Source organism: Pocillopora verrucosa, chromosome 14, assembly GCF_036669915.1.
Source record: "Pocillopora verrucosa isolate sample1 chromosome 14, ASM3666991v2, whole genome shotgun sequence".
Taxonomy (NCBI): Eukaryota; Metazoa; Cnidaria; class Anthozoa; order Scleractinia; family Pocilloporidae; genus Pocillopora; species Pocillopora verrucosa.
Window position 1 is genome coordinate 16,901,922 of NC_089325.1, and position 121,896 is coordinate 17,023,817.

The window sequence follows — 121,896 nt, forward strand, 5'->3', positions numbered from 1 at the left end:
TTTATGGTATGAATGATCCTCATTACAAAACGTTTAACCTTGGTCAACTTATGTTTACGTAAGGATAAGAAAAATTACTTCGTTGAAGTATTTTCTTAAAGTCTTAACCTCCGGCAGCTGCGTTTATTTGGGTTAAAAGCTATCGTCACGTAGATCAAACATTTCTCCTTAACTTTCCCTTTGTGCTAAAACGTGAAAGAAGGTCACGAATTTATATAAGGGCAGAATAGTTGATGAAACCTTTGCATTAGTACTATTCAAATTACAAGTAATTGGAGAATACCTTGTTGTGATTTCGGCATAAAATCGGTAATTTACCGGCTTTCTCAGGAGTTTGTGTTCGCTGTTCCTTAAAAAGCTCCTTGATAATCCGCTTCATTTTCAAAGATCTGGGATCTGCATAATTACATGGTCTTGTTATTGTCTTGATAAGAGGCACGTCCATTTCGTACGCGTAAATTTCTGTTTGACAAAGGAATTTCGAACAAAATTTAAAAAAAAAGAGTTTATTCCAAAGTTTCTGTGGATCACAGCAAGGAAAACATCGCCGTAAAGTCCCGAAGAAAAGGTAAACGGCTTTTCTTGGCTTGTTTCCTCAGTAATAAAAGGATTCACAATTGGAATGGATCACTTATGTCCTCGTATCCTGATTGGGTGGTTAACTTCAACAGTCTGTTTGAATTACTTGAGCACATCATTTGCAATAAATGGGGGCATTCACCCCCAATAGAGATACATCTGAAGGCAGACGGACTAGTTTATTAAGACCAAAATCTTTTGTCTCTTTCTTTTTCTTTCTACAATCTGAAATACATCTTAAACTTCATTTTTTGTGAAACTTGTATAGGAGAATTCTATATCTTAATTTCACTTTTTTCCTCGACTCAGGTTAAGAAAAATGTGTTAAATTTTCCAAATAGTGACAATCAAATATTGCCTAAACTCATAAATCATGTTCTTAAACATGGACAATAATAAAGATACCGAAAACCCATGCCAGGACCGTCATGAGAACGAAAACATCTTAGATCTGCCCACTGAAGAAAATTGGAATTGCTGAAATTTCGATTAGAATTATATTTGGTGGCTAGCGTCGATGAATAATCCATTTGTTACAGAATGGTTTGGCTATTCATGGTTGTTGCTGGCAGCAATTTCAAAAGAGATTATTGTATGAATAATGCTTCCATCTTTGACTCCGTTGTTGCTGGCAGCAATTTCAAAAGAGATTATTGTATGAATAATGCTTCCATCTTTGACTCCGTTTGTCAAAACAAAAATGAACATTGCGAAATAAAGAACAGGGTAAGAAATCACATTAAAATGATAACATTTTCTGCTTGTTTAAAAATTTTCCTTTGATTTCTTGGATTACTTTCTCAAATTTGTTGAAATTTCAAAGTGATTAGAGGAAATTGTTGCTGTCGTCACTTTCCGCTAAAATTTTAAAAATTGACGAATGTTTTAATGTACTTTACGAAAAATTGATTCTTCTTCAAAAAGGAGGCTGCGCCAATAAATACATTGTAGAATTTATTTTTCATTTGTCTGGAATATGACTTGAAAATAAGTTCATGTTGTCCAAGGAAGACCAGGAAGGGTATTACAAGTTCACAGCCCTGGTAATTTATTCAAAATGTACACTTGAAATACGAATTGTTAAGAGAATTTATTAAAACATATCACGTCTTTAGGTTTTATCACCAACGTGGGAAATCTTTTCTCGGTTTTAATTTTTTCCATAAATCATTACGAGTATTGTCTCGGAAAAGATAACTCTGATAAGAGGTAAAGAAATTCTACATGATCGCTTGTATTCAGTCCTTAAGTTTAAGTTATTATCTTGACGAAGCTTGCTGTAGCGTATGCCGGCCTCTCTTATCAACGGAAACAATTTATCATGATTATAAACGAAATAAAGGGACGAACCATTAGACTCAGAATTCAATGAGGTGTGAATTGACCCTTTGTTGTGAGATTTCCAAGGATAATCTTTCCTTTTTGCGCAACATGAAAAACTTCACCCAAATGATGTTTTTTTAAGCAGGAGTTTTCACCCGAACTGCACGAAACTAGTAAGAGCGGTGTAAATTTCCATAACGTATATTTACACAGTGTTTTTGTACACGAAGTGTTGAAACTCTCGGTTCAGTTAAAAAAAATAAAATCGCAGTGTGTGATGTTCTAATTTAAAAAAAAAAAATATGATAGGCAATTTACTGCAAAAAAAATTGAATAAATGACATTAATTAACGTGAAAAACATGTTAGCCTTCTTTTATAAGTGCAGATCAAGATTTATTTTAAAAATTCAAGTCGTTAGATTTTCAGTAGATATGTCTTACCACATTCAATTGATAGCAAAAACTTCCATTTCCAACATTTCTTTTCAGCACATCATCCCTAATAAGTGAAGTTACAAAACAGGGAATTTTTGTGGTAAATTTAATACGTAGAAAAGTAGCCGATTCGAGCTTTTTGGACGACCTTGCTGCGTGCGATTTTAAAGATTTAGAATCGTCCTATTAGGGAATTGTAGAAAGATTACATTGTTTGGTAAAATATGAATTTGTAGCCAAATAGAAACCTTAACTTTATCTTTTATGTGATATAGAATATTATTTTGTTTTTATTCTGAGTGTGGCCTGTGAAATTGAGCGACCGGCTACATACCTTTGGTAACGCATAACAAGTATTATAATTAGTAAAAATATTGCAGTCTTCCGGAGAAATAATGATAATAATTTTTTCAAACTTAATATAAATATTATACAAAAATATGCTTAAAGTTAGATTTCAAAACACATTTCCTCGTGTCAATTCTTTTGAAATTCGGGGACAACGTGAGATGATGTTTTCCTGGAGATTTCCTTATGAAAAGAATCCCACAAATTATTGTCAATAATAACTTTTTTGGCGATGCGTCAATAGCAGTATGTAATTGCATGCTAATGATGTCTTTTCTCTACCTCAGTTGATGAGGCATCAGACATAATTTATTCCAAACAATTCTGAGAGCGGATTAAAGGCAGTTCTGTTGTATACATTGCTGTATTTATGTTCAACCGTGACGCCTAAACCCTAAACACCAGTGCGCCATCTCGATAAAAGACTTCAACAAGACAGCGTTGGCAATTAACAGAATCAGGTAAGATTAGCTCTCCGATATTCTAAATATGTTTTCTCAACAAAAAAAAAAACATTCCACTTTTTGGAACCACGCATCATGTATTTTGTTTTGTTTTTAATTCGGAAGACAAATAATGTTCCATGTAGCCTAAAAAACAAAATAACAGATGTGATTTTGAAAGCTGTCTTTTTACAGCGCAATAAGTCCAAACTGATATCCGAAAAACGACTGAAAATTAGGACATATGAGTAAACAAATGATCATGTAAATAAACTCGTCAAGTTTCGTGTTGATTTGAATGAATACGAGGCCTTCGAATTTGTTGAAGAAACTGTGATTTTTTTTGTACATTACACGTATCATTTTCTCCCATTTGACGGGCGAGTGTACTTCGATTCTGTCACTTCTAATTAAACATAGAATCTTTTGATTTTCCGTGGCTTGTCGTGGCTAGATTAGTTCTGCGATAACTATGATAACCTCCGTCTAATGATGGCTCAAGATACTTTTTCTTTTACCAAAAATTCCAAGTGGGTTTTGCCAAAAATTTCCATGTCGCCAGAACGCTCCAGGCTATTCACTTCGACTACTAATTTTGAAGAATCGACGCGGTCCAATTGCCAAAAGAACTAATTCATCCATGGTAAGACGGAAAAAAACTTCTCAGAGTGCATGATATAATTGTTTATTGCTTTCAAAGCCGAGAGCTTCCTCGGAAGCTTTCAATCACGCGGTGATTAAGAACTCATATTTTCTGGGAAATAGCTTCTTTAAATGGTTCAAATAGAAGATTTTCAAGTACTTTGAAAAGGTGGCATGTCATCATATGATTCATATGGTAATTATTAACGATATTCATTCAACCTATCATTAACAGATAAATGTGGTTGGAAAAATCAGGATATCTGTCTGTTTTCAGCCATGAAAATCAAAATAAAACTCGTGGGATCCGATCCCAACGAGGGAAGACAAAAACTTATTCCGTGCTTCAGTTTGAATTATTACCTGGAAATAGAATATTTAGATTTCATTAAATCTTCGTCTAGACGTCGATCATTTCACGAATCTTCTTTCCAACTATTTAGCTTTTTTTTTTTTTTAATTTTTAATCTTTGCATAACTTTTCGAAGGACTCAATGAAGATAAAATTTTAAGGTTACTCCATGTAAATTAAAAAAGGCGTTCAAATCTTGATAGACGAAGAGGAAAAAGCTTTATTATCGGTAATATTTACAACGCGATACTTTGGAGGTAAGCCTCAAAACTGATAATCACATTGCGGATTAACAATATCTTATAAAATTCACGGAATATAAAATAACCAAAAAAAGCCCTGAATTAAAAGGATAAAAAAAATTTTCAATTGTAAGATACCACAACAATAATTTACCAATTTGCTTGATATAGGCAAGGTTCTATTTCATGGAATGAAGAAATTGCATCTTTGAATTCTGTTTATTTTTATTATTCCTACGCTTTATGAACTGCCATGTTTCTAAAATTCAAATATTTATATATTCATGACGTCGGAAGAGGATAAAGGATCGCTAAGTAATTTTAACAATAGAAGGCAAAGAAATGAAGATTATAGTTGGATTTGCTTCGCTAAACTTGCTTTTATTTGCAAAGCTGTGAACAGAGAACTTAAGCCAGTGCCGATTTTATGATTTCAGATTTGCAATCACCGCTCAAACTAGAATCAGAATGAAGATTCATTGAATCCAGTCTATAGGTAAAGGATGTAATAGTATCATTTTCCAACTTTACAGCCTCGTCACATTTGGACAGCAGGGATCTTCAGATAAATATTGTGGTAGGTGAAAACGTTTTATTGATTTGTATATTATATTCAGACTATGAAAAGGACAGAACACTGAAGGAGAAAAAGCACTTTATTTTTATTGTAAATTTTCAAATCCCCAGGCGCTTTCACACTTCAGGGGATTTTCGGATGTAAAAGAGATTTCCTTAGAGGGTGGAAATTCCTTTTGGTAAATTCTTGGATCAATAAGAGACGCAAAGTTGTTAATGCTACTGGATAAACGTATATACCTATATACTAATTTTATCAAATCAAAGTAGAAGAAATAGTCGAGTAAACGATCAAATCGTGAAGTCGTGTCTAAAGGAAAAATCAACGACAACGAGAAGGGTAACACCAACAACCATACCAATGAAATACGAGAGTAAAAGTAGAAAACAATAACAGTAAAATTTGCATTGCGATCTAGAATATTGTTAACCTTACAAGGCCAAGCAGTGCAAATGCAAGCCTTCTTGATGGTGAACACCTCTCACAATCCTCCAAGCGATTGCCCTCGACCAAAGTTTCACCCGATTTTCACGAAACCCTTTAAACAATGGCGGCACAATGAAATGAAAATATCCAACCACAATGCATGAAAACCCACCTGATCCTCTGGAAAGTGTATGTTCCTTTTAACAACTGATACAATAACATTATTGTTGTACACTTGTCCGAATTGTAAGACAAAAGCGACGATCGAATAAGGCTTTTTTTCAATTTCATCTGAGTTTCAGGACAATACTGTCGTAATCAAACAGAAGAAAGGCTCGACTTGTAAAAATATTCAATCAGGTGGTGGCTTTATTAGTGTGTTTTTTTTTAAATGTTTAGAGACAAAAATTAAGATGACAAATTTACTTTGAGGTTAGAATTTAGAAAGTTAGAAAATTTCAAACATCTTGGATATCTAAGAGTTGCCGTTTCCTGTTTCCATGGAGAGAATTTTCATCACGTAATCTTGTTTCATTTTTATACTTTTTCTTTATATCCTGTTTTTTTTCCTTACCGGAACTCATATAAAAAAGCCTGTGCGAGTCTTATGCAAAATTTCTCGCTTATTGCCTCATGCGTAGCAGTCAGTTTATTTCCATGACTTTTGAGGCAGAAAAGGAAATAAAAACAATGGAGGTAGTTAGATAGATGGTGATTCATGTCATCAAACAATCCTAATAGAAATTGGTTAATTTATTTAGACATTCTCCACCTGTGTTGACTTGGCTTTTTTCACACCGTCTGACTGTTTCACCTCCAATTCAATCGAATGGTAAATGAAATACCTTTTTTTGGTGGCCTGTTGCAGTAAAACGCAAATCTTAATCCCGGTTGACTCCAAATACCATCAAATTCATCAAAAATGCCCTAATACTTCACCCTAACCCTAACAACTGTCATATTCAATTGGTTGTGGCAAATATACTTCGCTCTGTGATTGGAGAGGAAAAAAACTCATACCACCCGCACAACCAATATGGCGCAACTCTTAAATCATAGAGAGGTTCGGCTACAATAGGATTGATCACTAAAACAAAATATTGTCTTGGATGTGATATATGTGTGAACATTCAGCCCGCAAAAGCGCTATTATTATGGCGAAACAATGGATTATAGAATTGTGGCTCTATGTTGTTGCGAGATACCCTGAATTTACCTCGTATTGTTTCATTAAAATCATCGGCCAGCTGATGGCCATCTCTAAGATTTCGTTGCATGCTAAACCGGAAGAGTACAAAAAAAAAGGTATGAGCGCGAAAAGGTGGTCTCACGAACTCGTCCTACAGTTGTGTTTGTGAAATCATCCGGATGAATCTACAAGGCGAATTGCGAAGGGTTAGAATCTTACAAAATGTTTGAGTTTTACCTTACAATGATTGTCTCTCTTCTTTGGAAAAGACATTCCAACTTAGGCGGAATATCAACCTCCGAAAATCGAACATTTAAGATTGTTTAGATATTCCCTTTCCCACAAACCAAGAATGTTTTTTCTAATCGCTTTGTCCCAGTCTCTTCCCACAGATAAAAGTCGTTACCATGGATGCACGTGATCTAAAACCGGAAAAATTCACAGAGGGACATTCTTTTTACAGAAAACCCCCGTAACTTTTTAACAAAGCCCAAATTGAATAGATTTCTCTTCTCTACAGTTCGTCCAAATGGTTCAAAAAATTAATTTACCTTCACTACTTGGGATCAGTGATCTTCTAGATATCACTAAAGAGTGAAGTATCAAGACCGTCAAAGTATTATATATTTAAAAGGAGGCGAATAATATACGACCAGCAATGACTTGTCATATAAACCTAATTGGGATTGGTAGCATGAACGCAGCTCCTTCCATGATTCACGCAAATGACTTACGTGATGAAAAAGGAAGATAATCTGCAATGCATTGAGGAACTGTGAACTCAAAGTACTAATATTGATTCTGGAGACAGACATGGAGTTAATTTTACTTAAGAGATCTCAATACAGGTGGAAGACAATACAAACAGGCTGGGTCCCATCGGCCTGTTTGGTGAAAATTACAGTACTTAAGGGGAAAAATTTCGGGACTTTGACCTTCGACCGCTTAATACAGGTTCGACTGTAATTGGAAGTCAGTTTTCTTGTCCTCCCCCTTTATTCTCTGTTGGCAACGACTTATTCCCCCCCTCCGTGCCCCCTGAAAATCATGTGATCCTCATTCTTGTCCCCCCCCGGCCCCCCCTCCCCTTGCAAGCGATAAATAATGAAGGGTCTCTAAGCTATCTCTTAATCTGACCGAAAAGGCGTTGTAACACTTTGCTCAGGTACTCAACTTCAACTTTATTTGCATTATTCAGATGAATTTATCTTACACAGACAAAAAAATTAATTATAGTAATGTACTATTTAAGTATTATTTAAATATTATTTTAATATCAATAGATGGAAAATCTAGAGAGGATGTACACAGTGATTAAAAGAGCCGAGGCTTTCGAGTTGGCCACTGTCACGTTTTAGATATAATCAGAAAAAAAAGAAACGATAACCAAAATTTATACTCGTTAGAATTAAAATTAACGGGCACATTATTAGCATAATCTACAGCAAATATCATACTAACTGAAGCATATCTTAATCAGAGGACATACCGTGACATCTGCTATCATTGATTGGAACGAAGAAATATTTTATTTCGCTTTCTAAATAATGTCACATCATTGGCCTAGGGATTTCCCTTTTAACCTTTCAACATATTTTTTCTATCGTTCGCGATTATACTTGATGATAGATTGGTGGTTATGGTGGTCTTTTCGTAATTTAACCACTTTTCGTTACAATAACCGCATCCTAAAGACTCTCAGTCTGCTCGAGCTGTCGTCAGACGAAGGTATGGAACGTGTGTGTAAGTAACTCTGCACGGACATTAGGCTGGAAGGATCGAGTTGATAAATATACCCATAACTCACGTAGAAGGTACTCCTTACATTTAGTTGGGATTAATTTATCCATGGCGCTATTTCTAACCAATTTAGAAATGGAAAAATTGAGAAAATCTAGGTTCAGTTTGGCAGAGATATGTTCGGTTACATGTCAAATGGTGTAAACCTTACGTGATAGGCTTTTAACTTCACTTCGTAAAATTTGCCGTAATATGCTGGTACATAACATCTAAAGCTACTCGTGATTGTAACGTTTCTATGGACAGCCTCCTGAGATCGAAAACTCCAGGATAACCAGTAAGCAGATAATCCAGTTGTGCAAATGGCTGTTTTTATCACTTCTGTATGAAATTTCGTTTTCGTTGAAGAAATATTTATTCATTCGCCATCCAATTACGTAATTGAAGTAAAAGTTCTCGATTCGTGCTTGTAGGGCTTGAATTATTTGAGGCATCTTTTTAATGTCTTTTATAGGGTCGTTTTTGTTATTTTTGCACAAATGCAAAACATACCTTTTTCTCGTTTCTTCGTATCTATATTTATCAGGTTTGCGAATGACTCAATTTCCTGTTTGAATTTCTTTTCGGGATGTGATCAAGTAGGTGATAATTGGAAATGAGTATTTTAAAACACTTGTTAATTGCACTTTGATTTGAGATCCAGCGGAAGTTAATACCACTAAACTGGAATGATAAACGCTGACATTAATTGCCTCACAATCGTGGAGCACTCAAAAGCTAAGTGACTAAGTAAGGTATACGGATGAAGAAAACATGTCCTTATCTGAGATAAGACAACCAGACTTAAGATCCGCCTTTACTTTAACGTGGTTGTCTTGAAAGACTTGGTAATTGTTATCATTTGATCTGAAATTTGCATCCGTCTTCCTTTGTATGAAAAAATTAACTACAATTTTGGAGCTTCATCTTACAACAGGACTAGTTAATGTAAGATTTAGATCCAACGAAAACATGCTTTTTCATTGTTCCTTATCTTGATTTGTCAGGTCGGTAATTGATAGAGGCAGCACATCTGGCGCCCTTTTCGGAATGCACACGTTTTTTGTATTGAAATCGGCCCGCTGCTTTTATACGATGAAGATTTCCGCCATCTAGGAACGGTAGCGTGTTTCATTGTGGGAGAATCTGGTGCAAAAGACTTAAATATAATCTCTTAAACTCTTTGATTTCTTAACAGACAAAGGCCATAGACTTCTTTTATCTTTGTCGCCACACAATCAGAGTTATGAGTCGACTTAGAAGGAAAGTTACAATTTTTCTGTCCACACGTACCTTCATGCACTCAGTGATGCCGGAGTAATAAATTACACAATTTTAACTTCCCCAAGTACTATCTCAGGGTCTGAATAAGGTGGCAACAAGTACATGAACATGTCAGCCGGGTTCGTTTATAAGTAAGTTGATCAGAACTCGAACAACTCTGGCAATCATGACTAAAAGTTTTCTTTTAAAGGTCTCAATATATGTTCTCATTGTTTATGTCTTTCTAAATTCATACCTCCCGAATGATATGTCACGAAAAGAGTGGCCCTTGTTGACCACTGTGGGTATCCAGTGAGGTCAACATAAGTTACCGGTAAATTAGCTTTGAGCCGGAAATAAAAAAAAACTTAAAGGCGATCGTAGACCAAGAATTATGGAGAATGCCCAGAAAATATGTACAAGGTAAAAGCTACGGTATCATTTTACTTCTCTCGAGTCCCTGCTTTATTTTTCCCAAGTTTTCATTTGATACATGAACTTCGAAGTCAAAATTCAGTGGACATAGATTTTGGCTATCGACGCAAAGATTGACCCTTACCAAGGGAAAAAAAATCCAATTATTTTCATTTGTCCTGACAAACTGTAAAATGCATCATAGTTTCTGGAGAATTGTTCCCAATGACCGTCAAAAGGAAATCCATTTCAAACGAAATTTCTTTCACTTGATTTTAAAGAATCATCAAATCTGACAGAAATTCTTAAAAAACAAGGTGAGCTCCTTTCATTAAAAACCACTGAGTGGAGTCGAAAACGCAAACGAAGATCATTTGCATCTCGGTGTATAAGCGTCAAAACGTTTGTCCAATACTAATAAGTTCGCTAAGCTTTTAAAATGTCATTTAAAAAGTAAAAACCAAACGTTTTCGACATTAGGCCACCATCAGGGTACACATTATAACGTTTGTTCTGAGTATATTGACTGGCACCTTTGATACACCTCTTGACTGCAAGAGATATCCAGCACCCTTCATGCAGACATGTGGGTCATCCCAAACGAACGCACACCACATCTCTGTCCAACGAATTCTATTCAAAATTGTGTAAACGAGGGTTCTCGATAACATAAATCGAACCGAGAAAATAGGTTTTGAACTGCGCCGTATTTATTTTCAATTTGGTTGGCTAGAATTTACGCACAGCATGGACGGTAAAAGCACGGCATCTATGATTTTGGTAAAAGTACAATCTGCTTACAATGATGATAACTGGAATTACAAACCATCAAATGTTTTCGCTTGCCTGCAATTGGTCGAAACGCATCACATGATCGAAAATACCCAAGCTAAAAATGGGGAGTCTACCAAGAAAGAAGCGTTCGTTTAAAGTTTAACTCAAGATGAAATAACGTCTAGCTATTGTCACAGATGAAGGAATATGTTTGTTTGTTCATAAAGTCGTACCAAAGGACACTGAAAGGTCTCCCACGCAGCAAAGAGTAAGCTATTAGTAGCATTTTCCCGCTCGTTACAAAAATATTTGAGGGATAACAAACACACTAGCCTCCATTTGGTGCAAAAATATCATCTTGTATTTATCCTTGGACATTATCCGTTCTTTGAAGCTCGCAATTTTATTCGAGGTTCGCTCTCGGAAAACCTGCCGTTCGCATCTCTAAACAGAAAACGTCCGTAAACAAATATAACTTTCCGGGGTAAAAACTCGCTTTTGAATTTCTTCAGGATTTCTTTCTACCAATTGGTTGCTAACTGAAAGCGCATTGCTATTATAATAATCATTAGTTTACAGCTAAATATTGGTATTGTACACTTAATGAATTCCAACTGAAAGTGTATAGCGGAATATTTTTGCATTTTGTAATTGATATAACGAGCGCTTTTGCGAGAGATGACAACCAGCTTAAATGGTAAAAGTGTTACTCTATTACGAAACTTTATTAATTCAGCTTTTTAGGAGCGCTGCCCTTTTCACGATAAAACTTGATCGGCTTTTTTGAACGTGTAAGGAAAGGCTTTCACTTTTGCGGAAGAGCTCTTTGAATTTTATCCATTCAGGTGCCGCTAGAGATTAAAATCTCTTGGGTGCCGTTACCCTTCGACAAACAGCGTTTGTGCCTGTAGTTTGAACAACCTTATGCAAATGTACTCTCATATTTCTGTCTGTTCTATAAAATTACAGCTACAAAGACAAAGCTCTTCTGATCTTTTAAAAAATCTTCCTTATTATACTTTTTGTTATAAACCTGCTGTGCAATAACTAAAACTAGGGAAAAATGGCAGATCACAATACCATTTGAAGAACTTTATACAGGATGCCATCTTAATAAAACCTATCTGGGTAGAAATGTCTCATAGCCTATTTCATAAAAGAAGGTACTTTCTGGCAATCAATGGTGCAGATTTTTTATTTTTGATCCGGCCGTGCTTGAATGCATAGCAATGAAGATAAATGTCTGAGTTGAGTCACAATCGGCCGACATGTCAACCCTTTCTCAATTTCTAACTGACAGATCCACTTTAAAAAGATTGAAAGTGTTATGTAGCCAGAGAGGTTCCATCTTTCCAGAGCATCTTTTCTTGCACAAAAAAAAGAATCATTATCATCATGGAGTAAGGGATCATTATTTAAATGCACTAAGAGTAATAAAATTCCTCTCTTTGCGTTGACGACCCCTGTGGAAAAATCGGTCATTGACAAGGAATTGTCTTAGAGAGCATCAGTTTCTTTGTAACATTTTCAATGAAATTATGGCTTAGCAGCTCGTTCTACTTAAATAGTTGTTCTCAACTCTTGTGTAGTCCTGATAGAGTTTCAAGTGGATTACTCTTCGTGATTGCCCATTGTAAACACTTTCACAGAATTTTGCGGTAGAAGTGAAGAGTATAAAATTTGTGTAAAAACAACACAATTCAATTTTTATGGGAGTTTGACATCTATGATTGCCTTTATTGGATCAAATTGACCATTTCTTCGTTCCATTACTGCTTATTTGGAAAATTTCGCCATGTTTGTAAGTCAGGAGGTTTTGGATATGTTTTTAAAATTGTTCACTTAGCACGCACGCGGTTAATTGAGCTTCGAATTCGTTGCTGTTGAAAATTGCTTGAACGCTTCGCTTTGTGTTGTAAATTACAATGTTATTACATGGATAGTTTGTGTGGTCTGTTATCAACCTCCAGGAAGAATTGTTTTTGTGTCATTTTATGATTTAATTCCAATAAAGAGAAGTAATAAAATTCGCTGTGGACTCCTGAGATTGTATTCTCCAACAACAAAAGAAGGAAACACGGCGGATATTGGATATTTAGGTAGTTTCGCGTGACACAATTTTCTGAGAAAATCCCTGGTTGAAATGCCCTTTTGATTGCAGGTGCAATTCATGTTTCGCAGTTTTAATAACAACACAGATAATAGGATCTTGATAATATTAGAAAAGAAAATTGAAACACTTTCGCCTGAAGCTTACAACTTATAATGCCTTTAACGCTAATATAATAAAGCACAAATTTAGCTGAAGTTTCAAAATAAATCCTTAGGAACGCTTTCTTGTCATTTGTTGATCATGAAAATCCTTTCGCTCTTTATTTTTCTTCTGCATGATAAACGACTGGGCGGTTTTTTCGTGTTTACGTAGCAAAGGCAAGCGCTTGGAGATTTGATATTGTTTTTAAGGAAGTAATTTTCAAAAGCCTCAGCACAAACTTCATCTTTTATGCAAATTTTATAAACGTGAAAATTCAATGAAATATTTATGTTATCGGAAATGTGCGCGGTGATTTTTTTTGTGCAATAACATATAAATTGCAGGTAAGCTTTTTGACCTTCACAAATCTGAGGCTGTGGGCAGAGTAATATAATCTCTACTCAGAGGGCCTTCAAATCATCTTTTGTGCATGAGAAGGGTGAAACAGTTTCAAGAGATCGAAGAAATTCATTATCACGCTATTGTAAACTTTCAGGTCTTTGGCTGAGAACAACGGGAAAAGTCTTATAACCATAGAAGCGTGTCTAACAGAAACATTTCTTCACTCTGCTTCTCGCTCTGGTATCGTAATCTTCATTTGAGGAAAGTGTCTTTTTTCAACTCGTTGAGTAACATTCAACCAGCGCGAAAACAGCTAGTTTGGATGGACCAGAGAAACTACCTATCGAGGACTCTATATACTTGATATCCGTGGGGAACGTTACATGAACAGACAAATTTTTCTTGCTTCAGTGCAACAAGACCTTTAAAAAACGTCGGAAGTCACATGAACGATGCAAGGAAATCTCAGCAACGTATCTAACGATATCCTCGACGCTGATGCAGAGTTTGACGGAAAGATTGTATTTCTGGTGTTCGTGTTGTTGCTTATCCTTGCAACAGTCGTTGGTAATGGCTTCGTATTCATGGCTGTTTACACATTCCGTGAGTTGAGGACGGTGACAAATTACTTCATAGTGGCCCTTGCCGCCGCAGATGTGGCCGTTGCTCTTTTGGCGATGCCGGTATGGCTTGTAAGATCACTTGTTCACATTGAAAGGGAACAAGATAATTATGTGATGGATTTGTGCACCCAATGGATCGATCCATTCTGTTGTACAGCATCCATTGTGAACGCCACGTTAGTTTCCATTGACCGTTATTGTGCCATTAGCAAGCCGCTACGCTACAGAACCATGGTGACACCACTTCGTGCTAAGCGCTCCATTGCCGTGGTTTGGGGATTCGCAGTGGTCATTGCAGGAATCTCCTTTCTGCAATTTCATGAGTCCTACACGGTTATCGAAGGCTATGTTATATTTCTATTCGTGACGCTATTTTGTATTCCCTTAATCACGATGTCGTTTGCGTATATCTCGATCTGCAGGGCAGCCATCCACCAGATTTCTAAGATGCACTCCACACGACTTAGCTCAACGTCTTACGATCAAGACAGGAGGCAGTCGTTTGAACGACGAAAACGCTTCTTCAGAGAACTAAAAATCACCAAAATGCTTGCTGTCATAGTGAGTCTGTTTATAATTTGCTGGAGTCCATTCCTTGTGGTAACTCTCATTGAAGCGTTCACGACTGAGGAAATTCCACTTGCAGTTCAAGGTGTCATCGTCTTTCTTCCCTACGTGCTTTCATGCGCAAACCCTTGGATCTATACTGGAATGAACAGGGATTTTCGTTTGGCCTTTAAAAAGTTTTTTTGTACCTCAAAGATTCTATGCCTTAAACGTTCCAGAGAGCGCAGCGCAAACGAGCGCATGTTAAGGCCACTACCGTCGACCACAGTCGACGAAACCTTCATTTCTAACGGCTTGCGACAAGGGTCCAACTCGATTCGAAAGGTTTCCAGTCGTGGACCAGAAATTACAACTGTTTAGCTTTTGAGATGGACTCAAAGAAAATATCAATTAACTCCTTCATCTCCGATTGTTTTATCGATCGAACTAATGACATTTTAAATATGATTTATAACGCAAAGGATACACTCTTGCCAAAGTTAAATGGATAAGGAGAATAAGCTGATTTTCTCAATTAGAGAGTGACATTGCTCAGTATACTGCTAGAATGATTGCGTTCGCTCACTTTCATTACTTGAGCTGAATGCACCACATTTATATCGAAAGGCGATAAATGTTCTGAATTCAGCTAAAGAAGATTTACGGTCATCTTCGAAAACACGGCAGACGCAACTTAGATCCAAACCCACGTCCATTTACATTAATGACCTGTTTGTCTTATACGATAAAGGATGGAAAATGGGCAGAAATGTCTTTGTAGATGACTGTTTGAAAATAGAAACTTAAAAATAGCTAGTGTTGGTGTCGAGTCGTCGGAGTAAGGTTCCTTCAATTAGTGATATATTTGAGATATATGTAGAAATATTGAGGAAAACTGGCTTTTTGTTTATGTTAAAAAGGCAGGCGAAAGCGTATAGATGAATTCAAATTGTAATGAAAGATCATCTTTTCGTCTTCTCGTTCGATATTTTGCAAAACATACAACAAAGGATATTGTTTGGCTCATGTAGATTTTGAACCCACGATTTACGTAACCGAATTAAGGTTGAGAACAAGTCGGGGATTGGTCACTGTCGATGAGAAACAAATACGTTTTTTTGGTGACCGAATGCACCAGAAATTTTTATTGAGGTTTTCTATTGAGCATGAAAAACCTTTGCCATTCACAGGCACACTGCAGCTATGAACATGGGTGATATGAGAGTCTTTTAAAGCGGAACGACTAACGGCCATGTTTAAACGCGTTGAAAATTCAAAGTAGTTAATTTCGTATCAAAAAGAATGAAGGGAATTTCTTCGAAGAAGTATATTTTCCAATAATCAAAACTCTGCGCGGGGGAAATAGAAAGAATTATGAAACGACTGGTGACCGATGGATTTCAGGCTAAAGACAACTGGCAAACAACGAAAAAATCTCATCTTTTACTCTTGCCAAAATGCTGTTTGTCGCAGTCAATCTTGATCATTTTGTTTTGTTTCAGTCGACAGCCATACACAATATACACAGAAAGGTCAGAACTTATAGGCAATTTCGTGTTTTTTCATTTCTTCGCCGCAGCTATCAGAGAAACCAATCCTAACACTGAATCTGATTAGGAACACACTAAGAAAAAAGCTTTCCGAAATTTAAGGATAATACCATGGAAGACATACACCAGAGATGTCATGTGTTACTATTCTAAATCTGTACCGAAGCATTTTTTGCAGTGACGCTTATGTGCAGATTTATTTGCGATCGTATTTGCATAGCTAAATCTTACAAGAATAAAGATATTTTTTGGAGGCCATTCTAGTATTCATGGACGGCCTATCCAGTTGCCATTCCTAATAAAAATAGATAAATAGATGAGTTACGAACTTGCAGTCTTCGGTCTTAAAAGTTGTAAATATATGAAGATGACATCTGTTTGGTACAAACACCAATCGTTGCATTTGTTCTGTAAAATAAACAAAATTGTTTGGGTTATGAGGGTTGTTTGGGCTGCCATTTGTGTCAATTTGTCTTGAATTTTTCATTCCATTTGAATTAAAATGACATAAAATTAACATTGAGCTCATCTGCTCTGTGCTGCTCATTTTAAAATGGACTTAAAGAGAGGCGGTACACCATACATTTGAAGGAAGTTTTTTTCTATATATTTATATGTTTTCAGCTCCGTTTTCTTTGATACTGTTCAAATAAAACCAAAATAGGAAATCCCAGCAAGGTGTTCCTCTGGTCAAAAGAACCGACAGAAAGTTTATTTACCGGTTCCTAATTTCCCTCACACGTTGTTGACGCACCCGAAAACTGAAAGGTGATTTGCATCGTACGTCGTTGATTGATATTATTTTTTATTATTCTTTTAAAAGTAAAATTTGCTCTTATTCGAGATATTCTGCAATCTGATTTGACTTCACGAAGCAATAATATGAGTTTGAGTCGCAAAAGGGATCTGATAGGTTTAAAAACCAGTAGAAGATGATATGTCATAGATTCAAAACAAGTTCTTCTACCTTTAGTTTCCTTTGATGAGTTGACAATACATAAGCTTCCTAAGGAATTCCTTGGATTATGAAAGTTATATGTCACATATACGCATTGATTGCTGCGAAAAATGACTTTTTGTTTCAAGAAAACTTTTCTCATATTAGTCTACTTGTTTGTTTTACGAGGCTCGATCGTTGTAAACTTCAACTGTACATACACTGAGCAAATTGGTTGGAGCAAACTAAACTGGCAGCATTACATACTACGTCCTCGCTATCCCCGAAAAGGCAAACCACCAGCAAATATGTACATTATGGTCAAGTTTATATACATTTTCGAGTTGAATGTTAGGGGAGAAAAATGAAAAAGAAAAGAAATATCTAAGACTGAAAATTTCACGAGAGCAACAGCTTTATTCTTAACACTGTGGACATTCATGAAAACTTTCGGCTTTTTTCTTTCATGTGAAATAGCCAGTTAAAAATGTGAGCAAGAAAAAATCTTATAGTCCTGAAATAACCAATGATGTGCAGAAGGATTTGATTTTGCCACTGATTTGTTAAACATATCGTCTAAACAGGTAGGAAGATCGAGCTATTGAAATTATACAGTACAATATATACTACGGCAAATAAACGTTATTGGTTTAAGTTTTTGACAGAAAGTGTTTTTCCAACCTGAACGAAGTGCGATTGTAACGTGACACCGGCAACCGAACATTTCCCTCATTTTAAATCTATAAACAAGACATGACTCAGAAACTTTTTCTGTGAAACATGAACCATTCGATGACTTCACATTGCATTTACAACAAGAACGGAATATTCTGTCATGTCTGTCCGTCAAATCGTCAGAATCTGTGGTAGTCAAACTTAAGCATGCTAGCTATCATTTATCCTGGACGTATAATCACAGAAAGAATCATTTTGAGTATTTCAACATAGACATTTTAAAAGTATCTTTACAAAATTATCGTTAAAATGTAGGGTCAAAAGAACCCTTCTCAGCTAGCTGCTGTGGTAATCAGTTGACGGGAACTCCGATCGGCAGGTCTGATGCTGCACCGGATGAAATTTCCCTTTTGTCCGCATCGTTCGATAAACTTTATTGAAAGAAAGGCATATGCGACAGTACAAAGTTTATTGAGCACGGAAACGATTTAAGTGATACAAAAACGTATAAAGTCGCAAGCATTTCAGATAAACAAAAAGCGAGCCCGCGAGAAAAGTGGTATGTGGTAAGTGAAATGTTCTTAGTAAACAATGGTATAGCATAGGTAAATCACGAGAACCATCTCATGCATGACACGAAGTATTGTCCTGATTCCCTAAACGAACATTTTCTTTAAGTTGCTGACAAGTCTTCCTCGTTAAATCCTGTTGTCAACAAATGTAGTTCGCTATTTACTTATCATTTACAATTTCCTGGATGACCTTCTTCACTGTCCAAGTCAGGTCTTTGCGCTTCGCCTTTTGAGCTTGTTCTAGTGCAAATTTAGTTCTAAGAATCTGGCATACACGACTTTAAACAAAGGAACTTTCCAAGAGGAAAACTTGTCGTATCTATCGAACTTTTCTCTATTTCAGTTATTGCATCACTTTTTTTAATCAAATTGATTTTTTTTCGAATTCTGCACCACTTTTCGTCCCTACGCCCTGTTTGAAATTTTTAGATAGATCCTCTTTAAATTTTCATCCACCTTATCTTCTATTTGTGTTTAGATGGTGAGCAGATGTTTAAAAATTAGACATTTTACATCCAGACTATTTAAGATTCAAACTAGGGTATGACTTGAAATTTCGAACGACTCACCTCTTAAGATCTCTTAAACAGTTGCACTTTCCAATTTATTGCAACAAGAAGGAGCCGAATTCAGTCGTTTGTAAGCGGCATCCTAGATAGTGCCGGATATTTTCTCACGCTTGCTAAGTACATCGTAAAGTATCTATTTTTTCAAATAATTGTGATCCTATTTTTAACCTCATTTTTCGCTCTGCGTAAAATTAGAGGTTAATTACACCCAAAACCGACACGCAATCTTGACAAGGAATATTTTTTACGATATTCACGAGTGTAACAAATTTAGTTGATCTTGCCTGATTCGTTTGAGGTTTATTCCTTTTGATTAATACTTTGGATCCTTTTGAAACGATATCTTTGGCGTAACTTATCCTTTTATAGACACCACTGATGAAAGAACAATTAAAAAATTCTACTGGTTTAAAAGTATTCCGGTGAACGACCCAAAGTAATTGCTAGGTTGTTCTTCTTTTTTTCGGTTAACACCACAATGCCTTCAGCTATCTGTTTTTTTTTTCTTAAGAAGTAACGAATATACTCAAAGTATAAAAATATAATTGAATAGTTAAACTTCATCAGAACTTTCAACTGCTTGAGATGATTACTCGAGTACAGACGAAATTATCTGATTCAATTGTCGCCTGGCTTTTTTTTGGAACAAATCCATTCCGAGAATCTTTAAAATTTAAACTGGACTTCAGGGAAAGTATTTCACCAAACAAAGCTGGTGGTTCGTCGCTGTTTCGTGAAATGATTGATGATGATAGAATGTAAGAGTGCATTAAATTTATGTGTAATTTAGGCTCGTGTAACAAGAAGACTGAAAAATATTATAGTTACTTGGTAGCAGTGTATTGTCAGTTCTCTAATTGCTTGTTCGCCCACTTCTAACCGTTCCTTTTGCTTATTATTTTTTGTCAGATCTTTGCACTTCGACCAGTAGTTTGCATTATTCAGTTTTGGTAAGTGAAAGCAGGTCGTATGGCTGCACAAAGAAATTTATGTAAAAAAAACCTCGGAAAAGAAAAATGGCCATTTTAGAAGATTCAACAACTTTACAACTTTTAAACGGGTGTGGCTTTAAAATGAGTTATTTTGATTCGTGATAACGTTTCCTTTGCGGTTCCTTTTGTTATGGTTATCACTTTACTTTTAGCCAACTAATGTCTACAGTGAAAGAGCCGCCGCAAGGTGAACGGACACTAGTTGATGGTGATGCTTTAATTGCTTCCACAGACATCAACTCAACCCCCTGGGTATGATGAATGGCTCGAACATTAACTTTATAAAGACCTCCTTCCTCCCAGAAATGTTGTTCAAGCCATGAAAAAATGAGTTCAAGCATCTAAGCAACTGCGAACCTACCCCTCCCCTAAACCAACAACAGTCAACTGATAACAACTTACGGTTAATGTTGGGCTCAGGGAGGGGTAGGTGCGCTCTTCCTAAGGTACCAACATAATTGCATAGGACTCAAAAGAAGCTTTGTTTGACAAAAGGAAATGACAAGGTTTTTCCGTTTTCTCCCGGTTTGTTAACTCAGGCGCTCGGCCGGAGTTGTTCGAGTTAAATGACAAATGGCTGTCGAAGCTCACGCTGTCTAACTTTCCCCTGTAGGCTTCAAGAACTAGTTGAAAGCATTTGAGAACCCAACTTCTGATTTTTTCGGGGAAAAAGGGGAAAAACCTTAAACCCCAAGGCTAAGATTAACCATTTCTAGGGCCTTAGTAGACGCACATATGCGTGTAGTTTAAATACTGAAAACTTGAAAGAGAATACCGTAAGGCTGGGAGCGTTAGGGTCTATTAGAAACCGCAAAACCGTAAGAAAAATCATCTAAAACCGCAAAAAAATTCGATCAAAACCGATCACGCATTCCTCTCAACAACATTTGCGTTTCGCGCCAACTCGTGATCAGTGGAGGCGCACAGCTATCGCACAGATCGAAAAGAAACCAGAACCCAAAGACGAAATACGAAAACCACACTTAATACTAAATCCAAAAACCCGTTAATATTTTTGACGAAAACCGAAAACCAAATGCTAAAAAACGGAAAATCCACAGACCGCAGTGAGCACCAAACCAGAAAATCGTAGTTTTTTGGTACAAAAACCGAAAAACCGATTTAAAAAATAGCCAAAACAGCAAACCGAAAATCCCAATGCCCCCCTCCGTAAAAGTTGTTTTAAGCAACCCACGGCCACTTGCTCCCTTCTGAACCTGTAAGCCTCTGATAAGCCCCCCCGCCTTTTCTTTAACACAGTCCACTAACAGGAGACAGCTCATGTTCTCTTGATTTGAACACACAAAACACTTCACATATGAACTTTGGATATGACTTCGGATAGTAAGCCAGCAAGTTTCCTGCAGCTAATTGGCAGAGCATTCAACCAGGATTTTGGGACGAGACAGGGTTCCATTTCTTAAGAGAGACTCAGATTTTTGTTTGTCCAGCTTTCTTGATTATGTGAAAAGTGTTCCACATATTTCTTTACACTTCTGTAGCTCACACGGATCACAAGTGTTTTTAATACAACATTGTATAAAAATTACTACAATCATAATTTAGTCATTATTCAGAAATATTATTTTCAGAAGCTACACAGCCAATTTGCCCTTCAGGAGGTGGGAAACCCAACAATTCACAACAAAAGAGAACTAAACAACTTGCTAAAAACTTCTCTACACTTGAAATGAAGTCAGTTGATGTAAAACTTTTAAGATAGCAAAGGTCTGATGGAAGCTTCTTGTTCAAGTCTCCATTACATACTTCAGAAGTCCCACACTTATGCTGTATTCCACCAAGCAATGAACAACAACCACAGAGAAAAAGAAAACTCCAAAGTCCTTTATGGCAACCAGAAGAGCAGTAAAAAGAAAATTGATTCTCTGGGTAAATTCTATTGGAATTCCACAAAGTTGCAATGCAACAGTGAGCAAGGAAATATAAGCTGAGTTGGATGTCTGGAAAAAGAAAAAAAAAACAGAAATTTATTTAATGGACGGAACCTTAACATACAAATGTAACATGATACATATGTAAGGATTGCACTTAGCGCACATGTGGTGCATGCAAAAATAAAATTCAAATGTTGCCTGTTTGGAATATTACATAATAATCATGATTTAACTTTGTGTCATGTAATAGTATAAACTCTTTTGATTTTGAGATCACATATATGATTTTAGTCCACACCACATTCAATTCACAAATAGAGGGAATAAGTTTTTAAAGAAACTGTAGTGTGGGTATAAAAAGATCATTTGGATTTATCAACTGAGTTGATAATGTAAATTGACTGATGTTTGGAGTGTAAGCCCTTCATCATACACAATGACATTCACCTCAGTTTGGTTAGCATGATTATACATTGTAGGTGTTTCTCCACATAATTATTACTAACAAGTCTACAGATATGTTTGAAGACCAAATGAAGTATTCAGTCACAGCACAAAATATTTGTACTATACCAGTAACTTACCTGTCGGAAGCTTGGTACACAAACAAACAGTAACTGTAAAGCTAGGAATGGCCATATCATGGACTGAAATGAAATAAAAAGATTTTAAACAAAAATGGCCTACAGTTTCAAGTAATTTTAGAATTAACTCAAACCTTTTCATGCACACTCAACACATTTCAATTATGCAAACTCAAAATAAAAAGAAAACAAATTAATATGTGAACAGATAAATAAATAGATAGCTTATTGATTAACTGAATAAATCAGAAATATTAAGTAAGCTGAGCTCTCAAGTTAATCAACAGTTATCAAAATGGGCCACATAGAATTCTCTATCCATTTATGTGATTGGAGGTGGATATCAAGACAAACCTCATGTCCCACTTTGAGTTTGAGGGTGAAATGTTTCATTCAGGGAGAGACTTATCAAATCTACCATTACAGGCATGATGATGTCCATGTACAATGTCATGTATTTGGTAGCCCTGGAATTCAACAACTGAACCTATAGTAAAGGAAACCTACAAATAGAGCGCTTAAAAATCCACACTGGCAAAAGGCGGACCAGTCAGCTATTTACATAGTGCAGCAGCAGTGAAGTTGAACTCAGGGTGACAAAGAACAAATCCATTGAGTCCCAGAATAGAGGACTTGAACCTGCCACCACCAGCTTACGAGTCCAGCGCCCTTACCACTTGGCTACACTGCCTCCTTTGTATTGGTACAGTGCTTTCAATAAGATTTGAAGAGGGTGGCTACCTCAGTAAAGCACCCACCAGAGAATATCATAAAATAACAATTTCCCTCTTGCTATCCCATTACTTCTGTTCAGAATAAACTGGCCTCAAATAGAGTTTTCAGTGTTAAACTTTGTAGGTGATCATTAAATATTCATATCCTTTATAAAAACTGTTTAACTAGCCGATCTTGAGGTGTTTTAGGTCTCACTTTGTGAGTTTGCTCAAAAGCTTCCAAAGTAAACCTGGCAATTCACAACAGAATACCTGCCAAAGCTTTGGAAGGTGTCAGGTCTAATTGAGACCACTCTGATATGGTATAGAGTGTATGGGTTGAAGAAATCACAGCAAGAGTAAAGTGTCTTGCCCATGAACACAACACAATGACCCACACAAGGCTCAAACTCTGGCCTCTCAATCTGGAGTCCACCAGTTCTACCACATCTCTTACAAATTAGTTCGATATACAGCTTTATGTCAGACCCTACAAAAAGCAAGGATGGAGAGCACAACTAATAGTCATGGCGCCCTTGACCACCACAAGTACCTTTTATTTTGACCACCACAAGTACCTTTTATTTTGACCACCACAAGTACCTTTTATTTTGACCACCACAAGTACCTTTTATTTTGACCACCACAAGTACCTTTTATTTTGACCACCACAAGTACCTTTCATTTTGACCACCACAAGTACCTTTCATTTTGACCACCACAAGTACCTTTCATTTTGACCACCACAAGTACCTTTTATTTTTAAGTTCACCTCCCATGTAAGTGAGAATTGTTTTTTGAACTTAACAAAGAAACAAGCTATGAAATTGACAAGGTAAGAAAGTAAGAGTACAAACAAGATAAAAGCTTTGTCATCAAGTTTCATGTTTTCGATTTTCATCGGCTTTCATCAAAAGTATTAAAGTCTCTTATTACAATGAGCAATCTGCACAAAATAAATGAGTTATAACACAGGTTTTTTGAAGAGTATCTTTAGTGGATCTTATCATCTCTGTTTTTTTCCTGCTTATAGTTTTAAAACTATATTGAAAGTTTTAAAAATTATCATATTACCCGCACCTTCCCATAACCTGCACCAACAACTGTTTGTGGAAAAATTAACAGATTACCCATGGGTAATCAGCCAGAAATTACAGTATGTCACTTACAGGAGATCAATGGAAGAAAGTCTCAGATATCTTTAACTCTTTCACCCCTAGGAGTGGCTGGCATCTACCGGTAATTTCACCTTCCGTTATCACTGATTAATCACACATTAAGGTCGCAAGAATAAAGAGAATGATCAATATCTGAAGGAAATATTGATTGTAAACACATTCTCCTTGTCAGTACCATGCAAAATGTATAGGTAAGGGTGAGGAGAATATGCATGCTGATTTTACACAGTAGTATTCCCTTCCAAAATGCACTCTTCCACCATATCTGGCTCCAAGGATAAGTGTAGTACAAATAATCAAGAAAATGGCAGGTATATCAAACAATTATTCCACAAGCTCTCATTGGATATGAGATGGTAAATGTCCAACCAGGCCTGTAGGGCCAAGTTGGCTATAATCATCTCACATCCAACACGCCTGAGTGGAATAATTGTTTCATTAAAAACACTCCAACATGTAGATAAATCTTCCCAACGTTGTTTTGCAAATTTCTTTTTTTTGACATGTTCACTTACCATATTACCACATTTGTAAAGCAGAGTATAATGGCTGATAACCCATGATGACTAGGCCGATATCATGACATCATCATACTTAAGGCTTCTTACCTCTGACTGGACCAAAACAGCGTCATTAGAAACATCATTGCGGCTGTTCTCAACATTGATTGAGAATAAAACCTCTAAGTTCACATAAGTCCACCTGATCACCAAAGAGAAAGCCAGTATGACAACAAAAACAGTTCGAGTCCAAATTGCAGTACTGAAGCCGGAAGATTCATCACTGTGTGTCTCGTTAACAGCTGCTGTTGAAGGAAAAGTGTTATGTGATCGCGATCGAGTTGATGTAACTTTAGGTAGACGTTTTACCTCGTTGTCTAAAAAGGAATTTTCGTTAGCTTCTGAGTCCTGCGATCCACAGGTATTTCCCTCCGCTGGATACATATCGGAAATTTGGTCTCCTTGGTTTTTTTCCACTGGCAATTTCTTAATTTCTCCAGTTGTATAATCACTTTCTTTTGTATCGACTGACAGTATATTCTTGCAGGAATTATCTGCATTTCCCACGGAAGAAGAATTGGAAATGTTTCCATCTACAACAAGATTAGACTTTGAATTATCAGGATGGCTTGAACGACTGCCTAGAATTCTCTGAAGGCGACTCTCAGAATTTTCCAGTACTTTTTTTCTTCTCTGTGCACGGCGCTCGGCGGCAGACATTTTGGATAAGATAACTTCCTCCCTAGTCCTCCCCTACATTAGCTACCGTGGCAATCTGGACTAAACTTGTCGACACTCTCTACGAATAAGTACTTCATTTAAGCTCACACAAAGTGATAAACAATCATAGAGAATATATATATGGGCGAGTAGATATGGAATTTCTCTTCGATTGCTTAGCTCACGAGTGAGATGTCGAGTTGAACACGAGAGGAGAAATTCCATATCTACAAGCAACCATGTATTATTTTGTTTATCATATAAACACAATAGCCCTTTACTCGCAGGAAGAACCGACTTCATTAATGAATGAAAATAAATGAATCGACAATCTCTAAATAACAATCGTGGAGTGCGTTGGCGCTAACTCTTAGGATGGAAAAATGCGTTGAATCACGATTACAAAAACAACGATGATCGTAATTTTCAATTTACAAAATTCTCATTTATTGACTTTATCCTTACCGACAGAAGAAGTCTGTCAGGTAAACGGCCAAAATCGGCCAGTGGCAAATCTTCAAGTTGTCGATTTTCATTCTCAGCCGCGAGAAATCTCAATACCAGAGCCACTGAATACGTAACTTCGGTTTTTCTTTTTTTTTATTGGTTTTTCCCCTTCCAAAAAAGTTTGAAAAGCCGTAACAACACACGTGAAAAAAAAACGATATTTTTTCACCTGTGTTTGATATCGCCAATCAGCTGCTGACACGTCACTCGCCTTTCGCGCCACTCGGTCAAGTTGATGAATGAAGGGCAAAGCTTTTTCACCATTCTCAATCCAAGGTCGTTTGTCAGAATTTTTACGGATTATGGCTGCTAAAACACTGAAAAATCCGTATCGCTTTAAGACAGTGACTTTCAAACGTTCCTAGTAGGGGAAGAAAACCAAAGTAAGGAAAGAAAAACCGAAAGTTACGTATTCAGTGGCTTTGGTAATGGCATTTCTCGCGGCTGAGAACGAAAATCGACAATTGGAAGATTCGCCACAGGCCGATTTTGGCCGTGTACCTAAAAGATTTCTTCTGTCGGTAAGGACCAAGTCAATGACTAAGAATTTTGTATATTGAAAATTACAACTATTGTTGTTTTTGTAATCATGATTCAGCGCATTTTTCCATCTTAAGAGTTAGCGCCAACGCACGATTCATTTATTTTCATACATCAAGAGTCGACTTTTCTTGTCAGTAAAGGGCTTTTGTGTTTATATGATAAACAAAATAATACATGGTTGCTTGTAGATATAAAAATTTCTCTTCTCGTGTTAAACTCGACATCTCACTCGTTCGCTGCGCTCACTCGTGGGCTATCGAGTTGCACACTCGAAGAGAAATTTCATATCTTGGCGCACCATGTATTATTCTCTATTTACTAACAAACTTTACTCCTTCTCAGCTCTATACTTCCCCATTTATACTCACAATATAGCAGCAAAAGTCCCTACACAGCACTTAGCTGAAAATAAGGCACCACGTGCCTCTGTAAAACACAGCAATATACACAGAAACACCCCGTAGTGCTATATAGCATAGGGATATACGGCGCCATACCTTAACTTTAGCAAAGCGGTGGGAGCAGTGCTGAGTTCCTGGTAGAAAATTCAGATTTTGCCCCATGGGTTTCGGTATCAGACGAAGCAAATTTTGGTAATTTCCCGTCGTTGTTTAGTAGAGGACGACTAAGAAATGTACACATAGGTAATGACATGATTTCGAGTGCAACTGGTTTTAATAATCACGAAAAAATTTTTAAAGACAACAAAATTGCACGAGCCCGTAGGGCAAGACCCGATTGGTAGTCTTTGAAAAAATTTACAAGTGCCTATTACACAAAATTGCGAGAGAAATCATGTTATCACTTGTTAATCATGTATAGGAAAGAACGCCCAGAGAGTCAAGAGAGACGATACTTCGTAAGCGTGTGCGCGCTATTTGCAATTTACACTCGTGTTACATGAAAATGCAGTTGTTTTCAACCAATCAGAAGCGCGTATTTTTTTCATATGCGTTTTTGAAAGTTTTGAAACGCACGAGCTGAGCTATTGTTCTACCCATTAGATTTTTGTTTTTTTCCACGGCCTCGTTGCCGTCATCGCCATGGTTTGCTTTAGGTCCCCATGAATAACAAACTTAAGGCCTGTTTTGACGTGATCAAGATAAAATAAGAAATTATATGGACAGGCGGGTTACCCCACCTAGGAGGGTTACCTCACCTACCTGGGGTCCCCCACCTCCATGTAAACAGGTTCTTAATGCGATGAAAAGAACGGGAAATTTCACTCAACGTTGTGCAGATGTTCCGTTGTTCTACATTCATCCCAGCTAAGATTTATGATAGAACCAAAAATGTATGATCAGTTTAAAACTAAAAAATTTATCAGAAGAAATAATACGCAGAGGTCTTTAATGCCAGAAAGTGCTAACTTTGGTTAGCTAACTTACAATTTCTATGGTCAAATACTGACGGAATCAAACTTTGAATTTTTAACTTAGTTTTTATTCCACTAACTCAAAATGAGGATGGAGTCTGAAGAGGCATTGGCATCGCTTCGATAAACACTCAGGCTTGTTGTTCAAAAACTGATTTACCATTTATTTTCATTTCATTTCATTTTATTTTTATTTAAACACGGTCAATTCATCAGCCTAAAAAATACATATCACACACGCTAAAATATTTAAAACTCAAACTATATACAATAACACTAAAAGCTGTTTTCCGTGAGTGCCGTGCGTTAGACTTAAAGAATGTCATTGATCTTACGTTTAAATACCCCCAGAGACTCTGTGTTCCTTATATCGCATGGTAGACTGTTCCATAACATGGCGCCATTGTAGCTAAAGCTTTTTCGGTAATAATTAGTGCGCGGTAATGGAACATTGAGCTTATTTTAAGAGTCCCTGAGGTCATAAGCAGAGTCACGCCACGTAAACTTTGAACACAGATACTCTGGAGCTAGCCCGTGCAGACATCTTAACATCATGGTGGCTTTGTGAATTTCCTGCTGGCGTGTAAGATTTTTCCACCTTAAAAACTCGAGTAGCTAAGTTGCATCAGCATCATAGTTAGAGAATGTCAACACACGGGCTGCTCTATTCTGCAGTTTGTCTCGTAGCGTTTTCCCACAGTTACCCCAAAGTGAGGTTTTACTAAGGCTTGGTAAACGAGATGTAAGGTTGATGCTGGGATCAGGTGCCTAATTCGCTTTAGGGCCCCAATACCAGAGGCGATCTTTTTGGTTAATTTTTCGATGTGACTATGCCAATCGAGTTTATCGTCTATTATTACACCAAGCGATTTCGTAGCTGTAACCTGGCTCACTTGAGTATTGTTCATTGTAATTGTTGGTGAAGCTGTGAGAGTCTTCAGTCTCTTCCTCGACCATATTAGCATGAATTCGCTTTTGGTCATGTTCAATGTAAGTTTGTTTGCTTGTAGCCAGTTGAAAACGTTTGCTAGGTCTTCATTTAGACAAAACTGAACATTCTCAAGATTACTGCCCGCATATGTAAGGTGTGTGTCGTCAGCGTACATTCTTGGTTTACAATTTGATAAGCAATTTGGAAGATCGTTAATATATAATAAGAACAATAATGGACCGAGGATGGTCCCTTGAGGGACGCATGTCAGTGAGTAGCTATTGGAAAGCGACCCGTTCACAGAGCATTTTTGTGTGCGGTTTTTAAGATATGACTGAAACCATTTGAAAGATTTGCCATGTATACCATAATAGTTTAGTTTCGATAGAAGAATCTGATGATCAACAGTGTCAAAAGCTTTCTTCAAATCCAGAAAAATGACTCCATTGATTTTCCCGTTATCAATATCATATGCCCAAGAATCTGTCGCTTCCAACAAAGCTGTTACAGTTGAATGATTAGCACGAAAACCTGACTGATTTTGACATAGAATATCGTGATCTTTCAAATAGGCATACAACTGTTCATAAACTATCCTTTCAAACGCCTTCGCCACTATTGGAATCACCGATATTGGGCGGTAATTGTTTACATCACCGCGGTCACCCTGTTTATAAAGAGGGGAAACCCTTGCATATTTCCAGTCATCTGGGAACGTCCCTTGGTTAATAGATTGATTGAAAATATCACATATCGGCACACAAATAAGATCAGCATATTCCCAGACCAAACTAGCAGATATTTTGTCAAGGCCCGTTGCCTTTGACTTGTCTAGTTTATTTAAAAGTGAAATACTTTATTTGGATTGGTGGGTTGGAGCTTAAACCGTTATCTGTAGCGGTAAGATATCTTTGATAGCTACCACTATCGCAATTTATCTCACTGGAAAGTTTTGGACCAATATTAGCAAAGTGGTTATTGAATTCGTTTGATAGCTCCAACGGATTAGTTAACAAATAGAGAAGCCTTGACTGTGCTCTGTTCTGTTATAAAGCACTTAGGAAGTGGCTAGAGCACGAAAGAAGTGTAGGGAGAAACACGAGACGTAGTCAAAATCAAAATCAAATCCTTCTGCATTATAATCCCTGTTAGAATGGTTCAAATAATCTGATTGGCTGTACAAGACTAAAGCTGTCAAAAGTGTCAAACCATCAAAGTTCAAAAACCATCAAAGTTCAAATTCTGCGATAGTTTACAAACTGAAATAGTTCGGCAGGTCGAATTTAACACTTTTGCCTGAAGTTTTTAAGTCTCTAATACAGAATCTTGAAGTGAAATTTGCAGTGAAATTCAGCTGAATTATGGCTCATAGAAACACGCGAGGATTTTCACATGACAAGGTAGAAAACAAACTGTTCAAGGCGAGCGTTTTTGAATGAACGACAGACGAATTCACCGGAACATGAAGATCGCTCGGGATGACAGCGCCACAAAACTCGGCTGCAGTGACTGATGTGACTTTCCACTCAATGCATCGGAAAGGATATCAGAGCAAGCTCTTATTTTTTCACTCGAAGGGCGGCCGACGTAGTTTCTGCCGGAGGCTTGCTTTACCATGATGACCGGAGATCGCCATGATGAGCGAGCCGCGATGGACTTCGGCATAATCATATTCGCTCAGACACCGTCATGATTAGTATGAATTTTAACAGTTATGCCAGATTAGTTATATTTTTCATCATTTCTGTTTTGCTCTGTATTGTTTTTGAACACTGAACTTTATATACTATACGAGTGTTAGCTGTGTTTGATTTTTATTACCGTACGTAAGCTTGCAATCTAACTGAGCGTGAAAATCTTTAAAACTCGGAACGTCTATTTTGTTTTTCCTTTGAGGATTTTCCTATCTGCTCACGTTTTAATAACGTAAATGACGGCGCCTGGTATGTTTACAAACATTTGTTTGGTTCTTCTGTTGCTACTTGCCGGCTCGCTTGTTCCGAAATTTCACTTTCAATTATCGGAAAAAAGCTAAAAGGAAGTCCCGGAAAAGGTCGAACATAGTACAGTTTGGCAGATGGCGTGACAGCTTTAGCTCAGCTCTATGCTCTATACTCTCATAGAGCACGCTCTTTCAACCAATGACACCGCGCGTTATATCCGAACTTTATTATAATTATCGTTAATCCGTTCACTTTTAGTGACGCCACTGACGTTTTCCCAGATTTTCGAGAGGTTAGCTCGTTTATAGTCTGCCAGGTCTTTCGGGAGTCGCTGGTGTGCTTATTAAAACTATTTTGGTAATAAACTAGCTTAGCTGAGCGTATTTGCTTATTGGTTATATTTCTTTGTTTCTTAAATAATGCCCAATCGTTAGGATCATTTGTCTTGCTAGCTTTGATTTTTAATATGTCCCTAGTATGCATAGAGTCTTTCAATTCAGAGGTAATCCATGGAGAACTCCGTGAACGAACACGCATCGTTTTCAGTGGGGCATGTTTGTCAGCAATAGCTAGAAATGTACATTTCCATTGCCGCCACATCACGTTTGGGTTGGAAGACTCATATACATTATCCCAATATTGAGATAGGATGTCATAACGAAAATTTTGACGATCGAAATTTGGGAAATTTCTATATGTAATAGAATTATGTCCATTAGACATTCCGTTCTGGGCAAGTTTTCTATATACATACACCATGCTATGATCACTTATCCCGATGTGACAAACTCCCGAACAAACGATCTTATCTGAGCAGTTGGTATAGATTAAATTAATTAGAGTTGAAGAGGTGGGTGTTATCCTCGTTGGTTCAGAGATGAGCTGCTCGAGTCCGTAGACATCGGCAATACTCCTTAATTTGGATACGTCATTGTCATATCGAGTAGTGATCATATCACAGTTCATGTCTCCCAGTACAAAAGATTCTACATTTTCACTATCCAATTTTCCAATTAGGGATTCAAAAGGTGAAAAAATGCCAATAGGAGAGTCAGGTGGTCTGTACCAAGTAACAATCACAAAAGGTTTTGAATTTGGCTTATGGATTTCCAAGCAAAGATTTTCTAATGCACCCATATGTAGGTCATTTCGTACAGTAAAGTTGATTGAGGTTTTTACATAGAAGCATACCCCTCCGCCGGATTTTGTAAGTCTATCGCGGCGAATTATTTCGTATCCCGAAATATGAACTTCATGATCTCGAATACTCTCGTTCAGTTTCGTTTCATTTATGGAAATAATATCGATATCATTGTTTGCTAATAGGATTCTTAGCTCGTCTATATGAGTTGTTAATTGATTAATATTGAATGATGCCATTTTAAAACCGCGCAAAGGAGGCAATAGTGAGATAGATTTTTCGGCTCTTTGGTTGCTTAATCGGTCCCGCACGGCATTGACGGAAATTTAATAGGTGGAGATGAAGTGAATTGAAGTGAATGAAGTGAATTCCTAAAGCGCAGACAGTGACCTTCACAACAAAACAAACTAACAAAAATAGGGCAGGTTAAATGAATACCAAGATGAGACGGATAAAAAAAACTTACCAAATGCAATGAATAATTTTATAAAATCGGAAGGGGTTATAACGCACAGCTAAAAATAAAACACACACTGCTATAAGGGCGTGAAGTATGAAATGTATTGGGCGACGTAATTCTCGTAAAGCGCTAAAATAATATTTCATATAACGAAAGAATTGCTCGTAAATGAACTGGTGCGCGGTGCATAATAGGTGTTAAGGAAAATAAAGAAATAAATAATTCACCACAGCAGAGTCTCACGATATTTCCTGTTAGAATTTTTTTTTGTCTTCCAGTTTCAGTTGGGCAGAATTGCTGGGTCTCCAGTTTACGGTGAAACTCGTAATTATATTTCTTAGCGAGAATTGATTCTTCACGCAGTAAAAATGGGGAAAAAATTGGAAAAGGTGAAAAGATTTGAATTTACCTTTATTACACAAATAAATCGGTTATCAATGATCTACATGGATGTTAGGCTTAGTCAAGTTTTTAGCAAAGGATTAAATTTATTACGTAACAACAGAGGGTCTCAGTAGGGTAATGGCTTTTCCTGTTATTGTTAAAATTTTGGCCATTTTATGGCTAACAGTTGATTTATTTTCGTTCGTGTTCACAGAAAGTTTTCCTTTTCACACTGTTTACGACATACGGTTAAAATTTGTCAATTTTCAGGCCCAACAGCTTAATCATTTTTGCTGCGTCTTACCATAAAAGTTCACCCCATTGAGACACTCATCCCCCACACAGTTTACATAAAATGTGAACCCTTGAATAGTGATGAGGTTGGCCGTTTATGGCAACGAAGATTCATTCTGTTTGCAGGTTCTCAAAATGAACGTTTTTGCGTGTGTTTGAGATATATTTCTCCACACCGACACCATGCTATTCTTAACAATTCCCGTAATTTGTCAGTTATCATCCGCATCGCAATGGTTCGAAATGCTGCATATATTCACTTGTGTTGGAGAGCCCCTATAAGTGTTTAAAATTAAGAAAAGACTAGAACATTTTTTGTTTCCATGACTTATTTCACATTTCTTATCTTTTGATACTAGCGTCACGTAATTAGATCATTTTTCTTAAGGAACTAGGAAATATGGGGAAGGAATTCACTTTAAGAGGGCAATTAAACTCGGTCAGTGAAACGTTTGAATTGTGGGCATTGATAACGAGTTTAGGATAAGCTTTTTCCTGCTATAAACGGGGAGCGTCTAGTCATTCCGACTCCTCCTGATATATCTATCTCCTCTTTAAGACTTTTATTTTTCACAGAGTTGCCTAAATTCAACGACTTAAGCTAAGAGTGTCAGATTCTCAGAACTGTCACAAAAGTTATTCCACTGCTATCTGCCGAAAAGTTAATTTTTTTTTTAATTCTAATACTGCTTTATGATCAGACAATACCACGATGCTCGATCTCGTTATTTCAAACTCTATATTAAATAAAATCTTAGGTATTCTTCTCCTTAATGTTTTTACGTAACTAAGTCTGAAAGCAAGTTTTACCCTGTTACTGAAACCATTTCTTGGGGTATTCTTTGAATAAAACCTTCCGTGATCGAATGGCTTTCAGTACTTAAACGGAAAAAGGTACTTACAACGTTTAAAATGAATCTGAGGATGATTGTATTGTTGCCAAATCATTGGGTGTCCTCTAGTATTTGCTTATATGTTTGAAATGGTCATGGTTTGCTCTTTCCATCCACTCAACAAAATATCATCGAAAATCTAAACAACGAATAAGACTTCATTTCCGTCGGGCGCCTTTTTCACACCTTTGTGCCGCAATTTAAAAATGAACTGCCGAGACGCTTTGAGAACATTAAGATTTCAGCTTCTACCTCGGCCCAACACCGTTCGGTTTTCCTCAGCTCCAAGAGACTTGAGACACTCCACCTGCGTCGGACGAGATTTTGGATTCGAGGAAAAGGTTCGCAACAATTTACGTCTCATGACGAAGTTTAATCTCTGTATAGTGATATGACATTTATATGTGTGTGTGTGTGTATGGAAGATACACTTTTTTAAGTGAGACACTCTCTCGTTTTTTCTTGATTGTGGCTACGCATTCTTATCCGCAAAATTGAGCGACAATAACATTGTCATAGTACGGGATCTTTGCTTAAAAAAAAAAGATCATCCAGAATAGTGGCTATTTTGAACAGTTCCTTCGTCATCAATGTAGCAAGGCTGCTAGTCCTCATTTGTTCTCGTCTTTAAGAGCTGTACTTTCTTTTTTCGGCCGAGGAACTAGACAATTTATTCCGCTCCATTTGGAAATGATCGATTTTTTTCGAAATGTTCATACATGTTTTGAAAAATTTAAAAAAGGAAGGAAGTCTCTATATCTTCTAGGTTCCTGCCCACATGACGGATGTTTAAAAAAACCTTATTTGCATATGAAATTAAAACAGTATATCTCCACAGACTTCTGAAATGTTTTTGTCGTGGTCCAGACCTAGGAAGTCGTTCTTTTATAAACTTCTTCATTACGGAAACAAATCATGTTTTTTAGGTATTTTTTCACTCACTAACTATCCATTTTGCTTCTTCAGTTTCCGATCCCAAACAAAGGATACTTTTTCGTAAATTAAGAAAATATTTCCTAATGAATTGGGTTAATCATTCGAGATTAAGCAAGATTAAGCACTCTTTTGTGGTCTTAAATTAATGTCATTAATGAGACTTATTTGATAAATTAAGTTTGGTAATCCTCTTAAAATGAATTTCAAATTTTATGAAAGTTTCATAAGAAAACGTAATTATCACCGGTGCGATCTGGACTATCCTAATGTCCATCGGTTCCAAAGACTTGCTACGAGTACGATAATGAAAATAATTCTTCGTGAGATCAAGTAGACGGAGAGCAAATGAATTTGAATCTCTCATGCAATAAATCATTAGTGAAAGAGAAACCTCGGACTTCTAGATGATGTTTCAGTTATTTACTCTACTTCTCTATCAGTAAATAACTTAAATGAACAGCCAGCCGGTAGAATGCTTTTCAAGAAGGATAAAATCTCTGCGAATAATCATCTCAAGGCGTTATTTCGGAACGACTGCGAGAACGTCTGATTAAAGGCGAGCGAACGGTTGCAATTTCACAACGAACAATCATAGAAAACACTTGAAAGTTCTAAATTCGAAAAATTAATGGGAGAGATTTTTCTTGACATGGGTTGCTTTAATTCAGGGTTGAAGCTCAGCAAATGGTACCCTCTCAGAGGAACATCAGGAATAATTAAATTTCATTTATCTTCTCAAACATTTGAAAACCGAAGCGAACATCACTTCGTGATTATAAAATCGCTATTTTAATCCTTAAATTCGAGTCAGCTGGTCCTTTCTGTTTTACTTACAGTCAACAATTGTTATTATTTTACAGAGGCAACTAAAAGTTTAATTAATTTTCAACCTTGCACAATGGTATTCAAAAGAAAAGCAAACAACGTTGTTTTCGAAAGTTCTTCACGAGCAAGTTATGTTGGTTTTTCCGTTTCGCTGAGGCGTTACGTAGACTTGAGTTGAAAAATAAATATTTTTTCACAAAGCTGATTTTTCCACGAGAGCACTTTTACGATAAGTAATAGCATTATTTCATCGAAGAAAGGTTAATTAAGTACGAAAGGAAAAAAAAATAGTAACGGAATTATTTATCTGTTTCCTGTACATTGTAGAAATATTACAACTTATTTATTCAAAAAACGAACTTCGTTCGGAGAAATAACGAGCCACCGATGATTAAGAATTTTTGCGCATTCTGAAAGCAAAAAAGTAATAGGGGAAATGAACTTTTCTCTGATAAAAATAACAACATGAATCTAGATTTCTGCGTAAATTTAGATTTCTGTGTAAAATTTTCTGCTCGTGTACGTCATAGGAAGCGTGTGGGCTTGGATAACTTATGTCGAATTGCACAATCGGTGAACCAGATTTCATTTGATCGAGTTGGAACAATGTCACCAAAGTGAAAAAAGAAAGGGAAATTACAGAGACCTACAACTGAGTTATATGACCGCCAACAGCTTGAAAACTAGTGCAGTTTTTTATTTCTCCAATTCCCTTTACATCGAGCTGCAACAATACTTTTAGTATGAAAACTTGCGCACTAAATGAATTGTTCGCAATTTCCTCAGCATGTGATGTAATTGTTCGCAAAGAAAGTCAATTTCCTGAGAGGTTCGTTCAAAATTGATGCTAACTGGATGTAAATAATGTGTAAACGAGGTTTACCATAAAAGCCGCTGTCTTTTATTCTTTGTTAATTCTTTGAAGCTTAGAAAACGTTGACAAAAAAAACTATCGTCACCAACAGGGCATAGTTTTTAGAAGGCTACAAAATAAAAGTGCGTTGCTCCGCTGTTGAAACGCACTTTAGTTCCGCTTTGATGATAGGCAGCTTACCAGCCAATTTTGCAAGTTTCTCTCAGGCTCCATCTTTGTTAAGCTAGAAGCTTTTCATATCCCTTAGAGGTGAGATTTTTTCTAATTTTTAAACGAGGTGCAGATGCTACGCTGTGTTGGTGCATGTTGTAGAATAGCAAGTAGTCATGTCTTATCATGCCGGATTCCAGTCCGTCTGCGAGAAGAATCTTTCAACATATGATTATGATTTCACTTAATTTCAGAAAATTAACTCTAAGACATTCCGTTAATCGTTCAGTTCTACTTGATATCAGAGTGAAACGGAAAAGCGGTTGTAATCCAATGAGATTCAGAGTAAGCGCGCCATAGTTTTTCCGTTCTAATTTTCCTGTTCCACCACCCTGATCTGGTGTGAAACTACAAACAGAGGACTAATTTCTCAGAAATACTGTTGAGCAGTATTTTCACATGAATCTGACGTGAAGTAAGAATCGTAGAGCATAAGTGAAGCCGAAATTCAATGTCTTATCATTACACAGTAATCGTTGCAAGATGCGTTTTCCGTTGTTTACAATGGTAAACAAAATTGGTAGCGAACGTCCTCATTAGAAAACTTATGTCCACAAGACTACATGAATAGAATATCCGAAAATGAAAGAAGATATTATTCAGTGAATTACATAGGCATACTCGGAGAAAAGAACTACGACCTTCCGATCAGTACTTCGGATGCTCTTCCACTGAGCTATAGAGGAATCCTGGCGGGTTAGGCCGTTTAACTATTCCATGCTGACAAAGTTCCTGCATACTGCTGGGATAGGAATGTCAATATGAGACGTCTATGTTCAATGATGATGTGAATGATGAAAATATCAGAATATGTTGCAAGGAAATTCATTTCGGCCATTTAATTCCAGCAAAGCTGCTGAACAAGCCGTACTACTTCCCAATCATTTTTTTTAAGTGTGTACGACATACATGTAGGTCTACTAGTTGAGTGCGCACAGATTCTTGACTGAAAAAACCTATAGCAAGGAACCATTTTGCTGGCAGACCAGATGAATAGCCTCACTCAACCTATCTCGGAAGTTTTACTGTTTGCTCAGTTACTGAACAGAGAGCATTCCTATCTTAATTGAATCGCTCAACTTATGATAAAGAGAAACTCATTGCGATATGGTTCTTCAAGTGCGCTGTCCTAAGTAATGTTTGTATCGTTAGTGATCAGTAACCCAGTTGATGAAGGCTTCGTAAAATAAATGAACAATATGTAACCAAGTTGAAAACTACTCTCTGGGAAAAAAGCGAGCTTGGAATTAAAGACCTTAACGAGTCAGCCCTTGAAAAAGGCGAAAGAAAATATTGAAAAACAAATAGACCATCAGGATATAATCACGCTGATAAACTAGGTTCCTATAGCGGATGTAGAATTCAGGATCAGAAAATTATTTTTGTCTTTTTTTTCAATTTTTCCTTTCGTGATCAACGAAATTAATTATTGGAAATGAAGCAGAACGAATATTTTCAACCTAAATATGCGCCGACAGAACAATGAATTAATCACAATACAATCAACTGCAGTCGAACCTGTACTGAGCGGCGACATACTAAGCGGTCACCCTGTATGTAGCGCTCACCTTCTCCTACGCGATCGCTTGTTAAAGTCCCGATATTTGTTCCCCTTCAATCACTTTAACTGTCACCTCTATTAAGCGGTCGTAGTCGCGAGTCCAAACGGCGTGTTTGTATTGTCTTCCACCTGTTTTGAACGGACACTAAAGCGGAACCACTCAAATAAAACTAACAACAATCTTTGAAGTAAAATTTAATCCATACATCTCCCGCAAAATTAACATTCTTAGAATTTTGAGCAAGATTTTTAATATAAATGGTTAATTATTGGCACAAAGTGACGTTTTTATCGTTTTGCATCTTACCCCTTTTATGCGTAACCTGCATTAAGCGCCAATCCCCGTGGGTGACCGTTTAATACAGTTATGACTGTATTATGTTTAGCCAAGAGAATATTGATAGTCTCTTGGTTTAGCTTTTTTTTAACCCTTTCCTTTTAAAACATGAGAGACCAGTTATCATTGTACGGTGCAGAGGATTTTTGGGACATGGTTTTCAGGGGGGACATATGGGAAACAGTCGTCGATAACAGAGTATAAGGGGGAGTGGATAAAAGAAAATTGTCCCATTTTCCTCCTTTAGAAACCTTGCTCGGGAGCAAGGTTTTTTGATGGGGTCAACTATCCAGTTATTGCATTGTTGTAGTATAGAAAAAATATATTTAAACCTTAAATTTCAAATGAGGTAAATTTTATTGTGAAACTAAAAAGCCACCAGACCCTTCCCCCCTTCCCCCTTACCCCCTCCCCCTCTTCCCCTTTAACACCCCCCGTCCCTTTCTGTAATAAAATATACTTTAAAACGGAAGATAATAAAATGCGGAAGAAATTGTGTGCACATTTTTAAATGAAATTCTTGCGATACTTACTGAAATGGAGTGGAAATTGTCTTTTCTCAGATGAACGAGATACTCAAAATCTTGATGCTCCTGATGATTGCTGCCAGCACGGTGACACAGGATGCCTCACAAAGCGACAGTATTGCGGTGAATCACAGTGAACCACAGGACACCGCACAACAGAGTGACTTGGCTTCAGCAATCAACAAACAACATCCTAGCAGATTGGAACCGTGTTTTCCACTTTGCTTTCCGGACTACGGCAAGCGAGAATATCTAGTTGGAGAAAGGGCTGAAAAAGACTTGTTGAACACAAACAAAAGATCCCTGTTTAAACAAGTTAAAGGTTTCATTCCACAGTTTATATGGAAAGCTTTCAAACGAGAACAAGCATTAGAAGCAATTAAAAAGAGTGGAAGTCATTAACCTCCACTGGGAATCAGGCAAATATAGACACAAGGTTAGTAGCTTGTTTCTTTATCTTATCCATGTGGTTGGACTGTATAATTTTTGAGATAGTTCTCTCTGTGTTCACATTGCATCTTCAGCTCCTGCGTAATATGATAATACAAGTTCTCGCGGCAAACTCGACTCAACTGTCACTATGATAAATTTGTGGACACGAGGAAACTAATGCATGCCCTACCAACATACCTGGGTCGTATTATGTACTTATTGACTGAGTGGGCGACTGGGGGAGGGGGGGGGGCCGGACAGGAGAATATTTGGCTCGAGATCATGACTTAGGGACCTAGGGTAGCGAGTTCAATGCGTCATGACCAAGAGCCAAATATTTTACCGTCGGGCCCCAGTCTCCCACTCAGTCAATAAGCATCTTATCATATGACCAATAAATGTTACAAAATTTCGAAAATTTTTTTCGAAATTTTTTCGACCAAAATAGTACGCGATAAACGGATGCAAGCGGGACAACCAGAAAAAGGACTCTACCATAAACTTCCCCCTTTGTTTCTTCGAGTCAGAACAAGAAACTCAGAATTCATCGAAAAACGCGCCTATTTTGCTACTTTCTTTTTCCTTTAAGTTTTTTGCGACAGAGCCGTGTGAGTGTAGTACCGGTAACCAATCAAAACACAAGATTCGCTTCATACTACCCGAGGGCACTGCCAGCGATATGATATGTTCACTTCCTCTCCCTGTTGTAAGAGCCAAAACATTTTTATCTTGGATGGGCCTATCAATTAGTATAAAGAATCTTTCAAATGAGCGCTCTTATTCTTCCACGTTTTTCATTTACCTAATTAATTCTTGTGTTTTTTACGTTACCGTGTTCCCACCAAAAGCGTGACTCCATTTTTCTGCATTCAAACCCCACGTAAGCCACAATTCCTCTATTCGCTCTGACGAAGGGCTCATGTTCAAAACGTTAGCCTTAGCAACTCTTTTCAACGGCCAATTTTCATCATCATCTCATTTAATCAAATAAAATTATCTAACCATCAGTGTGTAATTTTTGTATTATTACAGGGCCGCTGAGAGTATGAACAGTTAACAAGCTTAACCAAGAAAGCGCATGTGTTCTTAAAATGAGGCCATAGGAAGAAATGAAAATCATAACAATTTTAAAGATCCCAAAGAAAAGCATCGCTCTACCAATAAAAGACTATTATCCTCAACAAGACCGTGGTCTTTTTTGGTCTCTCTTATCATTTAAACAACTTTGACGGTAATGATAAAATTTCCATAAATAAAACGAAAACAAAGATTTCAAACAACGACCTCAAACATTTCGATTGACAAGCTGTGACTTGTGCCATTCACTCTTTATTATGAGGGGATTCTGTGGGGGAGAGAAAGAGGAGGGGGAGGGGAAGAGGAGGGGAGGGGAGGGGAGGAGGAGAAGATGAGGGGAGGGGAAGGGGGAAAGGGAGGAGAGGGGAGGGGTGGGGAAGAGGAGGGGAGGGGACGGTAGGCGAGGGGAGGATACTACAGAACGAAGGTAAAACAGGTTAAACACACTCGTGTTTTCTGGTCGGTTGACTTTTTTGTGTGGCATGGTTCCATTTGATACTTCTCTTCTATTAATCATTCGGCCCAGAAATAACGAACTTCCAATACCTTTGTTTTACGAATTATAGTCCAGAAATCATCAAAAAATTATTTCATTGCGCCGAAGACTGCAAAGAAGTTAAATCACTTTGGAATTAGCAAAATCTAAAACAAAAAGGGCCTAAAGGTCCAGAATAAATGAAAAAGAAAAAAATAACGTTACTGAACAGCCTTTTCCAATTCCAAAGCAGGAATATTTTGTTGTGTTTTACGTTAGAAACAAGACGGAAATCTATTTTAAGACAGAATAGATGACAGACCACCCAGGCTGACCGGAAAACCGGCAACTCGTAACAGCTGAGAATGTCCAGAAACAGTTGCCAAAAAGAAAATAGCAAAAACGAATTAAAAAATTTCCTGAGTTGGACGATAGCATCACAGCACGGTTTATTCTTTGACGAAAAAAAAATAGACGAGATTTGTAAAGATGTGCTTTATCCCAAAGCTTCATCTTACACCTTTACTCTGGTGTGTGGAAATTTTTCCCATTTTAAAAGAAAATAAACAAAGCAGTATCCCCGGAAATGGATCTATCGTACTTAGCAATCTTTTTTTGAGGACATGAAAGACAAAGGGAAAAGTTGTTTCAATCAAAAGAAGAAATTTCAGATTTTTTAATTTCATTCTGAAATAGAAATCGTATGATTTAATTCAGTGTTTTTGTTTCGGTACTTGTGTTTTATTCTGACTGGATCATTTGAAACCCTCGACTTGTTCCCTTTAATCTTTGGCAAAATGCACGAATCTTAGTACCAATTTACGCTTGTCAAACTGTGGGATTGACTTCTGTTTATGCATACAGTTCAAGCATTTCTATCTAGCTGAGAAGATACTGTAGCCAATATAAAATTGGCACGATAAGGCACTGCCAAATGGCAAGTTATTCAAGGTGTTTTTAATTTTCTTGACACTTTCTCCAAGTTAGATTGAATTGTTTTCCAATTTTTTTATCCGTGTAATTTTTTTGCATATATTTTTACCATGTCACTGACCTATGCCACCGTGCGGGTGATTCTCCTCCATGAGAACAGAATGCGACTTTTAGCGACTTTTTAGCGATTTTTTAAGCTAAGGCTTGGAAAGCCAACTCCCCAGTTCGAACTTCTAGCTCACAAGTCTCGTGCTACCTTTTCAAGGCCACGGCCCTAAAAAAGTACAGAACTGTGATTTCATATCTCCAACAAGACAGCTATTTCCTTCCGTTTTCTTCAACTTATAAAATATTTTGGTTGTCTTTATAGTCCCATACAATCCACTGAGCAGATAGTCTTTTTAATCAGCTCGTAAAGCGTGATAACTGTTACACGACCTTCATGCTTTGTTTCCTTTCTTATCTATTGTAACACTTTCTAAGAAAAGGGTGTCACATGGCTGAGTACGTTGGACGGTATACAAGCGTTTCATTCTCACTAGAAAAGCAAATATTATTGCCAACAATTATATACTTTTTTCTTGTTAAAAGGGATAGAAACTCCGGCTAACTGTTTGAATATCTAAATCCAAAAGAGCGCGTTACTTTGCATGTGTCTTAGGTGGCATTGTGACCATGGTAACGTCTTGGTTTAAGATATCCACTTTAACGTTTAGGCCATAACCCTGCATTCCTCACCTTGGAACAAACAGAATTAAAATAAACACTTACTTAGAAAAGAATAGATACTTCAGTTACAACATTATTTTATGATGAGAGTAGAGATACTTTCAAAACCTCTCGAACAAAAAGCAGATGGCACTAGAAGATATTTCTAAAATTCCTCCAAAAAACTTGCCCATTAGTTCATGTCAAATCAGATAATTCTCGGGGGGTTACTACCAGTACTTGAAATTTTCCATTTGCACTTCCTATTTTGAGTGACAGCCGCTTGTGAAAGGGGCTTCTAGTCGTTCCGGTTTCTTAACCTTGGCGCATTTTGAAACGCAGCCATATAACTGAAAATCAAACAATGCGGATTCAGTCCTTATCTCACAATAGTCAGTCGTATCTCAAGAGTTTCTCGTTTATTTAGGACCCTGGACTATTTAAAACCAAAATATGTTGTGTACAGAAACACGATCTATAATAATTCCGACGCGACTTAAATCAGGTATGCACCTTTGAAGGCAGTGTCAGATTCTGCTGGAGACCAGCGATCTGAACAACAGGCGAAGAGCTGTAGTGAATCTTTGAACGAAAGAAAATCTGTGTAGTATGGGTAAGTAGTAGACATTTTATCTGAATGTTGTTAGGGTGCATTACCTATCAGCGTCTTAAACCATCATAAGTCCGTGTGCTCTTTAAAAAATATCCAGGCTTACTGAGAATGATTTGATTATCGTCACAAATTCGCCACTCGGGGAATTCTCCTCCAAGAAATCTTGATGGAGCGTCAATCCCCAGTTTTATCTCCTTGATCATGAAGAGCGAGATGTTATGCTCCTAGGTTCATAATTGTTCAGTAATATCTGAATTGAACCCAACTGAAGCGAATAGGGCGCCTTTCATTAAATTTGTACTCTCTAGAAATCGATAATGGTCCGACAATTTGGCACAACTTTCGACAATTAAATTGACGGTAGGATATGAGAGCAAAGAAGGGATCCATACCGAATCGTCAGTATTGTTTGGAAAAAAAAACTCTTTCTTTCTGTCTTTATGTCAAGAGGCACGACAAGGAGCCGTTCCTTTTAATCCAATTTTGAAAAACTGAAAAACAAAGCGGATGTATCGGTCAATAGGGGTGCATATACGCATGTACATCAAATTGTCTTTGACCTTATTATGGCATCAATCGTTGCAGCAAAATTTCAGTTGGAAACTTCTCGTTCTGTTGCAATGATTAGTTAACAGTAGGGAAGATGTAGGCGAGGTTGTCTTTTCTTAGATATTTTTAACCTTTTATCGACTACTAATTGAAAGAACAGCGGATGGCAACGTGTCAGATTAAGTAATTAGTCGATGAAATATAACCGTTTGTCAGTTCTATTGCTGTTATTTAGAGGGCAAGCCGAGACCGATGGTACGAAAGCAATAATGAGTGTAAACATGCAGTGAAACCAGATCAAGCCAAGCTTTACATTTCATACGAATAATAAAGAAACTGGTTCAACCAGTTTTTCGAAACTTAAAAAATCTTTACATACTTGTTATAAGATATCTCCCCGATTGGAAAATAATACTAAGAGAATGCTGGCCTTAACACAAATGAAGCGTCGATAAATCTATATCCAAACCCACAAATTCTCGTCAACTGAGCGATCATCTAAGATCAGTATAAATGTATTTTTGGGTGGGAAAATTTGCTTTAAGGAAGTAAATTTCGTGCGACTATCAGCGTAAACGTCCGATATTAGGGTTGAAAGTTAACCCTAAACATGTTAAATTTGATTTTATGCCAATGTTGATGGTATTTGAATCATACTATGCTTTGGGGAGGTTCAGTGTGCTATTTTAGGAAGCGAACGAGAAAATTTTGCGAAGAAACTTCCCACAGTTCTCATGCTAAAAGCATCAGCTTCCTAACAGGTGTTCCTCTCCCTTCCGAGGGCTTCTTTCATTGTGGTGCGCAAAGTTGAAACTAATATCTGAACGACCACTTTTCTAAATGCACTAAAGTCCACTGGCGTTTTCAATAATTAATTTGTCGAGCAACGATTAGCTGTCTGCCCTTTAGCAGTTATACAGTTCGATAGTGGATATGGGTGTATCCTCTCGTGTCTCGACAAGTTGTAAAACTTGAAGGTCAACCATAGTGATGGTTGAGTGGACAGTTTCTTTCCAACTATTACCATCTTTTATGGCGTAAATAAGGAAAACGGAGATGTAACGCATGTTACACGTTGCTCTCGACTAGGGCGGTGAGGCGCCACGAAACTCGTGGACATTAAAGGAGAAATTTCTCTCGTTTCTCGTTTCTTTTAGATGATTATAAGAAAGACGGCAAGAAAATGGTCAAAGAAGAGTCCAAGGAAGAGAAAATGTGTGCACAGTGCAGCAAAACAATTGAGGGCAAGTTTTTGCTACGAGCTTTGGACAAGTTTTGGCACGAAGAGTGCTTGAAATGTTCGTATTGCAACACACAGCTGGCAGACTTAAGCTTTAAGTTTTACCTCAGGGAAGATTTAAAACTTTGTAAACGAGACTACATCAGGTAAAGCATAAATGTTTCTTTTCTAATTGCAAGAATATCCGTGTATTCATCCTCTCTATCATTAAGGAAGAATTATATAGTGAAACTTAAATACGCAGGAACCATTTCTACAGATTTTAAAATTGTTCAATTTTTTTCATTGTAAAATTTTCCTGAAAGCTCAGAAAAGAAAACGGAATACTTCTGTTTGTGATCATTAGATTCTATTGCTGCGCAATAATGATGAAGATAGAAGAAGTATTAGGATTAGTTCGTAAAATTTGTAGATTTTCGCTGTACAGTTTTAATTCCTTTCCATGGTTATAACCTTGGCCCAGATCAGTAACTCCGGTAATTCCACGGCATATCAATTTCCTGCTCAAACTTTTTAAACCTTTTACTAACCATTATACTGAAAACTGGCCAACAGCCAACTTAATCAGTTTATAATTACTAAAAACGGCAACATAGTCCAAAACGAAATAAGAACTTAACGAATGTTCTCTTTCCTCTTTAAAAACTATATCATAATACAGTATGGTGTGCATTACTAAACGCTTTTTATCATTTTTCAAGCTGGTTGAAAAGATTTATCTATGATGGACGCTGAGTGAAAATGCTTCAGCTTCCCGGCAAACATATTATGAAGTTTGGTTGAATAAACTCTACATGTTGTTAGCTTCTGGCACAAACGGGAAATGGGTACTTGATCAAATTCTATTTCCTTGATCGGAAGGCGACAGTTAATAATAACTACTTTGTTCTGAATAAGGCAACACACTATCGTGTAATAAGTTTGAACCTTGTCGATGATTAGCCAGTGAATGAGCCTTTAACTGTAAATTTCCACAGCGTATTAACAGGTAAAATTACCGGAAATTTTCAAGTGAGCACCAGCTGCTTGCATTGTTAAAATTAACTTGCTGTGTTTTCTCCTTTTTCTTTTATATTTCTGTGTACTCGATAAAGTTTTTTTTTTTGGATATTTTTCAGCTGAGAGATTCTCAGTACACGATATCTAGTATGTGTTCTCTTGATTATTTATTATTACTCAACTGAACGTAAAAACTGCAGATAGACCGTCTTGTTAACATTAAGAGGAGTGATGCGTCCGTCTTCTTGAAATGCAGACACAACTGATTAGCAACTACAGTAATTAATCAACGACCTTAACAGGATCAACAGTTTGTGAGTGTTCTTACTCAAATCAAGCTGTGAACCTACCTCTCACATTTTTTCTAATTCACTAACACATAAATATATATTCAAAAAATGCTGTATTAATGAAATCAAGCGAGCATTCATGTTCCATTCCGCAGCCATAAAAAAGTTCGTTAACTCATTTCTTCAGGCCTAAATGGCAATTTTCAGGCCTAAGCCTCTACGGGTTAATAATATCACTGCTACCATTCGACCTTCTGTCATCCTTTTAAACAAATTAAATTTTTTATAAGCTGCTTTTGTCTGGGAGCATAAATCTGTCTTCAGTTTTACACGCAGGTATCGCAAACAACATAATCGGATCTAAGGGATTATTCCACTAAGTCCGCGTAAATTGATCGAAGACAGCCAGCCTCTTGCACGTGACCAGCTGAGAGGATGGTTCTCAGTGTATTTATAAGACATAGCATGTTTCCCTTTTTATTATTCCAAGCGAAACTACACTCGTGGGGATCATTCTGTCAACTCTGGAATAAATACCCTTACCTATACGTGACCTAATCGACTGAAAGTCATGACTCTTTTCAGTAAGTTAAAAATGTAAAGCAATCTCCATGTTCTTTGTGATAGCTGTTTATATGGCGAGAGATGACATTTCCTTAAACATGAAACTGAGTAAAAATGCTATAAGTTATAAATAACCAGCTATGGTAAATTGCTAAAAGTTTTCACCAAATTTTTTAAATAGCTACGAGATTATAACCACACACGGCGTTTCTCATTTCACTGACCTTGGCACGTAGATCAATTTTGAAGTATAATGGGTTTTGTTTACTCTCCCTTTATTTGCTTTAAATTTATCACATGGCAGTGTTTAAGTAACCTTTAATCTACTGCAGACATGCCTTTTTTTAGCAATAAGTCAGGTGATAACTTACTTTAGCTTCTCTTCATCATCATTGAATTTAACTGGGCAGTTTTAAAAATCCTCACTGTTACTTTGATGATGCTTTGGCAATGTTTCCTAGTGACTAGTGAACTTCGATCAGAAGTAGTTATAAATAAAGTCATTGAGTGGCTCAATATTTTAGCAATACCTTGGGGACGCTCATTATTTATTAACGGGGGGGGGAGTGGGGGCGGTTGGAATATTTTCTTTGTGTCCGGATAAAACTTACCTGATCCCCCATAAGACTGAAATATTCGAATGATCCACCTCACTCGCAGTCAATATTTTAGCTGGCGATGACTGATCTTCCCTCGTTCCTCCTGAAAACCACGTGTTTCCCCAAAATACCATTTCCCCCCACTCCCCCCCCCCCCCCAGCCAAGGCGATAACTAATGAGGGAGAGCCATGTTGCATACTAAAAATGGACGTTATTTGAGCTGATAAAGATCTGATCATACCTTAATATGACAAGAAGTATGTTTATTATTGTATTAGATTGCAGTCGAACTTTTTCATATCGTGAATCTTTGGGCAGCAGAGGGGCGTTTCTCAGTTAAATCTGTGAGCGTTCCAACAAAAGATTACTCTGAGAAGCACTCTGGAGTCTGGCCAATATGGTTATTGACACTAATGATAGGAATGGCTTTGTCTGAATATTTTAAGGTCTTTTAATGGAATATATTCAGTATTAGGTTTCTTAAGCGCACTTTTCACCTCAGTTCAATTGTATTTATTGTTGTTTATTGTCATATGTACTTAATGCTGTACATTGTAGCGTTCTTTTTGCTGAAAAGTTCACAAGTTCTTCCCAAGAAATTTAAATTTGTTAGTCGATGTCGTAATTTGGATAGGTTTCACTGAAGCTTATTTGATAAAGGTAGGCCTTTTGCAATTTTCGATGGCTCGCTTAATAAAATTGCTCTCTGGACAGAGGAAAAAACAAGGAAATTGAAATTTAGTCCCCATTGGAACAAAAATCAAAATTGTAACACGGGCCCCAGGTTTGAGAGCTAACCCCCATATTTTGCCTTGTTTCGTTGTGTTCCATCTCCTTCAGGAGATTTTGAAAAAAAAAGAATCTTTACCTATTTGACATCGCCGTACTGCATCATTCTTTCTTCAGACGTTTCCCGTAGATATTATGCCCACTCCTCTCTCGGCTGTCCTTACATATTAGCTTTTATTTTCATTCCAGGTTATTTGGTGCCACTGGACAATGCGCACACTGCTCCAAAACGATACTACCGCTGGAAATGGTGATGCGGGCTCGTGAGCACACGTATCACCTTGATTGCTTCGCCTGTCACATCTGCCAGTACAGATTCTGCGTCGGCGACAAGTTTTTCCTCCACTTTCAGGTGGTACTTTGCGAGGCTGATTACAATGACATCACAAGCATTTTCAACGTCAACGACATGGCTTACTATGTGTGACTTCCGGTGATTTCTCCCCTGATCCTGATACACCATTTTAGAAAGGTTTGAAAAAGGACATGCAGAGAGCAACTCACGATCAAAAATTAGAATGCTTTGGACTGCATGCCTCCTATGTTTTCTCATCTTTGTCCATCAGCTTTAACGTGATAACTCCAAATACCCTTTAGCTTTTTCTTTTAATCATATATTTGTATCTTAGCATCTTCGGTGCAATGAAAAGAGGATATTACATGGCCGCGCGGAGATACGAAATTTATCTTCGAGCGCTGACAAATGTTTCACGAGTGAGCGTAGCGGACGAGCGAATACTTTTTAACAAGAGAGGAGGAATTTCGTATCTCCAAGCGGCCATATAATATCTTCTATTTATCATATAAACACCAATAAAATACTGAATAAAAGGCGCTGCGTCAAAGGCGCGATTTCTGTATGAAACAATAGCGACAGTGATCTTTTCACGCGTGAAGATGACATGTTATCTTTACGCGTGAAGATATCATGTTTTCGAGCAAAAGCTCACTTGGTATTCCACTGATGTTTATATACTAAAAACGTTTTCTAATTGTCATCTTATTATTGTCAAGTAAGTTTTGGGGAGAAAGACTTCATTCAGATACCGAATGAAAAAGTACTCTTGAACATCGAATTCTGAAAACCTCTTGACTCTTACGTTTCAACCACAAGTTCTCTAGAAGGAAACTCAGGAATTCTAATGAGAGGACTAGTACTTTGTAAGGTAGAAATAAATAAGCCTCAAACTAAAAAAAAAGTTACCACTTAGCAGTATTTTTACAGAAAAGGCATACAAGGTCATGATAAGCGTTTGAATACCCTCATTCCTCTAAAATGCGTTTATTATAAAATGCTAACAGAGCAGTCTGTCAGAATTAAATGCTACAATACAGACATCGGGTTTTGACAACATTTGATCATTTAATACAAACAACATCAAGGCTCTTGTGCAATTGATTGGTTGGCAGGACAATTTTCCTTTTTTATTAAATCATTTCTCTCCCGGCGAACAGACTGGAGTACCATTTTGTATACTAACATAACCCTAAGCTTCCAGACGGTACCGAAGAAGGCCCCGGGTTGGCATCGGAATCTGTCAGAAACTAAAATCTCCGTATTACATAAAACCAAGAAAATGCCCGTAACCATGTGATCCCCAAAAAGTCTCCAATCCCCCTCCCCCCCGATAAATAATGACTGAACCCAAGTACTCGTGAAGTCAATTACTGGCTTTATCATTTAAAAAATAAGGAAGGGTTTTAAAAACATTTTACTCATTCAAAACAGTTACTGTATCTCCTCTGCCATCCACAGAGGGTCAGTAACTTAATAAAATGAATCTTCCAGAAGAAACTTTTCGGGTTTTCACTTTCGATTCATTCTTCTACCAAAAATGAAAGGTCCGAAGAACAAGAATGCGTTGTAAGGCTCTATTGTTAAAGGCTCTTTTAGGTTTGTACCTGGGAAATCGATAAATGGAGAGCAAGCAGAGCACAGACTTTCTTCGGGTAAGGAAAATAGTAGACTTCGTGTATAAAAAGTGTTGAAGCAAAATTTTATTTCTCTTTAAAGTAATTGGACTTTTGAATCTTTAAGATAGATTTTTACACAGACAAGCTCTTTCGAGATGCTCTTGATCTTGTTACTACAAAATACAACCTTTCTTTTATCTCCTTCAAAAGCTATCAGTACGAAATATTGCAATAAACAAAAACAATTATTGATCAAAGTAGAAATTTGCTAAAAAGTACAAGGCCTAAAACCCACTCATATGATTGTGAACGCATTAATGGATTTCCAATCTTAGTGAGAAAAACGTTTAGGAAGCGAATCAAAAGTCAGACTTGATCCCAGTTTCCCTGTTGTTTGACACGGTGGTCCTGAAATGAGAGAAACAGCTTGAGAGAGGAGTTGACACGAGAAACTGAGATCCCCTTGAGTCACCAAAAGAAAGGAGTCTGATAAAAGTAACCCCTGTCGCCATAATAGTGATCTTGACAGCGGATTGTGTTGTAATAAAGGTAGAACCTGTCTCCAACGCAGAATCTATAACGACACACGTGACAGGCGAAACAGTCCAAGTGATAGACGTGTTCACGAGCCCGCATGACCATTTCTAGCGGTGGAATGATTTTCAAGCATCGAGAGCAAATTCCTGTGGCTCCAAACAACCTAGATAAAAGGAAACAAAAGATATTGTGATAATATTATGATAAGGTAAAACTAGGCAAAGAAGCAGAACTTTCTTTCAAAAATGTGAATTGTTTCACGAACCTCCATCCCTACCCCCCCCCCCTCCAAAAAAAAAACAACAAAACAAAAAAGATAAAGATAGAAAACAACATGGATAAGAATCAATTTCACTTTACAAGCTGCGCGTCCAACGTGGCTTGGAAATATCATTTACTATTTCAGATATTTTACTTTTCAATAAAGTGCTCTCCATGCTCCACCAAAGCGATGAAGAGAAAATCTATTATAGCTCTGCTTAAGGTCAAGGCTGAGCTGTACGATTGTTTTAAAACAAAAACGGCTAATTGGCATTACAATGCTTATAACATGTACAGTGGGGATCATTTTATCAGCTGGGAAGGCCTTCGGCTTTGACTTTTTTTCCTTTTGTCCTGTAGTTATCCACATGCGCAGAGCTGAAGTTATCTCCTAGTAGTTGATATCCTTGAAGTCGCTAAAGAACATCTGCCAGATTATTGTTTCAAGTTTCGGGCAATTAGATATTACAACTAAATTTAACATTAAAACAAGATGAATGTCAACCTAGACGACGGCATACCAGCGAGAGAGTATAAGATTTGTCAGCTCTTCTTGTCGTGTTAAAACCTTAGTTTGGTTAGCACAATTGTTTCGTGCATTCAGCTGTCTATTATCGCATTATTCTGCACTTGAAAAGTTTGAAGAGCACTCAGAAAGCTACCATCACTTATTATCTTACGCGTTGTTTTGTTATTTTCTCATTCCTGTCTCTTTCTCTCAGATTTTCAATTTCTTTAGTCTTATTACGGGTCAAAAGTCGTTGCGATGAAACAATAAAACTAATTGTCAATCAAAGCGCCGATGTTAAGAACCGACCGAACCTAACCCGGCTCTGTCTGCTTGAAATAAGATTAAAAAGATTCTAGGATTAACATCTACGAGGAGTTTTCAAGTATTTTGTTTAGTATCAAGCTGTAAATAATTTGTGCGTTGACACTTTAACCAAGTCAAGGCGAAGAAAGAGGGGAACTCTGATTGAGAAAAAAAATCAAATTTTGGCTCACTGCACTATGTTTTTTTTCCAGTTCTGATGAAAGTTGCGGAGTCTCGACCGTCAACATTCCATATAGAACGCGAACTTTCAAGAGATGACCTCAGAAAACACTAATCTCTAACATTTTAGCACAGGGTCACTCAGTATTAGCTATTTTAGCAATCCATTGTACAAACAATTTTTGGACACTGAAATATGCGACGTGAGCATGGAATTGCAGGAAATAAGAGCGTCTTCATTTGAAATTTCTACTGATATGCGTTTCTGTAATCGCTATTATGTGATTTAGGATGTAGTTACGGCGACGCCAAGAAAACCGTCGCCGGAAAATTCCTTTCAATTCCTCTAAGAATTTCGCCTGTAGTTTGATGTTTTAAACGTTTCTGACGCTGCAAGATCTCTCCTCCAGCATTAAATGTGAATTCAGTGATGTTTACTTTAGTCTCATTGCCGTTACTGTTAGGATAGTCTTTAAGTCCTTAGGAACGGAAGTCGTTTTAATTGTACTCTTCAAAACGTAATTAATGAAGTCTTTACTGTTTATTCAATAAAACCACGAAATTGCACGATAGCCACGAAATAGTATGAACTTTTGCTGATTGAATTTCCCAAGAACTGAATTTTTATTGAGCACTGCAAAAAGCTTTCTATCACTTCGGCTACCCTCTCAAAATAGGAAGAGCAGATGATATGCAAACTGAAATTGCCTATCAATAGTCTGAACTGGCCTGTGAGATCGATCCAGTCATAAATAGAATAACCTTCTTTATGTCATAAAACCAACGGCTGCCAGATTCTTCAGTTCCTAAATTGTGTAAAATATTCTCATGGAATGTAGAAGGAAAAAGGCAACGCCGCCATGGATAAAAAAAGTGACTGATCTGGTTCGTCAGCTTGCTCGGTGAGATGTAGATTGAGAAGAAGATGCAAATTTTGACACAGGGCCTTTTTTATTAGAAGTTACATTAAGTTATTTATATTGTCTGAGCCTCTCAGGAATACTCAGTATAAAAATTCGCGTGAAGCGATCAAGAAACAGTCTCAAGCCGAGAAGTTGTCAAGGCACCGAAACTTACTCAACAACTCATTCTATTTTCTGCATCACCACTTTTAAAGTTCTCAGTTTCAGCCTTGAGTTGTTCAGATTCTAGATAAGATTTTAAAGAATATTCGTTTATGGAAGTACATCTCAAAAGAATAATATTCAAGGAAGAAAATCAAGGAACAAGGAACAAGCATGCCACGGAAAGGAAACAAATTGATCAGTTGCAAATCATACCGCATATGACACCGTCAGATACCCGTTGAAAATAATTCGTTGCTAGCGCGACGCTGCATCATTCAGAACACGAACTATTTTTTTTGCGAGTATTTGACATTTTGTTTCTGTGTATGTCATGTTAAACTCGTGAATGTGCGGTTGGAAATCCATGTGGAATGGAAGACCAGACTCAAAACATCATGAAGTTTGAGGTAGGGACTTAGAACGCGATGCCAGAAAACTTTGCTAGAAAACTCGGAAGGGCCTCGAATGGGACTCTTGGTCAGGACAAAACACCTCGTTATACCAGCCATGCACGAACTTTTTTTTACGAAAATAATTTATTACATGCTAAATCTTTTGCGCCTTTAAAGTACTTTCTTAACTGTTTTGCAAGTTTATCATAAACTTGATAATCAAACTTTCCTTAGCCAGGCAACGTGCGGCTAGTCACGCGAAAACAAACTGTTCAATGTATTCAGAAACACACAGTACAAAAACTAAAGAACACGTTTTTACGATTTTAGTTGCCTTTATTCTTGAATGAAACAAAGAAATGTAGTTACTAGATACATCCTTCAGATGGGGTCGATTTTTCCGTAGGTTGTGGGTTTTTGTTCATCATGTACTCAGTCTCGTCACTGCTCTTGTTTAGATTTTGAGCCTTCTAGTTTCCTTGACATTATATATATTAAGCATTGAACTTTTCAGTGGCTTAACAGAAGTTCATTGGTGGCAGGAAAACCACAGGTTCTGAGTATGTATCAAATCTGGCTGAGTTTTACGAGAACACATATAAAATCAACAATTTTTGGGGGGATTTTTGTCTACATCAAGGTAATCCAGGACCCATTTTCGTGTTATATACGAATTTTATCACAAAAAATTACTTCAAGTTAAAGAACTATAGCATAAAATATTCCGTGATTGTTTTTGAAACCGCATATCCTCCCACAAGAAACCTCATTTCATATTTCTTCAAATCTTAGAGCTAAAACCATAAATTATTCAGTCCTCTCATCTCTCTGACGAGAGAACACAAATATCGCACTGACGTCGTCGCTAATTTTAAGTGTCTCCGCTAGAGTAAACTTCAAACTTCCCTTGTAAAGGCGTTTTTGGATTCATTACCGTACATTTTCTGTTAAGATCGAACGAAAATAACCCCGATTTTAAACAGAGGGGCAACTGAGTAAGGATTAACGAGCATCTTGACGGATAGTGCCGGATAAAGATGAATTTCATTAATTTATGTTAACAGGTTTTTGGGGTTCTTGAAAGTTGTTTAAACCTCGAAATCTTTTAATCCTGTTAATGTGGAATACAGTTTCGCAACGCGATTTAACCTCCATGCACGGAAATGAAAGATTCCCAAGACAAAACATAATGCCACGATATGTTTCAAGTTTAAATCATGTGTTCGTGATCAGAGCATAAACATTATGAATTATTGATACCATAATGTAAAATATAAAACGTCATAAGAATATTACTTTCAGGTAAAAATAATGAAAGGAATTGCTGTCGTATTTCTCCTACGGGAAAGAGTTTTGCTACATCGATATTACGCCATTTTCAAACTTCTGATCCTAGCTACAGCGCTAAGTAATATATCTCATCGAAGATGCAACCCTGTTTTCAGTGCCACAATATATTTAACAGTGTCATCCAGTCCGTGCGCTTCAGCATTACAGGAAGTCTTTGAGCTTTACTCGTTTTACTTTCGAACAGATTTGACGAGTTTTCCTTCAGATTCCGGCTTGCAGAATAAATAAAAGAACTGTTTTTATAATAAGAAAACTTCTCACCTGATGTAATCTCGCTTACAAAGTATTTGATCTCCTTTGATGTAAAACTTGAAGCTTAAATCAGACAGTTGAGTATTGCAATACGAACACTTCAAACACTCTTCATGCCAGAACTGGTCTAAAGCTCGCAGCAAAAACTTCCCCTCTATCTTTTTGTTACACTGCGCACAGATTTTCAGTTCCTTAGACTTTTCTTCTTCCACCTTTTCACCATCATTCTCTTTGTCTTCTGCAAGTGAGAAGGCGCTCATCAGAGCACAATTGAAATGTTTATAACGCGCGTGAGCCCACGCGTGTGTGGCTGAGAAGTTCCGCTCACGGCCGAATGAGGATTCAACAGTTCATTATATTCACAGCTGCGGCTCACTTATAATCTGTTGGCTAACAGCTCGTTTACCTGCGGCATATAATTTTGCGCCTTTCTGTTATTATGATATCGCTTTCGCTTCCTTGCTACAATTCTGCGGTTTGACTACTGCAGTGCTGTAAAGAATTGAACAATTTTAAATCTCATAAATTAAAAAGTGAAATAGGCTTGAGCTTCCGTCGTTCATCATAAAGTCTTGAATCCTCTAGAAGCGAGGGGATAAATCGCTTATTACTGAATACATCCGGACATTCTAACGCCTACTGAGAAAATTTAAAGAAAGCTGTTGAAACATTAGTTAGGCACGGGGGCGAAAGAAAAAATTATGGGGTCTGACTCAAGGTTTCAATTTACTGGCTTGTGCGGTTTAATAAACTCTGTTATTGCCAAACACTTAAGCAATGTTTATCTTTATGTCATCAGCGATTCGAATAACTAAGTCTGCAAAAGCTGTCTTTCTTTGAAAAATCTGTGTGTAAAACAAACTTCAAAAGTTTGGTTAAAAAAAGTCAAAAGTGGCAAGGAATACCTTAATTCACAGACTGAATTATTTTGCAAAACGGTCATTGTACATCATAGCCTAAAACTTGGAGTTAGTGAATAAAAAGAGGTTTATCAACCACAAAAAAACTTACCCATCACTACTATTGGTGCGCTATGTTTGGTCGGCAAAACTTTTCAGTGGCACTAGAATACCTCAGTCCAGCTGTTCGGAGAATTTTGAGACGTACACTTGCATTTAAATCGGCTTTGGATATTTCAAGGATCGAGTTTCTTCCAGCAAATTCTCTGCGTTTTAATCATCAAAGGGTCTAATTCCAGAATAGGCTCTCTGAGCGTACTAAGAACTCGCGATAATATTTCTTATGAATCAATCACTGCAAGCTGGATAGAACTATACCTGCGAAAGCCAAAGACAATTTCACAATTCGTAAAAAACACATCAGCGTTGCCTAAATAGATTTTGTATCATTCGATTTTTATCTCTCAGGAAGCGATTTTTTTAAGTTCATGGGAACTTGAGAATTTTTCTTAACCTTAAGAAATATAATCTAACTGTTGCAGAGGGGGTACTTTCCGGTAATGAGCTGCAACTTGTCAGTATACTGCAGAATTATGTATTTTTTTAAGGTAATAAAAGCCGATTTCATCGACAACAGGACATAGACCTTTAAGAGATAATTTAAAAACTATACAGTTGTTTCTTTTTGTTTCAAAACTTAATGTTTTGGATGTGAATTTAACGTTTTCTTACCAGCTAATTCCCATCACTCATTTCCTTTATTTTTATAGACGCAGTTTTAAAAAATATTATCTACAATTCAGGAATGGTATGAGGGTATAGCGACGATCGACCTGTTCTTTTGATCCACCCAAGTAAAGAATAACCCTAAAAATTTTTACCTCAAAAATATTTTCACTATTCGGCTGAAATTTAAAGTCTTACAGACACTATAAGATATGCATCATGTTAGCCATTTTTTTTTTCTTTGATGCGGGAGATGTAATCGTGAAAAATCAAACGTGGTTGAAAAGGAAATCCGCGTACCAACGGAGCGGAAACAATTGTTGACTTTTCAGATTGTTTTGCTGACAAGAACGTGATCAACTATCTGTTTATTACATATAACCTGTCTTGTAAAGCCGCGAGAGAATTTCAAGGAATTTTAACCGAAGGAGGAAATAATAACATATAGATGTCGCAAATTTTCCCTCGGGAATATCACGTGTGGAGATTAGGATCAAAATATTAAATTGCTACTTCAATTCTAATTCCCAAAGAAGTGAATTTTTTTTTTATGAGTTAAATTTATGAAAACAACTCCAATTTCATTTCCGTTGCAATTACAAGTCTTTTTAATGGTCTCTACGGCTCTCTACAGTCGTCCATGCGAAGTCTATTCTCATTTCAAGCTAATTTTGTTGAGATAAACCTTTCCATAACTTCTGCATCGTTTTCGTGACTGCTTTCAAGAGATATTTCAGTGTACTTTCAACACTCTCTCGATCTATGTCGATGAAAGAGGCGCTCTTTTGGAGCGAGTCAGGCGAGTAAGTGTTTTTCTAACCTCACCATAGTAACAGGTTTGACAGCTACGTTAGGACGCGTCCCAGGTGCAAAAGTTCACTTTCTTCTCCTTCTCTCTGATAAAAATCTACTTTTAACGCATTTGGCTGTCAGAAATAAACCAACTGTCACGAGAACTGTCTTGAGGTTTTGTGGTAATGCAAATAGTAGGCATTTTTTAAACTGAGTTTCGGATTTAAGCGCAATCGAAACTAAGCATTTTGTTACCGTCACCTCAAGGTACATGTAAAATTTAAAGCGGGGGAGCATTTAGGATGGACAAACGAACACCACGTGCTTCAAAAAGGAATAGGTAAATATGTAAACAAATAAGAATGATGGAGAAACACACAAACACAAAAGATCAGTTTTATTTAAAAGCTCGCAATGATTTAGAGTGCAAGAGAGTGTGTCAGAGGGTCAGCGATGAACGACGAGGCTTAAAAAACATCGCTACCAAAAGCTAATTCTTCCGTTGATGTAATCACCTTCTTCTTGTTACCATAAGGCTTGGCATTTCTGTTCAGACACTGCAATGTGCTAGTTCTTTTCTTGCGCTAAATAATTAAGCTATCCAGCCCTGCTAAACAAAATGACCTGTGGAAGCGACGCAAAACTAGAGCAGAATGGAAGACGTTGTCATCCTAAACTATACCCTAAACAAAAAGCTGCGTAGCAATTCCTTACACACTAGCTAAGTCTATTGATTGATCAAAAAATTCTTTTAGAACTTTAGAAGAAAGCTTTGCAGGATAAAGCATATCTTGTGAGAATTCAAATCCCAAATTCCTCCGCTGTGTCGGTGGAGATGTAAATAAATTGATCGTCTTTGAAAATCGGAATTCTTAAACCTGCGGTTCCAACATTATCTTCCGCACAATAAACTCTCCCCAATATAAAGGTAAAATCCTTCTTAAGTTGATTTTACCTGTAACAAAAAGTAGAATTGGCTTTCATAAGTGCGTTTGGATCGATTCTTCCTTCGCTAATGGGTGCGCGTAGAGATCCTTCATCTTCATTCGATATATCAGTGATTAATGCTTCTTTTTTTTTAATTCACTCTGAAATCATTTTCAAATACTATTTGATAAATCTGCTTAGCTACGGTCTCGCGGGCAATATCCCCGCACATGACTAAACTCTCATAAAAAATAACTTTCATGTTTTTCAAATACTTTAACTTTTGTAGGGCCTCCACAGGAGTCGATTTTAAGATGTTCCAAAACCACCTGATGGTAACCCAAATATTTGGCACAAATACGCCCCCAAGAAGACTTCATTAGCACAATTAAGCAAACGCCTGCGTCAGGTAAATTTTATGATAGGCTTGGGATCCATCTAATTGTAAAAGAAAGGGATAATTTTAGCTCCTAATTCACAACATCTATTTTTGCTCGGGTAATTTACTTAGTGACTATGACTTCCTGCGTAGCTCAGGGATGTCTCGAGTAAATATAAAGACTTTGTTAATTAACTTAAAATAAAATGAATATTGCTTTGCCTCCTTTAAAACTTCTCAGCTTTCCTTCATATCTTTACAATTTGAGACAATTGAAAGGCATTTAAGACTGTGAAAAGGATTTTTTCATAAGCGGGACATTTAAAGCCTGTTTCAAAAGGGAGTGGAAAAGACTTGGACTTCCATACAGTCTTCTACAGAAATAGATAAAAATAAAATTATTTTTAACAAGGCAATAACGAAGCATCGGAAAGTTAAGCCGGAAACTGGATCTTCGTATCTTTACTAAGTCTTGTTTGGATAAGAAGAAGCCAAGAAGGCTTGATTCAAGGAAATGCTCGCTCTAATTTCTATTCAAGACTTAGGAAAGCTTAAAGTAGTTATGGCTTCATCATTCCAGTTAAAAAGACTTGAGGGCCTAAAATGAGAGAATTGATGCACAGCGTGTGGGAATTTATTCTTTGAGATCGTTTCGACAGAAGCAATGCTGAGGTCAAACTTGCCAAAACTAAAATCAATTTTGCATTAAGTTAAGTCCAATCGACGCTGACATGCTGTGCACTGATGTATAGGATATCTTGGTAGCAGACTGAACTAATAATAACGCTCTTGATATGAATTTATGCACTGAAGAGGCTTTCAGCAAAACTGAAAGGCGTAATCTCTAGGATACGTTACAAATGAAGATCTGGAATTCATTAAAGAAGAGCGTCTATCTTTAATTTGGACGGACACAAAAGAACACATTTACCTTTATCTAGTCAGAATCTTTTTGTTGATTATTAAACCTATATGAAAGATGGAATCACAGTTCTCTCAACGTCGGCACTCGTGAACTATGCTGATAATCAAACATTCTCTCGAGGAAAGAAAACCCACTCGTTATTGCATAGTGAACAATTTTTGGGACGAAATAAGTGGCTACGTGCATAATACAATAAAATGCCAATGTCTATTTAAAAAATAAACGATATTGAGTATATTGAGGTATAAAAGTACGCTGAAAGTTTGAAAAGCACGAGAGAAACGGAAGAGATGCTGAAGGCGCGGCCGAGAGCAACCTGCTTCTGCTCCCCACATATTCAAACTACATTGATGCGCACAGCTAAAGCCATGAACCATTTGAGTTATAGCATCGCAGTCAAATTCTGTGCAAGAAAAAAAAATAACTGTTTTTCAGCATTTTTGTCAGGCTCACTTGATAATCGCTTGCTACCCGATAAACTATGAATAACAGATAGGCAAAGATGACCAAGAATTATTTCGAGACCAAAGCTTTTTTCAGAGAACTGCTAAGGGACCCAAAGTTGTTGTTTAGAAGCGAAGTACATATGAATTTCTTTCGCGTACAAGACCTGCGTAGCAGAGTCACTATGCTTGAATCGTTGTTTACTAGACTTCACGACCAGAAAACTGGGTCGTACTGTATTGAAAATTTTAAGATTTTGACATGAAATCTTCCATTGGAAAATACTTTAAGGAAATATCGACACTTTAAAAGATATTTACCGTTCCAAAGACGAGTTCAATCTTTCAAAAGCCTCACTTGAAGTCGGCAAGTTCAGTTTTCATTTTCCAGCCATTACGCACTATGCGTTTGGAAATCGAAAAACCTTTTAACTCCAAAGCTAATTTCGTCGCTATCAAGAGCTAACCGTCCATTGTTTTCCGAATCGCTTCTTATTTAGCATATTCACTTTCATTTTGAGCTCCATAGGGTCTATCTCAATCGATATGGGGCGGAAACGCATCTTCAAAGTCTCGAGACTCGCGACTAAACTGTAAGGGAACTTTGCCGAAACGTGCGAGTACCCACGTCATCATATTGACGCAGGTCTTGCCCCTCTAACGATTTTGACCATGATAGCTTAATAATTAGACGGGCCAAACGCGCGCGCTATTTTATAATTCCTGCTAATATCTATTCAGGTTGGAAGTTTGCCAAAAACGTTTCTTTACGCACGAGATAATCTTTTGTTTTCCATATGTTCAGTCGTTTATGTACGAAATAAAAAGACTTTCTAACCCTACTGGAATCTTTTGAAAATGCATTTATTTGGAAAAGTAATTCGTTTAATTTGCCATATAAAAAGCGATCAAGCATTAAATTGTGGTTTTAACTCATAGAGATATCGAAACTACATGGAGTTTCAACCCCCTACTAGGTCTGTCTGAGAGTTTATTCAAGTTTCTCTCGTTTTGTGGTATAAGATCTCGAAAACTGTGAACTAATTGAAACGGAAGAAAACTAATTTCCTTAACATTACGTATTTTGACTGGTTTCAGATCTAAAGACGAATTAAAAAGCGAGTTAATATGCAACAGCTGCTATTTGGAGTTAACGTAATTTATTATACCGTCCGTGAAGGGTGATTCACAAAATTCACACCACCCATTCTTGGCAAACTCTTATTCGTTGCTCTAAAGCACCCCACTAATCTAAATACACATATAAACCAAAACAAGGAAAGATGTTCCCGTAATTTGGGTTTGAGTAAGCCGAAGAGTGGAATGAAAACATTTTACATCGTTGCAAAAATACCAACCTACCAGCGATAAGAAGGTAAAAATTCAAATATAAAAAACGTTTCTTTTTTAAATCTGAAGTAACTTAAAGGAAGTTGAACAGATTGTCTTCGAGTTGCCGAATTCCCAACCTTCCAGGAACACAAATTTTCACAGTTCATTTTTTCTTTTTTGAGAGGAAGCTGAATGATTTGGATACTTAAAAAAACAAACGATAAAACCTTTAAAATCGTTAAAAGAGCCTATTGACATATCTAAAATTTATTACATATCTTCGAAAAAGAGTGGACTATACTTTCTTTACAGAAAAAAAGCGGCAAGTCAATAGATCTGTTGAAAACAGTGTGTTGTTCGTAATATTTCAATACAAAGGTGGTCAACATATTTCAGTTTTTCCCACCCCATCTTTGCGTATATTTTGTTGAAATTTAAGAGAAAATGTTGATTTATAGATATTTCAGAGCATGAGTGATCCAATTTCTTTTGGTCACTCAAACCAGTACATTGAAAACGTAGGAAGTTACTTAAAACCAGGGAATTAAAGCCAACTGGTAGCATATTTGAATAATTTCGTCACCCACTGCATGATGAAAATACATCTGCCTTTTATCTTAAAGCACAAATGCACCTGGCGTTCTTTTCTTTTTTTTTCCTGAATGAATAATGTTGTGCTTCTGGTACAAAACTTGTGCGATACGACTTACTTTGCTTATCTATGTGATATTATGAAAATGTTTTGGCTTTGCGAACAGAATCTCGAACATTTTATTGAATCAACATCAAATATCTTGTTAAGCGATATTAAGAACGATGTAGAATAGAAAGAAACACTGAACAGTTCATAACAATTCGCCCAGTCTCCTCTCGGAGTCGACACAAAAGGTTTCAAATTCGTTTGCAATTTAGAATGGACAATATCGGAAATTTAGAATGAAAAATATCGGAGCTCGCACGACGAATTATTGCATGACATGTTGGGCTGATTTTATTCATGATCAGCCCTCGGCCGGATGCCCAAGTTGTGTATTGAGTTGTAAAATACCGCCTGCTTAAAATCCACAGAAAACAATATTACTAGAATCACTTTTTTTTAGGCAAGTTGCACACCTTTATTTATCATACGTCACCTGTGTGGCATCCTGAATTAATTCCAGATATTTTGAAACGTCATGGCAATAAAAGGAGAAAGTTGATAGCAGCAAAAACAGAGAATTAACATGAATAGAAAGTTTAGATTAGATGGGATTGCCTTGGTATATCAACACTAATGGCTACCACCAACGACAGACGAAAAGGATTGTAAGACAATGCTCTACTGCCACACCGACACAAAGACATGCAGGCAAAGACGCATGCATTAGCAACAACAGCAGTGCGCTTAGACCTCAATGTCAATTCCGAGAGGACCAAGGACATTAAGATGGATGTCAAAGAAATTTCCCCTTGTTTTTGCCCTGACATAATCTCCAACAATGAGCTGCACAGAAGAACCAGCAGTTCTAGAAAGGAAGATGGAGATGGATCGCAGGCCGCTTGCTGCGAATGCCACCAGCAGCCCCGCCCACAATCGCCCAACAATGGACTCCCGACAGCCGACGAAAGAGAGGCTACTCCAAGGAAACCTGGAGGAGAACCATAGAAAAGAAAATAAGGGATGAAGGTTAGACAAGAAAACAGCTTTACCAACTGGCAACCGAGAAAAATCATATGGCGTTCTTTGATCGAGGCTTACGTGCATAGACGCGCGAAGAGGACGAACTAACTAATTAACCACTAGATGAATTCGGTTCTCCACTATGTTAAAATTTTTCCACTTTTTTTTATCACGCCAACACTCTGTGAGGTGCACAGGACAATGCCGTCATCGGGTGAAACTGACAACTGGTGCAAAATACGGATAATCTTGCATCGATTCTATCTCGCAACTTCAAAAAGCGCCGGCTTGGTTAACCGAAGGACTTTACCTTTTGTTCTTCATGTTTACAAATATTTGCTTAGGGTTTAGGGTTATGGTTATTAACATCACAGCCGATCTAAACTATCAGTTGAAATCTATTGATTGATAAAGATTTTACAACCACAAAACAAAAGGGACTCAAAAAATACATAAAGGTATACTGCAAATAGTATCTGCCTAGAAAATTTGGTTTTGATTTAATGAAAATCTAATTGCATTTTGACTGTTATGCAATTTGATTTTTGATCACATCAGCAACTATGTTGCACACTTTATCCATTCTTTTTTGCATTTTAAAAGTCAATTTGACATTCATGAATTTAAATTTTAAGGAAGGTTCTACTTGGTTTATTACTGAAACTATTAACTCTTTAACCTGTAAGAGTGATTGGCATATAACTTCTCCTACATTATCACCTCCACATCACACATTAAAGAAGGGAATTGATCATCAACTAGAAGGCGCTTGATCGTTAAAAAAATTCTCTTTGTCAGCACTTTTGGAAATTTATGGGGATCATTATGGAGTATATAAATACTGATGGTCAGGTTTAAAGGGTCAGTGAAGTCAGGTTGTGTGTTTATCAGCATGGCTAGAATCTGATGAAGCATAAAGAATCGTGGTTATCATTCAAGAGTTATTTCAGGAACAGACCTCACTTCTATCAATTACCTGCTTAATAACCCACGCAGAAAGTTGGAAGAGCAAGAGAAGAGTTTGTGATTCACGACCCGGAGGCGAGTGATTTACAGACTTTTCTCCTGTTCCCCCAACATCCCAGGGGGGTTATTACGCAGGTAAACTTATAGTAAGTGCATTCTAGAACTTTTTTAAAATAAACTTCAATTTTCAATGGTTTTACAGTCGAAAATGGTTTTTTCTTCCATCCTTCAGATTCACACTGTTCGAGATCCTAACATTCTTTGTCAGGTGATTTTCTTTTCTGGTTTTCTAATGAAGAAAAAAGAATGAAGCAAAGAATCGATAGGCTCGTTAATAGGAGGAAAATAATCCGCAGCTTACATAAAACCCTCGTCTTGTATAAGCCGTGGCTTATAAAAATGGGAATGAACCGATGAGTTCACGTCTTATGTAAGTTGCCGCTTGTACATGCCGTGGATAATTTTCCTACATAAATATCTCCAATGATTATCTTCTATCATTCGATCGCTGTTTCATTATCTCGCGCCGTATCTTATCAATAGACTATTTATCATCAGTACAGCTGATAAACACTTCATATCTGATTCGCCAAGTAAATGTGCCAAGTAATAGTTATGTCTAAACAAGACGGTCCTACCGTTTGCGCAGATATTAGTTTGTTGAATCTATTTGACGATAACTTTTAAAATCTTACAATTAAACTCAGAACATTTTTTTCAATATCTGATAGATAGACATCTCATAGTTTTTTTAACATCAGTCGACAAGATACTTGACAATATGTGGTAAGATATCTCATAATTTTTTCAGCATCAACCTAAAAGGTATTTGGGAGATGGTTATACTGAGCTACATGTATAATGAAATTGTACAGAAATGATTTAAGCACTGAATCAGCGATTTTTTACAGAGGCAGTAATTTTATTGGCGCCGTATGAACTTTGAGCGCTTATTAATGATAATGTCCTTGAGTCCGACAATAAAATTCTCTTCTGAAATGTTATCATTTGGAGGGAGGAGTTTTTTAGAGATTTTTGTGGTGGAAGGAAAAAATGTAAGATCCCTTGAACCATCTACCGCAAAACATATGGTTAAAGAGAGGACAAATAGAACTGATTGAAAGATTTCGAAATTTCTGACTATATTCCGATCGGACTCAACAATCGATGTTTTATACTCCTATTGTAAACAACCTGAGTTGTACAAAATGAACGATGCCGGTGAGAACTCTTCAATCTACAATATCTAAGAATCTTTGGCAGTTCACTACCTTTTTCTTTACTGAAGTGAAAAAACGGTTATTATGATTTGAGGGTTGTATCCACATTTTTATGTAAAGATATGCATCTGACTAATAACAAATTGTACTGAACGGTTTTCCGAAAGCTGAGGTCTACAATAGTATGTAAGTAACAAGAGACTGAATGACGTCGACGGATGCATATTTTAGCGATGATAATGGTCAGTCTTGTGTCACATAGCGACAGCAGGCAGCGTTTATCTTCTTGTTCTTTTGGAGGAATTTTTTTTGATAAATCATGCCGAAAACGAACTTCCAACCATTCAGGAGTGGGTTGCTGTGAAAGTACGTCAAGTAACAGCGTAAATATTGTAATATTCTTCTCTCTCGGCAAGTCTCCAAATTACCGCTCTCCAATAGAGTCTGTCTATGCAATGGTTACAACAATTAAACGAAGACAAACCCGTGAAAGTACTAGAAAGCTTTTTCATTTATCACTCTATTACGTTGTCGTTAAAGAACTCCTACAAAGCAAGTAAATTAATCATAGATTAGTTTTTAACGCGGTTTGCCGGAGACAAACAACTTTTATCTTAATTGTGTCAAAAGGAAGCATTGATAGCCCTTGTAACAATACGGAAAGAAATAATAAGCAATTATTGGGTAGCTCTTTATCGCAAAGAGCTTATTAAACGCTCCATATGTACTTAAGATCACAATATATCGTCAAAAATTCGTGGGCGACCTCACAGACGCCTCTAATAGATTTTATTGTATCTGTTCTCAAACAAACCACACTCATTGCAATTAGAACGTGGCCGAGACGAGACGATCCGAAAATCAGAGCAAAACCAAGGTTTGTGTCCTACAGAAACAATTTTTTGGTTGGGTCAGCGTCGAAAAAATATTTGAGACCTATAGCTACACATTTAGATCTTACAGTTACGTAATTTGGATTTTCTACTATTCTTTAAAACTGACTTGAATTCAGTTTATGAAAATTTCGAGAACGTCTCAAAACGTAAGAAATTCTTTCCACGTCTTTTCTCACAAAACACAAGATTTTCTCGTTTACCTTCTATTTTTTCATTTTTTTCCAAAACATAAGGCGAAAAATGCGATTACAAGGCAAAAACGAAGGGCGGTTACTGCTCCTCAGAACTGGTAGAAAAATAGAAAGTTCTGTTATTTATTGGAATTTTCCAGACCAATCAGTTAATCTAGATATGATCTTCAAAGTTATTCATTTCTAAAGAATAGCTTTGAGCTGCGTCGGGTGGCAAGAGATATAATTCGTTGACGATAGAATAAAAATTGTTCAAGGGGAATGAATTGCCGCCTTTATCAAATTCGAACCTATACCCTTCGTTGAGAGCGAAGGGAGCATCCTCTGGTAATCTTGAATTGTCTTTTCGATTTTGCTCGAATTATTTCAAAATTATGGGAAACTCTCCCAAAAAGGCCTTATAATTCTTGATTGATTGAATTGCCCGTCATTTAGGATAAAAAATTACGGAAAGTAGTTCAAGGAAACCAAAGAAGTTCTTAGACAGCTCACTAAACTTTCTTCCCCTGTTGAAATGCGTATGCATCTCAGAATAGCTTCTTTCAATTTTTTGTTGAAAAGACCTCAATCAGCTGATCAGTTGAGCCTAACGATACTCTTCAAGGAAAAAATTTTATATTGAAAAAAATTCACTTTCGTCATTATCGTCGTTTTTCTATTCAAACATTGGAATAAATGCTCTCTATTAGCGATTCTTAAGTTTTTTTTTTCAGCAATTTTTGCGTGGTTACCGATTGGAGAAACAGATGGTTTGGTGTTATGAAAACATTATAGATCTGATGTTTTCCGAACCTCGAAGCTCGAAAAGGGAAAATTAATAATTTATGGAACGAGGAAAAAAAACTAAAAGGTAGTTTCTTAACGCATTGGGTGGAAATGTTTTAGCCGCACGTTTCAGTTCCATACTCCACTTTTTTTCGATGTATTTTACAAAAGCTACACTTAACTCGCGAATAACAAGCTTTTGTTTCCAAAGGCAAAACGTAAAGCTACAATCAGATTTGAGTGGGTAATAAAGAAATGAAATTCGAAAAACCGTAAGCGTTTATTTTCGATTACTTATCGGTTACAATTGAATTTAAGGATAGTTTTTTTTGGATTTTGTGGATCGTCTTAGAGAGTATTTTATAATATAAAAGAGTTCAGTGCTGCGGATCAACTTACTGTTTCTCTTTCCAATGTCAACAAGACAACACATCAGTAAGAGCTGATACGGAATAAGCCGGCGAAAAGTCATGGAACATAAAAAGATACTCGATAAAAGAAAGTAGTCACAGATTTAAGACGAGGTTCTGTCCACACAAGAGTCTACCTTTCTTTGGAATTGCTTCTTTCTTTTCTTAGTTTTCCCAACTCTCCACACTAATCTGGCCTTCTGATGTCCAAACGAGAAGAAATTTGATGAGGAACCAGTCATTATTTATTTCCTGGGGATAGTGGGTGGGGTTGGGGGGGAGCCATATACTTCTCAGGGGAATGGAGGGGAGATCAGTCGTCATTTAACAGAATATAGCTGGGGGACTAAAGAGATTGAGTGTTTTGCTCTTAACTCATTCTTCCCCCTTTAGGAACCTGGCCACATAGGCTGAGGTATTCTGATAGAGTTAATCATTCTTATTGCAATGGAGTGTAGATCACATGTATTTAAAGCTAAAATTTGGTTTTTAAGTATTTGCTCCTACCCTTATCCAGTTGAAAGCATTATATAATTTTTTCGGTTAATCGTTCGCTCTGAGTTTAACGATATTTCTCTGTCAGCTTTTCATTTCCCCGTATTCTTACGTCTTTCTCATACCTGGCTTTTCTTTTTTCTAGCAGGTTAAGATGTGACTTTTATTACAAAATTCATGACTATTAAAAGTATCTCGATTATTTATCGCCCACTGATTGTATTTCCAGATGGATAAACAGCTACTCTGGCTTTGTATCCTGGCCTGCCTTCTGTTCCAGGCCTCTTCCATACCCGTCTCGGAGAGCGAAGTTACTCGGGAGCGACGTTCGCCATGTTCATCAGGAGGCTGCAGTTTTCTGAAGAAAGTGAAGTTTTCGAGGCGTAAAAGACCAGGAAGACCAGGAAGAAGACGACCTAATCGCTTCAGGGGTTCCAGAGAGTAAGTCACGTTGACGAAACTTGAAAAAAAAAAATAGCGCTACTTCAGAATCAAAAACCCTTCGGGAGTCTGTCATCACCTTTATACCATTTACCATATACTATGAGGTTCTGGTTGACATTATTTCTGTTCGCTCAACCCTTTAACTCCTGGAAGAGATTAACTTGTAAATGTTTTGCTTTTAATTCATACATTATCCAGCAACCTGGTAATGAAAATATTCAAAATTATAAGTCTCTTAGAGAGTTTCAAGGGGAGAATTTAGAAAATTGACTGCCAATAAGGAGGTGTCGTTAGAATTTTACAGAGCCTTAAGGGGGATTAAGTCAATTGTATTGTTTCACAACAAATCATCGACGACGTCAAAATATAATAGAGCAAAAAAATGGCGCACAAGGTACAGCCGAGTGAGTTACTGATGCTCTTACCACAATTTCTGTACAGACCCACTGCACTTAAGAATCAATCGGTTTTATATGATAAAAAAAAATAAATGTTGCTAACAACGACGTCATCTATGTATCTGTTATACAATAGATCATATGTTATAACCAATCAAAATACGCACCTTATTATGTAAACTGTGATAGATCCTAGGCAACGACCAATCACAGCGCGTGTACTACTTGTTTAACAGTAAAGTGACGTGTTTTCGTCTGTCCTTTCATCAGGTGGGGATTGCCAGACGATGACTTGACTGATATCATTGGATATAACGACCAGCAGAAATCCATCGATAATTAATTTAGCTTAACAGTTTCAGAATATTCCACTCTCATCTGATAGCACTGTAGAATAGATCTCTGTGTACTAATATCATATTATTCTGTAGCCTAATTTCGCACTGTAAAGCATGAGTTGTTCACTTCTTTTTAAACATAGAAGTCTTCGTTTTATTAGAAGCTGAATAAAAGTTGTATCCTTAATCAAGCTGCTTTGCAATGTTACTTTTAACTGAGAGTAATACTTTGAATTTGGTCCATATGAGTTAGGTTTGAATTGGTTATAAAAAGACTGATAATTGAAAATGGTTCAGTCTTATTTTTAGTACGAAATGAATATATATTTGGTTTTTGGATGGTTTCAGATTGGAGAATACATTTGTGCTCAGATATATCTAAACAAGCCGACTGTAGTTAATTCGTTTTTAAAACTATTTCGACTAATTTACATTGTTTCTTAATAATTTTAAAGTCTTCGATCTGTTGAAAACAAATGTAAATATATCTCAAAGTTTTAGAGCTCGATACAGCACGAAAAATTTATTGCATCGCTGAGATCCTTGTGTTTGTGTGAAAAATCAACATTGACCTTGGCATTAGTTAGTATTGTTCTAGAAAGCCTACTCGAAAAGGTTTTTAATCATGCTGCCTCAAAGGATCCAGTTTGAAATTTGTAATGAACGGAAGCTATCATCAATCAATGATTGAAATTCCCCCCAAAAAACGGTTTAGCTCGCTTTGCCCCGACGCTTTGCCGCATCAGCCTTTCAGCAAAAACTCCAATTACAGTCCGAAATGTCTTCCAACTTTCCTTGATTTTCGCGTGCTCTCCTCTTGTGGGCAATTTGTAATTTAGTCAACACTTGCGTGTAACTTTTCCCTGTTATTAGTTAAAGATCCGGTTTTGACGTGGTGTTGGCAAAATGGGTGGTTGTTGAAATAAGCCAAGTGAACGAGTCCCTTATAAAAAGTTTGGCTTTGAATTTCTGTGGGAAAAGGGAGTAGAGAAAGTGGAGTAAAAAGGGAATCTTTTGAAACAATAAAGATCCTTCCCTAAACTGGCGACTAAACTTGAAAACTTACTTTCGTGGCAAAATAATTTCATTATTGAAAGATTACATCCTGAAAATTCAACAAAGGTGACACTCATATTATCAGAGGGATGTCGATCTGAAATTGTTTTTTCCTTCATAGAGATTTGTATGACTTGGGGCATGAATGATATTTAACGGTACGTGACATGCTATATTTCCTTAAAATTCGAAGTTAAATGAAGCTCTGAAAGATTGCGAAATCTATTTCTGACTGTGAACTCGATTACAAGAAAGCACTGGTTTAGTTCTTGAAAATTAATTAATTAATTTTCCTTATCGGCATTATCAAACGCTGGTGAACTACAGACTGTTAAAATATCTGAAGCCAGCACCAAATAATAATCATTTTTTATCATGTTTTCAAATTAATTGTATTAGATCCCAAGAGAGACTGAAAAATAACCGTCAGACGGTAATATAGTCAATATGCCTCGAGCTCTGAAAAAAATGGACCTAAACGAGTTGGTTCCTCCAAACATTTTTCTATTCAGATTCTCTTAAAAATGCTGTAACTTTCATTGGGGGAAAAAAGACGATTATTTTTAATACGAAGATACGCGAGAAAAACTGAAAGAAGGGAGACTCACACTCATATATATTCAATATTTTGATCAAAGTCTTAAGTCTGTCTTCATGTTTTAAAAGCTTTTCATTGAATTTTCACCTCTAAATATAAAAATGTTCTTGTGTCAGTCCTTTTGATAATATTAACATCACACCTATGCCTGATATCCCCCCCCCGCCTCATTTGCTATGAATTCATGGAATATTCTCTACATTTGTCTTCCGCATCGAAACTGAGGAAGTGGTCCATTGAAAATTTATTTCGCATAGTTAATGGTGTTATTTCCAAACTTTGTAATTTCCTGAAGCTAAACGTTCACGCCTAGAGTGTTTAAATCGAATTGAAGCGGGGCGGTGCACAGAAAAACCATTCTCTCCTCCCACGGCAGGTGAAAACTACACTCAAGAAATTAACCTGTTTACTGATATTCAATAATAAAGATGTTTCTGGAATTTTTAGTAACAATTTTTATCCTTAAAAGGTTTCAAGATCTAACCTACATTAAGACGAATATACACAAAAACATGTCTGTACTTAGCTATTTTGTTTCGCATTCAGATCACGTCGTAGCGTAAAGATATTCCCACTCCATTTTTTTTTTCTGTTCTTTGGTGTATGCATGTGAATCGTGTCCTGTTTCGTTTTAAATTATGTAGTATATTTTTCATTCTATGTGGCTTGAGGCGAAGATAATTTTAATTAAGCAAAGAAAACTTTACCGTTGGAAGCCATGAAATAATTATGATGTTAGCATCATTTTGCTAGGAACAAAAACACAACTGAACGCATAAATATTTGAATAATGGACATGTTTGTGACGCCGAGATCTCGAAATACAGCCGTGTTTGTCGAATTATCTGAAGTAACTGATTAAATCTATTTTAAGAAACTATGTTCTATATGTGTATATCTCTTTGAAATAGAGAATTGTCAGACAGAGCGATATTTTTATTGTTGATACACAGAGAAAATATCCATTTGTTTATCATTTTATCATGCCTTCTTAAAAAAGGGCGTCATCATTGCCGATGCTTCCAACTAAGATATGATCTTTTCTCAATATTTGTCAGGGAGGATAAAAACCTATATTTTGATACAGTCAGTAAATACCTGTCTGAGGAAGCTGATAAGTCTGATCTTATTATTAAGATAATTATGATTGTAGGATAAAGAATACAACGTATATTTTTATATCATTTTTTTTCTTTCATCCGGTTCTCAATGTCATAGTTTTCTATTTAGAGCAGTAAAGAAGTACGCGGCTATTATACTCAGACAGATCTTTTTGTCTTTTTTTCTCAAGACACAAAAACCCTTGATCAAAATTTACCTTGGTTAAACCTGTAAGTATGACGGTCAGAACCCGAATTTAATGGAGTTTTTTCGGACATATTCTCTAAATCAGATTGTTTAGCTGCAGATTGTAAAGCATATGATGCTATTAGATTCACGAATCCTTGTGGTCTCCTAAAATATTAGTGAATTTCAGCAAGAGGTTGGCGTCAAAGCTAAAAATGACCTAAGATTTTATTTACTCCTCCTGTTATCCTGGAGCGGCTCTTTAGGAAATGGAAAAAATCAATTCCTTGTGACGGCGATTGCAAATATTTTCTACCTAACGCAAAACTATCCGAAAGGAGAACGCTTTCAGCCGTTTTCTATTAGCATGATTAACCTCTCTATTAAAAGCTTAAACCATCAATTAGTTGTAATCTATGAATTTAGAGAGACCTTGACATATCAGTGCTGTTAAAAACGGGCTCTAATAATTGAACTGCGTGCGTTATTTTGGTCAACAATATCCATATCGTTTCATTTCCTGATAGCTGCTATTGTATCTGTATAAGTTTAGCCTCAGGCTACGCAGGAACTAACTCACGTTTTGTTCCTTACGTTAAGTGAGCGGCACCATTATAAGGAAACTAATAATTGCTGCCGATAACATAGTTTTCAAGGATCACCTTTAAAGATATTCCATTAAGTTAACTAGCACCCCGTATTGAGCAAGTAATTAAATTTTATGAGCCAATGAAAGCCCATCGGTGATTCGATTGATTTTATTGAAGGAAGTCCACCAGGTAAGGAGGCGACTGTTTTCTATTTTGTGTGGTCTGCAAAACCAATCTTCTGATGAAAGGTTCTTCAATGAAAAAGCGATGCTCATTTCCGCTTCAGTAATCTATGCGGAAAGATTAGCTTAAAACCGGCTTGTATGTACCATTTTTTATTACTTTGTTTCACACAAGGCGTTTAAAGGCTTCTCCTTGGATCTCAAATTAACGTACGTATGAGGGCTGACTTATTTACACACGTTTTATTTAGCTTGACATATACACTGACTTAAACTTGCATTTTATATGGTTTGTGTGTGATTTCCGAGTGTAATAACTTAATCTTCGTTTGATATTTGTGGGATGTGAAGTTAGGGTGATTCGTTTCTCTCTTTTGCTTAATTTACCGATTGACGTTAAAATTGTTCATATTCCATTTTATCTTACAGTACTTCTTATCACACTTTTTGAGCTCAAAAAGAATCGAAAATACTTTAAAAGATTTTTGTTATCAACGGCAGGTGATAATGAGCTAAATCCTTATAAAACGGAAAATTTTCGACCAATTTGGAAAATGGTCTTCGCCGGTTTATTGACTGCGGGTCTTTTTCCGTTCTTACTTACAACATGAATCACGAATTTTAAGTTCTTGGTGTAATAATCGTTTCTCTTACCTTGGATCAATAAAGCAGGCCTGTTAGTTCAAAAGAATAAATATAGAGTACTTCACCGCTGGAAAGGTTGCTGGGCTATTGGAGTGACTCCACAGGAGTTTAGATAGCTCACTCTGCTTCTATATTTACACATCTTACTGATTTTGAATCAGACGTTTAAGAAATTTGCTGACTGAGTTAGTAAAAAATGCCTAAAGCTAAATAGATTAGGCTTTCTTTTATCGTTCTTCTATCACTTCTATCAGTTTGGAAAGAAAGAGTTTAATGTGAACCGAGCTAATTTGATGATCCCTCCAAGAAATGCTTTCAAATAAAAGAGTGGTTGAACGGGCTGGCATTGAAGTTCAAATCAGCCTTTGTCTTGGGGCAATTTGAACAAAACCGGCTATACGCGCTGACTGCTGTTAATACATTAGACTATAGCATGATAGAAACAACAAGGATTACACCTTGATACGATTAAATTTCCTAGCAGAAGCCCTTTGAATCACACAAATTAAAGAATGTGGGCTGGTTTCCTGGGTACTCTAAAAGTTCGATAAAATGTGTTAAAATCGTAAGAAAGCGCTTCATGCGGTTTGTGAGTGCTAGGATTAGTTTAGTAAGGTTAGGCAATTGTTTACAAAATGGCGGGATACTTTTTTCGTGCAGTCCGCTTCCCAGGACTCAAATCATGTGAAAGGTACGATCAGAGAATAAATTTGATCGAATTCGAGTAATTTGTCATTGAAAAAGTTTGATGGCTCAATTGAAGCGCGTTAATTTCTTTCTTTATTTTATTTTCCAAAATCTGCCATAAAAACGTGTGTTTTGTTTTCTCAGGCTTTCTTAGAATACTTAGATATCTCTGCAGCAGTCGTGGGAAAATGTCAGATGCATTGTCAGAAAGTTTTTTTGATACCTCTCTGACAACTGATTTACTGCGTATTCCAGTTGTGACAAGTCTACTCTTTTTTATATACATTTGCCTAGTGCGTTCATTACACATTTCCAGGACTTAGAAGTTTCTGGAAAAATCGTTATCATGATATATTTTGGGTTAGGTTCATGATTGTGTCTTCGTCTCAACAAAAGGCGTTCCACAGTCTTTCCAAAGCTGTTTTCAAGTCGAAATTTCCGAGCAAGCTAGGCGGGAAGTAGAGCCAGGTCTTCCCAAATTGATTGAATGAATTGAGTTAGGCACCTAACTTTTCAAGTGCTTCATTCAAGGTATCAGTGCGTTCGGCTCATGAAAAATTCGGCGTTTGACACCCGCCTGTGAGATACTTAGCATCCTACGCACGTTTCTTCTAATCTCAGCTCCTCCGTGTAATAAAAAGAAGCATGTTGATCGTCAGTTAAACTTGTAGTCGGCCTTTCCTTCATTTATCAATTTTTTATCTTGAGAATTTGCCCAATAATTCTTATTCGTATCCTGCTTTGAAAACTTACACTCGTTTAAGATTTTAAACCATTACCAGCATCATCTGGCTTCATGTATGTAACCGTTGCAAATCACGGTAGTGGAATCCTTCAACTGATAATTCAATTAGGCTTAAAGATTTCCATTTTCCCCGTCTAACCTCCGTCGCACTTACAAGAATTCAGGTCTCTGAACAGTCTGTTTCCGATGTGCTATAAATTGGAAGCAGCATTTACAGGAGGAAGTTAAAACATTAGGGATAACTCGTAGAGTATCATTATTCACCAGGAAAACTTTTTAATTGGCTCATCAAAGCTATGATGCTGCGAATTATTTGACATTAACACCGTTGTAAAGTGTTGTTCTGTATGATCTAAAAAGGTATTTCATTTCTCTTTTCCTCGCCAGGGAGAGTAACATGGGATTCTGGTCGCTCATTTTCCTTAACGTTTCTTTAATTTTGATGACTACCACTGGAGAATTGTTAGGAAAAGAAAGCGAAAAGCCATGGGATTGGGCTCAAAGGCGTGCGCTTGAACTCAAGGACCTCAGTGAACGCAGACCGTGTATCTCGTGGCAATGCAGGAGAAACATGTTGCTACAAAAAAATACCTTTCTAAACTTCCTCAGAGGTGGCGGGTCCACAGATAAGAAATCCAGTGTATACGGTGCAAAGGAAGAAGAGCCTTGCATTAGTTGGGAATGTAGACGAAAACGACGGGAAGTCAATGGTGTCCCACCACAGGATGGACCCAAACCAGGACCAGAAGACATCCCGTGCCTTACAAGAGACTGCCGAACTGGAAAGAGAAGCACTGTCGAAGATTCTGGTCCGATGAGAAAACTCCGCATCGCTCGCTCAGTTCCTGCCGAACCCCAAAACCAACCAGGCTGTCTCTCTTGGTTCTGTCAGAATGGGAAACGACAGGCGGAATAAATTCCAATAGGTAAGGAGAAAGCTGGGTTGGGGCATCAAAAGGGAGCTTGGAGTTTTAAGAAGTGAAGTATAGGCCTTGAAACCCTGACCCTGTTTGAGACAAGATCCGTTCTTCACTTTCCTATCTAGAACAAATGGATGTAAATTATGAAATATGGCCTTTATGGACCACTTCTAACATATCCATACTGCATATTTAACAGTTATTCCATGTGCACGTGTTGGATGTGAGATCAAATGCAAGAACCAATCAGGAATTCGGAATACAATATCCGAGGCTCAGAATTTGTTGAAATTAGATCATAAAAATTCCCCCCCCCCCCTCTCATATGTAAACCACTCTTTTCGAAAGTCTGAAATCGGCAGTCTTAATTCTGTCAGCGACTCAAGACATAAATTCAAATAAAAAGAACCAAGAGAATATTCTCTTTGACGAATAAGGCAATAATTTAACACCCCTGCAGTATGGCCTTGAGATCAAAGTCTCAAACGTATGTTTATAACTCATTCAACCGACAACGAAACTTAGCCAACATGTGCCTCTCTATACAATGTTACGATAAAAAACTCTCTCGAATTTTTTTTTTTTTTTGATTGGCCTGATCGTGCAAAAGCTTTTTAATCAATGATTGAATTTGGTTTTATCCGACTTCTTAAACTATTTACGTTAAAAGGGATTTATTATATATAATATCTGCGCGGCACAACGCAACGTAATGTGAAGAAGCTCCCTTATCTACTTTACGCAGACAAATCTGCAAACTCTTGAACACCTCGTAAACTACGGAGAAGCATCTGACAGGACTTTGAACTCAAACTATATGAGCTAATTGGCTGGTGTGCAGCCCTATTCTCAAGAAGAAAAATACTCATAAACACTCGGCGCCACATAAAAGTGAAAATTCTCAAGCGATTGCGATAACTGCTTAGCAATCCAATGCCCTGCCCACATACGACTGACATAGCAAAGTTTTATCCAGATGACGGGAACCTCGACAAGGGGCTACAGAATAGTTTTGATTATCGGAAAACTATTTGGGTCAACAATATCCTTTTGCGTAGCTTTTAATTTCTATAACAGATCGCCAAAAGGGGAGAACAACTCACGTCAAAGATAGATGGCCAGGCTGCTAAGCAAGATTCAAAATGGCGACCAACGAAACGAACTTTGCCCCATTTGAACAAATACTTCACCGTGGCCAAAAGGTCTAAAGAAGCTGAAAATGCGCTCAGTGTCATATTCGTATATAAATTTTTTAAGATGGGGATGAAATTATATTATATGGGTATACTCATTGTTTTAACTAACACTATTTTCCTATCCACAGATTTGAAGTCAACACAGCTGGCCACCTTGAGAATCTTCCCCAAGTACTCTAGTAAAATAGAATCGCTTATTATGAATTAATCACTTATAGCTAGTAAAAAAAATTAGGAGGAACCAAACACACGTGAGAGAGACGCTGTCAATCTGTTATTTTATCCTAACTGAAAAAAGCAGGCTAATGACTTGTGTGTTTTTATCTTTACTTTATATTATCATAGCGGAAATTGCTCAAAACGTTTTTAGCTTATTGTGCACTTATGATAAATAAAATTCAAGCATTATGATGATCACGATGGTTTTCCTTTGCCTTTTTTCTGATCTGTTAGGTGGCAACTTGAGAAGAATTCCATTTTAAAAACGAAAGGAGAGCTCCCCACCCAAAGTCCCAATTTGCACCTCATTAATGTTCTTAGGAAGCCTTTGGGATTTGTCAGAAAGCCACAGTTATTCAGCAATGAGGATTTATATAGATCAAAATACAACCATTAATTATGACTGGCATTTCAACTGATTTGGGATTGACTTTCCAATTACGTAACGAATATGAATTTCCATGATTCATGGTCGCCTCCGTAAACTTTCCCGTGACAAAGTCTTGTAATTTGTCTGAGTCGAGGTCTTGCTCTAGTTCTCTGAGGTCTTGTATTAGGCCTTAGTCTTGTACTGGGTCTAGGTCTTGTACTAGTTCTAAGTCTTGTTTTAGGTTTAGGTCTTGTACTAGTTCTAGGTCTTGATCTTGGTCTGAGTCTTGTTCTAGGTCTAGGTCACGCATTAGGTCTAGGTCTTGTACTAGATCTAAGTCTTGTACTAGTTCTGGGTCTTGCACTGGGTCTAGGTCTTGTACTAGGTCTAGGTCTTGTACTAGTTCTGGGTCTTGTACTACGTCTAGGTTTTACACAAAGTCTAGGTCTTGTACTACTTCTGGGTCTTGAACTAGGTCTAGGTCTTGCACCAGGTCTAGGTCTTGTTCTAGGTCTTGGTATTGTACTAGCTCTAGGTCTTGTACTATGTCTAGGTCTTGTTCTAGGTCTAGATCTTGTACTAGTTCTATGTTTTGTACTAGGTCTAGGTCTTGCATTAGTTCTTGGTCTTGTTCTAGGTCTAGGTCTTGTTCTAGGTCTAGGTCTTGTTCTGGTTCTAGTTCCAGGTCTAGGTCTTCGGAACTAGGTCTAGTTCTAGGTCTTATCCTAGTTGTAGGTCAAGGTCCTGTTCTAGGTCTAGGTCTTATACTGGCTCTAGGTCCAGGTCTAGGTCTTGTACTAGTTCTAAGTCTAGGTCTAGATCTTCCACTAGTTTTAGGTCTAGGTCCAGGTCGATTTAGGTCTAGGTATAGATCTAAGTTTAGGTCTTAGACCAGTTCTAGTTCTCGGTCTTGAACTATTTCTAGTTCTAGTCGAGAGAATATAAACAGTTTATTTTCCGTTGTTCCAGTTCTGATTCTAGTTCTAGTTCTAGCTCTAGATCAAAGTGTTATACTGGTTCTAGGTGTAGGTCTTGTTGCTTATTGCTAAACCTCCGGGAAAAAATGAGAAAAGGCGAAACTTGTCTAATTAATGGATATTTCCCAATTTCAAATGCAAAATCAAAACAAACATTAGATAGGAATTGATTGAACACAAATACAGGCAGAGGAGACTCTTTAAATCAACGTATGTAAAATTCTGTTGTTACTTTTTACTTTTCACGGAAACTCCAACTGTTAGCATCTACGTGAAGTATTCGACCCAGTTCCCCGTCGAAATATTTCAAACCTGAGAGATTTAGAAAGTAAAAAAAGGACAGAATTTTATTTTTTTTTCAGATTTCCATTTCGTTTTAGTACGAAGTCAAAAAAATTCCGACATTTCTAACATAACCAACAATAATACTCTTATCTTAATACGTTGTAGCTTTCTTTTCCTAAAGTTGGTTTGATTTGTGGAGGTAAGTTGATGCCTCCGCAATGGAATTCACTTAGGACTGAAAAAGCATCGATGAAAATAATCCTGTAAGGCTGAATGTCGAGTAATGACAATTATCAAAGATAATTACCGGTAATTTATCACCAGATACATCGCTGAGAAAGATGTACGATGTGGGTTCTTATTCATTTAGTAAGGAGTCTAGCACAAGAAAAATGATGAATTTTCAACTTGGTAGTGGAGTGAAAAATAATTCATTTTTGTCGTGTCTAGAGCGTGTAATGAGTTCTCACCTTATTGAAATCTTTTAAAAGAAATTGTAAGATTAAAGTTTTCTTGTATCATCGATTAACATCCGCCTTTTCTAACATTAATTTCATTTTTGTACTTGCGAAATTGATTTCAACCATGTTCCATGCTGTGAATTTCGACCTCGGTGATGACTTCTTACACAGAAGGTTAGTAATATCATTTCCTTTTGACTATGTTTAAGGGAATGTGTATCACTCTTCAACTCAGCAAAGTGAAAAATATTTATAAATCTAGGAATTCTCAATAAACTTTGTCACAACCTCTTTTGCTCTCAACAGAACTCTTTTTAAATTGCACTCTTTAAATATCACGTAGAAAAATCAGTGATGAAATTGATTTGAAATGATGATATTGAACACTTATTAAAATCTAAGATATTTCTAACTCCGGATGCCTCGATAAATCTATTACCTTCACCCTTTTGTAGCGTTACAGTCCGCCTATCAGAATTCGTTATTTGTTAAGTTAATTCATGATCGTTTATAGTCTTAATCATTTCTTCAAATCTCTCTTTAACTGGAGCGGTAAAAATGTGTGAGACCAAAAATAAACATGGTTGTTTGTGACTTCTCATTGACAGAAATTTTACCAATAATCTTATTGACAAAGCGTCAATCGTCGATCGTCTCCCCTTTTGGCCATATGAATAAATTTCATGAATTGATTCTTTGCTTAAAAAGGGAAATAAGTTTGATATCTGCACTTCCTTCCGTTGTATCCGCACCCCAGCCTTTTGGATCACTGCTCGCAGCAGGTGGTGAAAGATTAATTGTTTTCCTTAAAACTAATCAAATTTAGTTTAACACCTTAAAAGTTGATCACAAAAATAAAGGCTTGTCCAGAATCCTGTGTTTGGCGTGGAAAGAGGGTTGGTTCAAAAGAAAAAGAAATAATTCTACTAACAAAGGTAAGACAGAAAGACAGATTTATTCTGATTAAATCGGTTGGAATCGAGCTGTTCCCTAATTTCTTCCCAAAACAATTGCAATTGCCATGGAATTTATTTCTTTTATTCAGCAAAGAGTCGCGAAACTTTCCCCTCTTCTGTAATTTAAAACACGTATTGCGCTTTTTCTTTTATTTCAAAAGAAAACATAGGATCATCTAAGATAAATCTTGAGAAATTCTTAAGAAATTCCAGAATCTTATATGTACGTTTTTTTATAGAAAACTTAAATTATACTTTAGATCAAGAAACGCCTGGACTACTAGCATTTCATTCAACATCAGAAAACCTCAGTCCGTGAAGCGAGGCATAGTAATCAAAAATAAAATAAACTTGTCGCTGAGCGAGCGCGAGCAGTGTTCGATGGACTGAGAATACTTACATGGGCCTTTCTGTGCAACGTTTTCGGCTTCATTTTAAGAGTATAGGCGCTTCGTCGAGCAAACTATGGTCTCAACTATTTAATAGACTCTTTAAAAGTTTCGTTATTTCATAACCCAAACCAGTTTAACGATTCTATCACTGATTTTAGATGACCTCACCCATGAGCTGTTCGAAACATAACATGAGCCAAATTTCAACTGATCAAATGAATCATTTCAGATGTCCCAGGTCTTTCTTGTTTCCTTGGTTCTCCTGTTGATCATCTGTGCGGCTACGTCACTTCCGGCTGACCATCCGCAGCCTGGGTACGACAATGACTACAGGGAGAACAAAAGAGGCTTCCGTGGACTCCCGCCGATAACACGAAAGGGAAGGGGAGGTTACCTCGACGATCCTTATGGGTACGCCCCCGACAAGGAACCAGCTGATTATGAGCCCGTCAGCGTGTAGAAGGAAGGCTACGTTATTGAAGTAAATAATTGGGTCGGGACTAATGAGATGAAATAAAGTGACGTCGCCGATTACAAATGTGTACATCTTTATTAACTAGTAACTTGTATTTTAATATGACTGGTCCAGAAAACGAGCAGGAAGAAACAAACTCCGTATTCCAATTGGCCTGGTTGCTTGGGATTTCTTGCTCGGGATTGTGCGCTTTGATGGGAGGGAAAAAAGGAGACCAGGTTTGCATATTTCATAACCTCTGGGCGAGATTTTTATGTAACAAAAAATTTATTTTTTTACAATTTTAACAGTTATTAACACAATTATTACAAAGTACGTCATTTTTGTTGAAACCTAGCTATTAACACTATGGTGGACAATAAGGGCCCATCCATCACAAGACCAAATTCGTCAAATTCGCCTCCACGTACAAATTTAACCTAATTGTGTCTAATTGGAAAGTTTTAAATTCAGCCATGACGTAGAAGTCACGTGTCGAGGGCTTGCAAATCGTTCAGAGTGAGGGAGAAGGAAAGGGGGGGGGGGAAAAGAGAAGGGGAAATACATGAGGAAGTAGGGCAGCAGTGACTCACTTCTGCGCTTATACGCCGATACCTTCTTACGTCCCTCTTTTATTCTTGGTTGTACATTTATCGATCGAGGATCAAATCTTTTTTCAACCCTTTTAACCCCACAGTGATAAGCATATAATTTCTCCCCACAACATGACCCCGACTCGCTCACTGAAGTCACAACAATACAGGAAATATTTACCAGTTAGTGAGGCTCTTAATTGTTAAACAAATGTGCCTTGCCAACACCTTAGGAAATGAATAAAGACAGTCAGGGGAATATGCATTCTGATGTTGGGGAGTAAAAGGTTAGTTTAAAATAAGTAAAACTAGTTAAATCCGCGAGGTGCAGAATAGTTCAAATCAAGATGGTCTACAACTACTACTACTACTACTACTACTACTACTACTACTACTACTAATAATAATAATAATAATAATAACAATAATAGAAACAAAATTCAAGCAGTTAATTTTATTTAAACTTTTTACTTATTTACATTTTACTTGTGGAAGGTGGATTGACAGGCAAGATACAAAAATAACTCGAAGAAATGCTATATTTACACCCTCGTCATTTATGTCCAATTAGGATACGTTTCAGTTAAAATACAGTTTATAACTACTACACTCAGGTAGATAAATGCTGGTACATGCTTTACTGATGCCTGAGAAAAATCGCTGGTTGACTGCTATCTACAAAGCAGTACCTCAAACCATTCACCATGTAACTTCCTAAATAGCAGAATAAAGTTTGCGCATGTCACGAATCCGAATTCTATTGCATTACAAACGTTAGTAACAATGGCGGAATTAAAAAGAAAAAGAATTCAGATCGTTGACAATTCACATCAATTTAAACCATTCTTCTGGGAACTAGAGTATATAACTATCGCCGAGGACCACCCAGCACGACGCTGACATAATTTTCGTATTCTCACGATTGCAACGATCCATCAGTTTGTGGATAAAACTGTGGTGTTCACAAAATATCTTGTGCCTCCGTTGAAGGTTAGAATTAATCAAAAGTTTTAAACGTAATATTTCTACTCCCTTCTTCACCTGTGAAATTGGACAGCTTTTCAATGTTTTCAAAAATTCCACCGCTTTACTGGTATTGCTATGGTTTTACACGTAAGCCCGCGAAAGTTCGAGCCATGCGCAAACGTTAGTCAGCTCTGCCCTGACAGCTAATGACTGACTTGTGATTCTCTTAAATTCCCCTATTCAGCTGATGTACATTTCCTTGTTAATCTGTTTTAAGAATTTCGTGTTACACCAAGATAACACCAGCTAGATATCTCCAAGTGGAAGGATAAATGAAAATCATTGGAAAAGAAGAAACTGTTTGCCCTTAGGGTGACTTCCACAACACAGACAATCAAGTACCAGACAACATCCTGTCTCAATTTGGATGGTTAATTCTTTACATTCACTTAAAATGGATATTTCATTCAACAGTACACAGCTTACATGTGCTTTATTCAATACGCTGCACAAAAAAAATTTGCTTTTAACGATTGAAAATGAAGAAAAGAAAAAAAAAACTGGCTTCAATATTAGTTAAGAACTTACAGTTTATTTTTATTATATTTTTTTTGTGGCAAAACAACAAATTTACCCAGTTTCATACCAGGTAAGAATTTAATTTTTTTTTAACAGAAAATGAAGAAAACTATGTGACAAGAGCACAGACAGGTGAGATAAGTTATACAAATATCACCTTCAGTGACCAAAGTCTCTCCCCAACTGTAATCCTACTGTATCTCTGCTCTATCCAGTAGGATTTAGTTACCTCTTGAGCACAAGTCTCCAAATCATTGTTTGACGATGTTGTGATGCCCTTCAACACTTTGACTGATATATTCAAAAACCTCCTGTACACTTTACAGGTTGAATTATCTGCATATGCAATGTTACAAATTTTTCCCACAATCAGCCTTCACAATGATGAATTGATTTGAATTTTTTTGTGACTTAAGAGTATGTTTTTCTTGAAAAATGAAATTCTTGATGTCTTCAGTTTGAGACACAAGTTGTTTTCAACATCTACCTATATGTACTCAAAAGCCACTAGCATATTTTTCGAGAAAAATGAAATTCTTGATGTCTTTAGTTTGAGACACAAGTTGTTTTAGACATCTACCTGTACATACTCTAAAGCCACTAGCGAGGTACGTGCATCTGAAGACCCTGCCTCTGAGTATACAAAATGCATCTGCTGAGTTAAAATATATCTGAGCAGTACTGTAAACCCGTAAACATTACCATGCATACATGTAGCTCATGATTTATGGTACGTAGTGAATTCTAAAGAACTAAAATAATTCTGTGCTGTAATTCATGAATGGACAGTGGTTTACTGATAATATTACAATAATTATCATGATAATACATAATGTACATGCAATTCAAAGAGAATGCTAGACACAATTTTGTTACCTAGTTACAACTCCTTGCTAAGATGAAGCACCCTTTCATTTGTCATTACAACACATGTTACAAAAAAAAATGTAACTCTAAAAATTTCTCTGTATGCATGTGACTATAATTTTTTCCAACAAGTTTACTTGCAGTACATTACTTATCCCCTACAGGCACTTTTCCTATACTGAGATTTTAAAACAATTTGTTGGAGTCATGTTTAAAGTAATTTACCCACTCTTTCAACTAAGATTTTTCTGAAGACTGTATGACCAATTATTTCCATCTAACTAACTAAACACTATTCAGTGATTGCTACATCGTATACATTCGCTTCAGCAGTTGGGGACCCCCAAAAGTTCAGAAAGACTGCTGGCCTATGTGCGACAAGACACTTATACTGTGCAGTCACAATTTTGGAGAGAGCAGAGCATCATCATATCACACTTTGAAGAGTTCTGTGGACTACTTGGGGTCACAAAACTTGTTGATCCCTTGTCAGATTTTCTGCAGCTGAGATAGCCTGTCACACACTACTGAAATATCTATATGGCCCAACATCCACATAAACTCCATAGCACAAGAGAGAGTTATTCTGCTCAAAACAGAAACCTCACCTTGGACTCAGCACTATGACATCTATTTACAGCAAAGAGGGGCCCTCCGCTAGATATTCTCAGGGCCTTCTTGTGGGACATCCTTGACTAAGATTATACGGTTAAATGCTCTCAGGCGCCTCCAGAGTTGGACATACACTTTACATTGGACATACATAAAAACCAATCCTCCAGTGAAACCAATAGCTACCACCACCAGTTTGGTCCAAAAAGGCCAATCCAACTGCCCTTCCCTGATTTCCTCAGCAGTGCGCTCAATAAGAACCCACAGTGACCACACCACACATGTGATGGCAATCACATGAAATGAAACTGAGCAGAGGATCTTGCGGCGCTCACTTCTTGTCATATCAAGAGCTTTCCACTGTTTTAAAATAAAGAGAGTTTTAAAATACACAATGCACATGTTTACTGTGATATTGGGAAAAAATGAGATAAAGACACAGGAATAACAGAGAAGGGAAACAGAAAGTGACACCTGGAGTTGAATCTATCCCAAAAAACAAACCGTTTTTCCAAACTAAACTATTTGATTTTTTTGTGCTGTTTGCAAACATTAGAGGCCATTTACTACCACAGAGTCTAAACCAAACTGCGGTTTTATGCAAGCAGTGGGCCTTCCTTATTCTCTATAAGAGGGTTGTTTTCATGAAATAAATGTCCTTCCACCCCTAGCTTTCAGCCCTGTTGTCACTACATTCACAAAAAAAAATTTTCAGATAAAAGATTTACCTAAAATTCAAGCACAGGGTTTTGTTAAACAACAGCTTAACTTTGTTTAACTAACCCTCCCTTAGAGATGAACTAGGTTTCTCACATCAAAGCAACATTCCAAAGCATAGAATGCAAAAATTGTCAAATATGTATACCAGCATACAGTGGTTTACAGTGAATTAATGTACAGTGTACGTGTACATTGTCTTCTAACCATATAGTTCTTTTTTTAAACTTGTGCACTCAGCAACTAACCTTGGTTATGGGCTTCATTTTTGATTCCATGCGGAACTCATATTTACAGAGTTCACATTTCTTGGTGTCTGAGCTTTTGATCCATCTCTGGAGGCAACTCTGATGAACATACTGCAAAGACCCAGCACACAAACATGGAGAGATCAGAGGTTGGTCGGGTTCTGCCTCACAGTGACATATTCTGCAAATCTCTGCTGATGAAACCACTGAGGTCATCGAGATGCTTTTCTTTGGGGGAGCTTTTGGTTTGTCGTTACTGTTTTCCGTAATTGATGTTGTTATTTGTCCCTCTGGTGACTTTGGTTTCAAATTCTGCAAAGACAAAATACACATGGTGAGATGAAAATAAAACAAATTTCCTTGCCCTTCAGGCAAGCTACTTCTAAGATTACAACATGTACAGTATACATGTAGTCCAGAGCTCTGACAAGCAAGCCCAAATTTAACTTCATAGTAAATTTTAACTAAGGTCTGCATAATGGTAAGTTATCAGTAAATTCAAAAGTATTGGTAAATGGCTTCCACTTAATACATTGTATCATGAAGAATTTAAAACATATTCTAGATCTTGTAGCAGGCAACAACAATCAATTCTTGAGTATTACATGTATTTCTTTTAAATGGTTAAATGCAATCAATGTTCCAAAAGTAACAAAGTTGAATCAAACAAGTTGTGTCATTTAAGTTGTTAAATATGCACTGTACTTTACACAAAGTCCAATCATACTTGTACATGTAGAAACAAATCCAAATGCTACTTGTTGAGTTTGAATTTATGAAAACATCATTGAATTGCAACACAAAATTACAACAGTAGAGTATATGATTATTAGGAGGTGCTGTTTAAGTTAGAAGCTCTTATAATTTCACTAAGACATCAAGTCCATCTACTGTACACTTAAATGTATTGTCATTAGCCATGGCTTTTGCATTCAATGGTGTATTTAAAATACACATTGTAATAACCAAACACATGTACATAGATTGCATGAACCTCTTCCCAAATCAAAATGCATTCCTCCTTTCTATATATTATGTACACACCAAAACCTGAATTTACCTTATTCTGCAGTTCAAGAAACAACAATAAAAACTAACTTTCCAATTCCCTTATTGGACATAAACCTGTACTTCCTCTGCAAATTCTACTTGCCAGTCAGGTAACTCGTAAACATAAAGTAGGTATAAGGAATGTTTTGACTTGCCAGTTTAGCAACTTTCTTTGAAAATTTACAAGCCAAAAATTTTTCCATATAGTCCCCCTTTACACTCTGTCAGTGATGACTGATCCCCTCTCTGTCCCACCTGAGAACCATGAGATCATCTGGTGCAAAAATCCTTCAACCCACCCACCCACCCTGCAGCAGTGAAAAATGAGTGGTCTCTAAGTCAAAATTTAGATGCCAAAATTTTCCCCCAAAGTGTACTTGCCATATCAACCAGAATGGTTGCAGCTTGCAGCACTGTCCAGTAATATAAATAGATCAGAAAGTTCAAGTTTCATCTAAAGGCAATGAACTGATGTGAAAAGAAAGAAAAAAGTGATGTGATGAGTGTATTATTAAAGCCTGGTTTTCACTGACCGGCCAAGCATGACATTTCCATTATCACCATGAAAACAACCTCTGAACAAGCAGCAGTGCAAGGTCAAGATGAAGGAAAAAGTTTTTGATCCTTGTGCTTGTGCATGCACCAAGGTGGTTTTCACAATAAAATAAGAGCTGTAACCTTTGTTTCTGTACTAGCATTGCATGTCATAACTGACAAGGTGTAACAGTATATGACCTATGTCCAGACCAGGCGAATAAACAAAAAGTGCTACATGTTAAAGGTGCAAAAGGCTTTCAATCTAAACCTAACCAGAATTAAAGTTCCAACTAAAAAATTGTCATCCATGGTTTTCATGACAACATGTGTATAACTCTTGCCTGGGTCATTGATTCTAATGTTCACTGAAATTTCTTTTGTGATAAGTTGTAAGAATAATATGCAGTTAACACATGAATTAACATAAAATGGAAATGATAATCTACCAAAAATAAAGCAAAATAAAATTTGTTGTGCAGACATGTACCAAATCTAAACATTGATGATCTAATTCATAAACAAGTGGCCTTGAATACATGTAACTTTAAATTGTACATGTACATTAATCCCTCCTTGGATACATTTGCTGACAAATCAGTATCATTTAACCCTAATGGGGCTGGTGGCTGTTCTTACCAAAACCAGCTGAGTCAGGAAAGTACTAAATACTAAAAACTATAATCACATTTCCAATTTGCTCACTTGGTTGTCATCCTTTGAATGCACATCAAAACAAGTTAGTGATGGTGCTTTTGCCAAGAACGACAGCCCTTACTTTACAGCAATTCATCCAACCTTGCTAAAATAAAACTTTGCTGCATACTGTATCTCTTATTACCCCATACCATACAAAAAAGGTTATTGCCTGTCAAATATGATGAAATACAATACTTGTAGAGATCAATATACATGCAGAATATGCAGCTTAAAGATTGAAAGAGCCTGGTGTACATTCTCACAGCATGACCTACATATGCCCCATATCAGGCCAAGCTAGAACAATCATGCATTCAAAACATTTCTACAGGTTTACATATCTTGATAACATTAAGATTTATGCTTTTGTGTATAAAGCAAACCAATCTTTTTAAAAGGAATATTACCGCTACATACAATATATATTTGTACAATTCAGCTTGTATTAAGATAATTTTTTTAAAAATAGGCTGAATTACAAACGCACTTTGATCAGTTCTTACTTGCAGTCTATTTAAAGACAGATGCATGTTGACATCACTTTTAGCCACAATTTGCTTCTTTACAGTGTAAAACAAATAAATTATTTGTTGACATGTGTTTGTAAAATAATAGATCACAGATGATGTCAAAATGTGGTAAGGACATCAGTGCCACTATTTTACTCTCACCAAATTTTGATGTCATCTACAAACTATTACTGATCAGACGACACAGCAACATGGAATCTATTCATAACAAATTAATAAGCAAATCATGTCTGTAGGTTATTCTAATCACCTCAGAGTGCTCTATTTATTAATCTGCAGAGTTTATGCAAGGATTTTGGATGCAAAACGGTGAAAAATTTTGTAACACTGAGAACATGACCAGTTACTCATTTCTACAGTAAACTGGCTCAAAAGAGCATTCTCAGCTTTGGTTACTAAAAGAACAAATTAATCTCTTAAATTCTCAAATGAAAGTACAAAAGAGCAACTGCAGTGCTAAAACCTGTGCTGCATTGCTAAATGCCCCCACCCCATTTGATTTAAGGTCAAGGATAAAACACATTGCCATCTGATGTTCACTATGTGGTAAGAATCATAAAATGGTTCCCAAGATTTGTTAATAGTTGGATACATTCATGGCTAAAAAGATAACAAATACAGGCAAGCACGACGAGTTAAACTAATAGAGAAGAAAGCCTCGATTATCTTCAGAATCGCATTAACTGTGCGATGGGAGCTTCGATACGAAAATATTGCTCCTTCATCGCAAAATTTCCAGGTCGGATTGTTCTTCCTTTGAATTCATACAACTTGCCTTCAAAGAGTCATTGTAAGAAACCATACATGTAGTTGAGAAACGGATAAACTCTACGGCATGGGAAAAAATCTACCTTGTTTGCGCCATTGTGTGGCCTTGAAAATCATAAAAATAACACGTTTAAAAATAATGTCTTGGTTGATAACTTCAACAAAACGCATTGACCTACGAAGCTATCTGACTATCATTACGCGTGATCTGCTGCAGACTTTGTACGATATAACAAGGAATACTTGATCTGAACAAGTAAAAATTCGGATAAAAAGTATACCGATATCCATTGAGAGAAATGCTACATCTAAAATAACAAACCTTTGCTAGACTACTTAATCAAAGTCCGTATCAAACCCTGTATTATGAAAAACAAGAAAAACTTCATAGCTGTCCATCACACGAAAGGCAGTTGAGTCGCAACTGTCTGCAAACCTTCGAAATCTTACCTAAACCTAAAACGTGATTTTACCACAGCTCATCAGAATTCCTACCAAAATGTTTTCGCCGATAAAGCAATTCTTCTAGTTTACTTGGAGGTTTAGAAGTCGAACATCCAGAGCTAATCAACCCCATTCTGCGAGAAATCATTTACATTTTCATAAAATCAAACAGCGCTCCGGCGAGCTTGTGTAACTTTACACTCGTGAAATGTTTCGTGTGGAATTTGGTTGCAAACAAGGCGCTTAAATTCTACGAGTACGATGACAGCAGCAATAACCGACAGAACAATACTTTCAGTCGGACATAGATAACTCGACGACACAAGTCAAAGTTCTTAAATATTGAGAAGCGAACAAAGTATTTTTCATCACGCACGTAAGCTTGCTGTGAAAATGATTGCAGCATCGTATTAATTCTAAGTAAAACAGTAATACCACACAGGAAAGCGAAATAACTTTGTAATCTTCTCATTTGCCGAACTCTCGTCATGGCTTTTCAGTCTATCACATTTTTTGCCAACCGTGGCTTAAAAAAGAGCCATGTTTACTGCCGATTTCACCCGACCTATCCAAGTGACCTATTTGGCAATTGGATAAACAAAACGCGAAAGGCGTAAAGAAGAGAGTTGAAGCCAACTTTCTCCGCTAAATTATCAGAGAATTAATCTTTATAGGATAGATTTAAGCTCTAAAATGTTCTTACTTATGTAATAACTTACTTTTCTGTCTTTGTTGTTTGTCTGCTGCAGAGTCACTGGGTTAACGACAATTTGCTGTACGGGCATCGTTTTCGCCTCTCGAAACCCGAACATTGAACGATCAGTTCAGCAAGTCCTTCAACCGTAACGCCAAAAATCCCAAAGCCTATACTCCATTTAAATTGAATACTTCTTTTTTCTTGACAAAATCTACCGTAAGATACACAAAATCGAGCGTTTATATGACGACAGTCTCCTCGACGCTATAGAGAAAAAAGATGGCGGATGTATGAAGCCTAATGTAAAAATTTGTCAGAGCGACCGAACTAACATTGTGACGTTAAAGAAATATCTGGATCGTGATTGGTCAATGGGTAATTTGTTCAGAAATGAGATTCGGCTCAGCATTGGAGCCGAACGCAAACAAGGAAAATTCTCACCAACATCCTGTCTGCAATCTGCCACAATATTTTCTTAATTGGAAGGTTGTTAAGACTGCACGAATAATCTTTTATCTGAAATTCATAATTTTCGATCCCAAAATCTATTTAAGCTGGTCAAATCTTTCGGAAAATATTGCAAGAAAGTTACCAGTGCTCGAGATTCTGCCCAATACTTCACCTGTTCTTAATGATCTCAACAACCTTTTGGGTAATAATTTCAATCACCCTGTCATATTCAAGTCTGGAGCGACGGCTTTCAATGACTTTAATTTCAAATTCTCTTAAGTTCTATCATAGTTAGTAGAGGAGACTACTAACTATGGTTCTATTATAAATTTTTATTTTTTCTCTTTTTCTTTTTTAGCATGGGGAGGGAGAGGAGGTCCCAATGTAAAGATCAAATGACGTTGACAAGGAAGTTGGTCATTGCCAAGCTGGAATTAACCCAAGGTCCGAACAGAAAATTTTCATTAAATCGTCTTCAAACATCGCTTTTACACTGCCATGTGTCAGTTCCAATTGCGACATATGACGTTGGTTTTATATGAAAACCGCTTTGTAATGAACGAAAAACATACCTTCTATTTTCCCGTACAGACAGGCTTAGAAAGAAATATGTCAGAAGTCTTGATATGTCAACCACAAAATAGTTTGACCTAATTTTTCGCCGTCCTTCAAACCAATCCCACATTGTTCTATGGTTAATTAGACTTCCCCTCTGAATCGTTTTCACGTCGGCAAAAGAAAAGATTCCCTTCGCCAATGTAAGCAATATTGGACAGGAAAAATGTTGAACTAACTCAGGTGCTCTATCGGCTTATAATATAAGTCAAATAAGTTATCACTCAGGAGCTAAAGCTTTTGAAATACTCAGTACACGGTCTAGCATCTCAGGGGGTGAAATTTCGGCCAAACATTAGCAATTTCCAGTTTTAAGCATTGCACCAATACAAAAACTGCACTATTATCGAGCATCCTCATCGAAAACGGCCGGTTTTTTAATCGTCTTATTTAATTTAGAACCGGAAAATTGAAAACTGAATGCGAACTTGCGGCTTGATATGTCTCATATATGTGGCTTCAATATTTACGCATTTTGAGTGGTACTTGCTTAGATCTATTGAGGGACAGATGCAAAGCTGCAAAGATGAGGTTATCAATAACAGCGTTTTGCTTCTTTATTATGTAAATCAAATGGAGTTTATCGGCTACCGCGCATCTGTTCTGTGATAGATCACGGACGACGTCAAAATGCGGTGAGGATATCAGTGACAAACTCGACTGCGCCTCGTGCAGGTCGTGTGCCACTTTTTCCTCTTTAACCGAGCAGACACCAGCAACATGAAATCTATGTATTCATTTAAGAACATTATCCGCCTTAGTATAAGGGAAAATTACAGTACAATTGTTAACCATGTTAGCTTTTGTCGGGTCAGGGATTGTGTCTCATTTAGTCCGTGTGTTTTACTGCTACGGAGTTTAGTGTAAAGGCCGATCTCATGCTAGCTATGAGAGCAATCCCGTTTAGGAATAAGGGGTCCTCTATATGCTTTTCACAATGCAGCGGCAGATCAAGAGTGAAGGTCCCGGGGGGGGGGAGTATTCAGAATCCCCCCGCCCCACTCCCCGCTGTGTGTTTTTAATTACTTGACTGACGCTACAATTCATGCGACGGCAGGAGAGCGTATTACCATTCAACGGAAGCTCTCGATGGGATTAACCGTTAGCCATAAAACGGTAAACATTTCAGCTGTCAGGCGTAAAAATTGACAAATTTTAACCGTTTGTCATAATAAAGTTAACTGTAAAAATTGTTTCTGATAACCGTGACGGAAAGAAATTAATGGTAAGCCGTATAATGGCCAAAATTTCAACCTTCATTACCCCAATGAGTATGTGGTAAAATACCGTTCAAAATTCAGTCAGGGTACTTTCCCTGTCGAAAAATTAATTTTCGTGCCATAACTGAGACCCACTCAATTGGCTGAGGGCGGGCGTGAGTCGCTCAGGATGTAATTTTGGACATCGTTAGTTGTTGTCCCTTTTGTGTCTGCGTGTGCGGGGTTTTTATTTCATTTTTCAATTTTTTCTTTCAGGATGTATTAAAACACTTGATCGTAATATCTGACGTAATGATTAACACCAGCGCTCTTCATAATAATTTAACTATTCAAATGGTAGAAATACAGCACTTGACAACGCAATACAAGAAACCCTTTCTGGGGCTTTTAATAAGTCACGCGTGTGTATTTACCTTAAAGTATTTGCTTGCTTTTCTTCTCGAGACACATTTTGTTGGAACAAGACAAAATCAGGAAGGGCTTTTTAATTTTCACTTGCACCTATTAAGGGCCTATTAATAACATTTATCTTATTTGAATTACCTCGATATAAAAAGTGTTCTTTTTTATTAGGCACGATCGTGGGGATGCAAAGAAAATGAAGAAGTTCGTCAAAGCTTGAAAAATGGTTCTGTTCTCGGCAAGTAACGGCTCATTCTAATTTATACGAAAGTAAGTCTGTTTTTGACCTAAATCATAAACATTGGCATGAACATAATAGGACTTTTACTTCAGTTAAGAGTTCTTAGCTAAAGTAAATATTAATTTAGGTAAATTATAACATTAAAAACTCGAAAGCGCATGGACCTTTCTATTTGAATTGGTTAAAGTTGGTTCGAGCAAAAATAAGGCTTCGATTCTTCTCCCTTTTTAACGGGATGAAATTAATCGCAAAGCCTAGCCTGAATTTTCTACCGAAATTTTAAGTTTTATGAGGAAACCACTCAGTCAACACATTACACAGAGTGTGATAAACTTGTCATGCACAGCAAAAACATTGCTAGTTCAGCCGCTGAAATTATTTTTAATCCAACGAAATATATCTCATGGATAAATTCACAACCTATTTGTTGCAGTCCTAACTTGAAATAGAGCCACCGCACCGTTATTTCACACGCATCGTTCAAAACTGTCTTCCTCTCTATGATTCGTCGGTGAATTTGACGAAAATGATCGGTTTCCGAACTCATACTGTGCGTACCAGACTGGTTTTGGTGCTGATACTCGTCCTTCCGAGCCGGGTTGTCTTCGGCCAAAGGATAAGAGGAATTAAGATAGCTGGTAAGAATGTTCTTTATCTAGAAAACAGCTAAGGTAGATTTTCAATCGGTGGCAGACAAATGTGACCAGACAAACTCCACATCGGGGGTTCATCTCAGTTTTAGACTCCGCACAATATCCTCGGCACGTTATCTGTCAGGGTAATTTAGTATCAAGGGGATAAGTTTGTAAAGAAACTGTAGTGCTGCGTCGGTGAGAGAGTATATAACAGTCAGCACTAAAAACGGCTGAGAAGAAAAATACTCACAGCATTCCATTCACTCTCACATTTCACTCTCACAACCACGCAGTTAAATCTATCATTCTTAAAAACTTTGAACTACTTTAAACTTGTACTATCTTTTCGCAACCTCCACTAATTTCATTCGAACGTGATTAAACATAGGCGTTTTGGTTAGAAGTTCATTTAAAACCAGTGACCAAACTGCAACTTTCAAATGCGCTCGCTCGTGATGCATAACTTGTCCTTTCATTCATAACGTGGAGAAAATGTCGCAACCCAAGAGACCCATTAAGATCACTGATCACTTCGCGTGCACCTCCGCCAATGTCAACTGCTGCGTAACTTGCACTTATTGCAAAAAGTTGTACATTGGTGAAACAGGAAGGCGACGTGGTGACCGATTCCGAAAACACCTTAGCGAAAGAAAGAAATGATAAGGACGCATCCAAACCAATCGCTATACACTTTAATCTCCCTAATCATTCTAAGCAGCATATGGCGGTTGTGGGGAAAGACTGCAAACTGCCATATGCTGCTTAGAATGATTAAGGAGATTAAAGTGTATAGCGGCTGGTTTGGATGCGTCCTTATCATTTCTTTCTTTCGCTAAGGTGTTTTCGGAATGGGGGGTGGGGGGGGGGATAGGGATTTCCTGCCAGCCCCCAATGCTCTGGTCGTCACGTAGCCAACCAGCACCTTCAAGAGATTATAAGTTTAGCACCGCATACTCTGTTTCCCGCTTTTTACCACGCATTCGAACTTGGACTAATCCACTCCTCAGTGGGGGACAGGAGGGACATTATAACAAAAAATGTATTTTTTGACGTTGAAGGCCTAGTTGTATTTCCCGTAAGGTCTCCATGAGTGGCTTACGACCCTTGATTTGTACGTGAGTTTAACTGAACACATTTAAAGAACCATATCCGACACGGTGCATTATATATGTCAGACCTTGACTACTCTTGTCAAGCATCCTCTGAGGTCATCGATATAAATTCATCTTGGCGTCGTAACCGAGACGATACCACGTGACCAATGCGATAAGATGACCGCTGTGACATGTAGTGGCTTAAGACTGAATTAAGCAATTTCTAATCCCCTGTAAAACGTTACCTGTCAATCCAGTAATGTTCGGTAAGCCATAAAAATTTATTATATGGGTCTTTCGCTATGTTAACTTCCTCGCTGCTGAATTAACATAAAATAATCCACGAATAATGAAAGCTGCAACCGAAACAAACCATAACAAATAATGTTAGCTCAGCTGTAGTACACGAAAAGGTTAAAACTTGGGAGGGAACGATCAGAGAGACTTACACACAGCCTTGGTAAATCCGATCGAGTGCTGTCCTCTTAGCGTAAGCCGGCTCGATTTCACTATAATTTAAAACAAAAACTGCCTCAGATTGTGTTCGATATCTACGTCTGAATTTTCCACTGGTAACCTGTTGATGAGAATGAAGTACCGGGCAAAAAATTTTATTTATATCGCGATATTTATCGACCTGTTGCAAAAATGTGGCCGAGCAATCCCAATGAACACAAGGGCGGACCTGAAGATGGAAGACAAACCCGGCAAGGATAAAAAGCCGATACCTCCATGGGCAAAAGCTAATGGACTCGGTAACAATTTTATTCTTACTTAATCCCGTCCGACTTTTATTGTTGTGATATAACGTGCAAACATTACCGCTACACCAACCATTAGATAAAGAGCACAAGGGCTTAAAAATGCAGAATTATGGAGTTCGATCGGGGGTGCATATGGCCCCTGAGCGCTGTAACGTTCACAAGATGCAAATTATCTTTCGCATGAGGTTCAATATCAATTTTCTCACATTAAGATCTGAGTTTGGGTGTAGAGTGCTTATTTAAGAGAATGCACACTTCCCAGTCTAAGTCAGGGGACAAAATGATCATAGAAAATTGAGAGAATCTCCTTAAATAATTCTCTAAAGGGCTAACAAACATTCCTCGAGAATTTACAAACAGGAGGTGTAGACAAATGTTGTCAGAAATGAAATCACTGTAGCACCGAAACGTCTTTAAAAAAAAAATCCTAAACTGAGGTGGATTTCACCGCTGGCACTGACATATGGCTGGCTGCAAATCAAAGCAAATAGAAAACGAAAAAGCTAATTTTTTAAAACTTTGGAGAGTGGGACAAGGAGAAAGTTTGATTCCCCTACGAGGAAAAGATCCTTAAGACTTCGGCTTTTGTGCCCCATTTTCTCTTCTACTTATCTGTGAAAATTATGTTCCACATCGTCCCGAGCCAGTTTTAGCCAAAAAGGAAAAAAAAGCGCAGAAAATGCGGCGTTAACTATAGCATAGATATGTATCGATTTGTGGTTGCTCGAGAATGCTATGTTGCAAAATTCATTTAAATCTTTACTTTAAAGATTAATACTGCTCTTAAAACTCACTCCAGCCAAGTTCTGAGAAATATTGTTGACGACCTGTTTAAGGCAATCCAAAATTCAGTCGAAATATGACAAGGATGTATTTCCCCACGCTTTGGAACGTCGAAAAAAATGTCTGTAAAAACGATTTTTAATAAGGCACAAAACAAACTATGAGGCAAAAGTGTCGTAAAGTTTAGACAGCTTAAATATACATCACCAGATCTGTATTTATTAAAATAAAGATGTTCTTCCTTCAGATGTGTTACTAAATGGCACATTCACCGACACAAGAATTGACGATGAACGCTTTCTTTTAGCTGCAGGAGCTTGCAAAAAGAGATAGAAAAATAGTCTAATCTAAAAAGAAAAGAGAGTAAAATCGGTTCACAACTGAAAACCTACTATCGTGATAAGTTCTATTTTATACTACGCGCTTCTTGAATGTATTGTATAAAGAGATGTTTCTATCTTCATAAAGGTAACTGATAAATACGTTGATTGTATGGTAAGTAAGGGTAAAGTTTATAAGTGGGTTAGATGACCCCGGCACACTACCATTGGTTATCCATCTTTTTACAGCAGTATTGCCACTCCCCTTGGATAGGATGCTAACACATTGCAGGCTATTTTCAGTTCTCGTCAGGATTATCGGTCGGTATTAAAAGCCATGGCATGCAGTGTCAAACTTTAAGTTTTAATTTAAAAACTTCAGAATTTTTTCCAAAAGCACGGCGTTCTGAGCCAAAGTTCTTCCTTCGCACTCTATTAAGTCAGTCTAAACTGCAAAGGAATACCACTTTACTCAAGCTTAACCAGTTATAGATATATACAAAAGAGGACTAAGTTCTCTCCTGGTGAAAACCGTGTATAACTTTCAACACCTGTTGGTTCTTTACTCGAATTTCTTAATGCGTATGTAAAATTTCCTTTTCCAGTATTTTGATATTTAAACACACTATCATTTGTCTCACGACTAGATAAGCTGGAGGGAGATATCAAACTGTCACCAAATGTAGAGTCACTTGTCGCAGGTGGCGTGGAAAAGGACAAGAAGAATGAACCCTACGAGAAGGGGGCTGTCACTAACAAGATATATCTGTGGACAAATGCAATCGTGCCTTATGTTATTGACTCAGCATTTGGTAAGATGCCATTAGGAATTCCAGAGTGAAGAAGCCTTTTTCCCTTTGTGGCGAATCAAAGAGTATTTCTTGATGGTCGGTCGTACACGTAATTGTTATCTTTTCAGATACCGAGCCAGAGGGAGGGTCTGAGGGTCCTAGGGCCTGGCCCCCTCCTTTTTTGTTAGATTTGAGATTTGTTAGATTTTGGTTGCGTCACGTTAGATGTTACCTAGGCCCCCCCCCGGTTTTGTCTTATTCTAACGACCCACCCTCATTGGCAATCAATTTTCAATACTCTCCCCTTTATACTCTGTTTTAGACGATTAATCCCACCCTCTGTTCGCTCTGAAAACCATGCGATCCTCCCCTAATAAAGATACTTCCCCCCCCCCTTTCCCGCGATAAATATTCACTGGTCCCTTACTATCATAGGGAACGAGTTGTACTCTGAGCGGTTCCTTCTCCCAGCAGTATATTTCCCACAGAAATTGTTTGCATTTTTTTTGTGAATATTGTAACTAGGCTTGCTGAAATGTGTTTGGTTTTTCTAGGTAGGTACTCAAGCGACAGTCAAGCCATAAAAGACGCAATAGCTACTGTAGAACAGATCTCCTGTGTACGTTTCAAAACAAGGACAGACGAGCAGTATTACATAAAGTTTGTCAGGGGCAATGGGTAGGTGCAAAGTATAATCAACACTGAAAACAGCCGTGACCAAAAACAGAAGGGACAAAAAAACAACAACAGAAACAACAATAAACAATTTTGAAATGATAACTTTCCTCAGCGTACACATTCTAGCGGATCCCCATACCTAAGAAACTCGCAAAACTTGTCGACGGCAAAGTGACTTTAATTAATAAGAAAATTCTTTATCTTCGTGTGTTTCATTGACTGGTTATTTGATTTCTAGTCTAATCTAGTATTTAAATGACCAGGAAGTGGCCACCCTGGTGATAATTTCCTTCATCAGGATCAAGAAATAAGACACATCCAAATGTTACGCAACTGCATGTCATTCCGAACCCAAATGCACATCATCCACTAGTGAGATGCCGGACTGTAGCGCACAGTGGTCTCAATCTTCAAAATTCATTCTGTCCCACCAAATCCAATAACTCTTAAAGAACGACGAAACAAACATTCCTTCCATTTTTCAATTCAACCGACATCAAAACAATACCATGACGTCAAGTTCGCCTGACACGGGAACTTCGTTTGAAACAAGGTCGTACTATTGTCGTGCGGTATGGCAAGGCTAATCGTGTCAAATAGTCGTGCCACACTTGACATGGTTTGGTGACTTCAATGGTTTCAAACGTCGTGCCATTGCCATTCTTACATTGAGTTTAACCATTGTAACGATGTGAGGTTTGGAACAGACCCAAAATACTATTACATATTTTACACCCATCCTAAAATCGCTGGAATCATCATAACTTTATGAAAGTAATTTCCTAAACAGTAGGTTATATTTTACTTAAGGTTTTCAGCATAAAAATATATATCTGGAGAATCCTAGAGGAGTTTATTGATCACTCGCCTCATTAAGGGATTTACTCGTTCAGCGTTTTAACGTCCCAACTGCAGTTAATAGACAAAAATAGCAGCTGAATATTGAGTCATATTTTAATCATTTAACAAATCGAGATTAAGGAATGGAAATAGGAAGTAAGTATAAAAGGGCTCATAGGCAAATAATACCACGACATTTTATGATAATAAATAGTAATAATGAATGTTTTCTATTTGTATGATAACCAGCTGCTGGTCCTACGTTGGTCAAGTGCACATGTCTGGAGGTCAGCCACTCAGTATTGGAACAGGATGCGGTTTTATTGGAACGGTATTACATGAACTCATGCATGCCCTGGGATTTTTCCATACCAGTTCACGTCATGACCGCGACTCATATGTTGTCGTTATTTCTGAAAATATCAGGAAAGGTAAATATATAAAGGGGGTAAGTTTCTAAAGAAACTGTGGTGCTGCGTCGTTGGGAGGGTATAACAGGGTAATTCAGTTTTATCAGCTGAGTTGATAAAGTAAATTGGCTACCGTAAAGAGTTTGAAAGCTGACGTTTCGAGCGTTAGCCCTTTGTAATTTTCTGACGAAGGGGCTAACGTCAGCTTTAAAACTCTTTACGGTGGCCAATTTACGTTATCAACTCAGTTGATAACACTAAATTACTCAAAGGTTTTCGTTCTCTGTCTATAAAAGCGCAAATAAAATGGACAAAATTTCGCCGTGGTTACCTCACCGGCTTGATTAATATTTGATGATCGCCGTGGTTTTTCAAAAACTCTATTGGTAACCCATAAAAGTTATGAGCCTAACACTTTCTTTTTCTTTACAGGCTATAAAGCAAATTTTAAAAAATATAACCATGGTATTGTAGACAGGCTGGAAGCACCGTATGATATGACGTCTCTGATGCACCTGCCAAGGAACGCCTTTAGTAAAAATGGTCTGAACACTCTGGAAGCACGTGCTGGACCAAACGTCCCATTGGGAAAAAGAGATCGACTGTCTGAAATTGATAAGGCCCAGCTTAATTCACTATATAGCTGCACAGGCTACCCAAGTTAGTCAATGTTCACGCCGTCCGTTTCCCATTTTTAGTTGGGGAATTGCATGTCAGATAGCAAAGGAATGTGTGCGAGTGTGATTATAGGCAAACGGAAAGCAATTACATCAGGAAATTGGAGCTTTAATTCACATCACAACGAACTAATGAGAACTCTGAAGGGTCTTAAGTGCTGAAAAATGCAGTTGACCAAGTTTTGAACTCAAATCACTGAGCGTATGTGGTGCGAATTTGTTTCCTGTTCTTTTTCTTGAATAAAACAAACCAAAATGGCACAGATCGAGTCCGTCAATATAATCAGTCAGCATGAAATCCTGGGTTAACCTCATTTCACTTCAAGGAAAAAATTTATCGGTGTGAAATGAAGGCGTTTAATCATGTCCATGCGCCTTTGGTCTCCAGTGCTTGTATATTTCTGTTGAGCGAAGCTAACTTGCATCCCCCTTGTGAAGCCTCCATTGATTGCAAATTATATTTTTTTTATTATTGTTACAAAAGCACCCGTTTTTTAAATAATTCTAAAATGTTACAACATTTTCTGTAAATTTTATACATACTGTTCCACACTGTAAGCATGCGAAGAGAGAAACATGTAACGCATTCAATTTGCATGTTGGGCATCCTAGTGTGTGGTCTGATTGATTTTTCAAGTAGTCTCTTTATTCCCCGGATAGGTTGTTACAAGGCGTTCGGTATGGAGTCTTTTAAAATCCCCGACTCCAAAATAACAGCCAGTTCATATAAAATGTATCACGAACCTCATCAGGCCAGGCTACATATGCAAGCCAGCGCTTCTGGGGACGGTGCTTGGTGCGCTGGTCAGAACCTACACCAAGGAGAATGGCTACAGGTACATGATTCACATCACACAATCTAGCAATTTATGAGAAAGTACATTTTGAATGATTGACCAGGGAATGTTAGCTACGAAGACTATATGAAGAGGCAGTGGCCAAATTGTTTGTGCCTAAGAATTAAGACAAAGTCTGATTCGAGCCCTTGTCGAAATCATTCCTTTTGTGTTTGAGTAGACTACAAAGCATCTTGTACTCTGGAAGTGCCTATCCTTATTCAAGATTATGGAGTGGTGTAGGCGAGTTGTCTTTAAAGTCTGACGAAACTGTAGGGCTGCGGGCAGCCTAAGTGGTTTAGTTCTTACATAACAGCACTTTCAGTTACAGATTAATACCAAAACTTCGCTTGGACTAACACCCTATCTAGAAAATTTGCAATACTCTATAGTCGTTAGATGGTACGGACGGGGGATTAACTCCCACAGTTTGAGGTAGAGGTTCACCCTGCATGCTGGTGATTTTATGTGCTCTCCTTAAGACCTGAGCGGCGAGGAAGCGAACGGTTTGGAACTGATTTCTCCGAATGTTTCCTTCCTAAACCTCTGGCATCTTCGCCACTCGTGTTTTTGGCTCCGCCATCCAGCGTTTCAAAGCAAATACGAATCAGCTGGCCACGCAGAATTTATGACTTCACCAGGATTTATCAACACCCAGTTTCACAACGCTTAAAGCGGAGCAGTGAAATCTGCAAATTTAAAAAATGAATATTTTGTTGTCATTTTAACTGAATAAATTCTCTGGCCTGATATGTGTTCTTTTTTTTTTTTTTTTATTTTGATTCAGGTGGACCTTAAAGGGAAAAAAGTTGTAACAGGAATTGCAACCCAGGGGAAATTGGGTCTATTTGTCAACGCGTGGACAACATTCCTTGAATTATGGTACAGCTTGGACCAAAACACATGGTATCCAGCATTTAACGGCCAGGTAAACTGTCAGGGTGAAAATAGCCAGACTCAATATATCTTATATTTTAAAAGCCATGTTACCAGAATATCCGCAAAACCAGGTCCACATCGGCACGTACAAGTTTGACCATCAATTTTAGGTCATCATTTAGAATAAGTTCCATCCTGTTTTCTTGATTTATTTGCTACTGTTAGGTGCCTCATCTGGCAAAGGATTTCTCCAAGGTTCAATCTATTTAAAGCAGTTCTATAGAAGTTTCTAAAAGTGTCTCCTTTAACATCTATTTGCTTGCCATTAATCTACACGCGTCACGTGACTGAGTATGCCCTAACGAGAGATTATTAAAAAAAAAAAAAAAAAGGAATTTTGGAGAATACATTATCCTTGGTTATTACCTTGGAAGCTCACAAAGAATTTTCCTTGATGGGGAATGGCTTCTCTTGCGTACTCGAGTGACATGTCACATTCAGACATTCAGGTCAAAAGAGGACTAAAAGAACGAACGTAAAATTCAAAGTTATTTGTTATGATAAAGATTGCATGTGTGCGAAATCGATCGTTCATGTACAGAAGTAACCTTCATCCATGCCTATTTTGACAACTTAATTTATATATATTATTTTCAGTTAATTTCTGCAAACTTTGACATGAATTCGGTTCAATATAATCAAGCGCCAAAGCCTTTCACCGCACGCTACGTGCGATTTGAACCGATGTTTTGGTACAACGAGATTTGTCTCAGGGTGGAAATATACGGCTGTGACGGTGAGTAAAATATTTGACTTAGACAAAACTTTCTTCGCGTGGTCCGAAGTACCGTGTAATAGCTCTAACCTTAAACAGTGACAAAATTCAAGAAATAGCTAGAGCCCAAATGTAGTAGCCAGAGAAAGAAAAAGTGTGCTGGGAACTTGATGTGTTAGGCTCTGTTCACAGTTGCTTTGCCAGTACAGGAAATGATCTAGGTATTTTTTCAATACGAGGTCAAAACTTTGATTCAGTATACAGAGAATTTTGTTTACACAAGAGCCTAAATAGACTAAAAAATATCTGAAGACAAGTAAATTTAATATACTTCATATTGAGTAGTAACATGCGATCATAGCGTTGCAAGAATTTTGGTGTCAGACATGTGATTTAAAGTCCATTGATATGAAGGGGGGAGGAAGGTCTTAACTCCCCAGACCCTCCCCCTAGACAAACGCTGTTATAGCAAATGGAAAAAACGTTATTGGATATGCGTTCCAATTGTTTTTATCATTTTTATCATTTTTCCTTTCAGCTTGATTGCATGCAGCTTCTGTGCCTCCAGAAAAAAGTTTTAAATTTGCCACCAAAACAGTTGTCAAACCCACATTCATCAAGGGCAGTTACTCTCTCGAAACTTCTCAACTCAAATCGTCAGAAACAAACCTCCCCTAAATGGAGGATTAATTTTTATTGACAGTCACTAAAAAAGGAACCATACCGGCGTCGCACTGAGTGTATTATTTGTGGGCTGTGCCCTTTGATAACGGGAGTAGTAATAAATATTATTTTTGTTCGTTGACGTATATTTGACATTCCCCCGTTATCTTCCAACACACAAGACTATCATCATGCAACCATTCAATATTCAATCTAACATACGCAAACTTCGATATGTGCAATACAATTAAAAAAAGAAAATAAGGCGAACAGAAAACTGTAGATTTTTACGCGAGAAGATCGAAAAAAATTGTCCAACAGATTCCTATAATCGAATTAGTTTCTTATACGCCGGTTTCTATCTGTCAGCGAAACACACACAAAAAAAAAATCAGAATTAATTTCTTCCTCATCTCTATCCAAATTCTCTGTTTTTGTTTCGTGTACTGCAATGTTTCGTTGAATTAACACAAAAAACAAAATTCATCTCCTTCAAAAGGCACACTTTATTTCTCACAATCGATACATTAACACTCTATTAAAGAAAGACCTATTCTGGAAATCTGTTTTCCTGTTTTGGAAACCTGTTCCAAAAACATCTTTTACGACACTCTTCTACAAATATTATTCCATATAGAAAATGTTTCACATTTCATAACGAACGACCTGACCTTAAACTGCTTCACTTCACATTTAGAGATTGCTACTTTTTGCGAATCACTCAAAACCGGCAAACCTCGAACGATGGTGTATTTGATTCACAAGTTGAACCAGACACGCGTAGTAATTCGTAAAAAACCTGGATGGCCAATCCAATTGGTCCTTGAAAGATGTACGAATGACTACTTAGGGCGTATAAAGTTTGATAACTAAGTGTTACGGTCATCCATTCGATATCACTCTTTGAAGAAAATTGATACAGAATCCAATTGTCTCTTTGTCTTACTTTCTCTTTTACCGTGAAGCTGGAAGCTTGGTAGTGTGAGCAGTTAAGGAAAGATCATTTGAAAAAGAGAAGGAAGTTGAAAGGCAGACAAAGTAGCACTGAACACACGCCATGAATAGATGTGTTATAACTTAACGCTTCTTTCATAGGTGCCATCCTCACTTAAGTGTCAAACACTTCTACCTAACCAAAAATTAAACGATACAAATTCATACCATACTATTATAGAAAACAGAGAAGACAAACAGTAATTTAGTCGTGTAAAAACTTCAGCCGAATTTGCTTTCAGATACAAAATTGCATAGCTAATTCAGTGTGACAACTTCTGAGACAATCGTTAACTGCCATAGTGTTCCTTAACCTTATTTAGAAGCGAATCACACATGGTTTTAGCGTCACCCAAAAGCATGCAAGTGTTGGGTTTGTAGAACACTGGGTTATCCACGTCTGCGTACCCGGTGCCCAGAGTGCGCTTCATCACGATCACCTGTCGATTAAAAATGAATTTGGTTACTCAATTTCAAAGCGTTACAGTAGCAACTTGGCTTATACTGTATACTGGCCTATCGAATAACAACGACCTCTAAGCTCAAGTATTCCTGTCTCACATAAAATGGGAGCGTTGGGTGAAAATATACCCATTCTTTTCCATCATTCCCGTCAATAGGGTAATAAGGTTACTTGGGGCGCAAAATTTTTGTTGGTCGGTTTACTCAATGACTACATTTTGTTATGGTACCCAGCTTTAAGAGGAACACGTTATCACCACCATTTGCAATCTTGCTTAGGTAGAAAACATTGACAAAAGGTTTTGTCCGGCCGTTCTTAAATCCTTATGTAGACATGACGTGGAATACAAGGGTTGTTTAGCCAGATATCAAACAAAAAAAGACAAATATACAAAAAACTTCGAGCAACTCGCCTGCTTTGCCTTCCAAACTTCCAGAACAGGCATTCCCGCGATAACAGAGTTGGGATCGTCTTGGGCAGCGGAGTTGACTGTATCGTTCGCACCGATCACCAGAGCGAGGTCAGTCTCGGGGAAGTCTTCATTAATTTCGTCCATCTCTAACACGACGTCATAAGGTACTCCAGCCTCAGCTGCAACAATAAATTGACACGTGTTATTATTAGCGTCGGTGCATAAATAAAATATTAATATTTTTCCGCGCTATTTCGAGGAAAGTGAACTGGAGGCATTGTACATAAACATAACTGGCTTACTTTGAGCCTGAAATTTTCAAGCTCTTGATCTGTGCTGTTTTATGAGTAAAAATCATCTCTTCATAACCGCTAAAATAAGACTGATTTGCTATAAGCAATAACGTTACATACTCGTGCAAGAATACTGAAAGGAGTTTAAGGTACGTTTTCTTTCATCCCTCATGTTTGGACTGCTGCAAAAGAAGACGACTTCCACGGAACTTAAGTTCACTTACCCAGCAATACGTTCAGCTGTCCCGGCATACGTCCTGCGACGGGATGGATCCCGAAGCGTACGTTGAGTCCTCTTTCTTTAAGCTCTTTGACCATGTCAGCGATAGCGTACTGCGCCTTAGCCACAGCTAATCCGTATCCTGGTGTGATGATAACATTCTTTGAAGATGTCAGCATTTCTACGGCGCCTTCCGCGTTGATCTCTGTGTGAGTCCCGGTGATCTTTTCCCTTTCACCCGTGCCTGTTACAACAGAAAATAATGACAAGTTAAGATAATTAACTCACCGTGAAATACACGGGGAGGGGTTGAAAAGTCTCCAAGCCGGAGGCTGTCGCAGATGATTGAAGCTTAAAACTAAGAACTGCGAGTCGCTGAGCACGTGCGTCTTTCATGTGTTATTCCAGTTTAACCGGCATATTAAGTAACTAAATAAAAATCGACGCGCGCGCGCGGTACGAGAATTACACCATCATAACTGCTGTTTCCCAACTTCAATAAACAATCCACGGAAGATAAAGCAGATTAACCGTACACTGCATTGAGGCATTTTCCGTATAAGTTGTGGGAAATGAAACAATAGTAATACACCTTGCTTATAATAAACAGTTCCTTCAGTCAGTGACAAAAGAATAGTCCTATCAATGAAGAATGACATTAATAAAGAAATTACGGCGAAGTCTCATAATCGTTCGTTAGTAGATTTACGTCATAATAGCAAGCGTAAATTTGAGACATAATCAAGAGTGAAATGATTCGTTTTAGATTCTAACAACAAATGAATTCTCCTTGAAGTAATGTTTTCTTCTTTGTCCAGCCTTGTTTGGGGATCGTCGGAGGGAAACCAAGAGCGTGTGAACAGCGATCAGGTATTGTTTGACGACTCCAAGGTTACAGAAGACGACTGGGTATTGATTGAAGAAATACGGAACCATGGCGAGTCTGCACACGAAGACAGACGGGTGCCGTCTCTTCAAACCTTGCCTGAGGCCAAGGAATTGCAACTCAGTGACAGCGTAGAAGATAACTCTGCAGCGCCGGGATGTTCCTCACGAACTGATAATACAGATTTGAACGCAACAACTTCTCATGGGTTTTTGTTCACTGAGAAACAATCAAATATAAGCAACAAGTCATCGCTGGAAATCCTCTTTGCCGAAGTTCAGCCGAATGAAACCGAAAGCAAAGAGATCTCCGACTGCTCGATGAAAACCGACGAAACTGACGTCGGCGAGAAATCTTCGCTGCAATTTCTTTTTGACGAATCGTTCCACGGCGACACTGCAACCGGTGGACAAAGCGCTGCATCACAATTCTTTATCAAACCGATGCCCGATCCTCCAATTATTCAAGTTCCAAGTACTAGCCAACCACAACGACAATTCAACCACAGATCGTACAGCGCCGACTATTTCCGAGGAAATCCCGACGTAGTTGTTGAGCCGACCGTGTTGAGGCGTCGTCACGTGAGTAGACTTTCTAAGCGCTCAGGTGATTCTGCGTCTGCCATGGTTGGTCCAGTTGTGGTTCAAAAGAAAACGAAACTTCCTCCTGAAGGAACTTCCAGTGTGGTGCATGGAGACGATACAAGGAAGAGAACCAAGCGAGCTAACAGCGTTGCATGCGTGCAAAGCAATAACACTCACGGAAGAAGAAGAAAGCGGACGGCGGACAAGTGTAGTGGAAAAGGTGGCCGAAGAAACTGTTAGCAATCTCCTTTTAACGGATGTTGCGTCGATATTATCGGACATGCTGAGGTGACTTCAAGTCAATCTGCTCTTGGATGATGCCGTATTGCGTTTACAGGTTTTCTAGTGCACTAATTCTTCATACCTTTACCCAGTAATCGAATCAGTGAGTTACACTTTCGCATGTTTAGCCAACCGTTGTCCTTCCTTCTCAATAAAAAAACCTAAACCAACTTTTCAAAATCGTTCATTGATGACGCTTTAATGACGTAGCCACTGCACCCTAGGCCTCGAAATTGAGAAGTTCTATGGAATGGTAAAACTAAGAAAAGTATCCTGATCTTCTCAACCGCTTCGCTCAACCGAGTGTAAATAAGAAAAGGGGGGTAACTTTCTATGGAAACTGTGGTGCTGCGTCGCTGAGGGTATTACAAAATAATTTGGTTTATCAACTAAGATAATAATATAAACTGGCCACCGTTAAGAGTTTCTGAAGCCAGCGTTTCGAAAATTAGCCTTTCGCTTTTTTTTTTTACCAAATTATCGAGGATAAACCAGCAAAACTTTCGATTTTGGTAATAGAACCAAGACGGAAAAAAAGTACGGAGATGAAATGCACATCACGGTATTTTCGTGATAAAAGATCAACTTAATTATTCACGAAATGATATTTTGCGTTAGACGAGAGCATAAGAGTTCACCTGCAGCCCGCTACAGTTTTACTGTTGAACTATACATAGTGGGTACCGTGAACTGTCGCTTATACAACTTCGTTAGGAGTTTTAGGAGGGCTTATATCTGGAATATGTAAAGCGCTTCGAAACGAGTTCTAGAAGTGCTGATCAAAATAGGATTTGTGTTTATACTGGTTTTTAAATAAGCTTCAATACATCAAAACAAATCAAATTCATTTCAGTGCATTTGGAACAGAATTAACTAACAACAGCAACAAAGTTAGAACATAACAAAACGGAAGCTCAGACTTTTCCTTTTAGGTTCGTCTTTGATAATTGAAAAGAGGTAATAAACTTATTGTCCCACAATAAGTTTTCAAATTTTCTGTTTAAAGTAGCCCACTCAGAACAAGAAAAGCTAGAGGAGGAGGGGTTTATATCGGGGGTGGGTAGGGGGGGGTGTGTTAACAATCGGATGTATATTTTTGTTTACAGGTAGATGGGTCGGGGTGGGGTGGGTGGGGGGAGGATTATGAGCAACAGTTTACGATGTCTCAAGTTCATCAATAAGAACATTGATTAAAACTGTGCAGACTCACCAGTAGACAATGTTCCGTATCCACCGAACAGAACATTAGCTAAGGACCGATTCATAGCTTTGCACATGATATACGACAGGATTCCTCCAGAGAATCCCACAAGAGCTCCCACGATGGTCAGCAAATCGTTGTTCAACATGAACCCCTCTGCACAAAGGGCCCAACCACTGTAGCTGTTGAGAACAGTGATAACCACAGGCATGTCTGCTCCACCAATCGATGCTGTCATGTGCACACCCATGATGGAGGACAGTGCGGCCGTAGTACCTACAGTTCACAAGATAAAAAGCAAATAGTTATCAGATGTATTAGTAAACATGTTTTGCATCATGCTAGGGACTTAATTGCTTTATGAAATCAATTTGTCTTTTCAAAATGTTTCTGTCCATTCTTGGTCAAGAAGGTAAATGGAGTAAAACAATAAGTTAAGAATACAACAATTTTTTTAAAGTAGAGTGAGGTAGTCATAACGCATGGTAAACTTGTGGAGAGCGCATTTCCTTCAACCCAAACAAGAATCTAATTTCTCCTCAAGCATTTAGGTTATGAGAATTAAAGAAATGGTCACCAACTAAAGAAGCTCTTGATTGTTAGACAATTTCTCCTCGTCAGCACCTCAAGAAATGTATGGAGAACAGTATGGAGAATATGCCTCGCGAAAATGAGACTGTAACATGTAAAAAATTTTAAAACATACTAACCCAACATTGGTATTCCGACTGCAGCACTGTCGGTACCCATATACCAGCCCATGGCTGCAACATTGGCCAATGCCATGCCAATATTCAGTTGGTTTTTGAGAGGTAGATTCAAAGCCTTCGAGTCAAGCAACCCGTGAAGCTTGCCAAATGCCACCAGAGAACCCGTGAACGTCACTCCACCAATAAAGGTGCCGAGAAATATAGCCGCTTTATGGACATTCCCTGAAGGATCGTCAGCAAAAAGGTCCACATCAGCCAAGTACTTAGCAATGGCCGTAAGAACTGCAGCCAAGCCAACAAAACTGTGGAATGCTGCAACAAGCTGCGGGAGATCGCTGACAGCAATGCGGCTGGAGATGATGGCCCCAATGGTGCCACCCACACCCATCATGGCACCCATCTGTGTCAGCACATCATGGGAAGGTGCCAGAGCACCCATTGTAGCCGTCATACCGGTACCTATCCCGATAATACCTGTAAGCAATCAATAATAACTGGGTTAGCTACTATTAAACTGAATATGAGCGATTACAGAAAACAAACCGAACGTTTATAGGTAAGGACAAGAGAACAGAAAATTTTATTAAGGCCTATTTTCTAGACAATCACTCTCGAGTTGCTTTGAGACATGTACATATACATGTGCCTGACGTGCTGCTCAACTGTTTGGTGGAGAACCAATTAATAGACGTCGTATCCTTGTATCCTTCCCAACAAAACTAGCCCTTCCTCAACAAAAACTTGTTTTATCGGTATATGCACTGCACGTAGCCATACGACTATCCCTGAGAAAACTACAGTCCATTGTTCACTCGAACATTACTATGTTTTCTCGTCTCGAAAGTCTCGAAACTAGCCTCCAGCCTCGATTCTCGACAACTTCGAGGATCGAGGATCGAGTTTTTCGAAGGCCTGTCAACTTACCTCCGCGCGGTATTGTACATTAATACTCATCAACATACCGAGGGCATTTCCTTGTCTGGCCGTGGTCTGAGTGGAAAGGCCCCCAAGAGCACCAACACAGCACAGTGACGAGGCCAGGTACGCCATCTGATCGATATCAGGATACCCAGCCATCTTACCCGCAGCATAGCCACCTAGAACAGCTGCCCCAGGGATGGCATATAGGTAGGTGTACTCAGGGGGGTCATCTAAGAGAAAAATTTATTAGAAACCACAGTCATGTTTATCAACAGTTTTATACAAATACAGATAGATTATTATAAAAGTGCCCTCTAAACAGTAGATTTTGGTAAGTTAAAGGCATTCTGTAAGAACATAATTTATACTTCTTGATACAGTCCTGATAAAGTTACTAGCTTGTATATGAGAACAAGAAAAAGGTGAGGCTAAGAAAGACACATACTCAATCTACATTCATGTCAACAAAAATCCAAATCTACATTATAGCTAAGAGAAGATTGCATAATAGCAGTCCAGACAATCTGCGGTCTAACACTCTTGTTGACCTTTTGTGTATAATACTGTTCGCACTAGCAGATAAGCTGCACTTACAGATAAGCCGCACCCTGAGTTTGGCAACTCAAATTTTGGGAAAGAAGTTGCAGTTTATCCACTAGTGTTTAGGATATGCTGTTTCCTTCTTAGTAATTGAAAACCTTATAGACTTTGGCAAATAAACGTTTTGTTTTTCTCACTCAGTTGAGCTTAAGTGCAGAAAAACAGTCTGCAGTCTTTTGAAAACAGCCCAAATAACCTTCTATTACTTTCTGTGTGTCAATGGAACATTTTAAAACCATATTACTTTGTCTTGAACTGCAGGGTAAAGATTTCAAATAGAGAAATGATTACCACAGTGTTAAAATATGAAATGTAAAAGACCTTTCAGTGTATTGCTGAAATAGTCATACAGATGCCTATATTTAACAGAGCAAAATCATTTAACTCTTTCAGTACATCAGTGAAGCACTCATACCTGGCCTCCTAAACATATCCAACATGCGCTTAGTGATGATAAATCCACCTGTGATGTTTATACTGGATACCAAAGTTGCCATTGCAGCAAGGGACGTCGCAGTGTTGTTGGGTAACACCCCTCCACCCATTAGCACCAACCCCCCTGCTGCTGTGATACCTGATATAGCATTAGTTACGGACATCAGGGGGGAGTGCAGTGCAGGTGTCACACCCCAAACAACCTTGTAACCAATCACACCAGCTAGAGAGAATGTAGTTACCATGGTAGCAAAGGCAGGATTGGGTGAAATGACTCCCAGGCCAAGAAGAGAACCGAGGCCAGCTGTGGAGTAAAACAGACCAAACATTGTGTGTAAATAATAACCCCTGTAAATACACTACAAAGTGAAAACACTACAAAGAATTCCGGTACAATTAGGAATTGCAGAGTGCTCCATCAAATTGGATTAAAAAGAAACAACTAGCTTGTATCCTTCCATTGCTACATTAAAAACTATGTGTTTTTAAATAATCTTACTTTCTTGACCTTGCACTTGGCCATGAAGCAAACAGATCCACAAAATGCATCACTTACAGTGTATACTCAACTAAACTAATAAAATGCACTGTAATCAGACTTAAGTATCTATGTAACATGTACACATATCATACCAGCTGCCAGTACAAGTCATTACCCATTTACATGCACATGTGCTGGTACACTTTACTGTTTGCACTTTATTGCATATCAAAAATATGTACATGTAGAGCACATGGCACTAGCAACTAACCCAATGTACAAGGGGCTGAAATTTGAACTAAGACATGCCTCTCAGATTTACAGCATGCCACTTATTTCCTCCAATAATTGCCAACCCCCTAAGCCATAATATAAAACAAGCACCTCTCTTAGATAAGCTCTACCACACTTCCCCCCCCCCCCCCTCCTTCACTTAGGAAAACCTGTTTTTGTTGCCCCTTCATTTATAACTTTTTAAGCTTCAACTAGAGCAGTATCAGCACAGGTCAGTAGTTTATTAATAATAGCACCCTTCCTATAAGCACCCTTCCTTTACGAAAAAATGGGCAACCAGGTGCTTATTCAAGAAAATGCAGTAACCATAATTTTCAAAGGCCCATTCCCACCCCCATACAATCAATAATTGCCATACTTGCTGTCAAACCAGTCTCCCACATGGTGGCATTTAGTGGCGACTGCTCTGGTGGTTTCACAAGTTGTTTTGGCTTGGGTGGAGCAGGAGGGGGAACTTCAACTCTTGGAGGTGGCCACATCATCTCTCCATCTTGAAGAACAATGGAACCCCGCACCACTTCATCTTTCAGATCAATGGCAAATTCTCCTTTTCCTCCCATGGAGAGAAGGTACTTTGTAAGGTTGTTTGCATAAAGTGTACTTGACTGAGTGGGCAGGCGGCTTGGTAAGTCAGTATATCCAACAACCTGTTGGGGTTGATAAAACCAGATGAATTAGGGGAACAATTTTCTCATAACTGGTGTCAAAAGTAATGAACAATTACATTAGTTAAAAGCTTTAATACCCTTTGGATGGTCTAGAAACCTAGTGCCACCTGTGATAAAGGCTGTTCACATAAGTTTACTAAAGGGTCCTGAGACCTTGTGCCCAGAGGAAAACAAAACCCTGGGTTCTTGGCCTTACAATGAACCCCTTGCCTCCCCTAAGAGTGAGTAGCATCTAATTTCCCATTATAATATCACCCACGAATCAAAGTTAGAAGAATAAAGGAAATAAGCACCAAGTTAAGACTGAAGCTCCTGATTGTTAACCAGATTCTCCTTGTCAGTGAATATTAAGGTGTAAACAAAGTGTATCTTATATTAATTTAGTTAGTCCACCTAAAAAAGAAGCAAAAAGCCTTGCAGCATACAGCAGGAAATTTTGTTGCAACTTACATTTACACCATTGTGATTATAAAGTTCACCGGGCTTGGTTAGTTCACAGTTGCCTCCAGTCTCAGCAGCTAAGTCCATGATCACTGAACCTGGTTTCATGGACTCCACCATCTCTTTTGTAATCAGTTTTGGGGCAGGCTTCCCAGGAATCAATGCTGTTGTTACAACAATATCCACCTCCTTACACTGCTTAGCAAATAATTCCATTTCTGCTTTTATGAATTCTGGTGACATCTCTTTGGCATAACCACCAGCACCTGTGGTAACACGAAAAATATATTAACAATAAAAACTCATACAAAGATCAGCTTATGTCTGGCAAACAGCCAAAAATGTTCTCATGTAGTGGATGCTCATTTCATGAAAAGTATGCCCCAGAAACCATAAACTTTTTTGATTCACATTTAAAAAAGTATAGTTACATAAAATCTAATCAAACTTCGCATTTCCAAGAATAACCCAGCTATTCAAAAATTGTTGTCAAATGTACTTAATTTGAGCACTTCTTGCACAGTAATTTCTTTTCAGCACCCGCAAGATTACAAATTAAGATGGCTAGCACTCTAAAGAAACCTACAGTTCTCCACACAACTTAGGTTTTATACATTTCCTTTAAAAATATATAACACACTGCTCTTATAGTTATCCCAAAGGGAAATTATCAATTGGGTCATTGTGAAGAAGAGCTCCCCAAAAAACCTGTCAGCCGACTGTCGGTCAACTGTCGGCCGACAGTTGACCGACAGGTTACCAACAGTCTACCGACAGCTAACCAAAAGGTTAAGAAAAAAGAGAAATTGTGATGTATGACTCGACAGACTTCACCTACTTACCGATCGGCGGCAAAGTTGAAAGTATGTAAAGAAACGTTTCTTCCAAAATGTTGTTATCAGATGCATATAGGATATATTACTTGCGTAATTTACAACACACCAGACAATAGACTATTTCCAATTTCAAGTTTAATAAATGATACAACTGTGAATCTTTTTACTCGTTATGTTAAGTAATAAATTACTATACATAACAATTCGATAATTAGACTTGGATGCGTGATGCGATAATTGATGTTAGTTATGTCGGTTCAATACTTTTTTTTATTTTGTGGCTCCTAAAGGAGCCGTTTGTTTGTAAAACTAAGTAAACTTAGTTTGGTGGGCAGAACTCTGCGATGGCTTCGAGCAAGTTGTCAAACGGATCACCAGGGTAGCAGTTCGAGGCACGATTCTACGAGTGAAGTATCTTGTATATTTCACCACTCACAAAACGGCTCCTTTAGGAGCCACCAAATCTATGAAAGGCTATTCTTGTCAATGTATTACACATGTTAGATGTTGTATCAAGCGAAAACCAAGAGAAAACATTAACCGACAGGTTTTTTGGGGAGCTCTTCTTCACAATTACCATCAATTGTAATGGAAGGCAATTAACAGTGTTTTTGTGTCCTTACTGACCTTCACCAGACTCTTCGATCCCAGTAATCTCCAGAAACTCTGCACCAAGAGATTGAACCTGTTCCTTTACAGCTGCTCTTGTATCAAAGCCACGCACAATTGCCCCCATGTTCCTGGCTGTAGCTATTGCTGATAAGCCAGCAACACCACCACCTGGTTTAATAAAAATAATTCATTAAAGTACATGTCAGTAATATTTCCTTGAATAGGTATCTCAAACAGAGCAAGTTAAAATGAAGTGATACAAGTAATCCAGGATTCTAACAGCTTTATTTCAGTTTATAATTGTGACTGGTCTAATGCTAAAGCCACCAGGATTTGGCATCTTGTGTTCTCTCTCATTACTGCCAGTGTCCTTGTGACATTTTCCTTTGCTCTGATTGGTCATTGCAATCACTCTGGTTATGGATTTATGATACTCAATTGAGACACCTTCTGAAATTTGCAATTAACTTAACCCTTTAACTCCCAGATATGATATACATGGAACTTCTCCCTATAATATTCATGCATTATGCAACAAACAGGTAATGAGAATACTCAGACTTTTCAGGTAAAAGGGTTTTTTTAACTATCACCAAATTCTCAGAACTAATTTACCAGGAAATTTGTAAGAGGTAGAGAGGACAGTTAAAATCAGATCTTGGGACTTAAAGGGTTAAGTAACCTCTTGTAATATTTCTTGAATAATACTAATGGCAAAGTCCTTCTTTACCAAATGCCTAAGGAGTCAAATAGAATACAACAAACACAACCATAGCAAACACAACCACAGCAAACACAACCACAGCAAACACAACCACAGCAAACACAACCACAGCAAACACAACCACAGCAAACACAACCACAGCAAACACAACCACAGCAAACACAACCACAGCAAACACAACCACAGCAAACACAACCACAGCAAACACAACTACAAACACAACCACAGCAATTTGAAAAGAGGTACAGGCATGCAAGAGTAATGAGGAGGAAAGTACCATCACTTTTATATACAACTTGTGCTACAAGCAATACTGGTACATTCTCTGTCAAAGATGAATTCTTTTGCAAGAGATTTTGCTATAATTTTTGTTTAAAATGCAATATTAATTTACTGTTTATTTCAGAAAGGGAAGAGGGATAAAAAGAAAAATTAATAAGGATGTGACATTCATTTACCATTGATCATACAATTCAACAATTAAAGGTAGACAAAGTCAGAAAAAACAAGGGGTTTAAAGAGATGCACAAATGTAAAACAATGGAACAGAGCACCAGTAAGATGGTACATGAAAGGACTACATAAGTTTTAATGATTACCCTTACCTATGACAAGAATCTTTGCTGGAGGAACTTTCCCTGCAGCAGTAATCTGTCCAGTGAAAAATCTTCCAAACAAATTTGCAGCTTCTATAACTGCTTTGTAACCTGCTATGTTGGCCATGGAGCTGAGGGCATCAAATGTCTGTGCACGGCTTATCCTCGGAATACAATCAACACCAAAAGCTGTTATTTTCCTTTTAGCTAATACATCCAGCAAATCCTTGTTCTGGGCTGGATACAGAAAACTGATCAGTTTGCCACCTTCCTTCATAAGATCAGCTTCATTTTGTTGAGGTGGCCGCACCTGATATGGACAAATTAATGGTTTAAGCAATGCTCAATGAATCATATGATATGCCTTTGTTTACTGCAAATGATAGGATTACATAAACTCATTTTTGCACAATTGCACTCTAAGAGAAAAAATTGTTGTCAGTGATAAAATAAGTAGCATTAAGATGCTGAACAATAGTGTACATTTCACAACATTTGATGATGTAATACATGTACATTTAATTTATATTTTCAACCTTATCCACTGGAATGCATAAACAAATATTGAGTTGGTAAATATAATCTGATTTCAGCTGAACAAAGCCGACAGTGCCCAACCTACATGTATTAAAGTAGATCACACACAGATATAATGGTTGTTTAATCAAATATCATAAGGATTGTTAGTGTTTAAATATTATTTCTTATTTCATATGCACAAACTTAGATCACAGTTTTATTGCCCTGACAATTAAAAAAAACAAGCAAAATAAATGTAGTCAATACAGTTGTTCTCCCTTCTTTTAGGCAGGACAAGTGATTTCTCAAGGATTTCACACAATTTGACGCTGTAATTAAAGGTACTGCAGGCTACCCTGTATTAAACTGATAAAACTTTCTCACCTTAAGTACAATGTCTGAGCCTAGAGCCTCCTTTACTGACTTAACCTCTGCTCCAGCAGCAACATAATCAGAGTCAAGAAACTTAGCCCCAGTACCTGCTCCTGCTTCTACCACAACATTAAATCCCTGTTTAGTCAACTGTTTAACAGCTTCAGGTGACAGCGCCACTCTTCTCTCTCCATCATGGATCTCTTTTGGGACACCAATTGTCAGCTTGTCATAAGGGACACCACTAACTGACTCAGGCTCAGATTTATCTGTCACACAAATACATTAATTTTTGTACATTATCAGAATATGCGTTTTGTTTTCTCTTTGAAGGAAACTTTTAGGGCAAATGACACCCTCCACAACATTTATTTTTGGCTGTTAATAGGGTATAACTGATAAATTTCCAGCTCCTACGACAGGATATAAAGTTCTCACAATTTAACAACCATATTTTAAAGAGCTCCCAAGATTATCTTTGTTTACAGAAAAGTCCTTTTTCAATTGTAGTTTCTTTCTACCAACATATGACCACTTGCTTTGTGTTTTTTAAATCATTTTAACCCAATTTATTTACATGTGCATGTTGAAAAAGTGATTAGGCATCACAAAATGCCATGACAGGAAGGTGAAATATATAGTGTTCCTATGCTAAGATTGCTGGTATACCTTTTGCTTCATTGGCACAAAATCTTACAGTTCCCGCCAGAAGCTTTGGGTAGAAATAACAATCCTGAAAGACATAAAGCTTCATTGTAAACATTTATATTTTAAATTCTCCTTCAATATTTTCTGTAGATTGCACAGTTTTGTAGGCTTCTGTTGACTTTGTAAAAATTGCTATAATTATAGTCAAATCTGTGATGATTAACAGGGGATTCAATAACTTTTTCCATAAGCAGATGGCAATGGTGTAATGCGCAGCTGTGCCCAGGAAGAGGCAGAAAGGCCAAACCCAAACATGAGAGCATGCTCCCATAAGAGGTCTTGTACACTGCAGTAAACTGCCAGTAAACAACTTTTCATAAAACTTCTGAATATGCAGGGCTCAAAACAAATTTTCTTGTTAATAAAGGAGCTGCTTGCCTACTTTCCTGAAATGAAAGCCACATAAAGGTGGATTATAATCTAATTTAAAAGTTAAAGCAAGTTCAAACATGTGAGTGTATCTGCAGGATAGTTGTAGCTGATTAGCACAATATACAGTTACTGTAGGTCAAAACCAGCTCAAAATTAAATAAATTCCAGGTATTCTTACCCCTTTTTCAAATTCTTTTTCCCCCCAATTTTCACATTTTACAATTTTGTCAAACACTAAGAAATGTCAAACTATAACAACATGTAACATTCTATTGACATTACCAAATTATCCAACAACACTCATGATACTTAGTTTTATACTTCACAAACTTTACTTTTTACCTTGAAAGTGGAACATCTTGGTGAACAAGTGGTCTTTCCATAGCTACCTAATACACTCTTAGTTCCTGAGAAACAGAATACAAATAACTAATGACCTCACTTGACACTGGGCAAAAGCAGTTTATCAGATTCAAAACTGAAATCTTGTTTATTTTCTTAAAAAAAAAAACTACTACTTGCTTAGAATGCTCTCTTATAACCATATGCTTAGAATGCTCTCTTATAACCATATGATCTGAATTCATTTTCTGAATAGCATTATAAAAGCACATGATGAGCCAATCAGGTTCTAGGATTTAAGTTTCTGGCCCACTGATATGCTTCAAAAAAAAAAAAAACAATTACTTGTCAATCTTGATATTCAACTTAACCCTTTAACTCCCAAGATCTTATTATTAATTCTCCCTCTAACTCCTACACATTCCCTTGTAAATTAATTATAAAAATTTGGTGTTAGATCAAGATAACATAAGTATTCTCATTACCTGTTTGCTGGATAACATATGGATATTACAGAGAGAAGTTAAATGTTAATAACTTCTGGGAGTTAAAGGGTTAAACCTACCAACTAAGGATTGTCCATGGAAGCGCCTGGCTACACTTAAGCCAGCTCTGAGGAACATTCTGATGCACTCAGGACCTGATGAGGTACACAATGCATAGAGGTTGAACTAATGTACAAGAAAAATTTGCTCAAGCATGTTATAATAGAGAACATGTAATTAAAAAAAAGATCCACACAGAGTGAGGATTATACCTCTATCAGTATATCATGACACTTTCCAGTAAAGAAACATTTTTGACAATAGTTTTCTTAATGTTTTTTTTTTTTCAAACAAACAAACCTATAACTACTATGGTTTAAGGAAGCATAAAGCTCCAACAGCTATTATAGAACAACAATAAAACAGTGTTCCATTGTAGCTCAGCCATTTCAAAGCTACAAACCAAAAGGATATTCATTTAGCTGATAACCAGTTCCTTCCTTTTTGACTACTACTGAGAATTTAGTGTCAACATCACTTAATGTTCCTTAATTATCAGTTTGCTGTCTCCTTGATAGTGAAAGAACACAGTGAAAGAAATTCATCTTTTGGCATCTAGAGGTTGAGGGGTTAATAACTGGCTGATCAAGTTGGTTTTATTTCTAACTGATATGTAAAATTGAATCATGTTGAAACTAATTTTGACAAAAGGGGGTGTGTTAGAGGTGGGGTAAATAATGTATACCGAATGTACAGAGCTAATTATGGAAAGAATCTAACAAAGTACCACTACTCTGAGGGAAAGAACAAACCAAATGACAGAGACTCATTGAGCATCAATAAAGTTAATCACATATTAGTGCATTTGTGACAGAGGTAATAAAAACAACAGTAAAGGTAAGTTAGGTGCATAAACAGGTACCATGTTGTTTTGTCAAAATGTGAACTAATGCAGTAAATGCCCTTTAGTAGCATATTTTCCAGTTCTCCAAACTGTTATTTTTAATTCCGTAAACTAACTTCATTTCACATATAGATCAAATGATTCACGGTGTATAAGTGCCAAATACTTTGAGGTGTTGAATATTGACGAGGAATGTATCGTGTATATTGTTTTATTTGGCTGGCGCCAGAGGAAAGAAGAAAACAAAAATTATGCAGACTGAGGGAAATTTAGTTAAAACTGCACAGCTCAAATAAAATGCTTATTTTGCGAGCTAAAACTAAGTTATATTTCTTCCCAATGTGATACATTTGCCCGCACGTGCTAAGACCCAACGAATCAAGTATCTATCTCTCCAACAAATGGAACTCCGCTTGGATTGCACGCAATGCAAAATGTTCTGGAAGCCTTCACTCTTCTATCAAGTCGAAACAAACTTTGCAAATGTACGAAAGTACAATACTTTATAAATGTACGTAAGCTGCTGCTTTTAAGATGCTAGCACGGCCAGGGGTTTGAATGATTCATTGTACTCTTGGGTCCTTCGATGTGATGTTGTTTCAATTGTCGAAATAGGATCACACAAAGGCTCAAAAGATTCTAATGAGGAATAAAACCGCTCTGCATTTTCTACAGTGGACTAAAAAGTTAACCTATCCTTGGGTTTGTAACTGCAGATCTCTTTGTTTTTATTCTTCCGCATCTTAAATTTAACATGACCGTCCCTGAGGAGGACGCCATTTTTAAGCTGGCGTGCTTCACAATATTTCCGCTTGAGTCATGAGGATGAAGTGAAAAAAGAAACATAGAGCTAAAGTCTCACCTTGCTAGGAGTCCTTTTAAAGGACTTCCTCCTCGTTTATTTCCTGGAGTGAAAATTACCCTAGCACGTAAGTCTGCAGCAACCCGAGCGTTCAGTCGGGCTCTCACAACAAGAACAAAAGGCTTGGCTGCTTAGTAAATAAACAGAAACAAACAAATGTCGGCGAATCAAGAATCACCAGCTCATTCCCTTGGGTGCAAACCCGCCAAACTTGAATAACTTGATTGATCGTAGGACACAGACCTTTCAAGACTCAGACTAATACCCCACTCACACCAGCAAACTTAAATGGAACCGAGTTTAACCTAATAAAAATCAGAAACAAACCTCTGAATAACTGAATTTTCCAGAGAATTCAAGTAGCCTCTTACATGCTACATTTGAAGTACCATCAAAAATATAAAATAAGAACATTATCATAACTATTATCAATCAGCTACACGGCTCAGTGAAGTGCAGGAATGTTTACCACATCACGAATAACATGGCCTGAAGAGAAGAGGCGTGATTTTGGAGATCTTGTACCCAGTACTTCACAGGTAAACCTTTGTATCTAATCTCCTGAGAAATGGTCAGAAGGAGGGAGGGGGGAGGGTGGGGCTTCCCCGCCCCTCCCCTACCGTCCACTCTAAATCTGAAAGGTCATAAATCAAACATGGCTGGCGGGATAAACGATCATGAGTTTGTAACGCTAACTCTTCCTAACGAGACGCCTGCACTTCAGGCTGTAACTAACACCTGAAGTTCACATACCTGCATCAGGTTGAATAAGGGGAATGTTAATAATAGTGGCGCACGGGAACTGCTGTTCTATAACCCAACGCGGTCAAGTTGAATACACATAAGTCTCTCACTTTTAAGTG

General features: G+C 37.5%; 7 protein-coding genes, 4 long non-coding RNA genes and 1 pseudogene across 14 annotated transcripts; 6 read left to right on the top strand and 6 right to left on the bottom strand.

Moving 5' to 3' along the window:
* Positions 1 to 4,812: 4,812 nt before the first annotated feature.
* On the top strand, positions 4,813 to 16,282 carry LOC131772848 (beta-2 adrenergic receptor-like). 2 transcript variants are annotated; one of them, XM_066161369.1, is made up of 2 exons: positions 4,813 to 4,942; positions 13,538 to 16,282. In XM_066161369.1, the coding sequence occupies exon 2, from the start codon at positions 13,836 to 13,838 to the stop codon at positions 14,931 to 14,933; it is 1,098 nt and encodes a 365-aa protein (XP_066017466.1). In that variant the 5' UTR covers positions 4,813 to 4,942; positions 13,538 to 13,835; the 3' UTR covers positions 14,934 to 16,282. The 2 variants fall into 2 exon arrangements, with proteins under 2 accessions (XP_066017466.1, XP_058944794.1); XM_059088811.2 differs by lacking the exon at positions 4,813 to 4,942 and adding an exon at positions 8,285 to 8,371.
* A 5,073-nt stretch (positions 16,283 to 21,355) lies between these two features.
* LOC131772604 (guided entry of tail-anchored proteins factor CAMLG) lies at positions 21,356 to 25,443 on the bottom strand. Its single transcript, XM_059088567.2, has 3 exons — positions 24,826 to 25,443; positions 22,327 to 22,389; positions 21,356 to 21,808 (listed from the first exon to the last, which is right to left on the bottom strand). The coding sequence occupies exons 1-3, from the start codon at positions 25,435 to 25,437 to the stop codon at positions 21,596 to 21,598; spliced, it is 888 nt and encodes a 295-aa protein (XP_058944550.2). The 5' UTR covers positions 25,438 to 25,443; the 3' UTR covers positions 21,356 to 21,595.
* Positions 25,444 to 31,335: 5,892 nt separating this feature from the next.
* On the bottom strand, positions 31,336 to 32,894 carry LOC131772725 (uncharacterized; annotated as a pseudogene).
* A 3,736-nt stretch (positions 32,895 to 36,630) lies between these two features.
* LOC131772887 (uncharacterized) lies at positions 36,631 to 40,775 on the top strand. The gene is made up of 3 exons (XR_009339279.2): positions 36,631 to 36,792; positions 39,215 to 39,614; positions 40,643 to 40,775. It is a non-coding gene; the product is annotated as an uncharacterized lncRNA (long non-coding RNA).
* Positions 40,776 to 43,115: 2,340 nt separating this feature from the next.
* Positions 43,116 to 50,044, top strand: LOC131772658 (LIM domain only protein 3). Its single transcript, XM_059088620.2, has 3 exons — positions 43,116 to 43,416; positions 45,123 to 45,351; positions 48,637 to 50,044. Exons 1-3 carry the CDS (start codon positions 43,413 to 43,415, stop codon positions 48,872 to 48,874), a joined length of 471 nt encoding a protein of 156 aa, XP_058944603.2. The 5' UTR covers positions 43,116 to 43,412; the 3' UTR covers positions 48,875 to 50,044.
* A 379-nt stretch (positions 50,045 to 50,423) lies between these two features.
* Positions 50,424 to 56,473, bottom strand: LOC131772477 (LIM domain only protein 3). Of its 2 annotated transcripts, XM_059088390.2 has the most exons (3): positions 56,226 to 56,473; positions 55,224 to 55,452; positions 50,424 to 51,061 (listed from the first exon to the last, which is right to left on the bottom strand). In XM_059088390.2, exons 1-3 carry the CDS (start codon positions 56,227 to 56,229, stop codon positions 50,830 to 50,832), a joined length of 465 nt encoding a protein of 154 aa, XP_058944373.1. In that variant the 5' UTR covers positions 56,230 to 56,473; the 3' UTR covers positions 50,424 to 50,829. The 2 variants fall into 2 exon arrangements, with proteins under 2 accessions (XP_058944373.1, XP_058944365.1); XM_059088382.2 differs by lacking the exon at positions 56,226 to 56,473 and having other exon boundaries at positions 55,224 to 55,922.
* A 1,542-nt stretch (positions 56,474 to 58,015) lies between these two features.
* On the bottom strand, positions 58,016 to 60,933 carry LOC136278015 (uncharacterized). Its single transcript, XR_010716163.1, has 2 exons — positions 60,627 to 60,933; positions 58,016 to 60,265 (listed from the first exon to the last, which is right to left on the bottom strand). It is a non-coding gene; the product is annotated as an uncharacterized lncRNA (long non-coding RNA).
* Positions 60,934 to 66,231: 5,298 nt separating this feature from the next.
* LOC131772650 (uncharacterized) lies at positions 66,232 to 69,611 on the top strand. The gene is made up of 3 exons (XR_009339270.2): positions 66,232 to 66,360; positions 68,470 to 68,681; positions 69,353 to 69,611. It is a non-coding gene; the product is annotated as an uncharacterized lncRNA (long non-coding RNA).
* Positions 69,612 to 73,187: 3,576 nt separating this feature from the next.
* On the top strand, positions 73,188 to 77,740 carry LOC131772644 (uncharacterized). The gene is made up of 3 exons (XR_009339269.2): positions 73,188 to 73,343; positions 75,598 to 76,136; positions 77,455 to 77,740. It is a non-coding gene; the product is annotated as an uncharacterized lncRNA (long non-coding RNA).
* Positions 77,741 to 82,472: 4,732 nt separating this feature from the next.
* On the bottom strand, positions 82,473 to 91,044 carry LOC131772595 (E3 ubiquitin-protein ligase MARCHF8-like). Its single transcript, XM_059088555.2, has 3 exons — positions 90,767 to 91,044; positions 86,023 to 86,334; positions 82,473 to 85,417 (listed from the first exon to the last, which is right to left on the bottom strand). Exons 1-3 carry the CDS (start codon positions 90,857 to 90,859, stop codon positions 85,103 to 85,105), a joined length of 720 nt encoding a protein of 239 aa, XP_058944538.1. The 5' UTR covers positions 90,860 to 91,044; the 3' UTR covers positions 82,473 to 85,102.
* A 4,895-nt stretch (positions 91,045 to 95,939) lies between these two features.
* LOC131772870 (protein SpAN) lies at positions 95,940 to 103,924 on the top strand. Of its 2 annotated transcripts, XM_066161505.1 has the most exons (9): positions 95,940 to 96,156; positions 97,916 to 98,080; positions 98,614 to 98,737; positions 99,827 to 100,008; positions 100,420 to 100,647; positions 101,325 to 101,500; positions 102,288 to 102,428; positions 103,037 to 103,175; positions 103,693 to 103,924. In XM_066161505.1, exons 1-9 carry the CDS (start codon positions 95,985 to 95,987, stop codon positions 103,695 to 103,697), a joined length of 1,332 nt encoding a protein of 443 aa, XP_066017602.1. In that variant the 5' UTR covers positions 95,940 to 95,984; the 3' UTR covers positions 103,698 to 103,924. The 2 variants fall into 2 exon arrangements, with proteins under 2 accessions (XP_066017602.1, XP_066017601.1); XM_066161504.1 differs by lacking the exon at positions 103,693 to 103,924 and having other exon boundaries at positions 103,037 to 103,183.
* A 379-nt stretch (positions 103,925 to 104,303) lies between these two features.
* Positions 104,304 to 121,156, bottom strand: LOC131772525 (NAD(P) transhydrogenase, mitochondrial-like). Its single transcript, XM_059088450.2, has 16 exons — positions 121,034 to 121,156; positions 119,348 to 119,422; positions 118,783 to 118,847; positions 118,030 to 118,093; positions 117,373 to 117,629; positions 116,479 to 116,779; positions 115,165 to 115,317; positions 113,711 to 113,967; positions 112,951 to 113,239; positions 111,798 to 112,121; positions 110,824 to 111,012; positions 109,862 to 110,335; positions 109,161 to 109,427; positions 106,203 to 106,442; positions 105,686 to 105,864; positions 104,304 to 105,250 (listed from the first exon to the last, which is right to left on the bottom strand). Exons 2-16 carry the CDS (start codon positions 119,403 to 119,405, stop codon positions 105,101 to 105,103), a joined length of 3,267 nt encoding a protein of 1,088 aa, XP_058944433.1. The 5' UTR covers positions 119,406 to 119,422; positions 121,034 to 121,156; the 3' UTR covers positions 104,304 to 105,100.
* Between the last annotated feature and the right edge of the window lie 740 nt (positions 121,157 to 121,896).

Excerpts from the sequence above, each read along its gene's own strand:
- LOC131772848 (XM_066161369.1), top strand. The coding sequence starts at position 13,836 with ATGCAAGGAAATCTCAGCAACGTATCTAACGATATCCTCGACGCTGAT.
- LOC131772604 (XM_059088567.2), bottom strand. The coding sequence starts at position 25,437 with ATGTCTGCCGCCGAGCGCCGTGCACAGAGAAGAAAAAAAGTACTGGAA. Across the intron at positions 22,390-24,825 it reads CTGTTTTGGTCCAGTCAGAG|TCCATGATATGGCCATTCCT; the intron begins GTAAGAAGCCTT and ends ATTTCATTTCAG. Across the intron at positions 21,809-22,326 it reads GTGTACCAAGCTTCCGACAG|ACATCCAACTCAGCTTATAT; the intron begins GTAAGTTACTGG and ends TTCTTTTTCCAG.
- LOC131772658 (XM_059088620.2), top strand. Across the intron at positions 45,352-48,636 it reads TGTAAACGAGACTACATCAG|GTTATTTGGTGCCACTGGAC; the intron begins GTAAAGCATAAA and ends TTTTCATTCCAG.
- LOC131772477 (XM_059088382.2), bottom strand. The coding sequence starts at position 55,474 with ATGAGCGCCTTCTCACTTGCAGAAGACAAAGAGAATGATGGTGAAAAG. Across the intron at positions 51,062-55,223 it reads TGTAAGCGAGATTACATCAG|GTTGTTTGGAGCCACAGGAA; the intron begins GTGAGAAGTTTT and ends CCTTTTATCTAG.
- LOC131772595 (XM_059088555.2), bottom strand. The coding sequence starts at position 90,859 with ATGTTCGGGTTTCGAGAGGCGAAAACGATGCCCGTACAGCAAATTGTC. Across the intron at positions 86,335-90,766 it reads CAAACAACAAAGACAGAAAA|AATTTGAAACCAAAGTCACC; the intron begins GTAAGTTATTAC and ends TTGTCTTTGCAG. Across the intron at positions 85,418-86,022 it reads AAATGAAGCCCATAACCAAG|TGGAAAGCTCTTGATATGAC; the intron begins GTTAGTTGCTGA and ends ATTTTAAAACAG.
- LOC131772870 (XM_066161504.1), top strand. The coding sequence starts at position 95,985 with ATGAGAATGAAGTACCGGGCAAAAAATTTTATTTATATCGCGATATTT. Across the intron at positions 98,081-98,613 it reads TGTTATTGACTCAGCATTTG|GTAGGTACTCAAGCGACAGT; the intron begins GTAAGATGCCAT and ends TGGTTTTTCTAG. Across the intron at positions 102,429-103,036 it reads ATCCAGCATTTAACGGCCAG|TTAATTTCTGCAAACTTTGA; the intron begins GTAAACTGTCAG and ends TATTATTTTCAG.
- LOC131772525 (XM_059088450.2), bottom strand. The coding sequence starts at position 119,405 with ATGTTCCTCAGAGCTGGCTTAAGTGTAGCCAGGCGCTTCCATGGACAA. Across the intron at positions 113,968-115,164 it reads GATCGAAGAGTCTGGTGAAG|GTGCTGGTGGTTATGCCAAA; the intron begins GTCAGTAAGGAC and ends GTGTTACCACAG. Across the intron at positions 112,122-112,950 it reads GGAGACTGGTTTGACAGCAA|CTGGCCTCGGTTCTCTTCTT; the intron begins GTATGGCAATTA and ends TTTACTCCACAG.